This window comes from Pan troglodytes, chromosome 19 (genome assembly GCF_028858775.2).
Source record: "Pan troglodytes isolate AG18354 chromosome 19, NHGRI_mPanTro3-v2.0_pri, whole genome shotgun sequence".
Taxonomy (NCBI): Eukaryota; Metazoa; Chordata; class Mammalia; order Primates; family Hominidae; genus Pan; species Pan troglodytes.
Genome location: NC_072417.2, coordinates 70,058,169 through 70,194,472, shown reverse-complemented (window position 1 = coordinate 70,194,472; position 136,304 = coordinate 70,058,169). Strand labels below are relative to the sequence as shown.

The 136,304-nt window shown below is 43.8% G+C and overlaps 4 protein-coding genes and 1 long non-coding RNA gene across 6 annotated transcripts; 1 reads left to right on the top strand and 4 right to left on the bottom strand.

The window, feature by feature from the left end:
- Nucleotides 1–27,986: 27,986 nt before the first annotated feature.
- Nucleotides 27,987–30,174, bottom strand: LOC748554 (E3 ubiquitin-protein ligase RNF126-like). The gene is made up of 2 exons (XM_063800072.1): nt 30,025–30,174; nt 27,987–28,762 (listed from the first exon to the last, which is right to left on the bottom strand). Exons 1-2 carry the CDS (start codon nt 30,172–30,174, stop codon nt 28,337–28,339), a joined length of 576 nt encoding a protein of 191 aa, XP_063656142.1. The 3' UTR covers nt 27,987–28,336.
- A 36,160-nt stretch (nt 30,175–66,334) lies between these two features.
- On the bottom strand, nt 66,335–95,114 carry SCPEP1 (serine carboxypeptidase 1). 2 transcript variants are annotated; one of them, XM_001172174.7, is made up of 13 exons: nt 94,873–95,114; nt 91,885–92,033; nt 87,658–87,747; nt 85,270–85,425; nt 84,831–84,905; nt 81,954–82,026; nt 78,102–78,139; nt 77,495–77,623; nt 76,077–76,170; nt 74,620–74,733; nt 72,131–72,268; nt 70,938–71,101; nt 66,335–66,930 (listed from the first exon to the last, which is right to left on the bottom strand). In XM_001172174.7, the coding sequence occupies exons 1-13, from the start codon at nt 94,946–94,948 to the stop codon at nt 66,868–66,870; spliced, it is 1,359 nt and encodes a 452-aa protein (XP_001172174.2). In that variant the 5' UTR covers nt 94,949–95,114; the 3' UTR covers nt 66,335–66,867. The 2 variants fall into 2 exon arrangements, with proteins under 2 accessions (XP_001172174.2, XP_016788102.2); XM_016932613.4 differs by lacking the exon at nt 74,620–74,733 and having other exon boundaries at nt 94,873–95,031.
- Nucleotides 95,115–99,727: 4,613 nt separating this feature from the next.
- LOC112206021 (uncharacterized) lies at nt 99,728–112,415 on the bottom strand. Its single transcript, XR_002940142.2, has 4 exons — nt 111,755–112,415; nt 106,518–106,787; nt 101,738–101,884; nt 99,728–101,036 (listed from the first exon to the last, which is right to left on the bottom strand). It is a non-coding gene; the product is annotated as an uncharacterized LOC112206021 (long non-coding RNA).
- Nucleotides 112,053–134,972, top strand: COIL (coilin). Its single transcript, XM_511900.9, has 7 exons — nt 112,053–112,392; nt 122,177–123,284; nt 123,406–123,492; nt 123,740–123,787; nt 126,666–126,735; nt 131,067–131,155; nt 134,018–134,972. Exons 1-7 carry the CDS (start codon nt 112,148–112,150, stop codon nt 134,099–134,101), a joined length of 1,731 nt encoding a protein of 576 aa, XP_511900.3. The 5' UTR covers nt 112,053–112,147; the 3' UTR covers nt 134,102–134,972.
- On the bottom strand, nt 120,663–121,531 carry LOC129137737 (small ribosomal subunit protein uS8-like). The gene is made up of 2 exons (XM_054671270.2): nt 121,402–121,531; nt 120,663–121,071 (listed from the first exon to the last, which is right to left on the bottom strand). Exons 1-2 carry the CDS (start codon nt 121,496–121,498, stop codon nt 120,761–120,763), a joined length of 408 nt encoding a protein of 135 aa, XP_054527245.1. The 5' UTR covers nt 121,499–121,531; the 3' UTR covers nt 120,663–120,760.
- Nucleotides 134,973–136,304: the final 1,332 nt, after the last annotated feature.

Here is a 136,304-nt window from a genome sequence, read left to right as displayed (position 1 = left end):
AGCTGGTGAGATTTTGGGACTGCTTTAGGAATCAATGGTGTGAAATTAATTAGGTTGGTACAAAAGTAATTGCGGGTTTTGTCATTAAAAGTAAACTGTAAGGCAGGGCATGGTAGCTCACATCCCAGCACTTTGGGATGCCAAGGTGGGTGGATCACTTGAGGTCAGGAGTCCGAGACCAGCCTGGCCAACATGGTGAAACCCCATCTCTACTAAAAATACAAAAATTAGCCGGGCGTGGTGGCATGTGCCTGTAATCCCAGCTACTAGGGAGGCTGAAGCAGGAGAATTGCTTGAGCCTGGGAGGCGGAGGTTGCAGTGAGTCGAGATCGTGCCACTGCACTCCAGCCTGGGTGACAGAGCGAGACTCCGTCTCAAAAAAAAAAAAAAAAAAGACTTTGTCTCAAAAAAAAAAAAAAAGTAAACTGTAATGGCAAAACTCACAATCACTTTTGCACCAACCTGATAGCATAGCAGCAGTTGTAAAACACAGGGTTCATTCTGATTCAAGCAGCAAAGAAAGAAAAAAGAAAACAAAAAAAAAATTTAAGTTTTTGAAAAAGACAAAATAATAAAATTTAAAAGCCCAACAACACAGGGTTCAAATCCACATTACAATACTAACTCACTGTATAACCCTTGAGCAAGGCATTAAACCTCTCTTCCCACCTTTGTCTCATCTGCGAACTGAGGAGCAGCAAGATCTAACTTCCTAGGGTATTCAGAATTATAGAATATATATTAGAATTATATAATAGAAAGAATGCAAGGAAAGTGCTGGCCCATAGAGGGTGAGATGGTCGAGCAGTGCCATAATAATACTGTTGTTATTACTAGGCTTCTTGCCTTTCTTCTTAGGTAAAGTAATAGGACTTGTATTTTTAGAGTCATTTATTGATTTGTCATGGGAAAACCCAACAGACTTCTAGTATTGTCTGCCCCTCTCTGAAAACCTCAGCAATTATGCCATGGAGTTGGGGCATGGCTTTGTGAATTTGTTCAACCTTTTGGGAAGCAATTTAGTAATCATTAACAAGAGACATAAAAAATGTTCATATCCTTTGACCCAATAACCAGACTTCCAGAAAATTATCCCGAGGGAATTGGTTCAAAACAAAAGCAAAATCCATACATATCAAGCTCCTTAGGGCAACTAAAAATAGAGAAATAGCTTAAAGGTCTGATAGTAAAGGAATGGTTAGCTAAGTTATGATACAAATAAATACATGTTGGAATATTATGCAATTGCTAAAAATGACAATTACCGTATGGTAGCACGGAAATTTAAAAAAATGAAATGCTAAGTGACAAATTCAGAATTCCAGAATTTCTCTATATGAACAAGGATGAGAGCCAGACATGGAAAAAATATCATTTGTTTGTGTTTGGAAAGTTGTTCTGTTTTGTTTTGTTTTGAGACAGGGTCTCACTCTGTCACCCAGGCTGGAGTGCAGTGGTGCATTCACGGCTCACTGCAGCCTCAACCTCCTGGGCTCAAGTGATTCTCCCACCTCAGCCTCCTGAGTAGCTGGGACTACAGGCATGAGCTATCACACCGCTGGGATTACAGGCATGAGCTGTCACTTCTGGCCGGAATTGATTTTTTTTATTTAAAAATATTCTTTATTGTTATTTTAAATCGAAGTCAGGAAAAAAAATGTAGGCAAGACCATTTTGAAAGATGATTTATTTAAAAAGAAAGGCCATGTAATAAATGCCAGAGAGTGAAGTCCAGAACATTTAAAAATACAAGTGCTTAAGCTTGTCACTGGAGATTCTAATTCAGAGGGTCCCAGTTGGGGAAAAACCTGTATTTTTTCAGAGCTCCTCAAGTAAGTTTGATGTGAGACCCACGAAGGTGGACACTCATTATTATCCTTTCAGATAGTATAATAAGCACCCTGATCAGAAATAGCAGTCCAAGGAAAACTTACATAATCACAGCTTTTTTCTCCCAATAAAATATGTTCCTATTTGTGGAGCTTTTATATTTCCATTTATTTAGTTGTACTCTGTCAAATTTTTAGCCTTTGTACATAATGCAGAACACAGAAAGGACAGCTTTTGATAAACACTTGTGGTTCTGTATAATGTAAGGAAAAACACATGGCATGAGAGCTGATGGCCTGGGATTTAGCAGGAAGGGAAACAAACAAAAAAAATGTGATCTCAACATCGGTTAAAAGATACTGATGGGAATTCCAAGGACAATCTCCCACTGTGACCAGCTGTGACCCTTTCCTGAGGAACAGACATACTGGGTAGCCTCATGAGATTTAATGTGCATATTTTTCTTTCTTTCAGATGCCGGCATTAACCCACAGGGAGTTATTGTTACAGACTGAAGAATAGAAAAAGAAAAAGCCAAATAGAGCCTTATTCCACCCAGCTTAGCTTCCATAGAACATTGTGAATGAGAGAGTAGATTCTTGAGAAAATCCTGGGGTTACCCAGTTTTCATGACTCGTTTCGTTAGACCATCATTTCCCAAAGTGTGTTCTTTATAAAAAGTAGTTCTTCAGAAGGCTGGAAAGCATTGTTTGGAAGGGGGTTCCGTGATGAAGTCAGTTTGGAATGCAGGCTTTACCCAGTTTTGAGAAGATTCTTTGCAGGACTTCTCAGGGCCTTTGTGAATCTCCAAGAAAAGAATGTAGTGTGAAGTATGAAAACTTTCTCCTGGCTGATGGAACACACTTTGCAAAGCACTTCCACAGACCAATATGATTTCCAGTAAGAGCTAAATAAATTTTGTTAGTTGTTAAGGCATAAAACATTAATATAGGATATTATAGTCCTAGGCTTACATTACTTAATTTGGATTTTTCACAAAAATTAACTTTAATGTGAAAAATTAGGAGACAATATAGAGAAAATTCAAGAGCCTCTCCAGATAAATTCTTAGAACTAATGAGAAAGTTCACTAAAGTTTCTGGATATAAAATGCCCGGGGCACCGGAGGGGGAAATACTTTCTTGTATATTAATAGCAAACAATTAGAATAATTTTTTAAATACCATTTATAATAGTACCAAAATCTATAAAGTATCTAAGAATAAGTCTATTAAAATATGGCCAAAACATTCGTGGAGAAAACTTATAGCCTTTATTTAAAGACATAAAATAATTCTTAAATGGAGACATTATTAAATATGTTTATGGATAGAGAGACTCAATGTAGTAAAGATGTAATCTTCTCCATCTTTCACTTCCTTTGCTTCCTAATTAAGACTTATATCGCTCTTGGCTGCGCACAGTGGCTCACACCTGTAATCCCAGCACTTTGGGAGGCCAAGGCTGGCAGATCATATGAGGCCAGGAGTTCAAGACCAGCCTGGCCAATAAGGTGAAACCTTATCTCTACTAAAAAATAAAAAAATAAATAAATAAAAATAAAAAAATAGCTGGATGTAGTGGTTCATGCCTATAATCCCAGCTACTTGGGAGGCTGAGGCAGGAGAATCACTTGAACCTGGGCGGCTGAGGTTTCTGTGAACAAAGATTGTGCCTCTACACTCCAGCCTAAGCAAGACTCCATCTAAAAAAAAAAAAAAAAAGTATATTGTTCTTCTCACCCTTCTTTCACTGTCAGAATGTCTTCTGCCCATCTTAGCAAGCCTCTAGTGAGACACATTTTGGAGCTCCATCTAAAGATCCTCAATAACCTGATGTTTGTAAGGTTTCCAGTAAACTACAAAAAGCTCTCAAGCTGGGCACGGTGGCTCATGCCTGTAATCCCAGCACTTTGGGAGGCCAAGGTGGGCGGATCACGAGGTCAGGAGATCGAGACCATCCTGGCTAACACGGTGAAACCCTGTTTCTACTAAAAATTCAAAAAATTAGCTGGGCGTGGTGGCGGGCGCCTGTAGTCCCAGCTACTCAGGAGGCTGAAGCAGGAGAATGGCGTGAACCTGGGAGGCGGAGCTTGCAGTGAGCTGAGATTGCACCACTGCACTCCAGTCTGGGGGACAGAGCATGACTCCATCTCAAAAAAAAAAAAAACTCTCAACGCATTTTAGTGTAATGTCAGATTCTTTTTTTTTTTGAGACAGAGTTTCGCCCTTGTTGCCCAGACAAGTGCAGTGGTACAATCTTGGCTCACTGCAACCTCCGCCTCCCTGGTTCAAGTGATTCTCCTGCCTCAGCCTCCCAAGTAGCTGCAATTACAGGCATGCGCCACCACACCTGGCTAATTTTTGTATTATTAGTAGAGATGGGGCTTCACCATGTTGGTCAGGCTGGTCTCAAACTCCTGACCTCAGATGATCCACCCGCCTCAGCCTCCCAAAGTGCTGGGATTGCAGGTGTGAGCCACAATGCCCAGCCTGTAATATCAGATTCTATGAAGGGCCTATGCAACTTATTTGTGTCCTCCAACTGCTAGATATGTCTTTAAATTCATTAGCTAGAAAGGGCTTTGGTTATGCTCAAAATTGCCCAGTTTAATTTTACTAAATGTAGTGTAGTAGATGTGACTGGAGGTAGTTTCCTGGCTTACAGTTCTCTCAGCAGCCACATTGATGCTACACTTTTTTCTAATAATAGGCTCAATTCCAAATCATGGAGGTGGGCAAGTGACCCAGGTAGATCAATTATAATGCCTCATTCCTCTAGCCTGTGATTAGTCCACATAGTGGACACATGACCCAAGCTGGGCTGATCAGCCTTTCTCCATGGAGGGAAGAATAAAGCTAACAGGAAAAGAGCAGCAGAGATAAGAGACTGACAATTTTTAAATTCCTGGCTCTAGTCACTCCAGCACTTTCATGGTTTGAGAACATCAGCCAATAAAGGCCTCCTTTTTTGCTTAAATTAGTTCAGCGTGGCTTTCTGTTTCTTGGAACCAAATAATCCTTAAGAGTAAGTAAGCACCTGCCCGGATTTTTCAGTCTACCTAGTATATAGTCAGAGGTTATCCAGGGAAGCAGAACTACTACTTACAGGATAGGAAATGTATTCTAGGATGAGATCTTACACATTTGTAAGGGGAGCCAAGAAAGTGAAGGTCCAGGAGAAAAGTAGGGGATCAGAGAAGAGATTACTATTTGATCAATCTGAGAAGCTAAGCACATCTAGCCCCAAAATAGGATGGCAAAACAAGCTCATGGGAGGTCAGTGGGAAGCCGTCCCTTTGCATAGCTACTGCCTTTGTGCATCGCTGTCAAGTATATGGTGGTGAGTCAAGAGTCACCATTGGGCTGGGTGCAATGGCTCACACCTGTAATCCCAGCACTTTGGGAGGCCAAGGCAGTTGGATCACTTGAGGCCAGGAGTTTGAGACCAGGCTGGCCAACATGATGAAATCAAGTCTCCACTAAAAATACAAAAATTACCTGGACGTGGTGGCATGCGCCTGTAGTCCCAGCTACTTGGGAGGCTGAGGCACAATAATTGCTTGAACCCGGGAGGCGGAGGTTTCAGTGAGCCAAGGTCACGCCATTGCATTCCAGTCTGGAGGACAGAGCCAGACTCTGTGTCAAACAAAACAAAACAAAACAAACAAAAACACCATTGTTCCATAACATCAGCAGTTGGTAAGGAGAGGTAGATTGGGAGCAGAAGACAGCAAGAAAAAAAAAACGGGCCCTACACCTGGAACCAGAGGTGCCAGTGGTCATAGGCACCTCTGCATTTGTTTGTAACCACTTCTAATCACGACAGCCTACAGAGGGTAATGGCTGCTGCTTCACCTCTGTCTAATATCCTGCAAATTCCTCTTTTGGCGAACTCACTCTTGAAACCATATGGGGAATGGGATTCTGGGAAATGTAGATCCCAACTTATTCAAGTTGACACAGTACAAATTGCCCTAGCCTTAAGCCAGGCAGCCACAAATTGAGGACTTTATGTAAAGGTTCCCCAGCAAAGAAGGAGAACCAGTTGTTACATCATTTGACTTATCCAGGAGCCCTGCAGCAGTCTGCCCCCGCTCTTCTCATTGGGAAAATTTTCTCACACCCTTTCTGGTTCCTAGCCTTTCCAGCCCTCTTCTCTATATCTCAGAGCTCTTGAACCTCCTTTGAACCTGGAGGCTCAGCCCTGCCACAATTTTTAGGAGCGATCCTGATTTTAGAAAGAAAGAGTAGGATGTTTGGCTTGGTACTGGGGAATACAACACAAAGTAAGTTTGCTCTGGGGTCTGCTTGGACTTCTGGCCCCTGTCTTAGGTTCTGTTGGCTAGCTTCTGCCTCACTCCCGGGGCCAAAAGTCCTCCCCCAACCCCAACTTTTTTTTTTTTTTTTTTTAAGACACAGGATCTGCACCCAGGCTGCAGTGCATAGTGCAGTGGTGTGATGATGATCTGCTGAGCACTCCCTCTAGGCCTTCCGGGACTAAGTCCCTCCCCATGCTCCACCCATCCAGCGGGGTCGGTGGGGGGGCAATGTTGCTGCTTACCTGCTGACATGCTTTCCCAACAACAGCTCCCCCAATCTTGATTTCTGATTACAGCCAACCCATAACATGCTTGAGTAACACTTTTCCAAGCCTTTTTGAATCTCTGTGTTGTTTATGCAGATGCCCCTTTTTCTCCAGAATCAAAGGCTCACTGCTGCTTGTGGATAGCCTCACGTCTCATGTTAACCTCCTTTTCAACTTTCACTAAAGTTTAACTCTCCTTTGATGACCCTTTTTGGGGTCATATTCAAATAGCTTCTTCAATGTCTTTTTTTTTTTTAATTAGAGTATAAGTGGGGGCCAGGGGCAGTGGCTCATTCAAGTAATCCAGCACTTTGGGATGGGCAGGAGTTAGAGGCTGTAGTGATCACACCATTGCATTCCAGCCTCGGTGACAGAGGGAGACACAGAGAGAGAGAGAGACAGACAGACAGACAAGAGCAAGGGGGCCTGGTCAACCCCTTTTAGCCAAGCACAGCTGAGTTTCACATTCAGTTATATTTCATTTTCTGACTGAATTTCTCTTCAGTTTAATACCAGTAAGAAGCAGCTGACTTTTTTCCAAAGAAAAACCACTGTGGTCATTTTTATTTTTTTAATTACCGAAGGAAAATTTCTGCATACCCAACCATGAACAAAGAAACACAAAGTTACGGTGAGATGGAATGCCAGCCATTCACTTAAGTCGTTCTTAGGTCCTCAGGTGTTTAAGATCCTTGTCCTGGCAAAATGGCAAATGACTACATATCATGGATCTCTGGGATCACCCCACAGTATTTTGAATGGTGACTGTGGTATCCAAGAATGCCAAGGGTGTTAATTAAATATCTGATCTGTTGCTACCCTCTGTCCACCTCTTGTTATACGAGATGACTCTGAGGCCTCCCATTTTACTATAAAACTGTTTATTATCAGCTTCCTTGCACTCCAAGTTCCAAGTTCTGCCTGCCATACTGGATGGCCTCCCGGCACCCACACTCATGGGCTTCCCTCCCAGGACATGCCCCACCCCAGTGGGCGTGTCATGTGCCAGGTGTCCACACCTCCCAGTGCATCTTGTTTCCTCAATACTAGACCCAGTTGGCTAGAAGGCCTGTCATTACCAATAGCACATTAAGCACTGAAGGTACTGACTCATGGAAATTGTTTCAAATACCTCTGCTTGCTCTCCAGGGAAACAGATCATGAGAAAATAAAGGCATCTTTGAGGTATGTTTGGATCATTAAATCATCTCATATGAACCATGCTAAGGTCTAACTAGTCCAGCAAGATTATAATTGACCACATGATAGCCACCAAATTAGGCTTGAGTTCAAGTGTATGATCCAATGGTACTTCTATGTGCTCTACAGTTCATTGGACTCCCTGTGTAATCACTGTGTAGAGTACCTCAAACCCATTTTATAGAAGCTGGAGTGGCACGTGTTTATTGTTTTAGGTGATTACAGATTTTTATAATCTTTTAGGATGTATTTTTGACTTATTCAGTTCTGAGTCCTTGGTCAGGAGTACGTGGTCCCATTTTACTAGTTTTCCTATGGTAAAATGCAATGTACCTATTTTTTTCATTCCATGAATATTTTAATGTTTAAACAATCCACCCTACACTAAGCACATAATGAGCATTCAGCCTCTGACTTGGCACTGAGGTTATGGGCATGTGTGGCACAGAATAGTGGGGAGGGCTTGAGCCTGAAACTTCGTGAAATAAGTGTGATCTTTGGGCAAGGCAGGTGGCTCACACCTGTAATCCCAGCACTTTGGGAGGCCAAAGCCATCACTTGAGACCAGGAATTTGAGACCAGCCTGGCCAACATGGTGAAACTCTGTCTCTACTAAAAATACAAAAGTTAGCTGGGTGTGGTGGCGCACATCTGTAATCCCAGCTACTCTAGAGGCTGAGACAGGAGAACAGCTTGAACCTGGGAGGTGGAGGTTGCAGTGAGCCAAGATCACGCCATTGCACTCCAGCCTGGGTGAAAGAGCTAGACTCTGTCTCAAAAAATATGTGTGTGTGTGTGTCTGTGTGTGTGTGTGTGTGTGTGTGTGTGTATAAAATCTTTGGAGGAAAAGCTCTGTTCTAGGACTTGTAACTGTGACAAGTTTCCTAAAAGGTAATAAATAAATAAATAGAATAGGGAGTAGAATAGGGAGACTGCTGGTTAGTTGGGATGGGCCTTGGCCAGGTTTTCTCTCGTCTTAGTTCATTTTCAGTTCTTTATAACAGAACACCTGAAACTGGGTAATTTATAAATAAAAGAAATTGCCAGGCATGGTGGTTCACACCTGTAATCCCAGCACTTTGGGAGGCCAAGGCAGGTGAATCACAAGGTCAGCAGTTCGAGACCAAGCCTGGCTAACATGGTGAAACCCCGTCTCTACTAAAAATACAAAAATTAGCTGGACCTGATGGCGGATGCCTGTAATCCCAGCTACCCGGGAGGCTGAGGCAGGAGAATCACTTGAACCCAGGAGGTGGAGGTTGCAGTGAGCCCAAACCGTGCCATTGCACTCCAGCCTGGGCAACAGAGCAAGACTCTGTTGCCAAAAAAAGAAGAAGAAGAAGAAGAAGAAGAAGAAGAAGAAGAAGAAGAAGAAGAAGAAGAAGAAGAAGAAGAAGAAGAAGAAGAAGAAGAAACGTATTTCTTATAATTATGGAAGCTGAGAAATCCCAGGTGGAGAGTTTGCATCTGCTGAGGGTCTTCTTGCTGGTGGGGTCTCTCTGGAGGCAACTCAGGGCATCACAGGGCAAGGGGCTAAGTGTGCTAGCAAAAGTCTCTTTCTCTTCTTATAAAGCCATCAGTCTCACTCCCATGATATCTCATTAATCCATGAACCCATTAACCCTTTAATCCACGAATGAGCTAATCCATTCATGAGGGTTCTGCCCTCATGACCCAATCACCTCTTAAATGTGCCACCTCTCAGCACTGCCACATTAGGAATTAGATTTCAACATGAGTTTTGGAGGAGACAAATATTCAAACCATAGGTCCTCCTAAGTAAGACTCAACACCTTCAGCTTCCCCTAGTTTTCCTCCTATGGAATTTCAGCTCGTTCTTTGCTCTTACTCTGGACAAAATGGAGTCATTCCTTTGTCCCTAGCCCTATTTTGGCTACAGGCCTGAGCACTCTTCCTCTGTAACCGTAGCCCCTCCTATTAAGCACCTATTGTAGGCCAAATCATGGCTCCCCAAATATCTTAATCCTCAGAACCTGTGAATATGCTACCTTACACCATAAAGGTGTCATTGAGGTGGAGATCTTGAGATGTGGGGCGATTATCCTGGATTATCTGTATGGGCCCACTGTTAACACAAAGGTCCTTATAGGAGGGTCAGAGTCAGAGAAGGAGATGTGAATATGGAAGCAGAAGTCCAAGCAGTGCAGAGCCATGAGCCAAGGAATATGGGCAGCCTCTGAAAGCTGAAAAAGGCCAGGAACAGAGTCTCCAGGAGAAAGATAGCCTGACCACCATCTTGATTTTAGCCCTGTGAGACACATTTTCGATTTCTATCTCCAAAGCTGTAAGAGAATAAATGTGTGCCATTTTATGGCACTAAGTTCAGGGTGATTCATTCCAGCAACAATAGGAAACTACTACAGCGTCCCAGCTAGCGCTGATGGGAAGATAGAGGCAGAGCCATGCTGCCCAATATGGTAGCCGCTTGCCACATGTAGCTATTGAGCGGTTGAAATGGGGTTAATATGAATTGAAATGTGCTGTAAGTATAAAATACACACCAGGCCTGGCGTGGTGGCTCATGCCTGTAATCCCAGCACTTTGGGAGGCCGAGGCAGGTGGATCGTTTGAGGTCAGGAGTTTGAGACCAGCCTGGGCAACATGCTGAAACCCCATCTCTACTAAAATACAAAAATTAGCTGGGCACGGTGGCGGGTGCCTGTAATTCCAGCTACTCAGGAGGTCAAAGCAGGAGAATCACTTGAACCCGGGAGGCAGAGGTTGCAGGGAACCAGGATCGCACCACTACACTCCAGCCTGGGCGACAGAGCAAGACTCCATCTCAAACAAAACAACACAACAAAACAGATTTTAAGGACTCAGTTAACATGTTAGATACAAGGGGTTTAATAAAATATTAAAATTACTTTCATCTGTTTGTTTTTACTTATTTAAATGTGACCACTAGAAAATTCAGAAGCATACATGTAACTTTCATTGTATTTCTATTGATCAGGGCTGCTCTAGATGAATCTCACTACTGCAGTTTCTTTTTTCTTTCTTTCTTTCTTTTTTTTTTTTTTTTTCTTTTTTGAGACAGTCTTACTCTGTCGCCCAGGCTGGAGTGCATTAGCATGATCCCGGCTCCCTGCAACCTCTCCCTCCCGGGTTCAAGTGATCCTCCCACCTCAGCCTCCTGAGTAGTTGGGACTACAGGCATGCGCCACCACACCCGGCTAATTTTTGTAATTTTTGTAGAGATAGGACTTTTCATGTTGCCCATGACAAAACTGGACTCAAGGCATCCACCTACCTTGGCTTCCAAAAGTGCTGGGAGCCACCATGCCCCACCTCACTGCTGCAGTTGCAGAAGTCACTCTAAAACCCTACTGGATTGGCCCAGACCTTCTGCTCCCAGCTCATATGCCTTTGGTTCCTGTCAAGTATTCCAGGACACTGCCAGAAGAGAACCCTGCCCTGAACTACCCTGAACCTGTCTGGTTTGGGCTCTGATATCCTGCCTTAAGTTTTTCAAACTTCACTTTTGTGAGCTGGGAGCATCTTCAAGAAAAAGAACACAAAATCAGCAAGCACTAAAACCTTGGCGCAATCCGTACAAATGAGGGACCTCAAAACTTAAGCTTCATTTGCCTCATGGTAAATCTGCCTCCGCCCTGTCTCTCAAATCTCACCTAGCGTGGCTCCTTTCCCTATTCTAGTCTGCCGAAGATCCCACTCTCCAGAGATCTTTGACTAGTTCCTAAGACGACATCCAAAGTGACCACTGCCCTTAACCCAGGCAAGCGGGGAACTTGAGCTTTGGAGGACCACACATATAACAAACACAACACATTTGTATACTAAGGAATGTATGGGTGTCTGCAACTTGATATTTGCCCCTTAGTGCTGGCATGATACAACCAATATACCCCACCCATCTGTTCTCATGACTTACGCTGTTTCAGGGCCCAAGAAATTCCTTCTTTACACCCTAGTCCTATGTCCTTGAAACAAAAAAAGGAAATTAATCAGAATGCCATGGGGATTTGTAAGTTGTGCCGCTGCTAACATAGAGCTAGACACTGCTTTAGATCTCAGGGAGGAGGAGACATTAATAAAAAAAGACTAATGAACTTGTCAAATCTTCTCAGCACAAGTGCAATAGATTCTTGCATAACAAGGTACCATTTGTCAGTGATGCATGATTCTGGTATTTGCAACAGTTGCAAGTGACAGCTGAATATTTTGTAACATCAAATAATTCTTATTATTCTTATATTTGTATATACTCAGGTATAGAGATAACATTCATCAAACAATATGAATTGACAACTACATGGACAAATACAATGATAACCAGATTGACACTGAATGCTAGAGTTATGAATTTTTATAAAAACATTAGTATTTCCAGAAATTTAAATACAAATTCAGCCTTATTTAAATATTTGTACATAAAATAATTTAAAAATTGTTTAAATAATTTGAATAAGTATAATTTAATAAGTATAAATAAATAATTTAAATAAGTATAAGTCAAGATCACATTGAGATAGAAAACACAGAAATGGGCTGGGCACGGTGGCTCACACCTGTAATCCCAGCACTTTGGGAGGCTGAGGGCAGGCAGATAACTTGAGGTCAGGAGTTCGAGACCAGCCTGGACAACATGGTGAAACCCCGTCTCTACTAATAATACAAAAAAAATTAGCCGGGCATGGTGGCACACGCCTGTAGTCCCAGCTACTCAGGAGGCTGAGGCAGGAAATGTGCTTGAACCCAGGAGGTGGAGGTTGCAGTGAGCCGAGATTTCACCACTGCACTGCACTCCAGCCTTGGCAACAGAGTGAAACGGTGTCACAAAAGAAAGAGAGAGAGAGAGAGAGAAAGAGAGAGAGAGAGAGAGAAAGAAAGAGAGGCAGAAAGAGAGAGAAAGAAAAGAAAGAAAGAGAAAGAAAGAAAGAAAGAAAGAAAGAAAGAAAGAAAGAAAGAAAGAAAGAAAGAAAATATAGAAGTGGAACTTAGAGAACAAAAAGCCTGAAAGAAGAGAAAATTGAAAGCAGTCTGCTTAAATTTCTTTCTTTTTTTTTTTTTTTGAGAAGGAGTCTCACTCTGTCACGCAGGCCGGAGTGCAGTCGTGCGATCTCGGCTCACTGCAAGCTCCGCCTCCCAGGTTCACGGGACTACAGGCGCCTGCAACCACTCCCGGCTAATTTTTTGCATTTTTTTAGTAGAGACGGGGTTTCACCGTGTTAGCCAGGATGGTCTCGATCTCCTGACCTCGTGATCTGCCCGCCTCGGCCTCCCAAAGTGCAGGGATTACAGGCGTGAGCCACCGTGCCCGGCCCAGTCTGCTTAAATTTCTAAAAACTGGAAACAATGAAAGTGAATCGACGTCTGCTGAGCATGACTCACATAAAATTTGCAGACAAGACTTTCACAAATTCCTTATTTAATAAAGATTTAATTACTAATCGTATGAAAATGAACAAAAAATATCTTCAAACCCATAATTTGAAAAGATCCGTTGAAATCCGTACAACTTGACATTCTTCCCTAAATGAAGACTGAATTATTGATCAAAACAAGAACAAGAAAAGAATTATTTGTAACAAAGTTATAACTCAAAAACCCAAATGCAACAACTCCAGCATGTCCATTAGTATGTGAAGAAAATTGCATTTATAAAAGCTGCAATTGAATGTGAAAATCAAAAACCTCTGGGGCTTTATTATGCTTTTTGGATGGTGATCCTAAAAAAATGGTGATCACATCCTTCTAATAGCATAAAGATGTTTCTAGCAAAATGCAATTCAATTCAAATTAATGAGCCAGGTGCGGTGGCTCACACCTGTAGTCCCAGCACTTTGGGAGGCCGAGGTGGGTGGATCTCCTGAGGTCAGGAGTTGGGGACCAGCCTGGCCAACGTGGTGAAACCCCATCTCTACTAAAAATACAAAAACATAGCTGGATGTGGTGGCAGGTGCCTGTTGTCCCAGCTACTCGGGAGGCTGAGGTAGGAGAATCACTTGAATCCAAGAGGCAGAGGTTGCAGTGAGCCAAGATCATACCACTGCACTCCAGCCCGGGTGGCAGAGAGAGAGAAAAAAAAAAGAAAAACCCACAAATTAATCATTACAACTTCCCACTGCATGAGCATGGCAGATAATTATTTAATTTTATGTCAAAATTATTTTAGATGGAGAAAGAAATTGCAGAAATCGGTGTTACTTTTTTTATATATATTTTTTATAGCCTAAGTACAAAGTGTTTTGTTACTACTGTGACAGAGTTTTACAACAAATTCTGGGCTACAGAGAAATACCCTCTCTCAATAAATAAATAAAGGCAATTTTACAAAAAAGCATTGAAAAAATCAAGCATAGGCCGGGCGCAGTGGCTCACACCTGTAATCCCAGCACTTTGGGAGGCCGAGGCAGGCAGATCACTTGAGGTCAGGAGTTCGAGACCAGCCTGTACAACATGGTGAAACCCCATCTCTACTAAAAATACCAGAATTAGCCAGCTGTGGTGGCGGACGCCTGTATTCCCAGCTACTTGGGAGGCTGAGGCAGGAGAATCGCTTGAACCCAGGAGGCAGAGGTTGCAGCGAGCCAAGATCACACCACTGCACTCTAGCCTGGGCGACAGAGTGAGACTCCGTCTCAAAAAAAAAAAAAAAAAATCAAGCATAATGATATTTGTGTCAATGACAGCTCAATGTTTATAGAAAACAGTGGACATTTTCTAGGTTTTATAGAAATTATGTGATGCAAAAACATTTATCATGTAATACAGGTTTTAAAAAATGCATTAAATGACCAGGCACAATGACTCATGCCTGTGATCTTAGCACTTGGGTAGGCTAAGGTGGGAGGATAATTTGAGCCCAGGAGTTTGAGACTAACCTGGGCAATATAGTGAGACTCCATCTCTGTAAAAATAAAAATAAAAATAATTATATATTTTAAAATGCACTAAATGATCGCCATGTAGAATGGAGAACTCAAAATGAGGTTACTACTTTAATTGGTTTTAAAGTGAGAGAAGAAATCATAGACAACATATTTAGAAGTAACTCTTACTCAGTTTAAATAGATTATATTATGGACAAAAGCATGGAATATTTAAACATTTTTAAATATTTGTGATGAGCCCAGTGAATACTATAGGTCTCTTTCAGTTGCAAATGGCAAAAATTAAATTAGAACTGGCCTAAGCAGAAAAGGGAATTTATTTACTGGCTCACCTAAGTCTAGGGGTTGTTGGCTTCAGACACAGTTGGATCCAGGTACTCAAATATGTCATCACTCATCGATCTGTCCTTTGTCTGGGCTTTGTTCTCAGTGGATGTCTCCCCAGGTCGTAACAAAAATGGCCTTCAGCAGCTTCACATTTATTTCCCATCAACTATGAAAGGGTGGATCACCTGAGGTCAGGAGTTTGAGATCAGCCTGGCCAACATGGTGAAACTCCATCTTTACTAAAAATACAAAAATTAGCCAGTCACGGTGGCATGTGCCTGCAATCCCAGCTATTCAGGAGGCTGAGGTGGGAGAATCACTTGAACCTGGGAGGCAGAGGTTGCAGTGAGCCAAGATCACACCGCTGCACTGCAGCCTGGGTGACAGAGTGAGACTTCATCTCAAAATAATAATAATAATAATAATTAATTAAAAATAAATAAATAAATAAATAAAATATGGTCTAACTCCCTACTTTAACAAATATAGCTTTATAACAACAAAACAGATACTTTAATGACAATGAAATTTTAAAAATTCATAGAACTATGGTTTTTACATGACTGAAATTAGGGGAAATAGCAAAGATAACTGAATGTAATGATTACTGCAGATGTACAACCAATGAAATATTAATTGATTTCAATATCTTTGTTTTTTCTCCCTTCTGGTTGTTCATCAATATGTATACTACATGATACATGTTTTCCATGATTTTTGTCCATAATATAATCTATTTAAACTGAGTAAGAGTTACTTCTAAATATGTTGTCTATGATTTCTTCTCTCACTTTAAAACCAATTAAAGTAGTAACCTCATTTTGAGTTCTCCATTCTACGTGGTGATCATTTAGTGCATTTTAAAATATATAATTATTTTTATTTTTATTTTTACAGAGATGAAGTCTCACTATATTGCCCAGGTTAGTCTCAAACTCCTGGGCTCAAATGATCCTCCCACCTTAGCCTACCCAAGTGCTAAGATTACAGGCATGAGTCATTGTGCCTGGTCATTTAACGCATTTTTTAAAATCTGTATTACATGATAAACATTTTTGCATCACATAATTTCTATAAAACCTAGAAAATGTCCACTGTTTTCTATAAACATTGAGCTGTCATTGACACAAATATCATCATGCTTGATTTTTTTTTCATCACAAATATTCTCTTTCCTTTTCCAAACATGCAGTAGGCATGTACTTCCATGCTCTCTTTGAAGTGAGGTATGGTCATGAGACTTGCTTTGACCAAGGACATGAGAGCCAATATGTGAGGAGTCAGTGCATGCATGACCTGCCACTTACCCTTCTTCATCCCTTTTTCCATTTTTTTTTTTTCTTTGAGACGGAGTTTTGCTCTTGTTGCCCAGGCTGAAGTGCAATGGCACAATCTCGGCTCACTGTAACCTCCACCTCCTGGGTTCAAGCGATTCTCCTGCCTCAGCCTCCCGGGTAGCTGGGATTATAGGCATGCGCCACCACACCCAGCTACTTTTTTTTTTTTTTGAGATGGAGTCTCACTCTATTGCCCAGGCTGGAGTACAATGGCACAATCTCCGCTCACTGCAGCCTCCACCTCCCGGATTCAAGCGATTCTCCTGCCTCAGCCTCTCAAGTAGCTGGGATTACAGGCGCTCACCACCATGCTCAGCTAATTTTTGTATTTTATTAGAGACGGGGTTTCACCATGTTGGCCAGGCTGGTCTTAAACTCCTGAGCTTGTGATCCGCCCGCCTCGGCCTCCCAAAATGCTGGGATTACAGGCATGAGCCACCACACTCGGCCTAATTTTGTATTTTTAATAGAGACAGGGTTTCTCCATGTTGGTCAGGCTGGTCTCGAACATTACCTATCTGGTATGAAAAGAAAAAAAACAGCAGGCCCCAAACAAGGCTGAAGTTCCATGTCATCAAACCAAACCAAAGTTGCTTACTTGTAAGATCAGATCTTCAAGAAATCAGGAGAGAGATGATAACCAAATCCTATTAAGCCAGTAAGATTTCACTTACATTCTTACAAGGAAAGTAATCTTGAAATGATTAATCCACCATTTGTTCATTGTTCCTGCTTTCCTCTGTCTCTTTCTGCCTATAAAACTTACCCATTCTGTCTAGCTCATTGGCGCTCCTTTCTGTTTTGTAGGTTGGATGCTGCGTGGTTCATGAATTGCTAATAAAAGCTAATCAGATTTTTGAAACTCAATTTGTTGACCTTTTGTTCTTTGATGACCACTTCACCTCCAATTTTAGGTTCTTTTTCTTTCTTCATCAATAGACCTGTCTATACTTCTCATTAAGCAGTAATGGCTAAAAGCCATTATAGCCATTTGAGAAGCACTTTCTTTTTATAATCTTTTTGCCTTGCTCCTCACTAGCATAGTGTTTAAGAGGACAGACTCTAGAGTCCAGCAAGCCAGACTCAAATCCCAGCTCTATCACATACTAGTTTTGTGACCTGAGCCAGTTAGTTAATTTGTCTGTGCCTCCATTTTCTTGTCTCTAGAATGGGGACAAAAATAATACCTGCTTTTTACGATTGTTGTGAAGATTGAATGAGATATTTCACATAAACACTTAGCCCAATGCCTGGTACAGAGTGAGTGCTGAATAAATATTAGCTATCATTTATTAGTGCCTTATTAGTGCTTTATTGCTCTAAGTTTCAGCTTACCCTGTAATTCTGGCATTTCTGGCCCACCAGTGCAAGTTACAGTCAAGGAGTCTGTATCACAAAATAGAACTCCTATATAATCCAGCAATCTTACTTCTCGGTATACAGTCATCCCTTGGTATCAGTGGGGATTAGCTCTGGGACCTCACATTGATACCAAAATCCACAGATGCTCAAGTCCCTGATATAAAATGTTGTAGTATTTTAGCTGGGATTGGTAGCATGCACCTGTAGTCCCAGCTACTTAGGAGGCTCTGGTGTGAGGATCGCTTCAGCCCAGGAGATCAAGCCTGCAGTGAGCCATGATGGTGTCAGTGTACTCCAGCTTGGGTAATGGAGTGAGACGCTGTCTCAAAAAAAAAAGTGGTAGTATTTGCATATGACCTGTGCACATTCTCCTATATACTTTAAATCATCTCTAGATTACTTATAATACTCGGCACAATGTAAATGCTATGTAAATCATTTTTGTCACTCAGGCTAGAGTGCAGCGGCACAACACAGCTCACTGCAGCTTCCATCTCCTAGGCTCAATGCGTCCTCCTGCCTCATCCTCCTGAGTAACTTAGACTACAGGTGTGCACCACTGTGCCAGGCTACATTTTCTACTTTTTTTTTTCTTTGAAAGGAAGTCTCACTCTGTCACCCAGGCTATGGTCCACCCAGGCTGGAATGCAGTGGCATGATCTTGGCTCACTGCAACCTCCACCTCCCAGGTTCAAGCGATACTTCTGCCTCAGCCTCCCAAGTAGCTGGGACTACAGGCACGTGCCACCATGCCTGGCTAATTTTTTTTTTTTTTTTTTTTTGTATTTTTTAGTAGAGATGGGGTTTCGCCATGTTGGCCAGGCTGGTCTCAAACTCCTGACGTCAAGTGATCCTCCTGCCTCAGTTTCCCAAAGTGCTGAGATTACAGGCATGAGCCACCGTGTCCGGGTAAATTTTCTACTTTTTGTAGAAACAGGGTGTCCCTATGTTGCCCAGGTTGGTTTTGAACTCCTGGGCTCAAGTGATCCTCCCATCTTGGCCTCCCAAAGTGCTGGGATTACAGGCATATGCCACTGCCCATGGCCTAAATAGTTGTAATACACTGTTTGTTTGTTGTTTGTTCGTTTGTTTGTTTTGAGATGGAGTTTCACTCTTGTTGCCCAGGCCGGAGTGCAATGATGCGATCTCGGCTCACCGCAACCTCCACCTCACGGGTTCAAGTGATTCTCCTGCCTCATCCTCCCGAGTAGCTGGGATTACAGGCATGCACCACCACGCCTGCTAATTTTGCATTTTTAGTAGAGACAGGGTTTCTCCATGTTGGTCAAGCTGTTCTCGAACTACTAACTTCAGGTGTTCCACCTGCCTCAGCCTCCCAAAGTGCTGGGATTATAGGCGTGAGCCCCTGTGCCTGGCCCCAAAGTCCTGGGATTACAGGCATAAGCCACTGCTCATGGCCTAAATAGTTGTTATACTCTATTGTTTAAAAAACAACAATCAAAAAAAGTCTGTTCATGTTCAGTAGAGATGCAATATTTTAAAATATGTTTGATCCTTGGTTGGTTGAATCCATGGATTTGGAAACTACAGATATGGAGGGTCAACTGTATATCCAAAGTAAATGAAATCAGTATCTAAAAGAGATATCTGCACCCCCATGTTCATTGCAGCCTTATTCACAATAGCTAAGATGTGGAAACAACCCATGTTCATCAACAGATCAATGGATAAAGAAAATGCGGTATATATACATACATAACGGAACATTATTCAGCCTTTAAAAAGGACATTCTGCCATTTGGGACATGGATGAGCCAGGAAGATATTACGCTAAGTGAAATAAACCAGGCACAGAAAGACAATTACTCTATGATTCCACTTGTATGTGGAATCTAAAAAAGTTGAACTTAGCTTGGCGTGGTGGCTCCCACCTGCAATGCCAGCACTTTGGGAGGTTGAGGTGGATTGCTTCAGCTCAGAAGTTCGAGACCAGCCTGGGCAACATGGCAAAACCCCGTTTCTATAAAAAATACAAAAATTAGCCAAGTGTGGTGGCATGTGCCTATAGTCCCAGCTACTTGGGGGATTGAGGTCAGAGGACCGCTTGAGCTTGGGAGTTCAAGGCTGCAGTGAGCTGTGGTACCACCAGTGCATTGCAGCCTGGGTGACAGAGCAAGCCCCTGTCTCAATAAATAGATAAATAGAATAAATAAAAATTTAAAAATTAAAAAGCTGAACTCATAGAAGCAGAGTAGAATGGTGGTTACCAGAGGCTGGGGTGTGAAGGAAGTGAAGAGATGTTGATGAAAGGGTACAAACTTTCATTTATAATATGAACAAGTTCTGGGGATCTAATTTACAACATAGTGTACATTACTGTATCAATTAGTTGAAATTTGATGAGGGAACAGAATTTAAATGACCTTAGCCCACCACACACAGACAGTGGTAACTATGGATGATGACAGGTATGTTAATTTGATTGTGATGATCATTATATAATGTATATGTATATCAAATCATGTACATATTAAATATATACAATTTTTATTTGTAAATTAAAATTTTTAATTAAAAATATTGACTGCTGCAAGCCCAAAAGACTAAAAGGAAAAATAAAATGGATGCTATGTCTCAGACGTCTCCCGTTTCTTCATTTACCTGTAGCTTTGCTCACACTTCTTGCCTCTCCCTGCAAGGGACTCATAGCTGATCCACAGCCACTTGGGAGCACCCTCGAGTTAGGGCCAATCTGTTCTTCCTCCTGACAGGTGCTTCAGATCCCAGCCAGCAAGGATCATTTTCAGAAACTTTCACTTTCATATCTAGCCAGAGCTGGAAACTGGGCATGTCCTTCCAAACAGTTGGCAGGAAGCTGGTTCCCAACCGCTAAGAAGCAATAAAACCAAGGCCACTCCTGCAGAAGAAGGCTTCTAACAGCACAGGATTCAAGCTCTATAGAAGTAACTCCCAGCCATAGCAGCAGTGTTTGTAAGTGTGGCTGGATCAGTATTTCAGAGTTCCCCTTCACTGTCATCAAATTCCCTTAGGACCTCCCTGCAAACCTCACCTTTTGTAACTGAGTCACCCGCCTGCAGAACCAGATAACAAAGAAGGTGAATTCAGGACAGTTATATGCAAAAATGCTGCTGGGCTGAGCCAAGACAAAAGTTGGAGGACACATTTGCAGAGGAATATGATTGTGTTTTTTTGCGTGTTTGTTTGTTTTTGTGTGAGACAGAGTCCCCTCTGTTACCCAGGCTAGAGTGCAGTGGCGCAATCTCGGCTCACTGCAGCCTCCACCTCCTGGGTTCAAGCAACTCTCCTGCCTCAGCCTCCCAAGTAGCTGGGATTACAGGCATGCGCCACCATGCCTGGGTAATTTTTGTATTTTTAATAGAGACGGGGTTTCTCCAATGTTGGTCAGGCTGATATTGAACTTCTGACCTCAGGTGATCCACCCGCCTCAGCCTCCCAAAGTGCTGGGATTACAGGCATGAGCCACGCACGCTGACAATGATCTGGAAAATATAAAACTATAGAGACAGTAAAAAGATCACTGGTTGCCAGGGATTAGCTACTCGGGAGGCCGAGGCATGAGAATCACTCAAACCCAGGAGACAGAGGTTGCATTGAGCCAAGATCACGCCACTGCACTCCAGCCTGGGCCACAGAGCCAGACTCTGTCTCAAAAAAAAAAAATATATATATATATATTATATATGTATATATAAAATATATATATATTATATATTTTATATAAAAAATACATATTTTATATATAAAATATATATTTTATATATAAAAAATATATATTTTATATATAAAATATATATTATATATTTTATATATTAAAAATATATATATTATATATAGTTATAGAGTCACACAATATGTATTACTTTCAGATTGGCTTCTTATATTTAGCAATATGAATTTAAGTTTCCTCCATGTCTTTATGTCTTTTTTGTTTTGTCTTGTTTTTCTTTTTTTTCCTTTTTTTTTGAGATGGAGTCTCACTCTGTCACCCAGGCTGGAGTGCAGTGGCATGATCTCAGCTCACTGCAAGTTCCACCTCCCGGGTTCAACAATTTTCCTGCCTCAGCCTCCTGAGTAGCTGGGACTACAGGCGCCCGCCACCACACCTGGCTAATTTTTTAAAAAATTTTTAATAGAGACGGGGTTTCACCATCTTGGCCAAGCTGGTCTCAAATTCCTGACCTCGTGATCTGCCTGCCTCGGCCTCCCAAAGTGCTGGGATTACAGGCGTGAGCCACCGCGCCTGGCCTTGTTTTGTCTTGTTTTTTGATTTTTGAGATGGGGGTCTCACTGTTTTTCCCAGGCTGGTTACAAACCTCCATGTTTTTTCCTGGCTTGATGCCACATATCCCCCCTCCCCCATTTTTTAATTGCGGTAAAATACACACAACATAAAATTTACGACTGTAACCTTTTTTTTTTTTTTTTGGTGGAGTCTTGTTCTGTCACCCAGGCTGGAGTTCAATGGCGTGATCTCGACTCACTGCAACCTCCACCTCCCAGGTTCAAGCGATTCTCATGCCTTAGCCTCCAGAGTAGCTAGGATTACAGGCACGCACCACCACACCCGGCTAATTTTTGTATTTTTAGTAGAGACATTGGCCATCTTGGCCAGGCTGGTCTCAGACTCCTAATCTCAGGTGATCTACCCACCTCGGCCTCCCAAAATGCTGGTATTACAGGCATGAGCCACTATGCCCAGCCCACTGTAACCATTTTTAAGTGTACACTTTAGTGATATTAAATACATTCATAATGTTCTGGTACCATCACCAGTATTCAGCTCTAGAACCCTTTTCATCTTGTAAAACAGAAACTCTATATCCATTAAGTAATAAAATTCTCCTTCCTCCTTGTTTTTTAGAGATGTGGTCTCATTTTGTCCCCCAGGCTAGAGCACAGTGGCACAATCATAGCTCACTGCAGCCTCGAACTCCTGGGCTCAAGGGATCCTTCTGCCTTAACCTTCAAAGCAGCTGGGATTACAGGTGTGAGCCACTGCACCTGGCTTTTCTGACAGGTTCTTGAATGGAATCCATTAAAGCCTAATTAATCAGAGGTATCCTAGGAGTGAGCTTTCCTTCACCCTTTTGTATAAAGCTTCTCTTTGCTTTGTGAAGATCTGAGTGGCTATTGTTACAATATGAATCAGGTTTCACTCTTAGGCAGTGGGCTCAGGAATAGAAAAAACACCAACTTGCTCAGACACGTGTATCAAATGGCAAGACGATCTCACCAAGCACTGTCCTCCTCAGAATTTATTTTGGGTGCAACACACATTAAGGACATAGTGGTAAACCAGGCTTCGAGCCATCTGTGTGAGAGATTTGCCAGAGGCACGAAGACATCGTATCCCCGGTGTCTCTGAAAAGGAGAGCTCTTTGCCTTCCATCACAGGCATAGGCAAGTACCCTGCAAATCGCTTCCCACTCAACACAATAGTTCTTGTTGCTATTTTATTTGTGAGCTATGTCATACATGCAGAGGAGTAAAGAAAACATATATGTGTCATTCAATTGTCATTATAAATTGAACACCCATATAACCACCACCAGGTCTAGAATAGTATTCAGCCCCCTCCCAGCAGCCCCTGTGTGTCCCCCTATTCCATCCCCTTCCCTCCCCCAGAAGTGGCCACTATCCTAACTTGTGGAAACCGTTTTCTTTCTTTCCTCTTTAGTGTTACAACTAAATGTGCCCCATAAACAAGCATCAGTTTGTGAATATCGTATAAATGGAATTAGACCGGGTGTGGAGGTTCACGTCTGTAATAGCATTTTGGGAGGCCAAGGCAGGTGGATCACCTGAGGTCAGGAGTTCGAGACCAGCCTGGCCAATGTGGTAAAACCCTGTCACTACTGAAAATACAAAAAAATTAGCTGGGCATGGTGGCAGGCACCTGTAATCTCAGCTACTCGGGAGGTTGAGGCAGGAGAATTGCTTGAACACTGTGGAGGTTGCAGTGAGCCGAAATCATGCCACTGCGTGCCAGCCTGGGCAACCCTGTCTCAAAAAAAAAAAAAAAAAAGAAAAAGAAAAAGGAATGATATTGTATATATTCTCTGTGACTTGTTTCTTCCTCACAATTGTTCTTAGACAAGGTGTGAAGAGGCCTTTTTGGTGCCTCCTGATGTTTTCCGGGATGGTGGATTCAGGAGTATGCTGTCTTCACAAACATTTCTGGCCTCAAAGTCACACTGAGCAGCTTGGGCCTCCTAGCTCAGCCACTTACTGTGTGATCTTTCTTGTCCTCCTTTGTAAAATCAGAACAAATTATTCCTGTAGACATGAGCACCTTAAGAGCAGGAGTGTTCCTCATTTGCCATTCTGTTCTCTAGAACTTGCAGTACCTGGTGCCTAATGAATCCTGAGTGAACACAGGAGACATGGTGAGATCATGTATGTAAGGGCCTAATACCACCCCTGATTTATAGCAACTGCTTAATACATGGGAGCCAATCTTATTATTGCCACAGTGTTATTTATTTGAATATGGGAGGCAGCCTCTCAGATGGCCGCCAGGGAGTCCCACCTCCTGGTATTCTTGTATTTGTACATTCCTCGACTGTACACTGGATATATTCACTCATTCCTAAGAAATAGAATGCAGCAGAAGGGATGGAATGTCACTTCCAAAATTATAAAAGACCATGGCTTTTATTTTGGGTCCTCTTTCTCACTGAGGTCTCTTGGATACCTCACCCTAGAGGAAGCCAGCTGCCATGTCATGAGGCAGCCCTGTGGGGAGGCTCATGTGATGAGGCGACTGAGTCCTGTAGACAACAACAAATGTGAGCTTGGGAGTGGATTCTCCATCCAGTTGAGTCTTTGGATGGGGCTGCGGTCCAGGCTGACAGCTTGACTGCCACCTTATGAAAGACCGTCAGCCAGAGGCACCCAGCTAAGCCATGCCTGGATTCCTGACCCACAGAAACTGTGAGATAACAAATGTTTGTTGTTTTCCACGACTACATTTTGTGGCAATTAGTTACACAGCGATAGATAACTAATGCAGTGCTTTTTCTTGGGTGAAAGAGTGCTGACAATTTTTAGAGCCTGTGGCAGACAAGGAGATGCACTGTTCAGATCCCCATTTAAGGGTGGGCTCACTGCCCAGCTGCAAAGATTTCAGTTCACTGACAGCCTTCAAGTCCAGCTCAGCTTTCCAGCTGAGATCATGCTCTTCTTGGGACATTCTCCCTAGTCAATGACTGGGCAAGGGGGTGGAAGAACGGCCTAGCCATCTCTGCTCAATGCTGGACCCCTCCAGCAGGTAGTTTTTGCTTCAGAGCTTCCTGTTTGGCTGGTAGAGACTTTGACAGGTCTCCTTCCATGGGTGTTGCTCCCCAATAAACCTTTCTATTTTCCATCCCCATCATAGCTTCTGCTTCCAGAGAATCCATTCTGTAATGAAATATCTACTACACAGAAACTCAAGCTTTCAGCCAGGTGCAGAGGTGCTCACCTGTAATCCCAGCACTTTGGGAGGCCAAGGCAGGAGGATCGCTTGAGCTCAGGAGTTCAAGACCGGCCTGGGAAACATAGCGAGACCCTGTCTCTGTGACACACACACACACACACACACACACAAATTAGCCGGGCATGGTGGTGCATGTCTATAGTCCTAACTATTGGGAGACTGAGGCAGGAGAGTCACCTGAGCCTGTGAGTTCTAGGCTGCAGTGAGCCATTATCGTACCTCTACTCCAACCTGGGCAACAGAGTGAGAGCCTGTCTCTAACAAACGAACAATCAAATAAAGGCTCAAACTTTGTAGCCAACCCAGACCTGAGTCCAAATGCAGACTCTGCCCCTTGCTAGCTCTGTGACCCTGGGCAAATTACTTAACTTTTCTGAGCCTTGATTTTCCTACATGTAAAATGGATGACAAATAATGTGGGAGCTGAAATGGGATACTTACAGTGTAAAACAGAGTTCCTAGCTTCTAGTAATAGTTAAAGGATAATTTTTTTTTTTTGAGATGGAGTCTCACTCTGTCACCCAGCCTGGAGTGCAGTGGTGTGATCTCAGCTCACTGCAACTTCCGCCTCCTGGGGTCAAGTGATTCTCGTGCCTCAGCCTCCCAAGTAGCTGAGATTACAGGTATGTGCCACCATGCCTGGCTAATTTTTGTATTTTTAGTAGAGATGGGGGGGGGGTCTCACCAGGTTGGCCAGGCTGGTCTCGAACTCCTGACCTCAAGTGATCCACCCACCTCAGCCTCCCAAAGTGCTGCGATTACAGGTGTGAGCCACCGCGCCCAGCCAGGAGAACTACTGTCTATCCACAGACTACACATCAACTAGTATCTTTACATTTTCCATAAAATGTTACTGGCAATTGATTCAATACATTGCCTATTATATCTATAGTAGATCTTTGACATTTGTGAGGATTATATCCTTTACCTTTATGAAAACTCAAGCTACCAAAGACCACTGTAGCACATATTGTCACATATAAAACAAAATAAAGTACAACTGAAAATTACACATTACTCTGGTGTGTGTGTGTGTGTGTGTGTGTGTGTTTCAAGACAGGGTCTCACTCTGTCACTCAGCACCCAGGCTAGAGTACAGTGGCATGATCACAGCTCACTGTGGCCTCAAACTCCTGGGCTCAGACAAGTCTTCCATCTCAGCCACCCAAGTAGCTGGAACCACAGGTGCACATCACCACACCCGGCTAATTTTCATTTTATTTTTATTTTCATAGAGACAGGGCCTCGTTAAGTTGCCCAGGCTGGTCTCGAACTCTTGGGCTCAAGTGATCCTCTTGCCTCAGTGCTAAGTGCTGGGATTTAACAGGCGTGAGCCCCTGTGCCCGGCCTTCACTACTCTTTTAAGTCCTTAACAGTTCTATAAGTAAGGAACTAAAGCTGTATAAAGCTATTAAAAATAAGTATGGCTTCAGTAATGCCAAAGCAATTTGGAGGATTGTTTCTCTTGTTGGCACTGAACCTTACCACATCAGAGGGCTGAGCCACTGCTGAATGCCACCCTTTTAATAAACCCAGACATCTGAAATTTAACAGGTCAAAACCTGTTTCTCCTATAGTCTGTGTCACCTTGGTAGATAATTCCAAGCCAGAAAACAGGAAGCCATCAGTGATAGCTCCCTCTTATCCCTTACCTCCAATCCAACATCATGTCTTATTTATCTATTTGTTTTCCTTCAAAATGGCCTAAATCCCCTCACCCCTTTCCATCCTCACTGGTACCACCCCAGCTTCTTCTCTTTCAAGAGCCTGTTCACTTGCTCTCCTCTAGTTTATTCTCCATGATACAGCCAGATAGCTCTTTTTAAAATGCAAACAATGATGAATTTCCATAATTCCCCATGCATTTGGAATAACGGCTATACTCTATCTGCGCAAGCTACCCCCAGCCCCTCTCCACAATCTGACCTGCACTCCCCAAACATTCCCTTCCAGGAGTCAATTTCTGTCTTGTCTTGTCTTATTCAGCGCTGGCCATAGGCAGTCCCTGTGTCTGGAACTCTCTTCTACAAGCTGTGGCTGCAGGCTCCTTTTTCTCCTTCAGATCTGAACCTAAACATCACCTCCACATGGAAGCCTTTATTAAGCATCCTCTGAAATAGGTTCCACCACATAAAGCTTCCTTCTATTATTCGCAACCACAGTACCCACGTCATTTCCTTCTTTGCGTGCACCCCTGTTGGTCAGGACACACTTATTGGTTTATTTGGAGGTTTCCCTCCATTTGTTGCAGTTTCTTTGAGTGCAGAGGGCTTATTCCTTGTGTTCATCCAGAGCCAATCCCAGTGCTGACCACAATACAGATTTCATAAATACAGTAAATCCAGTAGTTCCCCCTTACCCATGGGGGACATGTTCCTAAACCCCCAGTGGATGCCTAAAATCACAGATAGTACCAAACCTTTTTTTTTTATCTTTGTAGGTAGTGTATTTTAAATAGCTTTCAAGACACACATATTTTTTCCTTTAAAAAAGTCTGTTGGTGGCCGGGCGCGGTGGCTCACACCTGTAATCCCAGCATTTTGGGAGGCCAAGGCAGGCGGATCACGAGGTCAGGAGTTTGAGACCAGCCTGGGCAACATGGTGAAACCCCATCTCTACTAAAAATACAAAAAATTAGCCGGGCTTGGTGGCACACGCCTGTAATCCCAGCTACTCAGGAGGCTGAGGCAGAAGAATCGCTTGAACCCGGGAAGCGGAAGTTGCAGTGAGCCGCCGAGATTGTGCCACTGTACTCCAGCCTGGGCGACAGAGCTAGACTTCCTCAAAAAAAAAAAAAGAAGTCCGTTGGAGCAGTTTTGTTCCTGAATTTTGCTGGTCATTCTCATGGTCCGAGCCCCCGAACTCCAGGTCCTGGAGGCAGCCGAGCGGAAGGCTGGGAGCCCACGCGGCCTATTCTGACGGCGCTCGCAGCACTGGTGGAGCAGCCGTGCCCCGTCTTGCCACAGATCATGCATGGCCGCCATGTGAGCTAAAACTTCCATTTATTTCAAAGCAGTAATAATTTAAAATTCTAAAAATCTTTCCACCGCTGAACGTTTAGAGGGTGAGGTTAGACAAAAGACAGGGAGGCTGAAGGCGCCCCAGAGGGGACCATGTGGCCCACGCCTTCCCGAGCCAGGGAGCCGGTGGGCCGGGCCAGGGTCCTGCCCTGGAACAGGCGGGGCCTGTAGCGCTGACCAGCCAAGACTGGCGCCTCTGGGGCACCCAGTCTGTGGGTGCCGTGCGGCCCTGGCTGAGGGTGGTTGGGAAAGTCCCCGCGGTTTCCCCGCAGCCTCAGGCGCAGCGGGCAGTGGTGGGTGCCGGCCCACGCGGGCTCAGGAGTTACTTGTGGCGTTCTCTTTGCTGGGCGAGCTGGAGGCGGGGGAGGACGACGAGGAGGAGCAGTTCATCCCAGTCGGGCCCGGGGCGGGGGTGTTCGTGGCCGTGTTGTGTCCCGGGAGGCTTTTTCGGCAGACGGGGCAGCTGTCGTGCTGCTCCAGCCGGTGCACTATGCAGCCATCGTAGAACAGGTGGTTGCGGGGCAGCTGCTCGCCCAGCGCGTAGTCGTCCTTGCACACGGGGCACTCGAGCCCGGAGCCTACGTGCTCCTCGGTGACGGGGACGGTGGGGAGGGACTGGATTTTCTCTTCATCTGCCGGTGGGGGGCCCGTGTTTTCAAACTGATTGAGGAGCTGTGCGAAGGCGTCCAGGCCGTCTCTACTTATCCGTTTCACTATGTTAGCCAGGCTGTTCTCCAACTCCTGACCTCAGGTGATCCGTCCGCCTTGGCCTCCCAAAGTGCGGGGATTATAGGCATAAACCACCTCCCCCGGCCAGAATATCACTTTTTTACAACTTTTTTTTTTTTTTTTTTTAATTTTGACACAGAGGTTCTCTTCGTCGCTCAGGTTGGAGTGCAGTGACCCCATCACAGGTCACTGCAACCTCTGCCTCCTAGGCTCAAGCAATCATCCTGCCTCAGCATCCCTAATAGCTGGGACGACAGGTGCCCGCAACCATGCCTCACTAATTTTGTGTTTTTTGCAGAGAAGTGTTTCACCATGCTGCCTAGGCTTGTCTTGAACTCCTGGGCTCAAGTGATTCACTTGCCTGAGCCTTTCAAAGTGCCAGGATTACAGGCATGAGCCACATGGCCAAGAATATCACTTTTACCTTTAACAGATATTTTTCTTTTTCTTTGTCTTTTTTTTTTCTTTTTTTCTTTCTTTCTTTCTTTTCTTTTTTTTTTTTTTTTGGAGACAGGGTCTCACTCTGTTGCCCAGGCTGGAGTGCAGTGGCGTGAACAAGGCTCACTGCAGCCTCAATCTCTTCAGCTCAAGTGATTCTCCCACCTTAGCCTCCCAAGTAGCTGGGACCACAGGCATGCACCACCCTACGTGGCTACCTTTTAAAATTTTGTGTAGAGACCAGGTCTCACTATGCTGCCCAGGCTAGTCTCGAACTCCTGACTCAAATGATCCTCCCGCCTCGGCCTCCCAAAATGCTGAGATTACAGGCATGAGCCATCACGCCTGGCCAACAGTTATTTTTCTTTACTGCAAGAGCCTTACGTTGTCATAGTAGAAAACATTAGACTCCGTAGATTAAATAAAAACATAAAATCATGTTACCCCACATTTAGAGATAGCCACTAATAGCCTTCAGATATATTCCTCCAGGGCCTTTTTAATGAATCTCGATGCAGGGATATATATGCTCCCAAGTCCTTCAACTTTCTGTGGTCGCCTGTTCTTTGACAGCCAAACAAAATGTCTTGGTCCCATGCCACATGCTAAGGGACATCAAGCCTTCTTCTGGTAATTTTCCAATCCCTGGTTCAGCTGAATCCCCACATCCATTTCCTAAAGTTGCTGTCTGCTCTCTTCTGTGCTTTGTCCCTGCACCCTCTACTTTGTCTCCATCTATCTCCTCCTTTGTCCCCAAAGGTCACCAAGTACTAAGTGGATAACAGATTCTTCTTTACTGGAGCTCGGGATCAAGAAGGTGACCCCCAACCAAGCACAATGTGGGAGATGACATAAGGCTCAGCGCTGGCCATTGCTGCCAGCATGGAGATTTCTTGTGTACTTCTGTGTCCAAGGTCTTGGCCTGCTGCCATCTTGGTCTTCTCCCTTTCACCTCTAACCAGGTCCTTCTCTGCTTTGCTACACATGTCAGGAACTTGAAAATAGAGTCTTTCTGACCTATCAGAAAGAAAGATCAGATTCCTGGCACTTCTGTTGTGCAGAACAGCTTAGCTCATCTATACATCTATACTTTTCTCTCCTGATAGAGCTTGTCCAGGTAACTGCTCTTTCATAGAAGGGGGAGGGGTGACAGTGGGATGGGGATGGAGACAAAAAAAGGCAGAGATATCAAGAGAGTTTCCAAAACTAAGAAACAAGGTGTCACAGGGCCCTAAGACCACCCTCTGGCTCAATGACTCATTTGAAGTGCTCAGAGAACTCAAAAAAATGGCTAGACTCATAGTTTAGTTCATTGCATTGAAAGAACACAGATTTACATCCTGATCTAGTTTGAATGAAAACAGAAAGAAAGAAAGAAAGAGAAAGGAAGGAAGGAAGGAAGGAAAAGGAAAGGAAAGGAAAGGAAGAAAAGAATACAGATTACCAGCCTGGGCAACATGGTGAAATCCCATCTCTACCAAAAATAAAAATGAAATAAAATAAAATAAAAATTAGCTGGGTGTGGTGGTGGGCACCTGTATTCCCAGCTACTGGGGAGGCTGAGGTGGGAGGATCACCTGAGCCTGAGAGGCAGAGGTTGCAGTGAGCCAAGATCACAGCACTGCACTCCAGCCTGGCAGATGGAGAGAGACCCTGTCTCAAAAAAAAAGAAAAAAAAAGAAGAAAGGAAAGAAAGAAAGAAAGAAGAAAGGAGGAAGGAAGGAAGGAAGGGAGGGAGGGAAAGAAAGAGAAAGAAAGGGAGAAAGAAAGGGAGGAAGGGAGGAAGGACCATTATTTACTTAACTGATCCCATATTATTAGACATTAACTTGTTTTCATTTTTTACTGTAATAGATAACATTTTAACAACATCCCTGTAATTATGATGGTGGTGCCATGTCCAGTGCTGTTATGACTCCAAGAGAAATTCCCACATAATTACGTCCTGGTTCACCTTATGAGGAGGGAGAGCTCCGCTCAGGCTAAGTCCTAACACATCCAGTCTAGGGGGCTTTACAAGTGTTGTGGCCCCAGGATAGTTATGGGGGGCTGTTTACAGACAGTGGGACAATGAGAAGCTGGCTGCCTTGACTCCCTGCCCCATCCTCCAAATGGAAGGTGCCGCTCTCTAGAATCCACCTTGAGGGCTCCGGATTCCTCCTCCTCATTTTCCTCTTCCTCTGTTGTCCCTCCCCTCCCGCACCTGACCCCAAGCCCCGGTGCATCTCATCTTGGAGTTGTGAGGCAGAAGGCTCCAGACCCTTCCTGTGTCTCAGTCCAGCAACTGCTTTTACAGAGCTGTAAGCAGGGAGGAAGGCAAACCAAACCTTAGGGTACAGTGAATGAACAAGAGAAGGAGAGGAATACATCAAAAACACTCGGGAGTTGGTCACGGTGGCTCATGTCTGTAATCCCAATATTTTGGGAGGCCAAAGCAGATGGATCGCTTGAGCCCAGGAGGTGGAGACCAGCCTAGGCAACAAAAATTAGCCAGGCATGGTGGTGTGCACCTGTAGTCCCAGCTGCTTGGGAGGCTGAGGTGGGAGAATCACCTGAGCCCAGGAGGTTGATGCTGCACTAAGCCATGATCTAGCTACCACACTCCAGCCTGGGTGACAGAAAAAATATGCATTGTGACATTTGGAGCTACGACTCTGCCATAAAACAAAAGCAGCATCTGCATCCTTCATTCAATATTTCCTTAAGATAGTTTACTACATATTAGGCATTGATATGGTTTGCCTCTGTCCCCACCCAAATCTCATCTTGAATTGTAGCTCCCATAATTCCTAAGGGTTGTGGGAGAAAGCTGGTGGGAGATAATTGAATCGTGGGGGCGGTTCCCCCCATACTGTTCTCGCGGTAGTAAGTCTCACAACATCTGATGTTTTTATAAGGGGTTTCCACTTTCGCTTGGGTCTCAATTATCTCTTGCCTGCGGCCATGTGGGACGTGCCTTTCTCGTCCACCATGATTGTGGGGCCTCCCCAACCACGTGGCGCTGTGAGTTCATTGAACCTCTTTTTCTTTGTAAAATCCCCCGTCTCGAGTATGTCTTTGTCGGCAGCATGAAAACAGACTAATACAGGCATTGATTGTTACAAGTGCTTTCCAACTATTAACTTAAATTTCCTAGTATCCTATGAGCTTAGGAACTTTTATTATCCCCACATTACAGATGAGGAAATTGAGGCATGAGGACATTGAATAATTTGCTCAAGGTCATGCAGGTGTAATTGGCAAAGATGAGGTTCCAACCTAGGCTGTCTGCCTCTCTGTTTGCTATGTGGCCTCTCCTTAGGAGGGAAATTGAAAAGAATGCATGCATTTCAACGGTTTCAAAACAGGTGCCCTCCTGAAGGTTGTTTTCTATTTTAAACTTCTGTGTAGACAGAACAGTATTCATTCAATAGTTATTTGTTGAGTGCTTACTACGTGCCAGATGCCGGGGCCACATCGATGAACCAGACTTAAGCCTGCTATCAAGGAGTTTCTAGAAAACAGGACAAACACCATACTTGGCTGGCTGTGCTGTGGTATAGACAACAGCAGGGTGCCCTGGAGCAGTCAGAAACATACTTAGTTTAGTTTTAGGGTTAGAAAAGACCTAGAAAAAAAGTTTTAGGGCCCAAGTGCAGTGGCTCATGCCTGTAATTTCAGCATTCTGGAAGGCCAAAGCGGGACGACTGCTGTGTCCAGAAGTTCAAGACTAGCCTGGGCAATACAGTGAGATCCTGTCTCTATAAAATTTAAAAATTAGCCAAGTATGGTGGTGCATGCCTGTGGTTCCAGCTGCTTGGGAGGCTGAGGTGAGAGGATTGCTTGAGCCTCGGAGGTCAAGGCTGCAATGAGCCATGACTGAGTCACTGCACTCCAGCCTGGGCAACAGAGACCCTATCTCAAAAAAAGAAAAAAGACTTCCTGCAGGGCAAGATTTATGAACTAAGAGCTGGACTGATGAGGAAGAGTTAGCCCGGAGAGGGGGAACTTTGGAAATGTAAACAATGGGGCTACCTTATAGCTTTTGAGGGCCCTAGGCATTTTACTTTCATGGGCCCCTCCCTCCGTTAAACAAATATATTAAAATACATATTTTATGGCTGTGTTGGTATAAACATATAAATTACTATTATATATTAAAACACCTTTTGCGATTTAAAAGTCCATTGTTTTTCTTTCTGATTTTAAAGAAATTAAAACATGTTCGTGGATCCCTAAAAATATTGTGGTCCCCAAGTGCTGTGCCTTCAGAAGTCAGCAGAAATGGAGCCTGGAGGTGGCAGGTGCAGGTGAGAAAGACCTTTGTTAGCCAAGGAAAGGGTTTAGATGTGATCCTAAAAGTTCTAGGAGCTACATATGGGTTTTAAGGAGGGCAATGTGAACGGGTTCATTTCAGAAAGCTCCTGTAGCTTCAGTGTAGAGCATGGCTGGGAGGGGAGGCTGGAGGTGGAGTCATGAGCTCTGAGTGTGTCAGAGGGATCCAGGGGAGATCTGAGGGCACACTTCAATCAAGGAAGGAGCCCAGGGAAGGGGACAGACAAACTTAGAGACTAACAGGGTAAAATCAACAGGACTTGGCCATTGGTCTAATGCAGGGGTGAGGAGAGGGGGCATCCAAGGAGATTCCCAGGTGTGTGACTTAGGCGCCTGAATAGAGTCATTTGTTACACTGCAGATAAAAAGAAAAGGAACAGATTGGAGCACATGGTAGGAAAAAATAGTTAAGCTTTTATTTTTTAGCAGTATTGAGTTTGTGATGCCTTTGAAATATCCATAAGGAGAGATTTTTCAGAGGCAATGGGTCAAATGGTTCTAAAAAAAATTGCAGTGATTTAAAAAGTATCATGCCACTATCCACTGTCAATAGAACATATACTGTATATTTTCAAGGCACGTTAAAGTCCTTAAGGTAATGTCACATGTGTTTTCATTTTGTGCTTATACTATCATGGTTAAGGGCATGAACTCTAGGCCAGGCATGGCTCACACCTGTAATCCCAGCACTTTGGGAAGACAGGGTGGGCAGATGGCTTGAACCTAGAGTTTGAGACAAGCCTAGGCAACATAGTGAAACTTTATCTCTACAAAAAAAAAAGTAGCCGGGTGGCATGCACTTATAGTCCCATCTACTCAGGAGGTTAAGGTGGGAGGATCCCTTGAGCCCAGGAGGTTGAGGCTGCAGTGAGCATGATTGTGCCATTGCACACTCCACCCTAAGTGACAGAGTGAGACCCTATCAAAAAAAGAAAGGGAAAGGAAGGAAGGAAGGAGAAAAAGCAGAAGAAGAAAAGAAAAAAAGAAAGAAGGAAGGAAGAGAAAGAGAGAGAGCATGGGCTCTAGCCACAGACTACATGGTTCAAATCTTATGAGTGCCACCTTGTAACTGTGTCATATTGGGAAAGTTATTTAAACCTTCTTTGCTTCATGTTCTCCATCTGTAAAATGGGTAGAATAACAGTCCCAGCTCAGAGGTATATGATTAAGTGAACAAACAGCTATAAAACACTTAGAGCAAGTGCCTGGCATTTAGCAAGCACTCAATAAGGACAGCTGTTACTATTCCTACCGCAGCAGCATGCCTATTGTCTTCCCCACTGCTTAGACCTTTCTGTGGTAGTGGAATTTGCAGGAATCCTCATCTGCACTATCTTTCATTGCATCTCCTCCTGGCCACTGTTGCTCATATCTGCCATATGGATGAGAAAGGAGTGTGATGGTGACCAGGGTTTTCTGGAGGGTCGTCCATGATGGGGCTTGGCATCCTGGGAGGAGTCAACATTACAAATGGTGGCATTCAATGGCAAACGCCTTTATGAAGGTCTGGAAGGAGGGAGGAGTTGCTAAAATGGAGACCTGTTCAAAGCTGGAGGAAAGGGGGAAACATTTGGTTCATAGTAAATGAGCTTGACTTCGTTTAGTCCATGTTGGCCAATAAAAGTTTCCCAGAAGTTCTCAAAGCAACTCCTTTCACTGACCTGACACTGTAGCTGCAGTCAGGGTTCAGCCAACCTGCGTAGCAAGATGCTAAGGTGAGGCCAACTGGCTTCCCAGATAACACAGAAGGAACAAATCCCAGAGTTTGTTTAATTCTGGCCAAACTTAACTGAATGTAGGAAAAAAATGGATTTCCTAGGAGGTCTGAGAGCTGTTGAGAATATGTGTATAGTAAAGCAGACTAGGGCAGGGGAGTCCCAGATCATCTTGTGATCAAATCAGATGGACAGGACTTTGCCAGGTGCTTTTCATATTAGTTCACCCCCTCAACAATCCCACTAGCAAAGTGTTATTCACCTCTTTAACAGAAAAGTTAAATAATTTTCCTGCAGTGATCCAGCCAGGAAGGGGTAGAGCTGGGACTGGAGCTGGGTCTGTTTGACTCCAGGACCTAAACTCTTTCTGTGGATCAAAAAGACAGATAGGCCAGGTGCAGTGGCTCACGCCTGTAATCCCAACACTGGGAGGCAGAGGTGGGAAAATTGCTTGAGCCCAGGAGTTTGAGACCAGCCTGGGCAACATGGTGAGACTCCATCTCAAAAAAAATAAACAAAATAAAAAAAAAATTAGCCAGGTGTGGTGGCACGTGCCTGTGTTCTCAGCTACTTTGGAAGTTGAGAGGGGAGAATCACTTGAGCCCAGGAAGTTGAGACTGCAGTAAGCTGTGTTTGCAACTCTACGCTCCAGCCTGGGCAACAAAGCAAAACCCTGTCTTGAAAGAAAAATTAAAAAGATGGATAGCAGTGCTGAGCTTTGGGGCTGTTCATGGCACTGTTCTGTGTTGTTGTTAGCAAATAAAAACAATTAATATTTATTGCCCTGTGCTAAGACTCTTATGTATATAATTTCATTTGCTTCCCCTAGTAACCCTATAGAGAAGGTACTATTATTCCCTTGCTTTTGCAGATAAGATTAACGTATGGAGACTCAGAATAATGTGTCCAAGGTCACACACCTAGTAAATGGCAGAGCTAGGACTCAAGCCCAAGGAGTCTCCAAAACCCATGCATTCATGCCGCATACTGTTCTCCTACTGGAAACAGGAACCAACAGCTCTCAGCACTAACCCTAACCCCAACAGTTCTAAAGTCCTGTTCAGGGGCAGGAGGAGGAAACTGCAGGACCACGTAATTCCTCCATGAGCTTTGGAACCAGGCAGCGCTAAATTCACACTGAGCCTGGCAACTCACAGTGAAGACTGCTTCTCAGCTTGGCCTCCAGCCTCCTTTTCTCCACCCAGATCCAGCTGTGGCTGCCTGCTCCTTTCTGCCATTTTCCAGGATTGTGATGTGAACACACAGGGAAACAAAAGTGCTACAACCCCGTCTGTGTCCAGCCCCGTTCTCTCTTGCTTTCCGCCCAACATCAACAGACCACAGTGCCCTCTCAGTTTCCCCAGAAAGAGGTTGCTTACCTACACTCACAACAATAGTGAATGATGTGAAATTTACTGAAAGTTTCAAGGCAGAGCTGGGGAAGAGGATCTACTGAAAACAATTTCATTTTTATTCTTCCAGACTTCTTTTCAGCCTACCACCCATTTCTTGTCACCCCACCACCTGGCTTTTCTCCCCACACATCCCCTGCCAGGGTAGGGGTGGTGACCCAGAGGGGACTTCTCTATTCTCCATGTCTTGCTCTTCTCTGTGGTTTTTCTTGGACCCCTGCTCTTGTTAACCACCATCTTTTCTTATCCAGCACACCGTTGGGCGCCTCCCTCCAGCCCAGGTGGTTTGTTAAAGTGTTTCTTCTGAGTAAGCGCCATTCTCTCCCTGCAAGGGGCTTCCTTGGCCACTACTCCTTTGCTAAAGCTCTTTAGTAAAAGGACTACAGTGAAAATGGTCATTACAGCCGGAGCTATAGTGCCTATCTTGGGAAGGGAAGTGCGACTGCCTTTGCTTGCACTGGCCTTTCCCTCATTTCCTGCATTTCCAACGGTCACTGGTTTCAAAGGTCTCGGCAAGTCTGCCCTGAGCTCCTCTTTTCCCATCTGTGGGTTTCTACCTCCTCCTAACAGCAAGAGGGATTTTTCTCTGAAGGTTGCCAAAGGGAGTGGCAAGAACCTCTCAGAGAGCAATTACCTTGAAGAGCCCTCCCTGGAGAACAGGCTCTTTCTCTTCCAAATTGGAAAATCCTCACATTGTGCCAATTAGTCCAGAGGGCATTTGGAACTTTACCAGCTGAAACACTCACAACTCTTAAAGGGAAAGTGAGCAACTAACAAAGGCAACCTTCAAGGGGCTGTGGCAGGAGCCAGGTGGCTTTTAAAGAAAAAGCACAAGGTAAGAACGAGCTGTGACCCTGGTGGAACACAGCGTTAAATCCATCTCAGAAACAACCATCATTGATGAAGTGCGGGACTTTTTTCTCCTGAGAAAGTGTAGATTTCATTGCCAAGTACTACAGCCAACTCCAGTACCCTGGAAGTGAAATGTCTATTTTGAAAAAGACGTAACATCAGAAACATCCTGATGCCCATAAGTAAAGGGATTATATGACCCACTGAAGGTTAATTGTTTATTATAGTAACAGAATAGCCCCAGCCTGGACAACATAGAGAGACTGTGTCTCTACCAAAAATTTCAAAATTGGCTGGGTGTGGTAGTGTTCACCTGTGATCCCAGCTACTTGGGAGGTTGGAGGATCACTTGAGTCCAGGAGGTCGAGGCTGCAATGAGCTATGACTGCGCCACTGCACTCTAGCCTGAGTGACAGAGCAAGATCCTGTCTCAAGAAAAAAAAAAAAGAATGGCTGTCCAAGCACAGCACGATGGCTCACATCTGTAATCCTAGCACTTTGGGAGGCTGAGGCTGGTAGATTGCTTGAGCTCAGGAGTTTGAGACCAGCCTGGACAACATGGTGAAACCCCATTTCTACAAAAAATACAAAAAAATGGTGGTTCATGCCTGTACTCCCAGCTACTTGGGGGCTGAGGTGGGAGGATCCCGTAAGCTTAGGAGGCAGAGGTTGAAGCGAGCCGAGATTGTGCCACTGTACTCCACCCTGGGCGACAGAGTGAGACCCTGTCTCAAAAAAAAAAAAAAAACAAGAATGGCAAACATGGTTACATGTTTCTTTTTAATCATATTGGCTTTGGGGTGCAGTGTAAGATTTATTTTGAAATATATTTGCTGCCTTTTTTATACTTTGCCAAAGACAACATCCAACTTTGTTTGCTGTCCCCAGGTGAACAGCCCCTGATTGTTTGGAGGAGTCTGAAGGTATGCAGGCTGGCAGGAGGAAGCTGGCTTGGATGAACATCTTGCCATATGGAGTCACAAATTGAATGGCCCCTTTTCAGCTTGGTTGAGAGCAAGCTCCTGAAGCTTTAATCTGGGGTCAGTTTGGGGAAAAGAAGAAATCTTGCAGAAACTTGTCAGGACATATCACATGTAGGTTGGAAGAGGGACATTGACAGGGGCAATCTAGTCCAGGGTGAGTTCTGTATGCCAGAGGACACCAGACTAAGGTATGTCACTGATGATGCTATTTAATTCCAGAGGGAGTCAGTTGGATGCAGCTCTTGGTTTTGAGTCTGGCCCTAATGCTCTCAGCTGACAAATTCCTTTTTCTTCTTTTGAGGCAGGGTCTCACTGTCACCCAGGCTAGATGCAGCGGTGCCATCACAGCTCACGTGGTCCTCCCACCTCAGCCTCCCAAGTAATTAGGACTACAGGCATGCACCACCATACTTGGCTAATTTTTGTATTTTTTTTTGTAGAGGCAGGGTTTCACCGTGTTGCCCAGGCTTGTCTATAACTCCTTGGCTCAAGCGAGCCTCCCACCTTGGCCTCCCCAAGTGCTGGGATTCCAGGCATGAGCCACTGTGCCCAGCTTGGCTGACAAATTCTAATGGCAGAAAAGATCAAATACCAAGATTGCTTGTAAACATCACAGCAAAATATTGCACTTACTTCACTGCCCCCTGAAGTGACCACATTTTTCTTTTGTTTTGAGACAGGGTCTCACTCTGTCACCCAGGTTGCAGTGCAGTGGCATGATCATAGCTCACTGCAGCCTCAACTTCCTGGGCTCAAGTGATTCTCCCACCCCACACTCTTAAGTAACTGGAACTACAAGCATGCACCACCATGCCCGGCATTTTTTTTATTTTTATTTTTATTTTTATTTGTAGAGATAGGATCTCACTATATTGCCCAGGCTGGTCTAGAACTCCTGGGCTCAAATGATCCTCCCACCTTGGCCTCCCAAAGTGCTGAGGTTACATGTCTGAGCCATTGTACCCAGTCAGTGACCACTTTTGAGAAACAAAAATACAAATTCCCAATCCTAACATATAGATCTGAGCCCCAAAGCATCTGTGTCTTCACCAGATTTGATTTACTTTAAGTACATTGTTTAAAAAAAATTAAAATAAATAGAGAGAGGGTCTCCCTATGTTGCCCAGGCTGGTCTTGAACTCCTGAGCTCAAGCGATCCTCCATGTTGGCCTCCCAAAGAGCTGGGATTACAGGTGCGAGCCACTGCATCTAGCTTTAACCAAGTACATTCGAACACATGTTCTTTTAATTTAGGGTTTTGGGGTTTTGTTTGTTTGTTTTTTTTCTTTGCTTTTTTACATTGGTATAGTTATTTTTAAATATTTTCTCAGCAGTTGCTTTTTCCTAATTCAGATGAAAACAGGGCCTGGCTTGGGCTTTAGCAAATTAAAACAGGCTATGCTTCTACGAGCAGAGTTAAATGTGTTCCCAGAGAGTTGCCAGTGCCACTTTATTTTTGGTTACAGTTCTCTCAAGAGGACCTTTTAATAGCTCTTGAAGTAGGGGCAGTAATCCTTGGAAACAAGACAAACCAGTTTTCTCCCCTCTACCCCACAACTCCTTTTTGCCTTTAGACTTGAAGCAAGTAAATTAGAAGTTGGATGTCACGAATCCTATAGTTTTACTTGAAATTTCCTGCTGCTGACACTAATGTTTTCTTTTTTGTTAGAATCAGGAACACTTAAAAAGTCAAACCTCCTCATGACCTGATCTCAAAGTACATTTGAAATTTTTTTTTTTTTTTTTGAGACGGAGTTTTGCTCTTGTTGCCCAGGCTGGAGTGCAATGGCGCGGTCTCGGCTCACTGCAACCTCCGCCTCCCAGGTTCAAGTGATTCTCCTGCCTCACCCTCCTCCTGAGTAGCTGGGATTACAGGCACCTGCCAGCACACCCAGCTAATTTTTGTATTCTTAATAGAGACGGGGTTTGACCATGTTGGCCAGGCTGGTCTCGAACTCCTGACCTCAGGTGATCTGCCAGCTCGGCCTCCCAAAGTGTTGGGATTACAGGCATGAGCCCCCGTGCCCGGCCTGTAATGTTTTTTTCCCATGGCAACATTTCTCAGCTACTCTGGGCTTATGAAGAAGAGTATAACAATGCCTGTCCCAGTTTTAAAACCACATTGTATTTAGTCAGAATTAGGCATGGCTGTAAGTGGTAGAAAACCCAAACCAACAGTAGCTTAAGACAGAAATTTATTTCCATGTAAAGAGAGAAAAGGAGTACAAAGTTGGAATGGTGGCTCCAGTCCTCAAAATCCTCGGGGACCTCGGCTCATTCTAGCATATCTTCCTACCATGATCCCAAATGGTTGCATTCACATTCCAGCCAGCAAAATAAAAGAGGGTGAAAGGGAACAAAAGGTACACCAAAGGGGACGGTTTCCAGCTGCTGCCAGAACACTTCTGTGTATATCCCGGTGGCCAGAACGTAGTCACGTGGCCACACTTAACTGCTGGGAAATGTAGTATTTTTTTTTTTTTCTGGATCGCTGTGTGCGCAGTTAAAAATTCTGCCTCTATGCTATACACCCTAGGGCCTATGGCCTTAAAATTTACCAATTTCTATCAATTTTGCCTTGAGAATTTGAAACACCTCTTGAGATTACTAAATAACAATATAAGGTGGTATAAAATCAGTATCAGAAATACCCCCACTCTTTATAATATTTATACAACATTTTACCAGAATTTTGCTTTTGGGAGTCCATAGTAATTAAATAACTCTAAAACCAGAAAAAGCTTTAAGCAAAATAATGTTCATCACAGTTATTTATAATCAGAAAAACTGAAATGACACTTTGAGAGGCCCAGGTGGGCGATTGCTAGAGCCCAGGAGTTTGAGATCAGTCTGGGCAACATGGTGAAACCCTGTCTCTACAAAAAAAATTTAAAAAATAAGCCAGGCATGGTGGTGCACACTTGTAATCCCAGCTACTCGGGAAGCTGAGGTGAGAAGATCACATAAGCCAGGGATGTCGAGGTTGCAGTGAGCCAAGATGGCACCACTGCACTCCAGCTAGGTGACAGAATGAGACCCTGTCTGAAAAAAAAAAAAAAGAAAAGAAAAACTGAAATTTGAATAAATGTCAAAATATGGAGGACTGGTCAGATGAAGTGTAGAACATTTTCTTAATGGAATATTATGTATCTGTTAAAAATGATATTTACAAGGCCAGACACAGTGGCTCAGGCCTGTAATCCCAGCCCTTCAGGAGGCCAAGGCAGGAGGGTCACTTGAGGCCAGGAGTTCAACACCAGTCTGGGAAACAAAATGAGACTTTGTCTCTACAAAAAATTGAAAAATTAGCGGGGTGTGGTGGTGGCACCTGTAGTCCCAGCTATGCAGGAGGCTGAGGCAGAAGGATCACTTGAGCACAGAGGTTCAAGGCTGCTGTGAGCTATGACCATACCACTGCACTCTGTTCTCCAGCTTGGACGACAGAGCAAGACCTTCTCTCTTTAAAAAAAAATTATGCTGACAAAGAACCCACAGTAACATAGATAAATTCTTATAATGCCCCGTTAAATAAAAAATATAGGGATATGAATTAAGCCAAATGACTTTTTTGGGTAATGAGACTTTTAATAACTATTTTCCTACATTTCTTTATTTTCTAAATTTTGTTACTATTACACTTATTATTTTATTAGAAATAAAAAATATTGCTGGGCGTGGTGGCTCATGCCTGTAATCCCAGCACTTTGGGAGGCCGAGACGGGTGGATCACCTGAGGTTAGGAGTTTGAGACCAGCCTGGCCAACATGGTGAAAACTGTCTCTACTAAAAATATAACATTAGCTGGTTGTGGTGGCACATGCTTGTAATCCCAGCTACTCTGGAGGCTGGGGCAGAAGAATTGCTTGAACCCGGGAGGCGGAGGTTGCAGTGAACCGAGATGGCGCCATGGCACTCCAGCCTCGGCAACAAGAGTGAAACTCCATCACAAAAAAGGAAAAATAAAATAAAAAATATCCTATCCTCTAGTCTCTCTAGTTACCTACACTTTACCCATCTTTAGGTACCTACACTCTACCCATCTCTAGATACCTATACTCTACCCATCTCATAGAGCTCAGTTTAATCTGACCTCCTGTCCAAAAGCTTTTCTGGCCATTCCCTCTCTTCTGCATTATTGCTGACACCACTTGTAATGGGAAGTCATTTCTTTTTTTTTTTCTTTTTTTTTTGGAGCGGGGGAAGAGCCTCACTTGGTTGTCCAGGCTGGAGTATAGTGGCATGATCGTGGCTCACTACCTTGACCTCCCAGGCTCAAGCGATTCTCCCACGTCAGCCTCCTTGAGTAGCTGGGACTATAGGTGCTCACCACCATGCCTGGCTAATTTTTAAAATTTTTTGTAGAAATGGGGTCTCCCTATGTTGCCCAGGCTGGTCTTGAACTCCTAGACTTAAGCAATCCACCTGCCTCAGCCTTCCAAAGTGTTGAGATTACAGATGTGAGCCACCGCGCCTGGCAAAACTCTTTTTTTTTTTTTTTTTTTGTCTTGCCAGCATCAGGCAGAATCCTCTGATGAGAAGCTATTGGGGCCTCAATGAGGTTATACCTTTCCTCTCTCTCCTCCTTGGTAGATACAGAGTAGTCCTGTAGACCCACTAATCAGATGCTCCAGCCCAGGAATTTGAATTGGTGGAAATAAATTTGTAGTCTACGTGGGCTTTGGATATTTGATGATACTAAGATATTTTTAACTTGGGGGGTAGTAGGGGAGTGATGATGGTATTATGGTTGTTTTTAAATTTTATTTTAAAAATGTAGGTGTTCAAGCCCAGCAGAAATGTCCTATCTCCCCATATATTGGAACCTAATTGCCTATGGGATAGTACTAAAGAAGTGGGGCTAGGGGCCAGGGGCAGTGGCTCACGCCTGTAATCCCAGCACTTTGGGAGGCTGAGGCAGGTGGATCACCTGACGTCGGGAGTTTGAGACCAGCCTGACCAACATGGAGAAAGCCCATCTCAACAAAAAATTAGCCAGGCATGGTGGAGCATGCCTGTAATCCCAGCTATTCTGGAGGCTGAGGCAGAAGAATCACTTGAACCCCAAAAGCAGAGGTTGTGGTGAGCTGAGATCGTGCCATTGCACTCCAGCCTGGGCAACAAGAGTGAAACTCCATCTCAAAAAAGAAAAAGAAAAAGAAATGGGACTGGCACAAGTGCCTCTTGCCTGTAATCTCAGCACTTTGGGCGGCCGAGGTGGGAGAATTGCTTGAAGCCAGAAACTTGAGACCAGCCTAGTCAAAATAGTGAGAGCCTCTACAAAAAAATAATTTAAAAAAAAAAGAAATAGGGCCTTTAGGAGTGGTTAATGGGAGTGGAACCCTCATGAAAGGGCCCTCACCAGACACCAAACCTGCTGGCATCTTGATTTTGCACTTTCCAGACTCCAGAACTATGAGGAATAAATTTCTGTCATTTATAAATGCCCTAGTCTAAGGTAATTTTGTTATAGCAGCCGGAAAGAACTAAGACACTATGTAGCTTCAATGACACCAGACACAAGGCATTTAGAAAAAAAAAGGGTTTTCTTCTTCACAACGAAAGGAAAAACTCAGTACTTCACTTGTGACACCAGATGTGTGTGTGTAGCAGGGGTTCCTATACCAAGCAATTCTCCAATTCTCTGGAGACACCAGCTGGGTATCCTACAATTCAATTCAGTTCTGACATGATCTATCTGAAGTTAATACCTACCCCACAGTCGGTTGCCAATCAAAAGTCCAGCTTGTCACCTGGTGCTTCTGACAGGCTATGAGTCAGAGGGTCCCATGATCCCTTTCTTGAGTTTAATCATTTGCTAAAACAGCTCACAGAACTCAGGTAATGTTTGTTAGTCCATTCTCACATTGCTATAAAGAAATACCTGATTGGGAGGCCGAGGTGGGCAGATCATGAGGTCAGGAGATCGAGACCATCCTGGCTAACATGGTGAAACCCCATCTCTACTAAAAATACAAAAAATTAGCCAGGCGTGGTGGTGGGCGCCTGTAGTCCCAGCACTTTGGGAGGCTGAGGCAGGAGAATGGCATAAACCCTGGAGGCAGAGCTTGCAATGAGCCGAGATCGTGCCACTGCACTCCACCCTGGGCAACAGAGTGAGACTCCATCTCAAAAAAAAAAAAAAAAAAAAGAAATACCTGAGACTGGGTAATGTGTAAAGAAAAGAGGTTTAATTGGCTCATGGTTCTGCGTGTTGTACAGGTAGCATGGTGCTGGCATCTGCTCAGCTTCTTGGGAGGCCTCAGGAAACTTACAGTCATGGTGAAGGTGAAGGGGGAGCAGGCACCTCACATGGCCAGAGCAGGAGCAAGAGAGAGACTGAGGTGCTGTGAGAGGCGTTTGAACCAGAACGACTCCATCTTGAATAGGGACTGGATGAAATAAGGCTGAGACCTTCTGGGCTGCATTCCCAGGAGGTTAAGGCATTCTTAGTCAGAGGATGAGACAGGAGGTCAGCACGAGACACAGGTCATAAAGACCTTGCTGATAAAACAGGTTGCAGTAATAGGAGGCACCACAGATCCCATTTGGGGAAAAATGTCTGTTGTCTTCATGGAAACCCAGGAAATAAAAGTGGGTAGATTCCTCTCAAAATCTAAGGCTTTGTCCTGTTTTGCATTGCATTATCTGATATTTTTAACTTTTTGGGGTATCAGAAATTACTTTACATTATTAGAGAGCTTTGGTATAAGCTCTACCTAGTATAACAACTGGGTAGGAATATACTTTTGGGGATAGCTAATGGCAGTTATGGGGGAATACATGGCTCTTTGCATGTTTGGATTAGAGAAGCATGCTCTTGACTACCTAGAAGGTATGGAAATGACCCCACCCCCACTGAGAGATAAGACTCCCATGGGAGATGGGCTGAATCTCTCTTTTGGGGATCCAGGATCTGGATCTGGGACCCTTAATTTTTGGGAATCTGTTTTGCTTCCAGCTGTGCCTACTTATTAGGCTGTAGAAACGGCATGCTTTCCTGGCTGTGTTCCTCCAAGGGCTCCACCCTGAAGCCAGTAATCCAATTAGGAAACTGGCAAATGAAAAATCTTTCAACTACTGGATCTTCTTCTGTCTTTGTATTTATATGTGTTATGTGTGTAATGTTTCTATATGAAAGAGCTTTGATTAATTGGCTTAAAAATAATAAGTGCTTAAATCAAATATTTTGTCAGAAAAATAAAAACTTTAATGCCTTTTGGTTCACATGACTTTAGTAAGCTTTGGGAAACACAGTTTTAAAGATTATTGGTAAAACAAAAATGTTTTCAAAATTTAGGCATTTGGTCTAAATTATGCAGGTCAGGTATTAGGTTTGCTTAATGCTTTAAGGTCATAAACTGCTTCTTTGACTTTTGAAAATTGTTCAATTTACCTACTTTGGAGCATTAAATTCTAGATAAAACCTGGGGACATGTGGAGCTATGCATACACCCTGGCTATGCTGAGAAAAGTCAGACCTTATCTGTACTTCTCTCTGGGTCCTAGGCTCCACACACACCTGGTACCTAATTAAAATCACTTATTGGCCAGGCACAGTGGCTCACACCTATAATCCCAGCACTTTGGGAGGCTGAGGTGGGCAGATCACTTGAGGTCAGGAGTTTGAGACCAGCCTGGCCAACATAGTGAAACCCTGTCTCTACTAAAAAAAAAAAAAAAAATACAAAAATTAGCTGGGCATGGTGGTGGGTGCCTGTAATCTCAGCTACTAGAGAGGCTGAGGCAGGAGATTCACTTTAACCTGGGAGGTGGAGGTTGCAGTGAGCCAAGATCATGCCACTGCACTCCAGCCTGGGCAACAGAGCAAGACTCCATCTTAAAAAAATAAATAAAAATAAATAAATCACTCATTAACCAGGTTTTTCACCAAAAGTAAAAGTTAAGAGTTAACACTGTAACATGTAATTGAGGCTACTGAAGAAACAATTTTACTTGCAAGGTGTATAAGTAAAGTAAAATGTACTTTTGGCAAAAGATTTTAAGAAGGCATGGGAATGTGGATTTTTCTGCCTAGATTAAAGTGTTAAAGGATTGTATTAAGTTAGGATAAATCTAAAGCTTTGGACAAGTTATGGAAGGTTTGTGAAAAATTATTCTTGTAAAAGAAATTCTATGTGTGAAAATATTGGCTAAAGTTAAAGGAATATTATTCAGTTTTTCCATAAATTGAATATTCAAATAAAAGCACAATGAGGTTTTCTCTCGGAGAATTGATCTGCTCTTTAACAAAAATTGTAAAGGCTAGAAAAAAGATCTATGAGAATCTTACCTTTTGGTCAGACATTAAAATTGGATAGATTTGTCTATAAGGTTTTATTAAGGATTGGGTTTGACATCAATAATGCATTAATGCAATGGTAAAGTGTGGCTCATTTGGTATAAAAGCATGCAGGAAACATTGTCAACTATGAGATGCTGTTTGGCTTTCTTTGGGCTGTATATGTATAAATATGTTATTGGTATGTGCTCAAAAAGTATACAATTCTAACATAACAGTGCATGTTATTAATAGTTATAATTGTTATGTAAAATTGTTTATGCCACAGAAGGAACCAAAATTTCCTAGTCAACTGTGGCTTTAATAGTGGCTGTCCTAAGACATTTTGTCATCCACAAACAATGATGGTCTTGTTTTGATCCTCTTTAAAAGGTGGTTTGTAATCAGCTATAGGACTCTAACAGGTGTTCTTGAATGCAAGTTTCTGATAACTTTGGAGACTGTGACATTAGAACAGAGGAAAAAAACTTTCAGTGTTCATGGAGAGATGAAATGTTGATGAATATCAAGTAGAACAGAAGTTAACTGCGTGGACTGAACTAATAGAAGAATGAAGTAACCTTTTTTGACTTTTTGCTTAAAATGTTGCTGATCCTTTGTTTTGTTTTTCAGAGTTAAGGAGACTTTTCTTTAGAACTGTTTACAGCTTTTAACAATTGAGTAAAGAATACCTGTGAACACAATTTGGAGCATATTTGTTTCTCTCTACCTGATTTATCCAGAATTTAAAAACTATTTGTTGAGTATTCTTAATTTATGGCAATATAGTTATCTGCATAAGTGCAATAAGAATTCGTTTTCTTTTGTAACAAGACACAATTGGAGATACTGGTTATTTTACCAAGGCTTTGACTGGAATGGTGTACTTTCCTTTAAGGAATCAAACTTGACTTATAAAGCCAATAAAAGCCCCTTGGGAAAACTGGCCTCATACCTTGTCTACACAGTCCCTGTACAGGGTTTCTGACCTGTGGTAAGTAAAGAATATCACTTTCTTACAGTCCCAGGGTCCCCAAGTTATCTTGGGACTTCAAGAGGAGAGGAATTCACCCAACTCACAGGTATTTGAGGGTATAAATGCATGGCTGTGCTTAACTTTAAAAAGACTCTTATCTGAGATTCCTGATGGAACAGAGTCCATTAAAGCCAATTTTAGGTCAGGCACCATGGCTTACACCTGTAATTCCACATTTTGGGAGGCCAAGGCAGGTGGATCACCTAAGGTCAGGAGTTTGAGACCAGCCTGGCCAACATGGTGAAACCCTGCTTCTACTAAAAATACAAAAATTAGCCAGGTGTGGTGGCAGGTGCCTATAATCCCAGCTACTCAGGAGGCTGAGGCAGGAGAATCATTTGAACCTTAGAAGTGGAGGCTGCAGTGAGCCAAGATCATGCCACTGCACTCCAGCCTGGGCAATGGTGAGAGACCCTGTCTCAAAAAAAAGAAAAAAAAAAGCCAATTTTAAAAGCCTATGTGAACAATAATTATTCTTGCTGCTCTTTATAGAAATAATCAGGCCAAGTATAATAAAGCAAATTGGTCTTGCCATGATTTGTTTTTAATAAAAATCGGAGACTAGAGAGAGAAAAATTATGTTTCAAAAACTTGTTCTTAGATTCTAGTCTCATCAGTTATTTTTTAGTTTTTTCCTGCAATTTAGACTAACCCTACTTATTTCTGTGAACCAACCAGTGAGCTCTGGCTGCAGTTCAGAAGAAACAAGAGGGATGGGTAATGTAAAAATCTGGATCAATATTCTAATTCTGGTCACATTTTGGAATCAGCTAATGTCCCCATATCAGCTTGGTTTCAACAGTTGCCCAGTTCATGGAAAGCCTTCTTATTTCGTTTACTTGGGATAATTTTACTTATTTTGCTTTGCTGTTGTGGAACATATTGTGGTTGTACTCTTTGCTTAGAGATGCAGGATAAGTTTACTTAATGGTTTCTTAAATTGAACACTTATTAATTTTCCAGATATCACCTTTTCTCAGAGTTATGAATGGCCCTCACCATGCCTATGCTTTCTGACTGAGCTCCTCTCTACCCTGAATGCAAAAGACCCTAATAGTCAGGAATATCATTGCCTCTATTCAGCCTTAAGAAGTTACAGAAGATACATCTTTATCCCTGTACAACCCTTAGGATTAAGGGTTCTCTTATAAAAGGAAGAGGGGAAATATGTCAGAGGCATTTGAACCAGGGCAACTCCATCTTGAATAGGGGCTGGGTAAAATAAGGCTGAGACCTATTGGGCTGCATTCCCAGGAGGTTAAGGCATTCTAAGTTACAGGATGAGATAGGAGATCAGCATGATATACAGGTCACAAAGATCTTACTGATAAAACAGGTTACAGTAAAGAAGCCAGCCCAAACCTACCAAAACTAAGATGTTGACGACAGTGACCTCTGGTTGTCCTCACTGCTACACTCCGACCAGAGCCATGACAGTTTACAAATGCCATGACAATGTCAGGTAGTTACCCTGTATGGTCTGAAAAGGGGAGAAACCCTAAGTTCTGGGAGTTGCCCACACCTTTCCCAGAAATCTCAGGAATAATCCACCCCCTTGTTAGCATATAATCAAGAAATAACCATTAAAAAGAGCAACTAGTAGCCCTTGGGGCTGCTCTGTGCCCCCAATTTTTTTTCTTTTCTTTTTTTTTGGAGACAGAGTGAGTGCCATGTCGCCTCATTGCAACCTCCACCTCCTAGGGCTTAAGCAATCCTCCCACCTCAGCATCACAAGTAGCTGGGATTATAGGCATGTGCCACCATGCCTGGCTAAATTTTTTTTTTTTTTAATTTTAGTAGAGATGGGGTTTTGCCATGTTGGCCAGGCTGGTCTCAAACTCCTAGGCTCAAGCAGTCTGCCCACCACAGCCTCCCAAAGTGCTGGGATTACAGGCATGAGCCACTGCACCTGGCCTCACCCTAAATTATTTCTTGCAGGAGATTCAAGAGCCCTCTCTTGGGATATAGATGGGGATCCCTTTCCAGTAACAGTGCCACCCAGTTTTAAACAGCCAAATCTTATGAAAAGTCACTCACTATGGTGAGGACAGCAACAAGGGGTTGGTTCTAAACCATTTATGAGAAATCAGCCCCCATGATCCCATCATCTCCCACCAGACCCCATCTCTAATACCAGAGATTACAATTCAACATGAGATTTGGGCAGGGACACGTATCCAAACTATATCACACTTCATTTACTAGATTACCAGATTGTTATAAAAGGATACAACTCAGAAACACCCAAATGAAAGAGATGTATGGGGCAAGGTATATGGGAAGGGGTGTGGAGCTTCCATGCCCTCTCCAGGCATGCTACTCTCTCGGCACCTCCACATCCTCACCGATCTGGATCTGGTCCTTTTGGGTTTTTGTGGAGGCTTCATTATGTAGACATGCCTGATTAAATCACTGGCCATTGAAATTAACCTAATCTCCAGCTTCATCTCCCCTCCCCTAGAGATGGGGGTGGGGTGTGGGGCTGAAAGTTGTAATCCTCTAATCACTTGGTTGGCTTCTTGGCAACCAGTCCCCCACCCAGAGGGGGTTTCCAAAAGTCACCTAATTAACATATACTTTAGTGTGGTTGAAAGGGGCTTGTTAGGAAAATCAAGATGCTTTTTTCACTTTTACCACTTAGAAAATTCTCAGGGTTGTAGGAGCTCTGTATCAGAAATGGGGTTGAAGTTCAAGTATATATTTCTCATTATAAATCACAGTATCACACAAGGTGATCCAGAATACATTCTAATAAGGGCATTGCTGACTTTCCCCGCTTGCTTTGTCAATAGCTTCAGGATTTGCATGTGCTATGGTTTGAATGTAGCCCCAAAAAGCATGTGTTAGAAATGTAATCTCCCAATGCAACAGTGTTGGGAGGTGGGGCCTAATCAGAGGCGATTAGGCCATAAGGAATCTGCCCTCACAAATGGATTAATGCAGGAGGGGGCTCCACATAACAGGATGAGTTCAGTCACTTTATTGCATTCTTTCTCTCTCTCAATGTCTCTTCTTCTGTCACAGGCTGACACAGCAAGAAAGCCCTCACTGGATGCTGATCACTTAGTCTTGGACTTCTCAGCCTCTAGAACCATGAGCCAATAAATTTCTGTTGATTATAAATAAATATTGTAAATATAAAGTCTCAGGTATTCTGTTACAGCAGGACAGACTAGGTACTATTAAAACAACATGACTAAGAGAAGTTATTTTTCCTGCTTTAGTAAAACTATTTATCAAGACTCTAAAGAGGCCAGACACAGTGCCTCATGCCTGTAATCACAGCACTGTGGGGGGTGAGGTGGTTGGATCACTTGAGGTCAGGAGTTCGAGACCAGCCTGGCCAAACATGGTGAAATCCTGTCTCTACTAAAAATACAAAAATTAGCCAACCATGTTGGCATAAACCTGTAATCCCCACTACTTGAGAGGCTGAGGCAGGAGAATCCTTGAACCCGGGAGGCAGAGGTTGCAGTGAGCCAAGATTGCACCACTGCACTCCAGCCTGGGTGACAGAGAAAGATTCCGTTTAAAAAAAAAAAAGATAATGCAAAAAAAACTGTAACCCAAGATTTTCAAGTTGGCCAACGCTAATGTCTAATAGCCATAACTCTTTAGATGATACAAGGAATATGCTGCATCTGGCAAGAGTTCATCTAATGTCTCAGAGTGATGCAAGAGACAGGTGAACCATTATTTATTAAGACAAGCTCATCAATGTCTGGGGTGGATTGCATGGTGAAAGGGATATCTCATATCACTTAAGTCCCAAAGGAAACTTGATGGAAACCATTAACCGGAAATGCATTTCTCAATTCTTAGTCAAGCTCCAGGTTCTCTGTGTGATACTCCCAATTTAGTTCAGTTCGACAAATATTTACCCAGTGCTATGTGGCAGGCACTGGACCAGGTGCTAGAGATGTAAAGCTGAGTAAGACACATTCTGTTCTTGGAACCAAACTGCCTAAGGCCAGTTCCTAGCATTCTTAAAGTGAAAGGCATGGCTCAAACATTATGGCATCAGGGAAGTAGTGTCATAGGTTTTGTGATCAGTGAGGATGCATGAAATAATGCTCTAGTGGGGGTGAGCTGAAGCTCAGCCCCATTACTACTCCGTCTCATTCGCCACTGAGAGATTTCACTCTCCTTATTCTTAAGGAGAAAGGTCCAAAGATCTCATCTTCTGAAGCTACTTCCTGCTGAAGCTACTTCCTGCCTAACCTTGCAGGGCATGGAGATCTCTTCCTGACTGCTCTAAAGACCTATAGAGACTAGGCACTGTTGAAACCTGGAAGACATAAATTTTAACCATCCATACTCCTATTGAATATAACAAATAATTATTTTAAAAAATTAAATAATACCCAGTGATAATAACATACTTAAGCTCAGTTTGATCTTTTTTTTTTTTTTTTTTTTTTGAGACAGAGTCTCGCTCTGTCGCTCAGGCTGGAGTGCAGCAGCGCGATCTCGGCTTACTGCAAGCTCTGCCTCCCGGTTTCACGCCATTCTCCTGCCTCAGCCTCCCGAGTAGCTGGGACTACAGGCGCCCACCACCACACCCGGCTAATTTTTTGTATTTTTAGTAGAGACGGGGTTTCACCATGTTAGCCAGGATTGTCTCGATCTCCTGACCTCGTGATCCGCCCGCCTCGGCCTCCCAAAGAGTTCGATAATTCTTATAAGAGATCAGATGCCGTTAATTTAGGTGAATAGTCCAGAGAACCAGTCTCCTGTTGCCTGAAATATAAAGCAAACAGACTTTTAATAAAAGGCACTTCCCAAAAATGGAATAAACAGGAGAAAAACAAATGTTAATAGTGGGCATAATCCATCCAGATGTTAGACTCAAAGTATCTTAGTTACAGAGGAGGAAGGCAGTGACAATCTGACATGTTCTTATCACGTGTATCACAAGGAATAAGCTTCAGCTTGCAGGGCCTTCGGAAAAAGGTAGTAGCAATTCTATTGAGTTTGTAAACCAAAAAGTATCTGAGACAGGTCTCAATCAATTTAGAAGTTTATTTTGCCAAGGTTAAGGATATACCCAGAAGAGAGGTCTGTGTCTTTCTCCAAAGATGATTTTGAGGGCTTCGATATGTAAAGGAGAAAAGTGGACTGGAAGGGAAGAGGGAGGGTATGGTCACGTTACTGAATCACATGTTGCAAGAGAAAAGGAGCAGGTAGGGGAATAGTAAATTATGTATTTGTCTTGCCCTCAGTAAGACAGAACTTTGCATAAGATAAGGTGAACATAGAGTAGTGACCTGTGGAGATACTTAACCTTTTATCTGTAGCTGTCTGCTTAGAAACAAAAGGAAAGGCAGTTTCTTGCATGACTCAGTTTCAGCTTAACTTTGTCCCTTTGGTATAGTAAATTGGGGTCCCAAGTTTTTATTTTCTTTTCACAAGTTTAAGTTAGAAAAATGGAAGAAAAATTTCCAAACATTAGTTGGGAGACTTGCAGCCCAGAAAAGGTTTAAGATTCAGTCCATGTTGTAAAAATCATATTTAAAAAACTCAAAAATAACAGACAAGACTAGAACCTAATAGCAGGTGTATTATAATATTTTTTCTCCAGTCTTTCATTTTTAATCAAAGACAAGTCATGGTAGGACCAATGTGTTTGCAAAATAAGTTTTAGTCATATTATACTTGGCCTGATTATTTGCATAAAGTGCAGCAAGAATAATTATTCTCTTTTTAAATTGGCTTTGCTAGAACTTCGTTCCATAAGAATCTCAGATTAGATTGTTTAAAGCCTGGAGCCCAGCCATGGATTTATCTCTGCCTGCAAATGCCTATATGAAATGGGTGAATTCTCCTTTGGAGGTCCCAAGATAACTTGGAGTCCCCACACTCAGTCCTCAATGGAGCACTGCCTAGTGGAGCTGTGAGAAGAGAACCACCATCCTCCAGACCCTAGAATGGTAGATCCACCAAGAGCTTGCACCATGTGCCTGGAAAAGCCCGGGGCACTCAACGCCTACCGTGAAAGCAGCTGTGGGGGCTGGACCCTGCAGAGCCACAGGGATGGAGCTACCCAAGGCCTTAGGAGCCCACCCCTTGCATCAGCATCACCTGGATATGAGCCATGGAGTCAAAAGAGACTATTTCCTACCTAGATATTAAACATCAATGCTAAAATTTTTTTTATAATGCAAGGTAATTTTTGATGCCTCCAAGAGTCAAGATGATCAGGTAATGCAATGCAAAATGAGCAAAACCTTAGATTTTGAGAGGGATCTGTCCAGTTATAATTTTGGGGGTTATGTTAGGGAAATAGGAGCATAGCAGAGCCAGGGTGATGCCATTTTGAGTTCAGCTCATCTTGAGACTAACAAGGCGCATTCCATTCTTGTCACAACTCACAGTCATGAGATGTTTACAGTTCAGGAAACAGCTTGAAGATACCTGCAAAAGACACATTCTTACAATGATGGAAAGTCCAGATGTCCCAATATTCATAACGATACATGCTTTTAAGATTGCTATGCTTTGGGCCAGGCACGGTGGCTCACACCTGTAATCCCTGCACTTTGGGAGGCTGAGGTGGGCGGATCACTAGATCAGGATATTGAGACCATCTTGGCTAACATGGTGAAACCCTGTATCTACTAAAAAAACCTCAAAATATTAGCCGGGCATGGTGGCGGGCGCCTGTAGTCCCAGGTACTTGGGAGGCTGAGGCAGGAGAATGGCATGAACCCGGGAGGCGGAGCTTGCAGTGAGCGGAGATCGCACCACTGCACTCCAGCCTGGGGGACAGAGCGAGACTCCGTCTCAAAAAAAAAAAAAAAAAAAAAAGATTGTTATGCTTTGGCTGGGCACAGTGGCTCACGCCTGTAATCCCAGCACTTTGGGAGGCCAAGGCAGGTGGATCATTTGAGATCAGGAGTTTGAAACCAGCCTAGCCCACATGGTGAAACCCCATCTCTACCAAAAAATGCAAAAATTAGCCGGGCATTGTAAGGTCAGCTGAGAGAAAGGACGAGAGAGAGAGACCCAAGTTCAGGCAAGTAAATTTATTGAACCTGCTGGCTGCTCGGTTACAGACAGAGGAGGCAGCCCTGAGTTTACAAAATGAGGGGTTTATATGGGGGAGAGAGACCCCAGGGTCGTTTGTTGGTTAACTCTGCCACATATCACCTGTGACATTTATGGTACCGGAGGATGTAGGTAAAGTTTGTTGATGCTTCCCATGACCTCCCCCTGTGGGGTCTGGATGGTTTGTAATTGGGGTTTGCTTTATAGCAGCAAGTCCTGATAGGTAAAGTCTGCCGGGTTCACTGCAGTGCCTAGATAAGGGCTTAGAAATGTAAAGAGGCTTGGGGCAGCATGGAGAGGAGTTGCAGAGTGGGGAGGGGCGGGCAGCACCAAGAAGCTTTTTGGAGCAGTTTGTCTCTAACAGGCATCATGGCAGAATTGGAGCGGGAGCCAACAGCAGGGAGAAGACCGGCAGAAGAGCAGGCACTTCTGAGCCTAAAAGGCAGGGGGGCCTTCCTGAGCCCCCAGGAGTGGGGACTTGTGGTGCCTCTTCTGAGTTGGCCCATGGACCAATTGGCATACACTTCCTCCCCCTCTGAGATCCGTAAAAGCCCGGGGCTCAGCCAGAGCAGGGCAGAGGATGGAGAGATGATGGGATGACCAGCTGCAGAGAGCAGCTACCCACTCTTCTGAGAGCTGGAGATGACAGGATGATCAGCTGCAGAGAGGAGCTACCCTCTCTGCTGAGAGCCACAGACTTCAGGATGACCAGTTGCAGAGTGGAGCTTCCCTCTTGAGGGCCTCCTCTGTGCTGAGAGCTGAACACCCGACGAGAAGACCTGCCTACAGAGGAGCTACCCACTGCAGGTCTCCTCTGAGCTGTTGTAACACTCAATAAAGCTCCTCTTTATCTTGTTCACCTTCCACTTGTCTCTGTACCTCATTCTTCCTGGACTCAGGACAAGAACCTGGTCAAAGGGGCCACCAGCACAGAGGTTTCCAGCCAGAAAAGTGACACCCCAAAGATCCCATAACACTATCTTAGAACCACAAGCCAAAGCCTCTTAAATGTCTTAATTTTGTAGTAAGTTAACTTTCACTCGCGTCCGTGTGAAGAGACCACCAAACAGGCTTTGTGTGAGCAACATGGCTGTTTATTTCACCTGGGTGCAGGCGGGCTGAGTCCGAAAAGAGAGTCAGCGAAGGGAGATAGGGGTGGGGCCTTTTTATAGGATTTGGGTAGGTAAAGGAAAAAGGGGGGTTGTTCTCTGGCAGGCAGGAGTGGGGGTCACAAGGTGCTCGGTAGGGGAGCTTTTGAGCCAGGATGAGCCAGGAGAAGGAATTTCACAAGATAATGCCATCAGTTAAGGCAGGAACAGGCCATTTTCATTTCTTTTGTGGTGGAATGTCATCAGTTAAGGCAGGAACCGGCCATCTGGATGTGTACGTGCAGGTCACAGGGGATATGATGGCTTAGCTTGGGCTCAGAGGCTTGACATTAACGGTTTGTGTTCTGAACTTTCCTCAGTGTTTAGAAAACCAATACTGACCATCACACCCAGGCCTCCCTGGTGCCTTCCTGAAAGCTAGCTGGGCGTTTCTGGCACCCTGTCTCAGGCAGTCTCCCCAAACCAGCAGGACTACACATTCGGACAGACTCCCAAAGAGAGAGAGAGAGAGATTCTTGGGACTTGAACTCAAATCAACTTAGGCCAGGGGATGGGTGTGACTCATCCCACTGCCTGCTGGGTTAACCAGAACCGGATGGTCAACCCTTTTAATTCATCCTGTGTGGATGTTTATTCAAGTGACCCAGACCAGTAAATCAGGAAAATCACATCAACCCATCCCTCACGGATGTCTAATAAGGCGACCCAAACCAGAAGGGATTAGAAGAGGAGGGGCGAAGCACCCCAAGTGACAGAAAAAAATAGAAAAGGGATAGGAAAGACAGAGAAAAAGAAGGGAGAAAACTGTTGCCTTGAGGGTTGGGCAAGGAGTTCCAAGGGGCTGGAGACTGATCCATTGTGGTGACACTGAGTCAAAAGTTCAGGCAGCTGCTGTCAGCCACTAAGGGATACTGTCCAGCAGTCCCATCGGCCCTCAAATCTCCCCACTAGCAGAAGAAAAATCTCCCCATGTCGACTGATCCCAGATGAGCCCTCAAAGAACATGTTACCAACCATGGGTTCTTGGGCTCTCAAAGCAATAGAAATCGACCTGAGCCTGAAAAAGGTTTCCCAGACAAGGCCTCCTTGGAGCTTATGTCCTGAGGTAAGGGAGGCATAGAGAGCCAGTAGGGCTTTTTTTTATTATGCAAAGCATGAGCATTGACAGCCGGGTAGGATATGTAGGCTGGGCTGAGCAAAGCCGGTGAGGGGTGGGGTATGCAAGGCAGCATATCTAGTTGCGATGGCTATCTTGAGTAATGGGCCACTTGGTGGTCTGGCCTGCAGCAACAAGGCTGCAAATCAATTGTGCAGCATCCCTTCCCTAGGTGGGACACTCCACAACCTTCATTATCTCCTAAGAACCATGCTGGAATTCTTTAAGTAAAAGAGGAGTGAGGTAGTGGCGTGGGTTTTGGGATCAGTGGGGATGCATGAAAGAATGCTCTAGAGCAGGTGAGCTGAAACCGAACCCCGTTTCTACTCTGTCTTAAGAAGACTGAGGATTACAAAGTACAGGTAGAGTGCTTAGAGAGTGAGCAAAACAGGGTTCTACCTTAGCTTGGGGGATCAGAGAGGGCTTCTTGAGAGATTCATATTTATTCTGAGAGCTGAAGAGAAATCAGAAAGCAGCTAGGTAGAAGGGGCAGGAGGTTTCCAGAAAGCCAGGCACATGGAACATTCAGCGTTGAGGATTGAGGAGCTGGGAGAGAAAAGATTCCTTCCCCTTTTCTTGTTTCTAAGTCCTCCCTAAAGACTTGATTCTAAAGAAGAGGCAAAAGTAATAAGATGTCACTTCTGAGATTTCATTATAAAAGATCATGACCTAGGCCAGGCACGGTGGCTCATGCCTGTAACCCTAACACTTTGGGAAGCCGAGGCGGGCAGATCACTAGGTCAGGAGATCGAGACCATCCTGGCTAACATGGTGAAACCCCGTCTCTACTAAAAATACAAAAAATTAGCCGGGTGTGGTGGCGGGTGCCTGTAGTCCCAGCTACTGGGGAGGCTGAGGCAGGAGAATGGCGTGAACCCAGGAGGTGGAGCTTGCAGTGAGCCAAGATCGCACCACCACACTCCAGCCTAGGGGACAGAGCAAGACTCCGTCTCAAAAAAAAAAAAAAAGATCGTGACCTTTGTCTTGCACATTTGCCCATGCTCTCTCTCTCTGGCTCTCTCACTCTTTCTTTCTCTGTGTCTATCTGATGAAGCCAGCTGCCATATTGTGAGCTGCCCATGGAAGGGTCCACATGACAAGTAATTAAGGGAGTCCTTCAGCCCAACAGCCTATGAGGAACTGAATCGTGCCAATAACCTCATGGCTGAACTTGGAACAACATTCTACCCTAGTTGGGCCTTGAGATGACTGCAGCCCTGGCCAACCCTTGATTGCAGTCTTGTAGAGGTCCTAAAGTAGAGGACCCAGCTAAGCCACAGCTGGACTCCTCACATACAGAAACTGTCAGATAATAAATGTTGTTTTAAGCCACCAAGTTTCTGGGTAATTATTTTATTTATTTTAATTTTTTAAAAATTAATAGGGACAGGGCCTCGCTATATTAACCAGGCTTGTTTTGAACTCCTGGCTTCAAGCAACCCTTCCACCTTGGCTTCCCAAAGTGCTAGAATTACAGGCATGAGCCAGCATGCCTGGCCTTCTGCATAATTTTTTATACAGTAATAGATAACTAATATATTCATCAAATAAGGAGTCCCTGGATTTATCATGGACTTTGCATCTTACCAAAGTTTTGGGTTCATCCTGAAGCTGGGAACACAACAAATTCTGAGCACTCATTTCATTAGGAAGGAAACACTCCCTAAGTCCTAAGGGACACAGGAAATAAGTTCCCAATAATTATTATCCAACAGCTGTGCATTCACCGCCCTTAGGCAACTGAAGAACTGTGAGGACCATATAGCTCCGCCACATCTAGGCTTCCTGAATAAGAATTAAGTGGACAATCTGAAAAATAACCAGATAATCAATTAGATGATTATATAACTGCCCTCATTCAAAGATACAGACACATAAAAAAGCAAACACATAAACACAGGGAAAAAAAACACCTGCAACTAAAATGGAGGAAATTAACACAAAGTACAAAAGATAAATGAGGAACATTCCTTGGAAGCTTTGCACTGGGAAACTACAAATACTTTTCTTGCTCTCAAGGAAATTAAAGCAAACCGGGAGCCTATGAAATAAGAAATGTAAAATGAGATGAAAAGATAAGGTGAAACAGCAGCTGGCATAACTAGGGAAAATAAATTAGGGAGAAAGATAATTAAAGAAGTTAAGAATCCTTTAGAAACTCAAAGTCTTGCCGGGCGCAGTGACTCACACCTGTAATCCCAGCACTCTGGGAGGCCAAGGCAGGCAGATCATGAGGTCAAGAGATCAAGACCATCCTGGACAACATGGTGAAAATGGTGAAACCTCATCTTTACTAAAAATACAAAAATTAGCCAGGCATGGTGGTGGGCGCCTGTAGTCCCAGCTACTCAGGAGGCTGAGGCAGGAGAATTGCTTGAACCTGGAAGGCAGAGGTGCAGTGAGCTGGAATCATGCCACTGCACTCCAGCCTTGGTTTCAGATGGAGACTCTTGTCTCAAAAAAAAAAAAAAAGAAAAGAAAAAGGAAAAAAAGAAACTCAAAGTCTAGAGTGACATTACTGAAAATGAAGTAATGATGTTGATGGGAGTCTGGAGAAAAAGTATCTAGAATGAAAGCTAAAGGACAACAAAGTGGGAAAAAGATCTTAAAACAATGTTCAAATAAATACTGGAAAGCATTGCTGAACTGAAGATCAGAGCCTGGGGATCTAAAAGCTCATGACACATCAGGCAAAGTTAATTAAAAGCTAAACATCAATGTAACCATCAGAAGTTCCCGATTTACATAATTTAACAAAAAGATTTACAGTATCCATTTATTAAACTGGTTGGCCAGGTGTGGTGGCTCACATCCGTAATCCCCGCAATTTGGGAGCCCAAGGAGTGTGGATAGCTTGAGTCCAGGAGCTCGAGGTCAGCCTAGGCAACATGGTAAAACCCAGCCTCCACTAAAAATACAAAAAAAATTGCCGGGCTTGGCGGCAGGCCCCTGCAGTCTCAGCTACTTGAGAGGCTGAGGTGGGAGAATCACCTGAGCCCGGGAGATTGGGGAGGCAGTGAGCCAATATCATGCCACTGCACTCCAGCCTGGGCAACCAGAGTGAGACCCTGTCTCAAAATAAATAAATAAATAAATAATAATTTAAAAAAAATAAACTCATTATTTACAAAGATGAAAAAGAGGCAAATTGGTTTCAAATTTCTCAGCAACATTAGATGGCAACACTAAGAATGATGTGACTGAGAGTTCTGTATCTGATCAATTGTTGCTCACAAGTATAGGCAACAGAAAGACATCAAATATGCAGATTCCAATTGTGGAGAATTTTGAAGCCATTAAAATAATAAAGTTTTATATCAATCAGGATTCAATCAGCAGCTGAGCACAGTGGTCCCTGCCTGTAATCCCAGTAATTTGGGAGGCTGAGGTGGAAGGATAGCTTGAGGGCAGGAGTTTGAGACTAACCAGGCCAACATAGCCAGACCCTGTCTCTGCAAAAATAAAACTTAAAAAAGAATTAGCTGGTGGCCGGGTGCAGTGGCTCATGCCTATAATCCCAGCACTTTGGGAGGCTAAGACGGGCGGGTCACACAAGGCCAGGAGTTGCAGACCAGCGTGGCCAACATGGCGAAAACTTGTCTGTACTAAAAATACAAAAATTAGCTGGGCATCATAGCACGTGTCTGTAATCCCAGCTACTCGGGAGGCTGAGGCAGGAGAATCACTTGAATCCAGGAGGCAGAGGTAGCAGTGAACCGAGATCATGCCACTGCACTCCACCCTGGTGACAGAGTGAGACTCTGTCTCAAAATAAGTAAATAAATAAATATATAAATATATAAATAAATAAAAGAATTAGCTGGGAGTGGTAGCACGCACCTATAGTCCCAGCTACTTGGGAGGCCGAGGCAGGAGGATGGCTTGAGCCCAGAAGTTCGAGGTGGCTGTGATCGCACCACTGCCCTAAAGCCTGAGTGACTCTATCTCAAAAATAAAAAAGGATTCAATTTCAGAAGCAGAACAGTGTGTGCGTGTTTGCATGTGCACAGCTGTGCGTATGGGGGAAGGTGTAACAGGGATTTGACTTATGCAGTGTGGAGCTGGTTAAGAAGTCTTCATAAGGCTTTTGTCTCCAAATCTGATGCTGGAGATTGAAGTACACAGGGCAAGCAGTCAGGAAGGAACAAGGAATGTAAAGTGGAGAAGGACAAGAACAATGTGAATCCCACAAACAAGAGATGGAGTCCATGGGACTGAAACGCATGTCAGTTCTTGGGTCCCTCTTAGTGCTAAGCACACTCACCTGGCCCAGGAAGCAGACATGCTCTAGGAGGATCCGAGGGAAGGGGGAGCAGCTGAGCTCAGCTGAGCTGAGCCAGCAGAAAAACGATAACATGCCTGAATGAAAAACTGTTGCTGCTTCACTTCACCCTTCACATTTTCCGAAGAATTTCTCTTGTGGGCCACCCTAATCAGAAACATACAAGAAAGGTAATTCTGAAAAAGTTAGCCTAGGCAAGTTGAAACATTACAAAAACACTACAGTCCACCCCTTGTCAACTTGGCACCCATAACATTGCCTTAAACCACACTTAATCTCCAAATAAAGTCAATAACAAAGTCATACTCTGCTTACCATGACACAACTGTCCTTCCTATACCCAGAAATACACATCTTTTTCCCCAGAAGAGAATCAGAGTCTACTTTTTGTCTTTGGATGATGTTCATTCTTTTACTAGCTGTTTCACATTCCTTCCTTGACATCTCGTAATATAAATATTTATATGTAAAGTTAGGTACAAGCATTTTGGGAGGCCAAGCTGCGAGGATTGCTTTAAGCCAGGAGTTGAAGACCAGCCTGGGTAACATAGCAACACCCTGTCTCAAAAAAAAAAAAAAAAAAAAAAGCCAGGCACAATGGTATGCACCTGCAGTCACAGCTACCTGGGAGGATCGTTTGAGCCCAGGAGATTGAGGCTGCAGTGAGCCATGATTGCACCACTGCACTGCAGCCTCGGTGACAGAGCAAGACCCTGTCTTAAAAAAGAAAAATAAAAAAGGTTAAATACTATTAGCACATCAGAGACGATAAAGGAATGAGAGATAAAAACAAAAATATTTGGTTCACCAGATGCAGCTGTGGCTTATGCCTGTAATCCCAGCATTTTGGGAGGCAGAGGCAGGCAGATCACTTGAGCCCAGGAGTTTCAGACTAGCCTGGGCAACATGGTAAAACTTCATCTCTACAAAAAATACAGAAATTAGCTGGGTATGGTGGTACATGCCTGCAATCCCAGCTACTGGGGGCGCTGAGGTGGGAGGATCACTTGAGCCCAGGGAGGTAGGGGGTGAAGGCTGCAGTGAGCTGTGATTGTGCCACTGCACTTCAGCCTGGTTGACAGAGCATAACCCTGTCTCAAAAAAAAAGTTTTTTTGTTAATATTTATTAAAATAGATTCACATCAAAAGAAGAAAGAAATATTCATAATTATTACAGTCCTCATTTCTACAGTGGGTCACAAGGTCATAGTACTTATGACTGCCCTTATCTTGATTTATTCTGCGTATCTTTTGCCCTCGGCAAGCACTTCAGTTGGTCATGGCTTTTTGCCTGATGGAATGACTTAAATCTTTTGTGAAGGTTCTGGGCCATTAGCGGTCTTAATTGGGTTGTTGTAGCTCTCCATTGACCTTAATCAGAGGATATGGCAGTACTAGGGGGTGCCCCAAAGGATCTCCTGCATTCTTCCTTCTTACGTCCATTGTGTAGGAGCAACCCCATTTCCTCTTGATAGTCAGGATCAATCACTGCAGACAGCACTTTGCCTGTTGATGCAGTGCCCAAAGAGGCCAGATGGTGGCTTCAAGCTCCAGTTCCACGGATTATCTGCTGTGTCTCCTAGAGAAAACATTTCTCCCGTTGTAACTAAGACCTCTAGACCAGCAAAACCTAAAGTTGCAGGGATGGGAAGCAAAAATTCTACCACTGGATCACTAGGGTTAACAGTGAGAGGAGTCACTTTCATTTTTATCCCTTGATAACTGGACTCATGAATCCTGGGTATGGGAGAAACAAGGCGATTGATTTAGAGCATGTACCACATACTGGAGGGCAGCGCCCCAGCCCTGCAATCTATCCCCTCCTAGCTGGCCCTGTAACTGAATTTTCAGTCATTCAACCATCTGTCAGGGCAGTTGCTTCAAGAGGATGGGGAACATGGTGAGAGCAGTCAATTCCACATGTGTAAATTCACTGCTGCCTTTCATTTGCTGTGAATACCATAGTCATGGATGAGGCACTCCGTAGGTCCACAGATGCTAGTTTTGGCAGAAGCATTGTGGGAAAGGAAGGCACATCTATGTCCAGAGCAAGGGTTAATTCCATTGAAAACACAGTGCTGCCTGCCTCATAATAAAAGTGGTCCAATGTAATCAGCCTAACACCAGGTAGCTGGCTGATCTCTTCAGCAGTGATGCCACATTAGGGGCTCAGTGTTGTTTCTTCTGCTGGCAGATGGGGCACTCAGCAGTGGCTGTGACCAGGTCACCCTTAGTAAGTGGAAGTCCATGTTGCCAAGCCCATGCATAGCCTCCATCCCCGCCGCCATGGCCACTTTGTTCATGAGTCTACAGGAGTGGCTGAAGGAGGCTAATAGCCACAGAATGGGTCATCTACCCACCTGATTATTAAAATCTTCCCTTGCCCTAGTTGAGTATTCAGATGGAAAACCATGATCTTCATACTTGGCCATTCAGAGATCTAATCTCATACCTCTTCCTCAGAGCTTCTTGTCATCAATTTTCTAATCAAGTTTTTTTTTTTTGAGACAAGGTCTCACCCTGTCACTCAGGCTGGAGTACAAATATGGCTCGCTGTAGCCTCAACCAACCTCCCGGACTCAAGTGATTCTCCTACCTCAGCCTCCTACACAGCTGAAACCACAGAGGTGCACCAACATGCTGAGTTAATGTTTTTATTTTCTGTAGATACAGGGTGTTATCATCTTGCTCAAGCTGGTCTTGAACTCCTGGACTCAATGGATTCTCCCACCTCAGCCTCTCAAAGTGCTGGTATTATAGGCATGAATCACTGTGCCCAGCCTTCTAATCAAGTTTCTTCCAAGTCCCTAAATACCCAGCTAAATCATGAATTGGTGCACTTATTCTTCTGTTCATTTCCCCTTCCAGGGAAAGTGAAGAGCTGAGTGCACTGTTCCAAGTTCTGTCCACTGGGAGGATTTCCCTTCACACCATCTTTCAGGGCTGTCCTGGAGTGTGGCCGTGGTGCCATAGCCGTGCACATTCAGGTGATGCATGCATACTGTGGAGCCCCGTCTGTAAATCAAGCCTGAGAGTTGTCTTCCTTTGTCAACTGATCACAGGGATTCCCTAGGAAGGTAGGGGTGTGGGTTGAGAGAGAATGTTATACAGCAGGAATAAGAGCCCTGGGCAAGTCTAGGAATTTACTACAAGATCTTAGGACAAGACACGATTAACCTGCCCGGACAGCAATGGAAGGGCGGCTTCTAATGGCCAAAAAGGTTTGAGGTCCCCTAGCTTCATCTGCGCAGGTGACTCATCTCAATGTTCAGAATTACATTTCTTCTCAATCAATGCACTAACTTTTAACAGAAGAGACTCTGTGAGGTTGGGAATTCAACTTGCTTTATGATTCACTGCTTTGTTGGATGGTTCACCAAGACTCACAAGGCTCAGTAGCAGGTTATACTAATAGCTAACATTTTTGTAACAAAAGATGCATATCAAAAGCGGCAGGTAAAAACGATACACATGGGTGATGTCCAGGGGTATCCAGCACAGGCTTCTAAGGTTCTTGCTTTCCATGGGCACACTGGAGTTCTTGCCAACAGTGAACCATAGGGACATGTGTAGTCTCTGTCCCAGGAGCCTGTTTTTAGTCTCAGGGTCTGAAGGAGTTAGTCACGTAGACATAACCTGCTGTTAACTGTTTCCTCACAGTCTGCAGGAATAAGCTTTGGGTTTGTTATTTTTTTTAATTAATTAATTTATTTATTTATTTTTGGGACAGAGTCTTGCTCTGTTGCCCAGGCTGGAGTGCAGTGGCACGATCTCGGCTCACTGCAAGCACTGCCTCCCGGGTTCACGCCATTCTCCTGCCTCAGCCTCCCAACTAGCTGGGACTACAGGCCCCGCCACCACGCCTGGCTAATTTTGTGTGTGTGTGTGTGTGTGTGTGTGTAGAGATGGGGTTTCACCGTGTTAGCCAGGATGGTCTCGATCTCCTGACCTCGTGATCTGCCCGCCTTGGCCTCCCAAAGTGCTGGGATTACAGGCTGGAGCCACCGTGCCTGGCTGTTTTTTAAAATCTCGGCCTTTGGCCAGGCTTGGTGACTCATGCCTGTAATCCCAGCACTTTGGGAGCCCAAGGCAGGTGGATTGCTAGAGCCTGGGAGTTCGAGACCAGCCTGGGCAACATAGTGAGACTCCAACTCTACGAAAAAATTTTAAAAATTCCTAGCTGGGTGTGATGGTGCATGCCTGTGGTACTAGCTACTTGGGAGGCTGGGGCAGGAGGATCATTTGAGGCATGATTGTGCCACTGCACTCTAGCCTGGGTCACAGAGTGAGACCCTGTCTCAAATAAATAAATAAATAAAATCTCAGCCCTGCAACTACAAGAGGTGATATTTCTTTCAGACAGTCCTAGAAGCTGTTAGATCCCCTATGCAGATTTTTTTTTTTTGAGATGGGGTCTCTGTCACCCAGGCTGGAGTGAGTGGCTTGATCATGGCTCACTGCAACATCAACCTCCCTGGCTCAAGTGATCCTCCTGCCTCAGCCTCCTGAGTAGCTGGGACTACAGGTGTGTGCCACCATGCTCGGCTAATGTTTTTATTTTTTTTGTAGAAATGGGGTCTCCCTATGTTGTCCAGGCTGTTGTTGAACTCCTGGGCTCAAGCATTCCTCCTGCCTCGACCTCCCAAAGTGCTGGGTTTATAGGTGTGAGCCACGGCATCGAACCTCCTTATGTAGATCTTGAGCTATGAATAAAAAGTTAAAAGTCCTGAGCTAATTATTTTGATTTTAAGGAAATGTGGCAATCTTCTGACTGAATAATTACACTTTTATGAATTTATTCTAAGAAAATAAGGAGGTACAAAAAAATCTAACTATCAGGGTGAATCAACAGAGCACTATGTATAATAGCAACAAACTAGAAATTATTATACTTGTCGGAAACAATTGGGAATTTTGTAAATAAACTAGAGTACAACCATCAAGTAGAATGCTCCACAGCCATTAAAAATGTTAGAGAAGAACATTTATTGACATGAAAAGGTGTTTCGGATATACTGATATGTCAAACAAATAGTAAAACAACATAGAGTAATGATTCATTTTGGTAAAAAATATATATGTATATATAGAAAAAAAAATTCTGCAAGGACATATGCTAAATTGGTAACAGTGCTTACCCCTGGGAAGGGGGTATACAGATGTTGATTTACTCTTTGGGTACCTGTATTTCCCAGTTTTTCTATAAATCACATCATTTGCTTCTGTCATAAGAAAAAATAATATCTATTATCATCCTTTATTTTGATCAAAACAAATCAATTTTTAAAAAAATCTTAGGTTTTTTTAAGAAGCAGAAATAATTTCCAAATTGCCTCCAGAGACAATGATTTTATCCTCTGCAGAAGCTGGTCAGAACCTTCTTGATCATAGCCCCAGTTAGATACAGGGAAGAATGGCGCTTCCTACAGCTTCAGCGGCCTCAGCTCAGCTCTGTGTCCCAAGGCCAAACCAGCTCATCTCCAGCCCCATCCATCCTATTCTTGCTGAGTCACCAGTCTCATCATCTTCAGAGCCATGTTCCCTTGGTCAGAAGGAACCTAGAAAAAAACAACATCTGAGTTAGTGCTCCTGGTGCTATTCCTGGGGCTGGGGTCAGAGGCAACATCCTGAAACCTTGCTCCCAAAAGGGAGCCAGCTCTGTGACAGCAACCTGTGCAGACACCTGGGCACATCTCTGAGAGAGGGTCCTTCCTGAAAATGACTCCTGCACTGGATGAAAGCTCTTCTGGGCCCTGACTGGGCTGGGTGGCAGGGACCTGGAGAAGTCAGCATTTAAGACAAGAACCTTCTACTCCATTTGGGGCTGATCTGTTGATTTCTTGGTAAGGGTCATGCTAATGATACTAGACCTAGCCTGTTCAAGGAAGAAGGAAGATTCTAAACATTTTAAAGGCATCTGTCTAGAAGGGATCCCGGATTGAGAATAGAGAAGTGGCTGAGAAGGAAGCTCACAGGAGAGAGCCGCAAATAATAAAAACAAACAGGGCCCTTTGGGTGGCATCCGATTTTCGCATTGTTATTCAACTTTCTTTTGTTTTCCCTCAGATTTTTAGAATAAGTCCTTTAAAATTTCCTTCCCACACAGCATCAAAAGGGGGAAGGGCAGAGGCCTCAGTTTCTCCCCTACACAGAAGGGGTTGGAGTATATGGTCTCCCCGTTATGTAATTCCCTGGCTCCATGATTCTCTATGGCACACCCATCCTTGACTCTTCTGCCAAGAGTCCCCAGGAGGCACAGGCACGGTGGGTTATCCTAAAATGTCATTTAATCAATGAAAGGGCAAGTGGTTTGGGGACGACTTAACAACAGTCTCCAAGGGCTATTTTAAGCCTGTCCCCAACTGATCTGTTGTTCCATATGTGACAAACCAAGAGGAAATGGGCCTGAACTCTAGTATACAGAGCGCGTGGTTGGCTTGTTCCATGCCTTCCTACCAGCCTCGTCAGGGACTTCTCTCTAGGGCAGGCTGAGCATCCCTCATTGGAAAATCCAAAATGCTCCACAATTCCAGCCTTTTTGAGTGCCACCATGAGGCCACAAGTGGAACATTTCACACCTGCCCCATGGGCGGCTGCATTCAAAATGCAGGCGCACAACACACAGTTTATTTCTGCATCCCCAAGGGGGTTACAGTACAGTAACCTTTTAATCAAAACACAGCATTGTAGGTAGAGACCGAAAGCTGCTGTTGCTTGCTGTTGCTGTTGTCTAGCAGCTGACACAGGTATTCTGGTCATGCTACTGTGCTGCTCAGTTACTCTGAACACACAATTTTTCCACTGTATTAATGGTATGTTGTATTTCTTACTGTGAAGTACTTATGTGTGACTACGTGCAAGAAAAAGATTGCTTATCGGCAGCATATAAATTTGGAGTCAGAAATGATATGATGCCTAACAACCATAGATTGGTTGAAGCACCATGGGTGGCTGAAATAGCCACCCTTTGCTCTCTAATAACTCAATGCACACAAACTTTGCTTCATGCACAAAATTATTTAAAATATTGTACGAAAGTACCTTCGGTCTATGTGTATAAGGTGTATATGAAACATAAATGAATTCCATTGCCTAGACTTGGGTCCCATCCCCAAGATATCTCATTATGGATATGCAAATATTCCAAAATAAAAAAAAAAATTAAAAATCTGAAACATTTCTGGTTCCAAACATCTCAGATAAGGGGTACTCAACCTGTAACAGTGCTTGCTCTAAGACTTTCTAATTTTTTTTCTTTTAGTCAATATTGAAGGTACTCAGATCCTGAGAGCCATAAATAATGCCCTCTCCCTCTGTGCCCTGCTGCCTTGTTTGTTCTCCCTTTAGATTAAGTCTATTTGTTTATTTATTTATTTATTTATTTATTTACTTTTTGAGACAGAGTCTCACTCTGTCACCCAAGCTTTCAGGCTCAATCAATCCTGCCACCTCACTCAGCCTCCAGAGCAGCTGAGACCACAGGCAGGCGCCACCGTGCCCAGTTGATTTTTGTTCTTTTTTGAGACAGAGTCTCACTCTGTTGCCCAGGCTGGAGTGCAGTGGCGCTATCTCGCCAGCTGGATGCAATGGCACTATCTTGGCTCACTGCAACCTCTGCCTCCCAGATTCAAGCGATTCTCCTGCCTCAGCCTCCTGAGTAGCTGGGATTACAGGTGCCCACCAACATGCCCAGCTAATTTTTGTATTTTTAGTAAAGATAGGGTTTCTCCATGTTAGCCAAGCTGGTCTCATACTCCTGACCTCAGGTGATCCACCTGCCTTCGCCTCCCAAAATGCTGGGATTACAGGTGTCAGCCACCATACCCGGCCTACATTAAGTGTCTTTTGAGAGTGGGCTGCTTTCTCTGGCTTCTTAAAGGAAGCTACTGTCTCTTCTCCTCACTACTCATTCATTTTCTCCAGTCTTTCCAATCTGGCTTCTGAGCTTGCCACCTCACCAAAATATCTCACCAACGCAGGTGCCAAGGACATCGGTGTAAGCACATCATCACTCACGTTCCAGCCCTTCCCCTGAGTTCTCACTTGGCACTGCGGGCCCCTCCCTGCTTTGAGGATGCCACGCATCCCTGGTCTCCCTTATCACTTATCTGGCTGCTCCTTTCTCAGTCTCATTTGTAGGCTCTTCTTCTGCCTTCTGTTCTATAGGCAATTCAAACTCAGCTTGTGCAAATTCCCTCCATCCCAAACCACAATGCTGGAGCAGAAACCTGCAAGCCACCCTTCAGTTCTTTTCTACCCCAAATGATTACCAAGTCCTGCCAATTTTCCCTTCTTTACACTTCACCAAATCCATCTACTTTCCTCCTTTCTGGATTTACCTGACAGCCTCATTGACTGGTCTTTGGCCCCAGGCTTGCCCCATGCCCTCTACTGCTAGAATGGTATTTCTTGGACAAATCTGTTAATTTCACTCCTTTGCTTAAAACCCCTGCTTGGTGCCCTACTGTCTGAACTCCTTAGAGTGGTATGAAAATTCCCCCTCTGCAGCCACCTCCCTCCAGTGTCCATTCCAAGTCCTCGCTGTCTGAGGCTCCTGTGGACCTTGTATTCACTGCTCTCCATGCTCCCCACCTCCTCCTCTTTCCTTAAATCACTCCTACGCATCACATGGGGCACAATCTTCCAGATCTGCATGCCTGGGCAGGGCACCCTTCCCTGGGCCAAGCCAGCTGTTGACAGTCTCCTTGCCTGTCTGTCTCTAGACCACAAGCTCCTTGAGGACAGGGACTGGGCACCACTCACCCTTGTGCTCGCAGTGTCTAGTGCTAATAGCGGAATTTTGTTAGGAAACTCAAAACACTCCCAAGCCCTAAGTATTTCTTTTTTAATTTTTCTTTCTTTTTTTTTTTTTGAGACAGGGTCTCGCTCTGTCACCCAGGCTGGAGTGCAGTGGCATGATCTTGGCTCACTATAGCTTCTAACTTTCAGGCTCAATCAATCTGCCCACCTCACTCAGCCTCCTGAGCAGCTGAGAACACAGGCATGCGCCACCGCGCCCGGTTGATTTTTGTTCTTTTTTGAGACAGAGTCTCACTCTGTTGCCCAGGCTGGAGTGCAGTGGTGCTATCTCGGCTCACTGCAGCCTCCACCTCCCGGGTTCAAGTGATTCTCGTGCTTCAGCCTCCCAAGTAGCTGGGATTACAGACATGTGCTACCACACCTGGTAAATTTTTGTAGAGACAGGGTTTCGCCACGTTGCCAAGGCTGGTCTTGAACTCTTGAGCTCAAGTGATCCACCCGTCTCAGCCTCCCAAAGTGCTGGGATTGCAGGCATGAGCCTCTGTGCCTGGCCTAATTTTCATATTTTTTGTAGAGACAAGGTTTCTCCATGTGGCCCAGGCTGGTCTCAAACTCCTGGGCTCCAGCAGTCCACCTGCCTTGGTCTCCCAAAGTGCTGAGATTACAGGCATGAGCCACTGCACCTGGCCCTCGGGCCCTTGTACTTCCTACAAGACCCACCTGGGCAGTGGACAGAGGCATAATAACCGCCTGTGGCTTCCCTCTCAGGATGATTTTTAAGTCTGGAACAAAAGCTCTTTCTTACCATGTGACCAGCTTTCAGAATCCAATAGAAAGCAAGGTTCTTGTAGGACTTGACAAAAGCAGATGTTTCCAAAGATTTAGGGTCACTGTACAGGGCCTTCCACTTCAGCTGACTGAATTTAGGCAGTTCTGGCCACTTCAGTTTCCGCACCCAGGCCTCCTGACCTGGTGAGAAGGACAAAGAGAAAGGCCTGGCATTAACAGCTGGGTAGAGTAGGAAAAAAGTCTAGGTCCTAAAAGTTGGTGCTTCCCAAACTGCAATATGCATGAAACTCACTCAGGATCTTGTTAAAATGCAAATTCTGATTCAGAAGATCAGGGTAGGGCCTGAGCATCTGCATTTCTGACTCCCAGTGAAACCTAGGCTGCTGGGAGAAACCTAACAGCTGCAAAGCCTGACTGATTTTGCCTCTGCATCTCTCACTGCCATCTGCTCTTTAGGAAGGGAACTGGGGACCTCTGGAGGCAGACAGGCCTGTGAGGAGGACTGAGAGATGTCGTGAATGAGATAGTGATAAGGATCACCTGGGATGTTCATCGAGAAATGCAGCAGCTTTCCAAATTGTCCTTGGTGTCTCTTGTTTACCCATCACAAAAATATTCAATCCTTCTGGTTCACGAGGCGTGTCACATCCATCAGACCTTGTGCCTCAATTAGCCTGCCAGTTCAGAGAACCTGTCTCTGAGCCTCCACCAGGCCCTATTTAATTTGGAAGTGAGCAAATTAAACAGGTGGTAGGTGATAGGGCAGGAGTCAGGATTCCACAAAGACCATTTCCCCTGGGTCTTCAGGGTTACAGTCGTTAGGGTTTAGTTTTAATTCACTCTGCAGTGGTCAACATCGACTGTGATGTTGCACAAAAATGAGGCTCTCCCTTAATTAAATAGCGCATTTGCCCAATAACCAGGAAAATGTCTTTCTAAGTTTTGTGGTAGAGAAAGGTGGTGTTCTTTTCTTTAATCATACCTAAGGGCCCCCAAACCCAGGTAGGCCCAGGCTTCTGAGGGGTCAAAGCCACGTGCAGCTCCCCACTCTTTGAATAATCAAGGTCGGGGTAGACGGATGTAATGGGAAATGGCCTTCCACCTGGCATTTCAACATCACCCACCGCAAGACTGACATGTCCAAGGCCAGTTCCCTTCCAGTTGAACCCATAAAACTGCCTCTAGGTGCCTCTCAGAGTCAATTCCTACCCATGGTATCTACGATGAGATCCAGCTGTCCATTATACACGGTCACGTTGATCCCTGCCTCCAGCAACTCGTCCACAATGCTAATGACTGGCTTCATGAAGTCCTCCGCCATGTTCACAAAGACGTTGGCAGCCTGGCCTGCACATGGGGAAGGAGAAAGAGGGAGTAGCTTGGAATCTGCCAAAACAGGAGGTACCTTTCAGCCCAGAGCATCTTGGGCTCCAGCACCGAACAACGACTGAATGCACAGATGCTTCACAAACAGGGATGAACCAGCCCAGAAATTTGTGCCGACTGGTCAGGTGTAAGGCACACATAAATAGCACATGTGGTCCATTCTCTTGAGAGCTTGTGATGACGGCAGGCACCATTTTTAATGAGGAATTGACACCTGGAATAGGCTACTGTCCAAGGAAACAGGGAGGGAGAGGCCCAGGAAATACTCATTAGGCTGGTACACTCAGGGAATAAATTGTGCTTTGGGCCAATGTCAGTTTTCCTGTTTTTTTGAGTAACACCAGGGCCAAGTTTCAAGTCCTGAACAGGTAGGCCTACCTTATAATAAACCAGATCAAACCTAAACCAATTCAGAGCTGGCCCTCAGGAAAGCCAAATGAATAACAAGCCCCAGGCAAGAGAGGAGCTAGTACTCTTGCTAGCTCCTGCCCATCAGCATTATCCTAACACTGAACGACAGCAATAAGAGTGGCAGCCACCATTATTTGCTAGTCACTGCCAAGGAGGCATCTGACAAGCAACATCCCATTTTCTTCTTCATTACCTTGGGAGATAAGAAGTCTTTTTTTAAAAAAATTTAATTTTTATTTATTTATTTACTTATTTGAGACAGAGTCTCACCCTGTCACCCAGGCTGGAGTGCGGGGGCACAATCTCAGCTCACTGCAGCCTCTACCTCCCAGGTTTAAGCGATCCTCCCACCTCAGCCTCCCAAGTAGCTGAGACTACAGATGCATACTACCATGCCCAGCTCTTTTTTTTTTTTTTTAGACAGAGTTTCACTCTTATTGCCCAGGCTGGAGTGCAATGGCACAATCTTGGCTCACCGCAATCTCTGCCTCTCGGGTTCAAGCGATTCCCCCACCTCAGCCTCCCAAGTAGCTGGGATTACAGGCATGCGCCACCCCACCCGGCTAATTTTGTATTTTTAGTAGAGACAGGGTTTCTCCATGTTGGCCAGGCTGGTCTCGAACTCCCGACCTCAGGTGATCCACCCACCTTGGCCTCCCAAAATGCTGGGATTACAGGCGTGAGCCACCACACCCGGCCACACCCAGCTCTTTTCATTTGAGCTAATTTTTCTTCATGTCTAAAATTCTCCCAGCACTCAGGGGTAATGAAAAAACCAGGGATGGAATGAGCCCTCTGGTGACTGCAGGTTGGGAGAGGAGGGCCCATGTCCCCTGAGAAAGCTCCCAGCAGCAGCAAATCGTAGGCTCCCAGCAGCAGCCGCAGGACCACTGACCCCATATCCTTGGGGTATCTTGAACACACATGAAACAAAACCCTCTTAGGCTTAGAGTGTTTTCCCTTCAGAAACCTGAGATCTCTGCTTGCTCAAGGCCTCCCTATAGGACTAAAGTAGGAACTTAACCAAGATTTCTACCTGGCCCTGGTCTCTAAGGATTTCATTATTTCCTCACCATGGCCTTGAGACCAGAACGCAGTAATGCCCGGCCATATCCAGCATCAGGATGCCTGGGGAGGTCAGCAAGAGAGAGCTGGTCAAAATCTGCCCAAGCACCTGGGCGTGTCTGACATCCTGCAAGGACCTTTGGCGCGAAATCTCATCTGCAACCAACTGTGGCCTTGGATGTAGCTTTTTTATCTTAATTTTTTATTATGGAAAATTTCAAATGGATAGAAAGGAGAAGCATACAATGCTCCGATGTACCCATACCAGGCTTCAACAATTATTAACTCACAACCAATTACACATTATTTCCCTCCCCACTCAGCTCCCTACCAACTCCTTATTTTGAACCAATTTTGATGTCTTTTTTTTCCCCTTTTTAAGAAACAGGGTTTCTCTCTGTTGCCCAGGCTGGAGAGCAGTGGCACAATCATAGCTCACTGTAGCCTCAAACTCCTGGGTTCAAGCAATCCTCCCACCTCAGCCTCCCAAGTAGTTAGAACTATATGCCACATGCCACCATGCCCAGCTAATTTTTCTATTTTTTTAAAGAGATGGGGTTTTACTATGTTGCTTAATTGTGGCCTCAAGCAATCCTCTCAACTCAGTCTCCCACAGTGGTGGGATTATAGGTGTGAGCCACTGCATCCAGCCCTGACAAGTCATTTACTGTCTCTGTATCCATTTGCTCACCTACAAAACATGGATAGTAATATTGTTTACCTATAACCTATCATCACCAACAACAAAACCCACCCTACAAATTCAGGTCTCTGAATTTGCACCTCTTTTCTCCCCATAACTGTACAAACGGCACTTAATTAGGTCGTATAAGTACCTCCCCAGGATTGATCCTCAGGAATAATTTTGAGCTTCTTTCTGATGGGGCCATTCATGAGCTGGCTTAAGGCATCTCGTTGTAGGTGTCTCACGTGGCGCTGACAAAGACAAACTAAAACCAAACTGGTAGATAGTGAGTCAAAGGGCTGGAAGTAAGGCCAAGAGGACATCTTTTTTTTTTTTTTTTTTTTTTTTTTTTGAGACAGAATCTCTCTCTGTCGCCAGGCTGGAGTGCAGTGGCACGATCTCGGCTCACTGAAACCTCCACCTCCTGGGTTCAAGCGATTCTCCTGCCTCAGCCTCCCAAGTAGCTGGAACTACAGGCACCTGCCACCATGCCCAGCTCATTTTTGTATTTTTAGTAGAGACAGGGTTTCACCATGTTGGCCAGGATGGTCTCGATCTCTTGTCCTCATGATCCACCCGCCTCAGCCTCCCAAAATGCTGGGATTACAGGTGTGAGCCACCACGCCCGGCCATGAGGACATCTTTACCAAGCTGCTGGGGATGCTGCACAGCAAGAGGGAGGGTTTCAGATTCAGCTGGAAAAGGAAAAGCGTCACCTTGATTCACCCCCCAGCGGGAGGAAGGAAGTCAGAAACACATTGAAAGTGGAGAGGCTTTATTATTAGGTTGGTGCAAAAGTAACTGCGGTTTTTGCCATTAAAAGTAATGGCAAAATTTCTCAAATTCAGTGGCACTTTGGCCTGGGCAACAGAGTGAAACCTTATCTCTTAAAAAAAAAAAAAGGAAAAATAGATTTGTCAAAATTGGTTCAAAATAAGGGGTTGGTAGGGAACTGGGTGGGAAGGGAAATAATGCTTCATTAGTTGTGAGTTAATAATTCTTGAAACCTGTCAAAAACCGCAGTTACTTTTGCACCAACCTAATAGTATTGATTATACATTCTATAGACTTGGAGGCCATTGGGATTCTCCAGAACGGCCAAAGAGAATCATCTAGAAAGTGGAACCTAGGGTATCCTGCAGCCTTTACATGCTTCTTGGTTGGCTGAAAGATGACTAAATTCAGCCTTGAACTGATGTTGTAATTTGGGGTACGGAAGCTGGTTTCTAAACTTCAAAAACATCATGCTATGTGACAGAAGCCAGTGCAAAAGACTAACTATTGTGCGATTGTATTTATATAAAATGTTCAGAAAAGGAAAATCTAGAGAGACAGAAGGCAAATGAGTGGTTGCCTGTGGCTGGGAGTGGGAATGAGAACTGTCTGCAAGTAGACACGTGGGATCTCCTTGGGGTGATGGAAATGCTCCATAACTGGATTGTAGTGATGACTGCACAACTCTGGGAATATACTGAAAACCACTTACAGTGAGTTAATTTTATGGTATGCAAATTATATGTTAATAAAGTTTTTTTTTTTTTTTATAAACAGGTTTCTTTTTGCATGGAGGCTGAGGCAGGGACTTTAATAACTTCAAGGTTCACTCACCTAGGTGGCTCTGTGTGAATTCTAGACTCGACTCCATTGTAGACGTGGGAGTGCTTTTAGTTAAGATGTTATAGAAGTTCACCCCATCTGTGTTCTGAAATATAAAGGTTTATTTGGCTGTTTGTTTCATTTTCCTATCATCAAAGCTGCCAAACAGAAAGATACATGGCTCTTTATCTTATCCAAGGACAGGTTTAATTTTGTATATCTGCTTGGATCAGAAAGAAATACAGCTTTGGCTGGGCCTGGTGGCTCATGCCTGTAATCCCAGCACTTCGGGAGGCTGAGGTGGGTGGATCACTTGAGCCCAGGAGTTCGAGACCAGCCTGGTCAACATGGTGAAACCCCTCTCTACTGAAAACACAAAAATCAGCCGGGTGTGGTGGTGCTCACCTGTAGTCCCAACTACTCTGGAGGCTGAGGCATGAGAATCACTTGAACCCAGGAGGCAGAGGTTGCAGTGAGCCGAGATCGGGCCACTGCACTACAGTGTGGGTGACAGAGCCAGACTTGGTCTCAAAAAAAAATAAAAAAGAAAGGAAAGAGGCTGGGTGCGGTGGCTCACGCCTATAATCCCAGCACTTTGGGAGGCTGAGGTGGGTGGATCACCTAAGGTCAGGAGTTCAAGACCAGCCTGGGCAACACGGTGAAACCCCTTCTCTACTAAAAATACAAAAATTAGTTGGGTGCGGTGGTGCGTGCCAATTATCTCAGCTACTCAGGAGGCTGAGGCAGGGGAATCACTTGAGCCCAGGAGGCAGAGGTTGCAGTGAGCCAAGACTGTGCCATTGCACTCCAGCCTGGGCGAGTGTCTCAAAAATAAATAAATAAATAAATAAATAAATAAATAAAGGAAAAAAGAAAAAAATAAAAAATAAAATAAAGAAAGAAATGCAGCTCTGAAGTCTCAGAAACCAGCTGTGTCAGCCCACTCTCCCTGGAGTGGTGAGCATCTCATATGAGCAGTGATCAGGCCCTGCAGGGAAAAAACCAAGGGCCTAGGTGTTAATTTACAGGGAGAACAGAGCTGCAGAGGGGCCTACACTCCCAAGTCCTTAGCCTACGCATTCTTTCCTTCTGGCTCTCTGGAGTCAGAATGTTGCTTGGCAAGGGTCCCAATAAGGGAATGTGTTTTCACACTCACCTCTGCAAGACAGTCTTTTTTTTTTTTTTTTTTAATAGAATCCATACATTTAGTGAAGGACAAGCAAGTCTTGCAGGCCTGGGTGGCTTTCTGACTCTGTAAGGAGCCACTACATCACTGCTCAGACCCAAGAGATTTACTATCCAGCATGCAATCATTTGCAGATATGTGGGGAGCCTCAGTGTAGACTCCAAGTTTGACAACACCAACCATGGGCCCTGTACCCACCAGAAAAAGCCAAGCAGGCTCGCCTCTGAGTGTTTCCCCTTTTTACCTGTTCAATGATCATTTCTGCTTTCCCCCACAGCTCTGTGGCCTCTCTGTAGAGCCCCTTATTTACGGCATTCAGTACTTGCTCTGCAACCTTAGACACCTCTGCCAGACCTTTGTCTTCGAGAAGAGACTGGAATGCAAACCAAGAGCAAAAAGACCCACTTTACTTGGGAACATCAATCTGGTATTGCTGCAGTTAGGGAGGGGTAGGAGAAAGAGGGGAAGGAAGGAGAACGGGAGCTTACATATCAAAGTGTATTGTTACAAGCCACATGTTTATTGGATGAAACACAGCAAATTGTTAAGTAGGTATTCACCGTGATCTTTCAACATTTCTGCATATTTGAAAATTTTTGTAATAAAAATTTAGGGCATTGGAAAAATGTGTTTCTTATATCTGGAAAAAAGTGATGTGTGCTGATTTTCTTTCAATTTGTCCCCGAGGCGAGCTCTTGCTTTGGGTCTCCAACTCTATATGGATGACTAGTCCCTAAAAAGCAGTGTCAACCACATAGGCAAACTCATCCAGCATCTCTTTTCCTGGGGTCACAGCCAGAAGAGATCTGCTGGGCTGTTTGCCCAGAGGGTGCAGATGTGTATCTACTTACCATGCTGTATAGGTAAGGTCCCCAGGAGAGCACCGAATCTAAAGGAAACCACATATGTACAAATCAAGTATGTTATACCTCTGTCTTTCCAAAGACAAACCTACTGTCTTCTCTCTAAAGAAGAAAGAGACAGAAGCAAGAAACCCGGTGGCTTTGGATTGGAAGGCTCCTCAATTCACCTGTACCCATGCAGGAGGCGGGCTGATGTCTCAGTGTCTGGAAGGTGGGATAAGGGTGTGGGGGCCTTTCTGTTGACTCTTAAGACTCATGGCACATTAATTTGGCCTGATACTGGTCCAGCAAGTGAGTCATTGCTGATGACAGCATCCCCACAGGCAGGCTGTAGGTATGCAGGTGGAGGCTCTTATCTGTGGACCTCTAGGCCTTTTGACAGCTTAAAATATTTCCCCACCCTCACATTTCTGCTCTACATCTTATTTGCTCCCCCAGTTTGGAGATATTAGCTTCTGCCAAGGAGCTAAATAAGGAAGATGACTAATGAGTTTGCAACAATGCAAATGGCTATATTGCCAATTAGCTTATTCCCATCCCATAAACATATTGAGAATTTACTAAGGGTCTAGAGGCAGCAAAAGCTTAAGATATAAATGTGAGTAACATAATGCCTGTCCTCAAAGAGAATAGTAGTTGACCTTGGTTTAGACAAGCTCACAACTATTAAATACTGTATCACTAGGTAAGACAAGTGCTATTGAAAGACACGCCAACAAAGAATCAAGGACCTCAACTTATAAAGCACATTTGAGTATGTCTCTCCTTAGCTTAAAAGTATTCAATGGCTCCTTAAGGCAAAGTGTCTCAAAGTAGGTTTCAAGTAGTCTTAGTTCTGCAGGAACTAAGTCCATGTTGCCCAGTCTGGTCTCGAACTTTTGGGCTCAAGCAATCTGCTCGCTTTGGTCTCCCAAAGTGCTGGGATTACAGATGTGAGCCACCACGCCTGGCCTGGACTGGTATTCTTTTAGAGTCCACTCTGAGAAATGCAAGCACACCAGGACTTCTGTGGCCTAGCTGTTAATCACCTCCCGGGCTTAACCTTCAAACTTGTTTCTTAGTTTCTTGAAACACAGGATTGGCTGCAGTTCTCCAATGCATCCCACTTCCTGTTTGATCTGGGCCAGAGACTGGTAAACTTTCTGTAAAGGGACAGATAGTAAATAATTTTGGCCCTGTAGGCCAGCCTATCTCGGTTGCAACTACTCAACTCTGTTCTTACAGCCTCCAAACAGCCATAGACAGTAAATTAACTTTTACCGGCTAGGTGCAGTGGCTCACGCCTGTAGTCCCAGCACTTTGGGAGGCCGAGGCGGGCAGATCACCTGAGGTCAGGAGTTGGAGACCAGCCTGGCCAACATGGTGAAACCCCATCTCTACTAAAAATACCAAAAACATTAGCCAGGCGTAGTGGTGGGCACCTGTAATCCCAGCTATTCAGGAGGCTGAGACAGGAGAATTGCTTAAACCTGGGAGGCGGAGGTTGCAGTGAGCCGAGATCACGCCATTGCACTCCAGTCTGGGCAACAAGAGCAAAACTCCATCTCAAAACAAACAAACAAAAACAAACAAACAACAAAAACTTATTTACCAGAGCAGGCGGCAGGGCAGACTTGACTCATGGGCCCTTGTTTACCAATCTTTGAAGTAGGCCTGCATTGTTCAATAGAACTTTCTACAGTAATGGAAGTGTTCTGTATCTGTACAGTCCAAAATGCTAGCTAATAGCCACATGTGTCTATGGAGCACTTGGGTGTGGAGAGTGCCCCTGAAAAAATGAAATTGTACTTAAAAATTATAATTAAATTTATATAGTCACATGTGGCAAGTGGTTACCATACTGACATGGTCACATGGGCTTAGTGACAGTGCAGATCAAGACCTTCTTGAAGATCAGGAGCATATCTGTGTATCTTTTCCTAGCACCTAGAACAGTATCTACTACCTAGCAAGCAATTAACAATTGTTCATGGAAATTTACAATACTTCTCCCTCAAAAACCAATGTTTCTGGGATAGAGGGGCAATACTTAAAGTGGATCTGGAAGGATGGATTACGATCCAGACAAACAGATTCATAAGGTAAAGTGGGTCACGGCAAGGAGAAAAAGGTAGATTCCAAACACAATGAATAGCACTTGCAAAAGCCAGGAAGCGAAAGGTACCGATCTTGGAGAGACAGTGTAGCAAGGTGGTTAGGTTGCTTGGATTCCAGTACCTGCCGCCTGGATTTGAATCCCAGTTCTACCATTTAGCTAGGTGACTCTAAGAAAGTTGCTTAACCTCTCTAAGTCTCAGTTTCATCATTTACAAAATTAGGATAACGATAGCATCCATCCCATGGAGTTGTTGTAAGGATTACATGAAGTTAGCACATGTAAAGTACTTAGTGCTACTGTGAAACTGAGGAGACCCCATGAGGAAGTGAGACGGCCAGCATCATAATTTTGAGTCACAAACAACTCTTATCTGTGTTCCCAGTGAGGATGCTCAGTTATGAAACAGCACACCTCTGGGTTGCAAGACCTGATGGAGACTTTGTCTTGCCATCAACATGAACAAAAGAGCAGTATCTGACAAGAAACTCTCATGCTTCTGACCTAAGCTTCTGCAGTTTTATGATGTCCTACGAGATCCATCCAGGAAGGAAAAACAGATAAACGAATAGCAGCCCTCCTCTTCATGCTGACTCAGTTTTATGCTACTTCAGTCCTACCCTGCAGATGGCAAACATGAGGGCAAGAAATACCATTCCAAGTCGTAATGGTTATTGGGAATATGGCTCTGTAACAAGCAAATCCCTATCTTTTAGGGGTAAATATTACCTTTTATAAATGATTATTTTTAAAAAACTGAGCCATAATCACAAATCACAAGTGTACCTTCAGAAGAGTTTTGATGAATGCATATGCCCGTGTAACCACCCCCTGCAATCAGGATATATTTCCCTCATGTCCCTTTCCTGCTTATTTCCCTCCTTTGCCCCTAGGCAGCCTCTCTTCTGATTTCTAACTCAATAGTTTGGTTTTGCCTGGGGAAATCACGTTTTGTTAGGTTAGAACAATGGTTCTCAATCAGGGATGGTTTTGTTCCCCAGGGAGACATTTCTGGTTGTCACACTGGAGTGGTGCTACTAGCATCTCCTGAGTAGAGGCCAAGGATGCTGCTGATAATATCCTACAATGCACTGGACAGCCTCCCACAAAAAGAACTATATGACCCACAATGTCAATAGTGCTGAGAAACCCTGTGTTAGAGTGAACGCCACCAGGATGATTGTTTCAGATGTCTGGGGCCACACCCTGGGTGTCTGCAACATAAACAACTCTTATTTATGCTCGCAACACGGATGTTCAATTACAAAACTGCACACCTCTGAGTTGCAAGACCAGACGATAATCCTGTCTTGCCATCAATATGCGTAGCAGACGGGAATTTTACCCCAAACGCTTATGTCAGCATCAGGGAAGTAGAGGGGGAAGGATGACAAAACAGATTTGCCTTTGTACTGAGCCGCACAGACCTGGATTTGAATCCTGGCTAGGCCACTCATCCTATGTGGCAGATAGCATATTTCATGACCTCTCTGAGTCTTCAGAATGCCTCCAATTGTAAAATTTGATCCTTTTGTTGTGATAATTAAATTAAGAAAACTCAGTTCAGCCCTTAGTGGTCCATGGTAGGCACTCTGTCTCTATATTTCTTGGATGTAGCAAACACTTTCTCTAAGGGCCCAGAACATTCTGCTGCTTAGCTCTTTGATCTGGACAACACAGCCCAAAGTCCCAGGAAAGGATGGGCAAAAGGGGAGTGAAAAAATGCCTGAAAATGCCATACTTACCAACAGGGGAGATCCAGGAATCACCCAAGGCAACCCCCGCAAAGTTGCACTTGATGGTCCCTCGCTGAATGGCCTGAAAGAGGAAACAAGAAACGTCCTCAGGCCAGGTGCAGTGGCTCACGCAGTAATCCCAACACTTTGGGAAGCTTAGGCAGGAGGATCGCTTGAGCCTAGGAATACAAGACCAGCCTAGGCAATGTAGTGAGACCCCCATCTCTACAAAAAGTTAAAAAATCAGTGGGACATGGTGGTATGTGCCTTATAGTCCCAGATACCCAGGATGCTGAGGTCAGAGGATCACTTGACCCCAGGAGGTCGAGGCTAGCCTGGGCAGCATGGCAAAACCCCATCTCTACAAAAAAATACAAAAATTAGCCAGGCACGGTAGTGCTTGTCTGTAGTCCCAGTTACTCGGGAGGCTGAGGCAGGAGGATCACTTGAGCCCAGGAGGCAGAGGCTGGAGTGAGCCATGATCATGCTACTGTACTCCAGCCTCTAGCCTGGGCAACACAGCAAGATCCTGTCTCAAAAAAAAAAAGTCTGAATATTTGAGATGAAAATTTACAGAAATAGAAAGTTGAGAACTACTGATTGAAGAAAGCAGGCTGAAACCAGTATGTGTAATATGATCTCATTCAGCTAAACAATTCTATATAAATGTGCACAAAAATATTTAGAAAGCTGTATACCCAGATGCTAACTATAGTGATCTCCATCAGGTGGGAAGGTGAAGTTTTCATTTTTAATTTATGCTTGTTATAGTTTCCAATATTCTATAATGTACATATGCTGCTTCTGTAAGTTTTTTTAATAAATTAAAAAAAAAAACCCTTATTTAAGCTCACTGATATTCAAACATAGGAGATAGAAGGAAATGTGAAAGTCTTTTACTTTGTCTCATTTGTGCCCTCACACTCACCAACTGACTGCAGTTAAGTGTGTCATGTATCCTTCTAACCCTTTTGTTTGCCGTCACAGCATACAAATCTATCTCCACATATGGAAGTGTTTTTGACTTACAAACAAGGTTATCTCATATCGTTCCACAACTAAATACCCAAAGGACAACTTTCCACACTCAGTATATATAGCTCTCTGTATTCTTTCTTTTTTCTTTCTTGTAGAGACAGGGGTCTCACTATGTTGTCCAGGCTGGTCTCTAACTCCTGATCTCAAGCAATCCTCCTACCTCAGCCTCCCAAAGTGCTAAGATCCATTCTTTTTTTTCTTGAGAAAGAGTCTCGCTCTGTCACCCAGACTAGAGGCGCAATCTCAGCTCACTGCAACCTCTGCTCCCTGGGTTCAAGCAGTTCTCCTGCCTCAGCCTCCCTAGTAGCTGGGATTACAGGCATGCACTATCATGCCCAGCTAATTTTTGTATTTTTAGTAGAGATGGGGTTTCACCATGTTGGCTAGGCTGCTCTCCAACTCCTAACCTCAAGCGATCCGCCGGCCTCGGCCTCCCAAAGTGCTGGGATTACAGGCGTGAGCCACCATGCCTGCCTGGATCCATTCTTTATGCTGGCTGCAAAGGGTCTCATCTTGGAAAGATATACCTACTTTATTTAAGCAATCCTCTACTGACGGCCAACCAGCTGTTTTCAGTTTATAAACATTATAAACAATGGCATAATAAACATTCTCTGACATATACATATGTATAAGTATTCCCATAGGACAAAATTATTGGGTGAAATGACACATATCTTTAAAAAATTGACATTGTCAAATTGTCCTTTTAAATTTAATTTGTATTCCCATCAAAAGTGCACGACAGCACTTATTTCCCTGACTTCTTACCAAAACTGGGTGTTATCAGTCTTTTAAATATTTACAAATCTCATGGACTTGGCTTACTAATAAAAGCTGAAGATTTTTCTTATGTCTAAAGGCTGTTTATATTTCTTCTATAAATTGCTTGTCCACATTTTTCTACTAGGACATTGGTTTTGGTTTTTGTTTTCGTTTTTTTCCTGAGACACAGTCTTGTTCTGTCACCCAGGCTGGAGTGCAGTGCCATGATCACAGCTCACTGCAGCTTCAACTCCTTGAGCTCAAGCGATCCTCCCACCTCTTCCTCCCAGGTAGCTGGGATTACAGCCAGGAGCCACTGTGCCCAGCTTATCATTTTTTTTTTTTTTGTAGAAACAGGGTGTCGCTATGTTGCCCAGGCTGGTCTGGAACTCCTGGTCACAAGCAGTCCTCCTGCCTGGGCTTCCCAAAGTGCTGGGATTATAGGCGTGGGCCACTGCATTCTGTCCTAATTTTTATTTTTATGTTTAGATTTTAATCCATCCAGAATTAATATTTTATACAAGGCAAGAATATAAGTTTTCTATTTTCCAAAGTGATAGGTATTTGTCTCCATTATTTTTATTTTTTTGTTTAGATTTTAATCCATCGAGAATTAATATTTTATACAAGGCAAGAATACAAGTTTTCTATTTTCCAAAGTGATAGGTATTTGTCTCCATAACATTTATTGACATTATATCCATGCCCCAATGATTTGAAATGTTATCTTATATTTATATATGATCATATATATTTACATAAAATAAAATACAAATATATGATACACATACATATATATGTGTGTGTTTCTGGATTCTGTATCCTGTTGCAATTAGCCTATTTGTCTATTGCTATGTTAGTACCACATTCTTTTACTCACTCATGCTTTATATCTTGTTCCAGATCTAGCAGGGCAATCTTCACTCTTCTTTTAAAAACTTTTTATGGTTATTACTACAGATTTAATCGTACTCTGCATGTACATGGCCCTATTCAAAGTATATTTAATATCACGTGAGTATATAAAAGTAACATAATTGATTTTCTGTCCAAAACCATAACAACAAAGTTATTTTCCATTACCTTATAAAGCTCTAGACCAATGCCAGCTGCCATTTTTCCTCCATAGGACTCTGAGAAAATGTAGAATGGAACTGTCTAGCAAGAAAAGGAATTTACACAGAATTAACTACCTTGATTGCTTTTTGAGTCACATAAATTAATTTCAAATTTCTATTGCACGTAATGGCCAGAAAAAACAAATCTGCTTTGTCTTCCTCCCCCACCACTCCATATCTGATTATTGTGTCTGATTAGAATGCTCACTCCAAGGTCATTCTTTCAAGTTAAATATCAACTTTAGAGATGACAGAAACAAAAGTCCACAACCCAATCTTGGGAATTAAAGTTTTCTCTGAAATCAGCTAGGCATTAAACTCTGGAGGCAGTTCAGGTTTATGCTGATGGATGTAGAGTTGCTATTGCCAGCCCTTTACTTAGCTGTTCCTGAGTCTTTGCTTACCTGGAATTCTTTGTGGCAATTGAAGAAGGTCTTCAGGAGAACCATCATGTCTGAAGCCACCATAGCCAGGTCCTTGGCATAGGCACCACTACCATTCACATAACTGAACCCAGTGCCCACGGGATTATCCACAAATAGGAGACTGGCAGCCTGGAGCTATGTACCACAGAGGAAAACGAAATGTTGCAATCAGACATTTGGTCACCAATCATCTTTGGATCATTTTCTACTAGCTCAGCAAAACCCACACATGTGAGGATACCAGCGTGGTGATGATATCCCTGTTGCTAAAAGAGATTTTTAAAAATAAGGGACAGGAACATAGAAAAAAAAACAAAAACAAAGAAAGGCCAACCGCCCCCCCCCCCCACCGCAAAAAAAAAAGGGAGAGGCAGGAAGGAAAGATTAACACACACGGGGATCAAATAATCTGGGCTGTTGCTTTTCATACAATACAAATGTACTAAATGTAATAAACTAGCGCAGAAAGAAGCATGCATAGACAGTCTATGCACTAACTCGAAGAAGCCAGAGGACACTCAAAGTCTGGACACACATCAGTTTTCTTGGAAATGCATCAAATTTCCACATTGTCCTGGCTTCTCTGTACACTGCAAGAGCAGAATTTATTCTAACACCTTTTCCAAAGAGGTTGAAAGTTATAAAATTTACATATAAAAGATCCTGAATAATGACACAGTCCAGCCATGTCCCTTGCTGATGAGGAAATTAAAGCCCAGAAAGAGCCCAGAATGTGCCTAAGGTCACAAGATCGGACAGGCAGTGGCAGCATCAGGACTGGGACCATGGTCCTCACTCATATGGCCCTTTTAGTTCTAGGAGGCTTGGGGACAATGCGGGTGGGGAGTGGAGGTAGGGGATGACTCTACAACCACTCCTGGAAGTGAGACTTCTGTTGGAACCAAGCACAGGAAAGGCCCAGGCCAAGAGGACAGCATGTACAAAGACCCTGAGGCAAGAGTAGGAAGCACTTAAGAAAGACCAGAGGCCGGGCACGGTGGCTCGCGCCTGTAATCCCAGCACTTTGGGAGGCTGAGGTGGGAGGATCACGAGGTCAGGAGATCGAGACCATCCTGGCTAACACGGTGACATCCCATCTCTACTAAAAATACAAAAAATTAGCCAGGCGCAGTGGCGGGCGCCTGTAGTCCCAGCTACTCAGGAGGCTGAGGCAAGAGAATGGTGTGAACCCGGGAGGCGGAGCTTGCAGCGAGCCGAGATAGCGCCACTGCACTCTGGCCTGGGCGAAAGAGCGAGACTCTGTCTCAAAAACAAAAAAAAACAGAAAAAAAAAAACAAAGAAAGACCAGAAAGCGGCCGGGCACAGTGGCTCACACCTGTAATCCCAGCACTTTGGGAAGCTGAGGCAGGTGGATCACGAGGTCAAGAGTTTAAGACCAGCCTGACCAGCATGGTAAAACCCCGTCTCTCCCCAAAATACAAAAATTAGCCGGGTGTGGTGGCACATGCCTATAATCCCAGCTACTCAGGAGGCTGAGGCAGGAGAATCGCTTGAACCCAGGAGGCAGAGGTTGCAGTGAGCTGAGATCGTGCCACTGCACTCTAGCCTAGGTGATGGAGGGAGATTCCATTTCAAAAAAAAAAAAAAAAAAGACCAGAAAGCTTAGCTTCTAATGCGAGAGGGAGGCTGGAGGAGGAGCACTGAGGAAAGTGGAGAACATTCATAGCAATAGGTGCAGCCGGGAGAGCCGGAGCACAGAGAGAGGAACAGCCACAAGCCCTGAGTGGGGCCCACGCTGTGCAGCAGCCCAAGGGTGGGTGTGCAGTTCTGCCCATGGGCAGCCTGGGCATCAGGGCTAAGCAGGTGGACAGTGGGAGTGACCCAAGGCTGGGTTTGGCAAGGCTGTAAAGGGAGAAGGATATGGGAGTTGACCACAGAGGGGTGAGGGAAGGAAGAGACGATAAGAATGAGGGGGAGGTGTGAGAAGGGCAGCAAGAGAGACATTGAAAGGGGAAGTCAAGATACAAGTAGGAGGAGAGGAGAGAGAGAAAAGGACTGGGGACTGTGGCTGGAGGGTGCAACCATGGTGTCTGAGACCGCGGAGATGGCCAGCGTGCATAACACAGGGTCCCAGGTGTCTGCTGTAGTAAGTTTTTGAAGGCAGCTGGAGAGAGGGGTTGTTTTGGAGAAGGCGAGGCAGACTGGTGCAAGATAAGCTGTCCTGAGAAATGGGAGAGAAGCTAGGCCAGAGATGAAGCCTGCGGACAAGTGCCTATGGCCTCAGTAGTCACAGGAAAAGGAAAAGGACAGCGAGGGATTGCTACATTTGTGGCCCCTCCCAGAGTTGGGCAGGGCCTCTGAGAGGCCACGGGGCAACGTTTAGCTCAGGACTGTCCTCACTGTACCCAGGTGGTTTTCCGTGGTTTGAGATCACTGTCAAGGGGCCCAATTTCCTCAAAGTTTCCAAATCCAGTGCTGGAACCGCCTGGACCGCCCTGTGGAAGAGAGAAGAAACAAACAAAAATTTTAGTCAGATCTTAGTCTTTACAATGAATGACCACATTTGCTACAGATGGTTTATGAGTTAGTGACGGCTGGGTCAATTTGCACAAAAGACACAATTTCTCCAGTGAACCAGGGACTTCCACATTAGCAAAGCTCCCCTAGTAACTGCTGAGGTTTTTCTCTGAAAGGAGCAGAGCTGAGCTAAGAGGTCCTCAATGGAATGTTCCTGACTCCTGATTTTTTCTTTTCTTTTCTTTTCAGACAGAGTCTAACTTTGTCACCCAGGTTGGAGTGCAGTGGTGCAATCTCGGCTCACCACAGCTTCTACCTCTGGGGTTCAAGTGATCCTCCCGCCTCAGCCCTCTCAAGTAGTTGGAACTATAGGCGCACACCACCATGCCCAGCCCGGCTAATTTTTGTATTTTTTATAGAGGTGAGGTTTCACCATGTTGCCCAGGCTGGTCTCGAACTCCTGGGCTCAAGCAATCCTCCCGCCTCAGCCTCCCAAAGTGCTGGGATTACAGGTGTGAGCCATCACACCCAGCTGCCTCCTGATTTTCTGAGCTGGAGACTTGGCCTGCCGTAGGCCTTGCTGACCTGAAGGAGCTCTAACAGGACTAGACACTGGGCCTTCTGACTCTTCCTCCATCACCCTCTCCCCAGGAGATGGGAGACTCTTCAGAGTCCCTGTGGATTGATAAGGGACCCAGACTTAGAAGCAGTTTGATCAAGCAGATTCTGGGGATATAATGCAGCAGTTTCTAAAGTCCCAGGGCAGGGAGAGTTTGATACTGTGAGCATCCATGGGAGAGGGAAAGGCAGGATTCTGAACCACAGCTCGGTGTTGGGGGCAGTTCTATGGGCTCTGAGGGCTTCAGAGAAAAAAGAAACTAAGAGGCAAATAGGACAGGTTGGGTGGGCTTTCTAATTGAGACAAGAGGAGGCCCTTTGGGAGGTGGTCAGGGGAAAAGATGGTCAGTGCTTTTTCTGGACAAATCCAGGGGCCAATTGAGGTGGGGAGTCTATGAGGAGGGCCCTGTCAGCTGAGGCGAGGGAAAGGGCAGAGGACCTAGAATAAAAGGATATGGCCTCTCTGTGCACTAGCAGGATGGGTAGGAAAGGGAGATATGAAAAGATGAAATGGGGACCGGGCACGGTGGCTCACGCCTGTAATCCCAGCACTTTGGGAAGCCAAGGCAGGCAGATCACTTGAAGTCAGGAGTTCGAGAGGAGTTCAAGTCCTCCCTGGCCAACATGCTGAAACCTTGCGTCTACTAAGAACAGGAAATTAGCCGGGTGTGGTGGCGCGCGCCTGTAGTCCCAGCTACTCACGAGAATCACTTGAACCCAAAAAGTGGAGGTTGCAGTGAGCCGAGACTGCGCCACTGCACTCCAGCCTGGGTGACAGAGCGAGACCTCATCTCAAAAAAGAAAAAGAAAAAAAAGATGAAAGGGAATACCTTGGGCAAAACAAAAGCCAGGGCAATTTGTGTAGGGAAATCTAAAGAAAAAAAAAAGACAAGATAGAGTCAGGGCTAAAGGGTAACTAGCAACAGCAAGAGGGCCCCAAAAGGGAAAGACTTTACAACACTAATGTTTTGAACCTGGACCAACCTAACTCTGATAAAATTGGAAGGCTATACATCCCCCTGATCATATGCCCTTTGTATCTTAAGATTTCCTAAGCAGTAAAAAGTTCACAAACCAGATGAAGATGTTAACCGCAGTCCTATTAAAAATAACAGAAGTAAGGGTGCAACTCAAACGTCCCCCAAATAGGGGAACAGGTTAGGCAACCATACCACATCTACTGCATGGAATGCTACACTGCCACTTAGAATCATGAACTATGAAAAATGATGTGGCAACATTGAAAAATATTTATAATGCAATATGCAATAAATTAAAGCCAGGGATCTACCCTCCAATGAAAGCTGGGTTCCTTTTTCCTAATGGACTTATTAGGATGTGGTAGGATCAAAGCAAAAGGAGAAAAGCTGGAAATCCTAGAGGTTGGGTCTTTGTGGGAGAAATCTCAGTTCTCCTCTGCTTCTGGTAAGCCAGGGAGACAGCAGAAGATGACCTCTCCCTCTCCTCTCTCCTCATTCCCCTCTCCTCAAAAGGCAATGAGATGCTGGCTGGAGGAAGCCTCTGTTCTACATGAATATATCCTATTGTAAAACCTCTTTTTTGTCTAGAACTTTGGGATAGGGTGCTAGCATGGCCCAGGGCTATCCAGAAACTCTGAGACACAGTCAGTGTGTCAGTGGACCAAGTGAAACGCTTCGAAGACTTGAAAGTGTCCCTAACATACTTTGCTAACCCACTCAGAAGACATGACTTCGATTCTCAAAGATTCCCCCGAGAGAAGTCAGCACCATGTCCTCAGTAGGCTGCTAAAATAGATCTCCTTTTCATCTAAATTAGTTATTTCTTCTGTAAGCATAATCTTTCCTCTTCTCTCTTGGGTCTCTGGGTAAGTGAAGAGCAATTTATTCTCTTCAGTTGATAAACTTCAAAGGAGAAGCCTCAGCCTCAGCACTTGTGCTTTTGTCTGCTTTGTCTCCCCTTTGTAAGCTTTCATTTGGGGGTAAAAAAAAAAAAAGAAAAGTTCTGCTGATGAACAAAAAGTTTGAAAACCACCAAAATCTCCCAGATTAGACAGCCAAGGCCCAGAGGAGGAAGTATCTTGCCATGGCTCTAAGTGGCAGGTAGGCACTGAAAACCCGAGGCCCCTGACGGCAGGCCTGAGCTTGTCCACGGCCTGGCTCTCCCTGCCAATTGTGCCGCACCTTTGTCTCCAGCCACCGGAGGTGAACAGGGCTCCCCAGGCTGACATACAAGGGTTCTTTTTCTGCATTATCATCATATCCGCACCTGGGGCTGAGCCTCAGCTCTAGCCCTCAGAGGTGGCACAAGTGATAATTCCAAAAGAGAAAGGCCCCTCCCTGAAAACTGCTCATTTTCACTCTATCTCACCAGAAAGTCTGCATCGACCATCCTGGGAGGCAAAACCCAGGTGGTGGGAGGCTGCTTATAAATACCAGCGTTGTTGGAAGACGTCCCAGTAGCATCCTATGGAGGTGAGCACCAGGGCCCCTATTTACTGATGAGGGGCCCAGGGCTCCACCTGGGCCATGCCTACATTTTCCAGAGGCAAGACCATGTTCCTTAATTCCTCCCTGGTGGGTGGTCTTCCCGGTGGGGGTGGGCCATCTCTGGACAGATATTTCAGAAATGCCAGACAAGAGCCTCTGCCTATCCCTACAAATCTTTCAACCAGCTCCCTGCCTTCCATCCTACAATCAGAGCTCAAGGTTAAAATGCAAACATACTCAGGGAAAGGGGGAAGGCGCAACAGTCACACGAAGGTGCAGAAGGCTTGTAGCAGTCCCTTCAAAAGTTCAGCTTTTCTGGGGGTAAGAAGTTAGGGTTCAGGAAAGGATTGTATGGAGAGGAAGGGAGGGTCAGGCTACCTCAGGTCTTTGCTTTGGAACCTTCCATAACACTTTCTTTTCTTTTTTCTTTTTTCTTTTGAGATAGGGTCTTGCTCTGTCGCCCAGGCTGGAGCGCAGTGGCACGATCTCAGCTCACTGCTACCTCCGCCTCCCGGGTCCAAGCAATTCTCATGCCTCAACCATCTGAGTAGCTTGGATTATAGGTATGTGCTACCATGCCTGGATAATTTTTGTATTAAATATTTTTAGTAGAGACAGCGTTTCACTATGTCGGCCAGCCTGGTCTCGAACTCCTGGCCTCATATGATCCACCCACCTCGGCCTCCCAAAGTTCTGGGATTACAGGCATGAGCCACTGTGCCCGGCCTCAAAACACTTTCTATCACTATGTATTCAAATGTATCATCAGGAGTTTTCAGTGAGCCTTCTTGTGACCATCTGGAAATATAAAGAGACTCTGGCAAAAGGCTAGAACCCCCTCGCCCTCTGATTTAGCCTCCTTGGCTATACCATTGCCTCAGCCTACCTCAGAAGCACGCCAAACCCCCAGGTCACACTGCTGGACCAAATCGGCCCTTCACTGCTGAGACATCAGCCCAAAAAGCAAGCAAAGAGCCACACAGAGGAGACTTGGCTTTGACCTCAGGCCAGGCTGGGAAGCTACTTTACCTGAAGCCACATGACCAGGGGCAGTTCTGAGAAGTTCTTGCAGGAGTTGGTGGCATAATAGAGCCACCAGAACATGTAGGCATCCTTGCGGACCATCACATAATCCCACACTTCCTTGCCCTCCTCTGTGGGCCAGTCAATGACAGCTCCTGAAACAGAAGTTCAATTTCACTCTCCAGAAGAGTGCCTAATGTACAGGTAAATTCCAAGCCTGGTAGAGACAGCCATGCTAGGCTAGAGATGATTTGTTTTATAGTTTGGCAATTTATCCACCCCAATACATTGCAGGAATAAGGAAAAAACCTCGGCTATGAAAAAAGAAACCAAACTTAACAGCGGCATAGGAGGCCAGGGGCTTTCACTTTTTCCTCTACACTTTTCTGTAATGTTTGGATTTTTAACAATAAATATGAAACACTTTTTTTTTTTTTTTTTTTTGATACGAAGTCTCGCTCTTGTTGCCCAGGCTGGAATGCAATGGCGCAATCTCGGCTCACCGCAACCTCCGCCTTCTGGGTTCAAGCGATTCTCCTGACTCAGTCTTCCAAGTAGCTGGGATTACAGGCATGCACCACCACGCCTGGCTAATTTTGTATTTTTAGTAGAGATGGGGTTTCTCCACGTTGGTCAGGCTGGTCTCGCACTCCTGACCTCAGGCGATCTGCCCGCCTAGGCCTACCAAAGTGCTGGGATTACAGGAAATACTTTTATAATTCTGTAAAAACAAGAGAGATTTACATTTTGAGTAAAAAAGTAAAAATCTCAGAATGCAATATACTGGTTTTTATATCGTATTTAATATATGAGTAAGACACCAGGCTTGGTGGCTCACTCCTGTAATCCCAACACTTTGGAAGGCCAAGACAGGCTGATAGCTTGTGCATAGGAGTTCCAAACCAGTCTAAGCAACATAGCAACACCCCATCTCTACAAAAAATGCAAAAATTAGCTGGGCATTGTGGCATACGCCTGTGGTCCCAGCTACTCAGGAGACAGAGGTAGGAGAATCGCTTGAGCCCAGTAGGTTGAGGCTGCAGTGAGCTGTGATCACACCAGTGCACTCCAGCCTAGGTGACAGAGGGAGACCCTATCTCAAAAAAACAAAAAACCAACCAACCAAACAAACAAAAAACATGAGTGAAGAGACATCACAAATTAGCAGGGCTGAGAATATTCAATATACAGTAATGGAGCAACAATTACCTTTTTTGGAGAAAAAAAGAGAAATTTAGGTCCTCTCAACACTATAAACGAAATAAGTTCCATGAGGATCAAGCAATTAAATTTTAAACTTTAAACATTAAAAAAATACAAAAATATAGTTAAATATACTTCTAATGTCTGGATGAGGAAAGAATCTAAGCAAACCCCAGAGACTGTACAAAAGAAACAATGATGGAGGTGAGAACAGAAACTTGTTATATTTCTATACAACAAAATTTCTGTAAATCAAAAATAAAAAGGCAAACAGCAAAGAAAGAGCTACAACAAATATGAAAAAGGGCAATTTTCCTAACTCATGTAGATGATTTTTTTAAACTGAACGATATATATCTGTGTATATGTGTTTAATATACGTATCCTATAATCCCCTAACTCCAATTTTCCTTACTTAACTTTTCTAGCATCCACAAAATATGTTTTAGAAAAGAGTAGGCTAAATACATTTTCTTTGTCACTTTTTGCTAACGTAACAATTTCCAAGTTATAGCATCTTTTTTTTTTTCCTCCAAAACCACTCTGGGAAAAAAAAAAGTAGAGGGGCTGATGTTAAAAGATGATGGGAGGGATCCCCTCGGTGACTGGAGTTTTCTGCCTTCTATTTCCTCCCTTCTCAAATTTCAAGCCCCATTGGTCAGTAAAAGAACACTGGTCCCAACAGCTAAAGAGACAGGAGTAGAAAGGAAGACAATGAGACAAAGTCTTGTAAATAAGAAAGACCCAGGGTGGTGGCCTGTGTCTGCAGTCCCGGCTACTTGGGATGCTGAAGCAGGAAGATCACTTGAGTCAGGCAGTTCCAGACCAGCCTGGGCAACATAGTGAGACCCTGACTCAAAACAAAACAACAATGAAGATTAAGAAAACCAGAAAGTGTCCTGAGGAGCAAAACAGATGACTAAAACATTACAGACTTAGCTATAAGGTTCTATATAAAGTAACACACGATTATATTGTCCTTGACAATAACAGATAAGGCTGCGCTCCCTTGAGAATGACAGATAAGGCGCAGGTCCCTTTTGACCTAATCCCAGGCACTTCTCCCTTGCCTGGCAGTGACTACTGGTAAAATTGGCAGAGCTACTTATTTTACAAAATCTCCCAGACACTCGCCTAAGGGCCAGATGATCCCCATTTTAGAAAAGGAAAACAAAACTGTTCAACAACTTGCCTAAGGCCACAAGGCAAGCTTGTGGCCAGTTCCAATTCTCAGTGCTTGCTTCAGACTAGGAGAGGTTTTGCTGAAAATCAATTTGCAAGTCATCCTATTAAACACAAATCTGTTTTTTGCCAAAAAAGATCGCTGTGGGGGAAGATGTTATCTTGTTTGTTTTGATCAAGAAAAGAAAGGGCCTTATCTCAATGAAATGTCCCATTCGTGGTAGGATGTAAGGGTACTTTTGACCGCAGATTTCAGCTTAAAATAAAACGACCTTATAGCCTCATTTAGCAGCCAATCATGGCCTTTGAATCGGGGAAATCTCATTGACCAGCAGTTTCCCCAAATCATACATTTCTGCACACAGCTTCTATCTAGGCGTAGGAGAGAACGGAAGCACTCAGACCACCCAGAGCCAGAAAAGGACAAAAAAAGCACTTTGAATTTTTTAAGGAAAAAAAAAAAAGAGTGAGATTCAAAAGCAATATAATTACACAAGGTAAGAACCGGGGAAAAGAGACATGTTTTCAAAAGCACAAACCCAGTAACAAACTCTCACGCCTGGAGAAAAAAGAGGCATGGCAGCTGGTGCGCCTCTTGCTTGAACCTACCTGCGTTCAGGCCCAGCAGCAGCGGCAGCAGCAGCAACCACCGCGGGACGGGAGAGCGCCGCAGTGCCAGCTCCATGACAAGTACTGCACGGCAGCATCAGCAACAGGCTGGACCCGGCGCCCCATCACGTGACGGAGGCGGACGGGGCGGGTCGGGGGCGGACGGGGCGGGTCGGGGGCGGACGGGGCGGGTCGGGGGCGGACGGGGCGGGTCGGGGGCGGACGGGGCGGGTCGGGGGCGGGGCCTGAATGGGCATGGGGCGGGGCCTGGGCGGACCCGGCAGCTTGCTGAGACCCGCACGCCCTCTGCCCGGCAAGCCCACCAGGACCCCTGCAAATGCGCAGGGGCCGTTCTGTCCGCCTGGCCAGGTTCTCTGTCATTTTAGGGAGAGTATTTCGGAAAGGAGACATTTGATGCAGATGTTGGATTTAGGTTGTGTGACCGGATCGAAATACTAAAGGGAATAACCACCGCCCTTTCTACCCCTCCCATCTCTTCCTTCCCTCAGCAAAAGAACCGACGTTTTCCAACACTGCTACATCTGCGAAGTCAGATTAAGCCAGCTGGTCGTTGGCAAACAGCGGGGTTTCATTTTCAGATATGTATTTTTTAAATTATTTTTCTTTTAAGGTTATGTATGTTATAAACGTTTTGGAAATATGAACAAAAAAGTTATACATAACTATTGTTGGCATTTTTTCCCATAGTCTTTTACGTCATTTTAAAAAACACTAATAAAGATTTTTATTTATTTTTTCTTTTTTGATAATTTGTCATTAGTATTACTCTGTGTTACGTTATCTTCACAGCAGTCATTTTAAAGAGAGAATCGAGGGTCTGGGGACGGGAAAGGAAGAAAAAGTGGATGACAGAGATGTTTTCCTCTGTGTGTGTGTGTGTGTGTGTGTGTGTCTGTCTGTCTGTCTGTCTGAAGGTCATTTTTACGTTAGAGGGTACTGAATAACTCACCTCACAGCTAGGAGACAAGCTACAGCAGGGGCTGTAGGAGAGGCTACTTCTAAATACTGCTTCAAAAGTACATGTAACAAAAAGCAAAAAACAAATCAAAGTACATGTGGCCACTTCTCCTCTTTCCCTGCTCCTTTCTCCCTCCCCTCGCCCTTGACCCCCATAAATGGAAGTGCTTTTTACTCTGCAGCCATTGTCTGGACAGAGCCTTGACCCCGCCCTGCCTGTGAGGTGCCCCTGCGCTGAAAGCTGTGGCAGAGAAAAATATGCCGCCGGGTTCTGTCATGCTTTAAGCATGGGATGGTCCCGAATGCATAAAATCCATAATGCCTGGGCAACATATTGAGACCCCCTCTCTACAAAAAATAACAAAAATTAACTGATGTGGTGACACGCGCCTGCTGTCCGAGCTACTCAGAAGGCAGAGGTGGGAGGATCACTTGAGCCCAGGAGCTCCAGGCTGCAGTGAGCAGGTAGGTGTTCCATGCCATTTGGGAGATACATAAAAGTACATGCTTAGTTAAAAATAAATAACTATGTAGCCAACTTTTCCTGTCTGAAGCTTCCAAGTTGGTCTGTATCACTAGGGCTTGAAATACACTTACCCTTCCACTGCAGTCAGAATTTTAGGGTTTCAATTTTTTTGCCACAAAAATAACACTACAGCCCAGGGCGCAAGGTGGCTCACACCTGTAATCCCAGCACTTTGGGAGGCCGAGGTGGGCAGATTACTTGAGGTCGGGGGTTTGAGACCAGCCTGGCCAACATAGTGAAACCCCATTTCTACAAAAATACAAAAATTAGCTGGGTGTGGTGGCACTTGCTTGTGGTCTTAACTACTCGGGAGGCTAAGGCATGAGAATCGCTTGAACCCAGGAGGTGGAGGTTGCAGTGAGCCGAGATGGTGCCACTGCACTCCAGCCTGGGTGACAGAGTAAGACCCCATCTCACACACGCACAAAAAAATTGTGCATTTTATAATATGCTAATATGACTTCAAAAGGAAAAAATATAAATAAAATGTCACCTCTAGTTAATGATATTCATATTAAAGTGTTTAGGTGTACCAATGTATACAATTTTCTTTGAAATGTATCCAGATGCTGGCACAGTGACCTATGCCTGTAATCCAGCTCTTTGGGAGACCAAGGTGGGATGATTGATTGAGCCTAGAAGTTTGAGACCAGCCTGGACAATATAGTGAGACCATGTCTCTTAAAAAAAAAAAAAAAGTATCCAGAATATAAGATGGATTGATGGATAGGATAGAAAGAAGGTTGGATACATGGATAAATACATGATAAAGCAAGTATTACAGTAACATTTTCTTTTTTCATTACAGTTTATAATCACAGGAACAAAATAAACAAAAACCACATGTAGAAACCAGATTAAAGCTTGTTATCCTTACAGGCAGTGGCAAAATTCCAATCTTCAGGGTTGGAGTGGTCTTTGTTTAAGAAAAATACCTCCTTGGTTCATTGAAGTTAGGAGTTGGGAGCTGATGGCATAGTAGCTGCAGCCAAGGCAACAAAAGATAATTGCCAAACTGTGTGGCCCAGGAGAAATTTTGTTTTGCTCCTAGGAGAGGAAAGAAGAGAGAAAGATGAAAAGAAGTGAAGGCTATATACAGAGAAAGATTAGCCAAAGAGAGTTGAGGCTGGAAGAAGAGCCAGCAGAAATTTCTCCGATGAGGAGTGGCTTGTAATCCCCCAATGGGTTCTTTTTGCCTGCTGCCCAGATAGAGCCAGCCAATTTATGAAGGCAGGGGAATTGCAATGGGGAAACAGTTTAATTCATGCAGAGCTGGCTGAAAGGAAGACTGGAGTTTTATGATTACTCAAATCAGTCTCTGAGGAGTAGTTTCAAAGACAGTTTAGGGGTAGGAGCAGAGGTGGCTAGGCAATGGGTGCTTGCTGCTGATTGGTTGGGCTGGAGATGAAATCACAGGGAGTTGAAGCTGTCTTCTTGCGCGGATTTGCTTCCAGGTGGGGCCGCAGGAGCAGTTGGTAGGTCCAGGTGGAGCCAGGTGTCAGACATGCAAAAAAACCTGAAAAGATATCTCAAAAGGCCAATCTTAGGTTCTACAATAGTGATGGTGTCTGCAGGAGTAATTGGAGAAGTTGCATATTTTGTGACCTCAGGAATAATGGCTGGCAATCCTTAGCAGAATTCAGCCTCCTCTATTTTCTTAGCCTGGTGGTCATTTAGCGTAAAGTTTGGGGAAGGGCCATTATCATTTAACCTATAACCTAAATGCCTGCCAAAGTTAGCTTGGCCCAGAAGTCCAGGAATAATTAAAGGTAGCTTGAAGGCTAAAGGCAAAGGCAAGATGCCGGTTGGTGAAATCAGATCTCTCCCACTGACATAATGTTCTCACTGACACAGTTTATGCAAAGGCTGTCAGCTACAGAACATTTTTTAAAAGTTATGCTTGTGGTTCAATTTGAAGTGGATTGCATTTCTACAATGTAAACCTGTCCTCTTGGGGCAGCTAAAAACTATAATAGAACTGGGCCAGGCGCGGTGGCTCGCGCCTGTAATCCCAGCACTTTGGGAGGCCAAGGAGGGTGGATTGCCTCAGCTCAGGAGTTCCAGACCAGCCTGGGCAACATGGTGAAACTAAATTAGCCGGGTGTGGCGGCTTGTGCCTGTAGTCCCAGCTACTCGGGAGGCTGAGGCAGGAGAATTGCTTAAACCCAGGAGGCAGAGGTTGCAGTGAGCCGAGATCGTGCCACTGCACTCCAGCCTGGGTGACAGAGTGAGACTCTGTCTCAAAAAAAAAAAAATTATATATATATAAAATATGGCTATAAAGGAGGCAATAGGACTGGAAAAAAGATACTGGGTACTGAACCTCAAAACTGTTTTTAAAATTATATGTTTATTCTGAGCAGGGTTTGGGAGGCTAATGGAAATTGGTTGGGAGTTCCTAAAGGCCCATCCATCGAATTCTTGGTGCAGATGCTTGTGGTAAACCTTGGCGTTACGTGACTGTCTTCTCATGTGTCTTCACATCATCTTCCCTTTGAGCATATCAGTCTCTGTGCACTTGTGTCAGGCAACCTAACCAGAGTGACTCCATCTTGAATAAAGGCCAGAAAAAGCCAAATCTGCTGCGTTATATTCCCAGGGGGTTGGGCACTCTTGGTTACAAGATGTTTATGGTTGAGGGAACTAGTTAATAATGCTAACTAACAGCCCTTTCCCAAAACAAACCCCCTTCTTGCCTGGAGACTAGACTGCCTTTGCAGGACTAACAAATTAGCCACAAGATTAGAAATTATGGTTTAGGAGTAATGCGGCTGGAGGCTGCAGGATTCTGAGCCTTCCCAAATTGCTCCTGGGGATAACATCACTATAGTTAAACCTAAGATCAGTGCTTGAGATATTCAGCAGACCCTGCGCTGGATGGATCAGCTGGCATCACCCAGATCGATAAACTGGCTCATCTGTTCTGGTGGCCCCGACTCAGGAATTGACTCAGCACAAGAGGACAGCTTAGATTCCCTATGAGTTCATCTTCAACCTGACCAATCAGCGCTCCCGACTCACTGGCACTCCACCAACCAAATTATCCTTAAAAACTCTGGTCCTTGAATGCACAGGGAGACTGATTTGAGTAATAATAAAACTCCTGTCTCCTGCGCAGCCAGCTCTGCATGAATTACTCTTTTTGTTTTGCAATTCCCCTGTCTTGATAAACCGGTTCTGTCTAGGCAGTGGGCAAGGTGAACCCGTTGGGCAGTTACAGCAGGGGCCACCATGTTCAGCCCCAAACTTCTTTTCTTTTAATTTCCATCCATAAAACTCTACTTGATGTAGGTGCAGACATTCTTAATAAAATATTAGCAAATAGAATTCAGCATTTCATAAAAAGAATTAATTCACCATAACCAAATAGAATTTATTGTAAGGAAACATAGATGGTTCATTATTTGAAAAACAATCAAAACAATCAACCACATTAAAAGGAAAAAGAAGAAAAATCATATAATCATATAAATCAATGCAGAAAAAATACTTGACAAAATTTAACATCACAAGTTTAACACACAGTTTTTAAATTTATTATTTAAAAAATTCAGAAAATGGGAATTGAGGGGACCTTCCTCAACTCGATAAACAGCATTTACAGGCAAGCTACTGTGGCTCACGCTGGTAATTCTAGTGTTCCCGGACAAAACTGAGGGTTGGGCTGCTATTTCTTGTGCCCCAATAATGAGATGCAGATGAATTGGGGAGAGAGTTTTTATTTCTGTAACCAGTTACAGGGGGAAGGCCTGGAAGTTATTGCCAGACCAACTCCAAATTACAACATTTTCCAGAGCTTATATACCTTTTAAGCTATATGTCTATGTGTAAGTGTGCATTCATCTAAAGACATAAGTGATTAACTACTTTTAATCTATAATTAAGGTCTGAGTCCTGAAGATCTTCCTCCGGAGCATCAGTAAATTTACTTAATCTAAATGGGTCCAGGTGCTGGGGTGGTTACCCTTATCTTGTCTCCTGCTAAATCATGGAGGTTTAGGGAGTTCCTTCAGACCTCCAATAAACTTGTTTGTGGAGGCCTGGAAAGCTTCTTCAGACTCATGATAAAACTTGTTTAATCCTAAATGGGTCCTGTGAAGAATTCCTTCATTATTCTGTCATGCTTTAAGGCCCAGGAAAGGCCTACGCAAAACTCTTGGTGGGCTTTTGTTCCATCCCAGCCTTTGTATAATGGCCACTGCCTTTTAATATTTAACTTAACCACTCAGTCAATACTGAAACAGTTGTTACAGAAGCCTGCTTTAGTGAGATCCGCCTGCCACAATCTCCACTGTCAATTTGCACATGATATCTATCATGCTTGTATATTTATTTATCACGAGGATTGTAGGGAGATGGGACATCATAACCTTTCTGGCTACTTCCTGCTGAGAGAGGGTCGTCGTTATGGGGCACCGAACACAGCACTGGAGTGGAAGAGGTCGATTTGTTCTTGGTAGCACTCTCTGCTTCGGGGCTTAGAGGCAGCACCTGTTGAAACATACTAGTATGCAACAGCAACACATGTAAATAGTTTGCAACAGCATAATAGTATGCAACAGCAACATATAAATAGGTTGCTGCTGTTTTCTTCTGAAATTTAAGTTGTTTAGTTCACAGGGCTTTAAGTAAGCACAGCTTAAGTTCCAGTGATTTCCAACTGAAAGAATGGAGAAAAAGGAAACGAAAGAGGAAAAAATTGAAAACATTATTTTGGAGACCTGTAGCCAGAAAAATTAGAACTTCATCCAAACTGTAGAAAGTAATAAAAACTGAAAAACATCAGGCAAGACTAGAATTTAACAATAGGTGTACTATAGTTTTTGAAACATAACTTTTCTGTCTCCAGTTTCCCATTTTTACTAGAGACAAATCATGATAGGACCAATTTGCTTTATTATACTTGGCCAGATTATTTGTTTGTTTGTTTGTTTGAGACAGAGTCTCAGTCTGTCACTATGCTGTAGTGCAGTGGCACAATCTTGGCTCACTGCAACCTCCACCTGCCAGGTTCAAGCAATTCTCGTGCCTCAGCCTCCCGAGTAGCTGGGATTACGGGCACGTACTACCACACCCAGCTAATTTTTGTATTTTTAGTATAGAAGGGGTTTCACCATGTTGGGCAGGATGGTCTTGATCTCCTGACCTCGTGATCTGCCCACCTCGGCCTCCCAAAGTGCTGAGATTACTGGCATGAGCCACTATGACCAGCTGGCCAGATTATTTGCATAAACTGCAGCAGGAATAATTATTTTTCACATAGACCTTTTAAACTGGCTTTGATGGAACTTTGTTCCACAGCAGGAATCTCAGATAAGACTTTAAAGCCAAGCCCAGTCATGGATTTGTACCATCAAATACCTATGTGTTGGGTGAATTTCTCTCCTCTTGAGGTTCCAAGACAACTTGGGGTTCCGTTGGCTCCATAAGTCAAGTTTGATTTCTTAAAGGAAAGCACACCATTCCAGTCAAAGCCTTGGTAAAATGATCAGTTTTTCCAATTGTGACCTGTTACAAAAGAAACCAGATTTTTATTCCACTTATCCAAATAACTATATTGCCATAGATTAAGAATACTTACAAATAGTTTTCAAATTCTGGAGAAAATCAGCTAGAGAGAAACAAATATGCTCAAATTTTGTTCATGGGAGTATACTAAATTGTTAAAAGCTGTCAATAGTTCAAAAGAAAAGTTTCCTTGACTCTGAAAAACAAAGAATTAGCAATATTTTAAGCAAAAAGTCAAAAGATCACTTCAGTCTCCTATTAGTTCAGTTAATGCAGTTAATTCCTGTCTTGCTTGATATTAATGAGCAGTTTAGCTCTTCAAGAGTCCTGAGGCCTGGCACGGTGGCTCACACCTGTAATCCCAGCACTTTGGGAGGCTGAGGTGGGCGGATTGCCTGAGGTCAGGAGTTTGAGACCAGCCTGGCTACCATGGTGAAATCCCATCTCAACTAAAAATACAAAAAAATCACCAGGCATTTTGGCACATGCCCGTAGTCCCAGCTGCTCGGGAGGCTGATGCAGGAGAATTTCTTGAACCTGGAGGTGGAGGTTGCAGTGAGCTGAGATCACACCACTGTACTCCAGCCTGGGCGACAGAGCAAGACCCTTGTCTCAAGAGAAAAAAAAAAAAAAGTCCTGAACATTTTTCCTCAGTTCTGATGTCACAATCTCCAAAGTTATCAGAAACCTGCATTCAAGAGCACCTGTTAGAGCTTTATAGCTGATTATAAAACCACCTTCTAAAGAGGACCAAAAGAGGAGAACAATTGTTTATGGATGACAAAAAGTTTTAGGGTAGCCATAGTTAAAGATACAATTGACAAGGAAATCTGTTACCTCTGTGGTACACAATAACTTAACATAACAATTATAATTATTATTGATAATGTACACTAAGATATATTAGAATTATAGGAGTCTCCCATAACTTTGGAACACATACCAATAACATATTCGTACAAATATAGCCCAAAGAAAGCCAAACACCATTTCATATTTGACAATTCTTCCTGCATAATTTTTATACCAAATAAGCCAATTACACCTTTACATTAGTGTACTATTAATGTTAAACCCAATTCTTAGTAAAACTTTATAGACATATTTACCCAATTTTAATGTTTGACCATAAGGTAATATTTTTATAGACCTTTTATAACCCTTTACTAAAAATACAAAAGATTAGCCAGGCATGGTGGCAGGCACCTGTAGTCCAAGCTACTTGGGAGGCTGAGGCAGGAGAATGGCGTGAACTCAGGAGGTGGAGCTTGCAGTGAGCCAAGATCGCACCATTGATCTCCAGCCTGGGCAACAGAGTGCGACTACGTCTCAAAAAAAAAAAAAAAAAAAAAGCCTTTACAATTTTTGTTAAAGAGCAGGTCAGTGCTCTAAGAGAAACCCAGTGTGCTTTTATTTTAATGCTCAATTGACAAAAACACTGGATGATACACCTTTAACTTTAGCCAATATGTTTACACAAAGAATTTCCTTTACAATCAACCTTCCACAACTTGCTTAAACCTTCGTCTTTATTTTGTTCAACTTAAAACAATCCTTTAACCTTTAAATTTAGGCAAAAATCCACATTCTCATGCCTCGTTATAATCTTTTTACCAAAAGTATATTTTACTTTCCTTACACTGCTTGCATGTGAACTGTTTCTTTAACAGTCTTAAATACATGTTACACTCTTAACTCTTGGCAAACTTTACTTTTGTGAAAACCTTGCTAAGTTTGGGATTTTAATTATCTACTAAGTGTGGAGCCTAGAACCTAGACAGAAGTGCAGGTAAGTCTGATTTATTCCAGCATCTGACTCCATGTGTCCTAGGCCATACCTAGCTGTAAAGCAGGCAAGTTTTACAGCTAAGAGTCATAGAGGCAATTTTTTAAATAAAGTATTTAGGAGGTCTAATCACCTTTAAATTGTACAACATTTCTTGTGTAAATTCCCTTTCATAAATTCTTTCTTGACTTACACAGGCAATCTCTGACATGCCTCAACTTTCTGACTTGTCCTAAATAGCCCTTTCTTTAAACAACCAGTTATTTTACTTTATGGCAACAATTTACCATACAAGATCTTTTCTTACATAAATTCTCTTTTCTTTAATACCTTGTTTTATATATAACCTTTAAATAAGTTTTGAATTAGACAAAAATTAGTTACCCTTTACAAAGGACACAATTTTTAGAATGTTTTCCCACCATATATATATATATATATATATATATTTTTTTTTTTTTTTTTTTTTGAGACAGAGTCTCACTCTGTTGCCCAGACTGGAGTGCAGTGGCGTGATCTCCACTCACTACAAGCTCTGCCTCCCGGGTTCACATCATTCTCCTGCCTAAGCCTTCCGAGTAGCTCCTACAATATATTTTTACTGGAAAATAACCAAATAATAAAATCTCTGTTGTTTAATATAACTTTAGATTCTAAATTATGACAAGTTTGTTTATGAGTATTTATCCCATTACATTTATCTAATTATTTATTTTAATCATTTACCTAGATTGTTCATGAAAACTGTGATAGTCTTCATTTAACTGCCATTGCAAAATTATAACTGAGCACCAACATGGCACATGTATACATATGTAACTAACCTGCACGTTGTGCACATGTACCCTAAAACTTAAAGTATAATAAAAAAATTATAACTGAGACAGTGAAAATGATCTGACCTAACTGACTCCATCTGGCTTCTAACCTCCAAGCTATTCTTGTTCATTAACTTAGTTTAGAGTTTAGCTTTGAAACAAAGATGATAACAGTCCTTTTGCAGAACAAACTTCCTTCATGTCTGTGGACTAGACTGCCTAACACAAGATTAGAAGTTTGGGTATTTAACTAAATAATTCAAGATGTAGCTTCTTCATTAAACCAATATTAATGTTTCATTTATTAAAAATTACACAAGCAAAGATCATTCTGTATTGGGCTGAGTCATACTTTTGTAGCCTCTATGCCAAATTTTGACACCTTCTAGTATTTAGCAGAGATAAGTATGAAATTGCTTGATCAATAAATGCAAACAAAAATGTACACTGGCAACTCCTAAGACATTTCTAATATTACTTTACCAATAATTTTTAAAGCTAGCTTATTTATTAAAGATGGTACTTAAGTCACATAAACTTGAAAAAGCATTTGACTAGTCTTTCCTTTGTTCTGTTAAAGCATTTAAGCGCTTTTATTTTTCTTTGAGCCAATTAATTAGAACTCCTTTATATATTTTCAGTAGTGAAACATGGTGTACACAAGACACAAATATATAGATGCATTAGGCATGCCAACAGAAGCACATTTTACAGATTCATAAGACCTCGTTTTTCCTCTTTTAACTGGATCTTTGAGTTCTGGGCAGAGCCCATACCTAATCTTGGGTTTTCAAAAGGGAGACTTATTATGAGGCTAGACCATGTGACCAGCTTTTACCGTGCACTTAAAAAATATTTTTTCAAACAAAGTGTCTAAATTATACTTTTTCTTAAAAACCCTAGAGTAGGCCAGGCGCGGTGGCTCACTCTTATAATCCCAGCACTTCGGAAGGCCAAGGCGGGTGGATCACAAGGTCAGGAGATCAAGACCATCCTGGCCAACATGGTGAAACCCTGTCTCTACTAAAAAGTACAAAAAATATGGCTGGCGCCTGTAGTCCCAGCTGCTTGGGAGGCTGAAGCAGGAGAATGGTGTGAACCCAGGAGGAGGAGCTTGCAGTGAGCCGAGATCGCACCACTGCACTCCAGCCTGGGTGACAGAGAGACTCTCCATCAGAAAAAGAAAATAAGAAAAAAACCCTGGAGTAGCTTCTGTTGCAATAGCTATTAATGAAGAAAACAGAATTCAGTCAACCGAGAAGAAAAACCTTTGCTCAAAAAGACAAGGTCCTAGGAGAGAAATAAACAAACATGAGAACAAAAACATGAAGGCCTTTTATTTTTATTTATTTATTTTTTGAGACAAAGTCTCACACTGTTGCCTGGGCTGGAGTGCAGTGGCACAATCTCGGCTCACTGCAACCTCTGCCTCCCGGGTTCAAGCGATTCTCCTGCCTCAGCCTCCTGAGTAGCTGGGATTACAGACGCCTGCCACCACACCCAGCTAATTTTTTTGTATTTTTAGTAGAGATGGGGTTTCACCATGTTGGCCAGGCTGGTCTCAAACTCCTGACCTCGTGATTTGCCTGCCTCGGCCTCCCAAAGTGCTGGGATTACAGGCATGAGCTGCCATGCCCAGCCCATGAAGGCCTTTTAAATACAATATGCGCATATACATATACACACCTTGAATGCTAGCTTTTAATTAAGGTGACTTTTAGCCATTGAGCTCGTAAAAAAAATTTTTCATTCCCAGAGGCCTCTCAGCAGCAATGGACCCAATACCTCCCATTTTCATGTTTATATGATATCAAAGGGTATAAGACAGATACACAAATAAGTGGACACAAATTTTGGGCAACAAAAGGGGGAGTGCACTCAGGCAAAACAGATTCAAAACCAACTCAAAAGCTGGTCAACCAAAATTTAAAGCAGGTGTATGCATGAGCCCTGTTGTTTCCCTTGGCAGTACTGGACAAATGGCTTAACAAGTTGAGACAGGAAAACAATAGGCTCGCGATTAACTCACCCTTTGAGTGCATCCACTCCTGATCTCCATTCTTCCCCAGTAGTGAAAGAGATGTGCAATTTTGTGCATGAAACAGCCTTCAAGAGGGTCCTTGGGAAATCTCATCAGCAGCTGCTGGGATCCTCCTGAAGACTGTCTCGTTGCAAGCTGCTAGCCGCTGAACACAGCACCATCCCAGTCTCTCCTGGCTGGCTGGCCAAATTTTGTTCCCAGACCAGAGTGAGGGTCGGGCTGCTATTTCTCATGGCCCAATAACAAGATCCAGGTGAACTGGGGAGAAAGAAAGGTTTTATTTCTGCAACCGATTACAGGGACAAGGCCTGGAAGTTATCACCAGACCAACTCCAAATTACAAAGTTTTCCGGAGCTTATATACCTTCTAAGCTATATGTCTACAGGTTAAGTGTGCATTCATCTAAAGACACAAGTGATTAACTACTTTTAATCTACAATTAAGGTCTGAGTCCTGAAGACCTTCCTCTGGAGCTTCAGTAAATTTACTTAATCTAAATGGGTCTAGGTGCTGGGTGATTACTCTTCTCTTTGTCTCCTGCTAAATCATGGAGGTTTGGGGAGTTCCTTTAAGGGAGGAGACCACCCCTCATACTGTCTTATGCCCAATTTCTGCCTCCAAAGAAAAAAAAAGTAAAAACTAAAAGGCAGAAATGAAATCCACAGGCAGACAGCCCAGCGCCGAGCCCTGGGTCTGGTTAAAGATTGACCCCCGACCTAACCGGTTATGTTATCTATAGATTCCAGACATTGTATGGAAAAGCACTGTGAAAAATCCCTATCCTGTTCTGTTCCATTATGATTACCAGTGCATGCAGCCCCCAGTCACGTACCCCCTGCTTGCTCAATCAATCACGACCCTCTCATGTGGACCCCCTTAGTGTTGTAAGCCCTTAAAAGGGACAAGAATTGCTCACTCAGGGTACTCGGTTTTTGGAGACGTGAGTCTTGCCGAAGCTCCTGGCCAAATAAAGCCCTTCCTTCTTTAACTCGGTGTCTGAGGGGTTTTGTGTGCGGCTTGTTCTGCTACATTTCTTGGTTCCCTGACCAGGAAGCGAGGTGATTAACGGACAATCGAGGCAGTCCCTTAGGTAGCTTAGGCCTGCCCTGTGGAGCATCCCTGCAGGGGACTCCAGCCAGCTTGAGTGACATGGATCCTGAGAGCAGTCCCTGGTAGGCAATTGCCCTGGTGGAATGCCTCATCAGAGCAGTGCATGGCAGGCCCCTGTGGAGGATCAACGCAGTGGCTGAACACCAGGAAGGAACTGGCACTTGGAGTCCAGACATCTAACAACACCTGTATGGGATTTGTATGCTTAAAACCACACAACGCTGATGAACGAAATCAGAAAGCTGAATAAATGGAAAGACATAATGTGTTCATGGATTTAGACTCAACATCCTAAAGATGTCAATTCATACCAAATTAATATATAGGTGTAGCACAATTTCTACCAATATCGCAGCAAGATTTTTTGGAGATATACACAAACAAGATTATTTTAAAATTTATAAGAAAAGGAAAAAGAAGTAGAATAGCTAAAGCAATTAGGGCAAAGCATAAATAAAGTGAGTGAGACCCGGCGCAGTGGCTCACGCCTGTAATCTCAGCAGTTTGGGAGGCCAAGGCAGGCGGATCACTTGAGGTCAGGAGTTCAAGACCAGCCTGGCCAACATGGTGAAACCCCGTCTCTACTAAAGATACAAAAAATTAGCCAGGCGTGGTAGCACCTGCCAGGAGTTTGAGATCAGTCTGGAAGACATAGTCCGACACTATCTCTACAAAAAAATTAAAAATTAATGGACATGGTAGTCCTAGCTACTTGAAAAGCTGAACTGGGAGGGTCACTTGAGCCCAGGAGTCTGAGGCTACAGTGAGCTATGATCACACCACTGCTCTGCACTGTGGGCGCAATCTGTCTCTAAAAGAAAACAAGGGCCAGGCGCGGTGGCTTAAGCCCATAATCCCAGCACTTTGGGAGGCCGGGTGGATCACTTGGGGTCAAGAGTTCCAGACCAGCCTGGCCAACATGGTGAAACCCTATATCTACTAAAAATGCAAAAATTAACCTGGCATGGTGGTGTGCACCTATGAAACCCTGTATCTACTAAAAATGCAAAAACTAGTCTAGCGTGGTGGTGCACACCTATAGTCCCAGCTACTCGGGAGGCCGAGGCAGGAGAACTGCTTGAACCTGGGAGGCAGAGGTTGCAGTTAGCCAAGATCACGCCACTGCACTCCAGACTGGGCAACAGAGTGAGACTCCCTCTCAATAAAAAAAGAAAAGAAGAAAAGAAAAAAGACTGTGTGGTGTTGGTGGAGGGAAAGACATATAGATCAATGAAACAGAACAGAGAATCCAGAAATAGATGTACACAAATATGCCCAACTGATTTCTGACAAACATTCAAAAGATTCAAAATGGAGGAAATATAGCGTTATTAACAAATAGTACTGGAGCAATTGGACATCAAGAGGCAAGCAAACAAACAAACAAAAATGAACGCTGATATAACTCTTACACAAAAATTAACTCAGGCTATGGCTCACACAAGTAATTCCACTGCTTTGGGAGGCTGAGCTGGGAGGATTGCTTGAGCCCAGAAAGTAGGGGCTGCAGTGAGCTATGATCTTGCCACTGCACTCCAGCCTGGACAACAGAACAAAAAACAAACAGGCTGGGCACAGAGGCTCCCGCCTGTAATCCCAGCTCTTTGGGAGGCCGAGGTGGGCAGATCACCTGAGGTCAGGAGTTCAAGACCAGCCTGACCAACATGGTAAAACCCTATCTCTACTAAAAATACAAAAATTAGCCAGGCGTGGTGGCGGGTGCCTGTAGTCCCCAGCTACTTGGGCAGCTGAGGCAGGAGAATCACTTGAACCTGGGAGGCAGAGGTAGCAGTGAAGAAAAAATTGATCGACCAGACTTCATCACAATTTAGAACTTTTGGTCTGTGATAGGCCCTATTAAGAGAATGATTAAAAAAAAAAAGCTCCAGAGTCAAAGAAAATAATCCGCAACCCACATATCTGACAAAGTACTGTTACTGGTGGAGGGTGTTCTTGGCATCTTGAACAGAGAATTGGACAAAACGCACAAACAAAGCAAGGAAAGAATGAAGCAACAAAAACAGAGATTTACTGAAAATGAAAGTACGCTCCACAGGGTGGGAGCAGGCCCGAGCATAGGGGCTCAAGGGCCCTGTTACAGAATTTTTGGGGGCTTAAATACCCTCCAGAGGTTTCCACTGGTTTCTTGGTGTATGTCCTATGTAAATGGAGAGGATGAGGTAAAGTTAGAAAGTCATTTACTCCTCGTATGCCCTATGTAAATGAAGAGGATATTTCCTGTCACAGCTGAAGTGTGAATTGGCCTTATGTTCCCTGCCTCCAGATCCTATTTTCCTGCCTCAGTACTACTATCTAGAATACATAAAGAACTCTCAAAATTTAACAATCTAATAAGAGTAGATGTAAAAGACTTGAAGAGAATTTCACTGAAGAAGCACATAAACACAGGAAAAATGTTCAACATTATTAGCCATTAGAAAATACAAATTAAAACCACAAGAGGCTGGGCATGGTGGCTCATGCCTGTAATCCCAGTATTTTGGGAGGCTGAGGTGGGAGGATAGCTTGAGCCCAAGAGTTTGAGACCAGTCTGGGCAATGTGGCAAAACTCCGTCTCTACAAAGATTACAAAATTTAGCAGGGCATGGCAGTGCATGCCTGTAGTCCCAGCCACTCAGGAGGCTGAAGTGGGAGGTTCATTTGAGCTTCAGAGGTGAAGGCTGCAGTAAGCCTTGTGATCACGCCACTGCACTTCAGCATTGGAGACAGAATGAGACCCAGCCTCAAAACAAACAAACAAATAAATAAAACCACAACATACCACAACACATCTACCAGAAATGACTAAAAAATAGTGACAATGCCAAATGGTAGTCAGGATGTGGAGAAACTGGGATTACAGGGGTGAGCCACTGCGCCCAGCTGGAAATGCCCGAAAGTTATCCTGTATGGTGTAAAAGGGGAGTAACCCTCAGTTCTGAGGGAAATCCCTGCCCCTTTCCTCGGGATACAGAAAACTCATGAATAATCCATCCTTTGTTTAGCATACAGTCAAGAAGTAACTGTAAGTATACTTGACTGAGTATACTTATAGTATGGGCTCGCTGCTCTGTCTACAGAGTAGTCATTCTTTTATTCCTTTAATTCTCTAATAAACTTGATTTTAGTCGGAGGTGGTGGCTCACGCCTGTAATCCCACCACTTTGGGAGGCCAAGGCAGGCAGATTGCTTGAATTCAGGAATTCGAGACCAGCCTGGCCACCATGGAAAAACCCTATCTCTACAAAAAATACAAAAATTAGCTGGGCTTGGTGGCTCACACCTGTGGTTCCAGCTACTAGGAAGGCTGAGATGGGAAGTCACTTGAACCCGGGAGGCAGAGTGCACCACGGCACTCCAGCCTAGGTGACAGAGCAAGACTCTAAAAAAAGAAAATCCAAAAAACCCTTACTTTCAGTTAAAAAATTTTGTTTTCAATTCATCTACTGACTCCCTGGTATCTACAACTTAACTAGTCTAGTGAACTTGGGGAAGTTACTCCTTTTTTTTTTTTAAGACAGAATCTTGCTCTATTGCCCAGGCTGGAGTGCAGTGGCACGATCCTGACTCACTGCAACCTCCACCTCTTGGGTTCAAGCGATTCTACTGCCTCAGTCTCCCGAGTAGCTGGAATTATAGGCACATGCCACCACACCCAGCTAATCTTTATATTTTTAGTAGAGTTGGGGTTTCACCATTTTGGCCAGGGTGGTCTCAGACTCCTGGTCTCAAGTGATCCGCCCACCTTGGCCTCTCAAAGTGCTGGGATTACAGGCGTCAGCCACTGCTCCTGGCCTCTAGTTACTTCTTAAACTCTCTGAGCCTTGTTTTTTTAAAATCCTCTAAATGAGGAAAACAGTTCATAATTCCTAACTTTTGTCATGAAAATTAAAGGAGTTAATATATATTATGTGGAGAAATGTAAATTCTAGTTCAAAAAATAGAAGAAATAATGTAAATACTGATTTATTTATCTGGTGAGAAATGCAAGGACATTTTTGTTTGGTGGTGGGTATTAAAAGGCTAAGGTATTTATATTCCACTGGATACATTTGGAAGAATGATTAACAGTGTTATTTCAAAATTTCAACATTGAGAACACACTAGGACTTACATCTTTTTCAACTCATCATGATGAAAAATTTTGTCAGCGAAATGTGTTAGGATTGTTTTATAAAAATCTTTCACGTCGATGAGCAAATATCTTAGAAGACTACTGCTGAGGAGAAATGTTATTTATCCAGAGAGTTGCCTTAATTAGGAGACCCTACATAGCGCCCAGTAGAAATGTAATAAAGGCATTTCACTTATTCCCTTCCTCAGCCCTGCCGTGAACAAAATTGAATGAAATCAACCACGCTCCGAGTTCTCGCCTAGACGCAGCCTGTAGTAGCCAGGTTTCACCACTAGGTGGCACACGCCAAAGGCTCCGGCGGGGGCGAGCCGCCCGAGCACGCCTCTCGGTGGCCCCGTGGTATCTCTCGGCTTCCGTTGAGCACCGAGCAAGATGGCAGCTTCCGAGACGGTTAGGCTACGGCTTCAATTTGATTACCCGCCGCCAGCTACCCCGCACTGTACGGCCTTCTGGCTTCTGGTCGACTTGAACAGATGCCGAGTCGTCACAGATCTCATTAGTCTCATCCGCCAGCGCTTCGGCTTCAGTTCTGGGGCCTTCCTAGGCCTCTACCTGGAGGGGGGGCTCTTGCCCCCCGCCGAGAGCGCGCGCGTCGTGAGAGACAACGACTGCCTCAGGTGCGCGGCGCAGGGAGCGGGACGGCCGGGTGGGCGGCGGGCGGGGGACGCGCCTGCGCACGCCCGGGCCTGAGGCCGCTAGACCTGGTAGTGGAGGGGATGGGGGATGGGGAAGGGGACGAGGGTTGGAGCGGGGTAGGGCTGTAAAAATGCACGTTCGCGAACCCCGGAGATCCTGATTGGTGTAGTCAACTTTGGGGCTCAGGAATCTGCATTTTATTATTATTTTTTATTATTTATTTATTTTTTTTTGAGACGGAGTCCTGCTTTGTCGCCCAGGCTGGAGTACAGTGGCGCGATCTCGGTTCACTGCAACCTCCACCTCCCGGGTTCAAGCAATTTTCCTGCCTCAGCCTCTCGAGTAGCTGGGACTACAGGCGTCCGCCACCACGCCCGGCTAATTTTTGTATTTTTGGTAGAGATGGGGTTTCACCATATTGGTCAAGGTGGTCTCGAACTCCTGACCTCAGTTGATCCGCTTGCATCGGCCTCTCAAAGTGCTGGGATTGCAGGCGTGAGCCACCGCACCCTGCCCCTATTATTTTTATTTTTGAGACTGAGTCACCCAGGCTGGAGTGCAGTGGCGCGATCTCAGCTCACTGCAGCCTCCACCTCCCGGGTTCAATCGATCCTCCCACCTCAGCCTCCCGAGTAGCTGGGCTTACAGGCGGGCGCCACCATGCCCGGCTAATTTTTTGTTTGTTTGTTTGTATTTTTAGTAGAGACAGGGTTTCACCGTGTTGGCCAGGCTGGTCTTGAACTCCTGACGTTAAGTGATCCTCCCGGCTTCCCAAAGTGCTGGGATTACAGGCGTGAGCCTCCGCGCCTGGCTGGAATCTGCAGTGTAACGAGCATCCTTCCCGGGATGCTTCTGATGACAGGAGAATCAAACTTGGAAAATCCCTGATGCCTAAGGGCAGGGCCAGGCTTTTTTTCAGCCTCGATTTAGCACATCCGCGCTTAGCTAGGCACTGTGCGACTCTGTTCCGTGCCCATGGTGCAGATGTGCGGGAGACCCGGCCTTACCCATGGCGGCCTTCAGGGTCAGATGCAGGAAGCTGACAAAGGGGAATCGTTGCGTTTTCTTCATAACCTGCTGTTGTCCAGCCTTAGTTCTCACGTGCCCAGTGTCCCCTGAGACTTCTGGTGGCGTATCATTTTGTGTCTCACCCAGACATTTTGGGATTCTCTCAAATAAGTGTCTTGAGTCCTTTTGGGCTGTAAATTGGGAAACACAAAATAATCTTAAATATGCTTTTGGAAGTTAAAAAAATGATAATGAGATGAGTATCCAGGAGCAATTGTAGTGTGAATTGCTGAAATGTGGTTGAGTTGCCACAGTAAGATGATGGTATCTGATCATTCCAGTTTGGATTCATATCTTGGACTGATTTATTCAGACTTTTTTTTTTTCTTTTTTAAATAAAGAGACTGAGTTTCCCATGCCCAGGCTGGAGTGCAGTGGTACGATCATAGCTTGCTGTAACCTTGACTTCCTGGGCACAGGCAATCCTCCCACCTCAGCCTCCCGAGTAGTTGGGACTTCAGGCCAGGCAACCACGCCTGGCTAATTTTTGTATTTGTTGTAGAGACAGGGTTTCGCTATGTTACCCAGGCTGGTCTCGAATCCCTGGGCTCAAGCTGTCCTCTCACCTCAGCCTCCCAAAGCACTGGGATTACAGGCGTAAGCCACTGTGCCAGCCTTCCTTCCCCCCACCCCCTTTAAGCTTCAGCTACAGTGAATTAATTACAGAGTTGTGAACCAGGCTATTTTCTCTTGCTGCCCTTTGTCGTTGAATATTCCTTACCCTCAAGCATGTCAGATTCCGTAAGATTTCTTCAGAACATCAGGGATTTTAATTTGGAACAGTAACTGCATCTTTAAATCAGGATATTATGATTTATTGAATAATGTTCAACTGTTTCAAATGACAATTTGAAATAATCCAAATTTCAAAGAGTTTTTTTCCCCCTTTTTATTGACTGTGAAATAGGTCTCTATTCTCTCTGCAATTCAAGGATTATTTAAATGTTACAATTCTAAGGATTGTGTCCCATCCTATTAAGTTTACTTTCTGAACTGTCTCTTGCCTAATGAGTTAATAACTTGTGCTAGCTAACTATAATTATACTTTAATGAATCATCTGGGCATTACATTCTTCATAATGAAGTTAACAATGACAAAAACAAACCATGAAAACTGTTATAAGTAATAATTACAACACGATGACAGGCAAATCTTTCCTAAATGCTTCAAATGCACAGCTGCATGTGGCAAAAAATACCTCTCTAGTGGCTTCAGTGGCAAATGGGCAGACCGTAGAAAAAGATGAATCTGGAAAGTTCGCCTTTGTTTTTGTTGTTTTATGCCCACAATCATTGTTTTTCCCTGGCAAATTCACTTTTCTTCAGAGCTACGGAAGAACACATAGTCTCTATTCTCAAAGTACCCAATATTGTTGGACTGGGACCCAAATAATGAGTCTCATGCTTTTGTATATTACCTTCTGTGATACAGACAATTAGACTGAATAGTTAGACCAAGTTATATGTAAGTGCAGAAGCTGGTTGAGAAAAGGGAGATCAGCATGGAACAAAATGGTTAGGGAATTGAGCAGTACCTTGAAGAATGGGTGGGAAATGTTGGATGATCAAAGCACAGTTATAGAGACAAAAGCTGGCTGGACTTGGTAAAAAGATGAGTCTGACCAGCCAAAGCATTCTGTTGGGATCATTGGCAGTACTGAGAAGGCTAATGAAGAAAAGTGGAACTAGGTTGTGGGAATCCTGAGAAACAGCCTTTGAGGCTTTTGATGCACCACACACTTGTGTTCCACTGCTGTTTCCTCATAGCCCATTCTCTTAAGCCCCAGGAATCTGGCTTCATCTGCCCCCAGGTTTCTGACAGCGAGTTCCTAAAGGTGGTCTCTAACTGTCCTGGGAGGAGGAGGAGGTGCTTCTTTTGGCTTGGAGCCCCCTGTGTTAGTTTGCTGGGGCTGCTATAACAAAATACCACAGACTGTATGGCTTAAAAAATGGAAATTTATTTCTTACTCTTTTGGAGACTACAAGTCCAAGATCAGGGTGTTGGCAGATTTGGTTTTTTTATTTTATTTTAATTAATTAATTTATTTATTTATTTTTCTTGAGACAGAGTCTCACTCTGCTGCCCAGGCTGGAGTGCAGTGGCACGATCTTGGCTCACTGCAACATCTGCCTCCCAGGTTCAAGCGATTCTTCTGCCTCAGCCTCCCGAGTAGCTAGGATTACAGGCACCCGCCACCATGCCAGGCTAATTTTTTTGTATTTTTAGTAGAGATGGGGTTTCACCATGTTGGCCAGGCTGGTCTCGAACTTGTGACCTCAAGTGATTTGCCCTCCTCAGCTTCCCAAAGTGCTGGGATTACAGGAGTGAGTGACTGTGTCTGGCGGTTTTTAATTTTTTTAAATTAATTAAAAAAATTTTTTTTAATCGTGCAGCCCTCAGAATTACAGTAGATTCAGAGAGACTCCCTTATTTTTTGAGACAGGGTCTCACTCCATTGCCCAGGCTGGAGTGCGGTGGCGCAACCTTGGCTTATACAGCCTCGAACTCCTGAGCTCAAGGGCTCCTCCTGCCTCAGCCTTCTGAGTAGCTGGGACTACAGGTGCAGTTTTTTATTTTTAGTAGAGAGGTCTCACTAAGTTGCCCAGGCTGGTCTCAAACTCCTGGGCTCAAGTAGTCCTCCCGCCTTGGCCTCCCAAAGTGTTGGGACTACAAGCCTGAGCCACTGCCCCCGGCCTGAGAAACTCCCTTTTGAAGAATCAATTCTGTAAGGAAACAGTGCATTCTGTCTTCCCTGACCCTTTTAACTCTGGCAATTAATACTTGATGAAGGCTGGGTGCCATGTCTCATGCCTATAATCCAGCACTTTGGGAGGCTGAGGCAGGCAGATTGCCTGAGCTCAGGAGTTCGTGACCAGCCTCGGCAACATGGTGAAACCCCATGTCTACAGAAAAATACAACAAAATTAGCTGGGCATGGTGGCACATGCCTGTAGTCCCAGCTGCTTGAGGGGCTGAGGTGGGAGGATCATTTAAGCCTGGGAAGTAAAGGCTTCGGTGAGTTGAGATGGTGCCACTGCACTGCAGCCTGGGCGACAGAGTGAGACCTTACCTCAAAAAACAAACAAACAAACAAAAAAACACATTGATTAAATATTAGAGATGGGCCAGGCATGTTGGCTTATGCCTGTGATACCAACACTTTGGGAGGCCGAGGTGGGAGGATCACTTGAGTCCAGGAGTTTGTGACCAGCCTGGGCAACACAGGGAGACCCTTATTCTACCAAAAAAACCCCAAAAAACAAACAAAAAAAATTAGCTAGGCTCAGTGATGGATGCCTGTAGTCCTAGCTAGTTGGGAGGCTTAGGTGAGAGGATCACTTGAGCCTCAGAAGCTGAGGCTGCAGTGAGCCAGGATCGTGTCACTCCACTCCAGACTGGGCAGCAGAGCAAGATCGCATCTCAAACAAAACAAAATATTAGAGACGAGTTCTCATTTCATATTGCTGTAGTTAGTGGCTCCTTGGATAGTCCAAGATAAAAAGTTTCCTACTACTTTTATCATATACTTTTTCCCACACCTCACTCTCCAGAAGTATCCTTGGTTAAGTTTGGGGTATGGGGTATATCTTAGAGCCAGATTTCTATACATGTGCAACCATATGTACTTATACTTTTAAACTACAAATATCATAACATACTGTTCTGCACCTTGCTTTTTTACCTATCATGGGCTATCTCAGTATATAAAGTGTGTGATATATGTCATTCTTTTCTGTTTGCTACATAGTGCTTTAGTGAATATTCTTGTATTTTTTTTGTACTGGGAAAATTATTCAGTTGGATTTATTCTTAGAAGAAATACTCATTGGTCTAAGAGAAGGTACATATAAAAATTGATAAGTACTGTCAAATTAGCTTCCAGAAAAGTTATACAGACTTGTACAACTTTTAAAAATTCACCAACTTACCCATGATAGGACTAACAACATTCATTGTACTAATAAAAATTAGAGCTAACATTTGGATATCTCTTGTTCTGAATCAGGCATGCTCTCTCTGCATAATAAGTCACTGAGTACTGTAATTATTGTCATTATCCCCATTTTTATAGATGAGAAAGGCTGAGGTAATGATTTTTTAAAAAATTACAGTGGCAGAAATAGCATTTGAACCCAGGCATTCACTTTGGCCTTGGCAGGCAATGGGTAGGGGGTATCAGGTTGGACAGATGGGCATGTCAGTGTTTCTGCATAACAGAATCCTAGACAGTAAATTGTAGATTTTAAGGGTGGACTTACATTTTGATAATACCACTCAGTTTGCCTTGCAAAGAGTTAGAATGAAAAGTGGGGATAGCTGGGCATGGTGGCTCACGCCTGTAATGCTAACACTTTTGGGAGGCCGAGGCGGGCGAATCAACTGAGGTCAGGAGTTCGAGACCAGCCTGACCAACGTGGCAAAACCCCATCTCTACTAAAAATACAAAAAGTTAGCCAGGCGTGGTGGCAGGCACCTGGAATCCCAGCTACTTGGGAGGCTGAGGCAGGAGAATCGCTTGAACCCAAGGGGAGGAGGTTGCAGAGAGCCCAGATCATGCCACTGCAGTCCAGCCTGGGCGACAGAGCGAAATTCCATCTCGAAAAAAGAAAAGTGGGGATCTGTTTTTTGGAATCAACTCTTTCGTCACTAGTGACCTAGGTAATTCACTTCTACTTGTGAAAGGACAAATGCATGCACTTTTGTTCGTAAAAGGATAGCTCTATTCTTTGTCTGTGATCCAGGTAAAGAAATAGAGAATATTGCCAGGGAAGGTGCACCTGACAGGAATGGTAACTAAGCAGACCCAGGAGAACCATTTCTTTTTCTCTGGATGGTATTTTGCCTCTCAATCTTAATATTTTCTTTTTTTTTTTTTTCTTCCCAGATGAGGGCTCACTGTGTTGCCCAGGCTAGTTTTGAACTCCTGGGTTCAAGTGATCTTCCCTCTGCCTCCTGAGTAGCTGGGATTACAGGCATGTGCCACCACACCAGTTTATAATCTTAATATTTTAAAAACTGAAATTATTCTCTTGGGGAACAGTAGGTAGTGGGGCTGCAGGAATCACAGGTCATACCTTCAAGCCAAATAGCTGTAGATGCATGGTCTTTTTTTTTTATTTTTTGGAGACAGAGTCTCTATCTGTCGCCAGGCTGGAGTGCGGTGGCGTGATCTCGGCTCACTGCACCCTCTGCCTCCTGGGTTCAAGCGATTCTTCTGCCTCAGCCTCCCGAGTAGCTGGGACTACAGGCGCGTGCCACTATGCCCAGCTAATTTTTGTATTTTTAGTAGAGACTGGGTTTCACCATGTTGGCCAGGCTGGTCTCGATCTCTTGACCTTGTGTTCTGCCCACCTCAGCCTCCCAAAGTGCTGGGATTATTACAGGCGTGAGCCACCGTGCCCGGCCAATGCATGGTCTTAAGAATGGATGAGACGATGCTAAGAGCTGTTTTGGAAGGCGTGAGGGTGTTGCCAGCTTCCAGGAAAGGAAGGAACTGGATGTTCCTCATCAACTGGATGTTACATGTGCTGTTTTCCAGGGCCTTAATAAACCACAGTGACTGAACAGAGTCTTGCAACCATTTTCAACATTTGACAGAAAGTTTGGTCCTATTTGGTCATCTCAGAATTGAAGCTTGGATCATTGCTACAAGTGAAAACAAATTGATCAGAAATGTCAATAAAAAAATCTGATATTGTAGCGCTTCCATGGTAGTTCTTAGATTCACAGGATGCCAAACTGGCTTTTGCCAGATTAAGAATTATTTCCTTGCTATTAGATGCCAAGCTGGGAACAGAGGGGAATGTGTTTTTATAATTTAAAATCCCTGGTCACTCAGCATTTTATTTGTCTCTTTCTCCTACTCCTGATATCAGTAACTCTTATTTTATCTTGATTTGTTTGTCTGTATAGTTATGTTTTCTGACAAATAATTGAGGATTTTTTTCAACTACCGCATTGAGGTAAATCCATAGGATTACTATGCCTTAAAAAATTTAAAGAATGCTTGTCACATATGCTCCTATCATTCACCAGTTGTTCTTTATTTTCAAATATGATTGTCTACATCTTTCCCTGGCCACTAAAAAAACTTGATGAAATATATAGCTGAATGTAAATGCCTTGTAAGTATAATGTGTGTTTTCAGCAGTGGCGCAATTACAGCTCACTGCAGCCTGGACCTCCTGGGCTCTAGTGATCCTCCTACCTCAGGTAGCTGGGCCACAGGCATGCACCAACCATACTTACCTAATGTTTATATATTTTTTTTTTTTTGAGACGGAGTCTTGCTCTGTTGCCCAGGCTGGAGTACAGTGGTGTGACCTCGGCTCACTGCAAGCTCCACCTCCCAGGTTCATGCCATTCTCCTGCCTCAGCCTCCCGAGTAGCTGGGACTACAGGCGCCCGCCACCACGCCTGGCTAATTTTTTGTATTTTTAGTAGAGACGGGGTTTCACTGTGTTAGCCAAGATGGTCTTGATCTCCTGACCTTGTGATCCGCCCACCTTGACCTCCCAAAGTGCTGGGATTACAGGCGTGAGCCACCGTGCCCAGCCTGATGTTTGTATTTTGTAGAGACAGGGTCTCCCTATGTTGCCCAGGCTGGTCTTAAACTCCTGGGCTCAAGCCACCCTACCACCTTAGCCTCCCAAAGTTTTGGGATTATAGGCATGAGCCACTGTGCCTGGCCAACAGGCATTTTTGAGTACTCACAATTTGCTTAACATTGAGGACAGTCTCAAGACTTCCATCATCATCAGACTGCACATACTAGGATTAGCTGTTGCCTGTTGATGGAGGAACAAAATTGCTTTCCTATAGTGAAATTTTGGATGAAGTAGGGTTATTCAGAGAAACATAACCAGTAAGACACACACACACACACACAAATACTCACTCACTCACAGACATGGGATTTATTGTAAGGAATTGGCTCATAGGATTGTGGAGATTGAGAAGTCCTAAGTTCACTTAGTAAGCTATAGACCAAGGAGAGCCAGTGGTATATTTCTAGTTCAAGTTCGAGTTTGAAGGCAGGAGAAGACCGATGTCCCAGCTTGAAGAGTCAGGCAGAGAAATGAATTCTCCCTTACTCAGTCTTTTTGTTCTATTCAGGCCTTCAGCGGGTTGGATGAGGCCCACCCACATTGGAAACAGCAATGTACTTTACTCAGTCTAGCAATTTAAATGTTAATCTCATCCAGAAACAACCTTGCACATACTCCCAGCATAATTTTTTTTCCATGGAGGCAATATATTTGTAAATACGTATTACATCGTTATAAAAAGAATCCCAGGATTTTTCTTCCTATGTGTTTTCGTCTTGCTTCTTCGTGGTCTATGATGCCAGCCGAGGTTGTCAATACAGTGAAACCAAACTGGTGGGATGGGAGCAGGTTATTCTGCCATTTTTCTAGATCTTTGAGTTGCACATCAAATCTGAGGCTGATTATTCCATACTTGTTTAGCCTGCCTGTGAGGTTCACAACAGTTTTCCCAGCTCTATGATCATCAGTGATTTCAGATTTGCCAGTGTAACCATGCTTCATCATTATAGTTAGAAACTGGACGATGGGGCTGGGTGCGATGGCTCATGCCTGTAATCTCAGCACTTTGAGAGGCCAACGCAGGCAGATCACTTGAGCACTTGAGGCCAGGAGTTCAAGATCAGCCTGGCCAACATGCAAAACCCCATCTCTACTAAAAATACAAAAATTAGCGAGGCATAGTGGCAGGCGCCTGTAATCCCAGCTATTTGGGAGGCTGAGGCACGAGAATCTCTTGAACCTGGGAGGGAGAGGTTGTAGTGAACTGAGAAATGCACCAGTGCACTTTGGCCTGGGTGACGGAGTTGGGACTCCGTCTCAAAAAAAAAAAAAAAGAAAAAAGAAAAGAAAAATAAAAATAAAAAAAAGAAAACGGACAGTTACTTTGGAGCTCTGCCTAATAAGAACCTGGCATTTACCTTGCTTTTCAGCTTTGTTGATGCTCTTGAGAGCATCAGCCAGGACATTCATGTGCACCACTGTGGTGGTATGGAAAGAGCCAGCGTAATTTTAACCAGATATCTGGACGCCCAATAGCCCGGACAAATTGATACATAAAATTAAGCTTCACAGAGTGTCATGGAATTGTACAGATGGCTGTCACTACCCTAGAGAACATAAATTGTTTAGTATTCACCTAAATTAAAACAAGAGTAAAATCTTATTAAAGAAAGAAGCCCACATTCTGAAACAAAATGGATAATCAGCATTATCACCTTTTAGGGTAGGTGACATGCATATCGTAGAAAGATTGTGAGTTTGAAGTTAGACAAACTGAAGTTTGAATTGCGTTTCTGCTACTTACCAGCTCTAGATTTGGGGCAAGTAACTTGTCTGAGCTGTAATTTTGCGATCTGTAAAATTAAAAATACCTACTTTGTGTTGGTGTTTAGATTAGAGAAAAACGTATTAAAAATGTTTAGGATGCAGTAGCTATTCAATAAATAAAACTAGCCATTTGAAAGTTGACTGTGAGTAATGCTATATAGGCCATTTTGCCAGAAAGAGTCTTTTGTCTTTAAGTGATGTGACATTTTTTCATTGACTGATGGTAGTTACATTTTGTAGAGTCATCTCAGTATATAACTATGTCCTGGAAATGTGTTTATAAATTGCTCACTCTAGCTTTCTCTCTTGTTCTTTTGACAGAGTTAAATTAGAAGAGAGAAGAGTTGCTGAGAATTCTGTAGTCATCAGTAATGGTGACATTAATTTATCTCTTAGAAAAGCAAAGAAGCGGGCATTTCAGTTAGAGGAGGGTGAAGAAACTGAACCAGATTGCAGATATTCAAAGAAGCATTGGAAGAGTCGAGAGAACAATAACAATAATGAGAAGGTCTTGGATCTGGAACCAAAAGCTGTCACAGATCAGACTGTCAGCAAAAAAAACAAGAGAAAAAATAAAGCAACCTGTGGCACAGTGGGTGATGATAACGAAGAGGCCAAAAGAAAATCACCAAAGAAAAAGGAGAAATGTGAATATAAAAAAAAGGCCAAGAATCCCAAGTCTCCGAAAGTACAGGCAGTGAAAGACTGGGCCAATCAGAGATGTAGTTCTCCAAAAGGTTCTGCTAGAAACAGCCTTGTTAAAGCCAAAAGGAAAGGTAGTGTAAGCGTTTGCTCAAAAGAGAGTCCCAGTTCCTCCTCGGAGTCTGAGTCTTGTGATGAATCTATCAGTGGCGGTCCCAGCAAAGTCACTTTGGAGGCCAGAAATTCCTCAGAGAAATTACCAACTGAGTTATCAAAGGAAGAACCCTCTACCAAAAATACAACTGCAGACAAACTGGCTATAAAACTTGGCTTTAGCCTTACCCCCAGCAAGGGCAAGACCTCTGGAACAACATCTTCCAGTTCAGACTCTAGTGCAGAGTCAGACGACCAATGCTTGATGTCATCGAGCACCCCGGAGCGTGCTGCGGGTATCTTAAAGACAGTAGGCCTTTTTGCAGGAAGAGGTCGTCCAGGCCCAGGGCTGTCATCACAGACTGCAGGTGCTGCTGGATGGAGGCGTTCTGGCTCAAATGGTGGTGGACAGGCTCCTGGTGCTTCTCCCAGTGTGTCTCTCCCTGCTAGTTTAGGAAGAGGATGGGGTAGAGAAGAGAACCTTTTTTCTTGGAAGGGAGCTAAGGGACGGGGCATGCGGGGGAGAGGTCGAGGACGAGGGCATCCTATTTCCTGTGTTGTAAATAGAAGCACTGACAACCAGAGGCAACAGCAATTAAATGACGTGGTAAAAAATTCATCTACTATTATCCAGGTAAGTATTATTTTTTGTAAGTTATCTCCTCCCTTTCCCCTTAGAATGTGTGTGGAGTTCATGTCATGGATTCACATTTTCTCACCAGTAATGATGTCACATGACTAACACTGTTTTTCAGAATCCAGTAGAGACACCCAAGAAGGACTATAGTCTGTTACCACTGTTAGCAGCTGCCCCTCAAGTTGGAGAAAAGATTGCATTTAAGGTATATTTCAAAAGAACAGTCACAGCAAAAAAGGTTCATTCCCCTTCCAAATAAACTTACTTAGAAAATCAGGTTAAATGTGTTTGTAAAAGCCCTTCCCACTGGAACCCCAGTGTTGTTACGGGTTCCTGGTAGGGCTCCCAGACTGGTGGGGGTGGACACGCCAACATGGCATGATGGAGGAGCTGTGGGAATGGGAGAGGATAAGAGGGCTTATGTATTTGTGGGTTTTTTTCTTCTTTTTTAGCTTTTGGAGCTAACATCCAGTTACTCTCCTGATGTCTCTGACTACAAGGTAAGGATGTTTATTTAAAAGTAAGTTGTCAGTGTATTATTAAAACTAAAGTCATATTTAATACTACTTGTATGGATAATACAGATTTGTTTTTTTACTAAATAAAAATGCCAGAAAGTAGAAAATGAAAACATTAATCGAAATGTCAACTCTTTAATAGTATCACTGGGAAGTCTCCCCGTGTTATTTGCCTTATACTTGGGAAGAATAGAGTAGGAGAATGATGAGCTTAATTTTTACTTTTTTAAAAAAATATTAATTTTTTGTTTTTAAATAGCGACAGGATCTTGCTATGTTGCCCAGGTTGGTCTCAAACTCCTTGGCTCACGCAATCCCCCCATCTTGGCTTCCCAAAGTGTTGGGATTACAGGTGTGAGCCACTATGCCCAGCCAGTTTAATTTTTTTAGTTACTTTTTTCTAATTAGTTTAGACCAACTTATTTGGGTATTCATTCCTTCATGATTCTAAACTTTGAAAGAAAATAATAAATAGTTCTCAGCAAGAAGATTTGATTATTTTCATCATGGGAATCTATTTTACATATTTGTGAATTACTTCTGGTTGTTATGATCTAGTATGATTTCTTTTGCATTATCAGTTAACCACAGGTAATTCATAAATATTATCTGTGGAATTTACTTACTTAATATCTCTATGAGTCTTTATATTGGCATGTGAGGTTTTTCATAGTTCGGTAAAAGCTTAACTCAGTCAGTGGGATCACAGAATTACATGTTTCTTTTTCACCCACCAACATTTTGTTGAAAATCTTGTTAAAGTGCATTCTTTCTTGTTTTTGATGTACTATATGGAATGTAAGACCATTTTTTAAGGTAATAATTGGTAATGTTAATATAGTAACATAGATAAAATACAAGGGAATTTGATTTAATCTGGATTGATGCCTTGGAAGACTTAAAATCTTTATAAAAACCTTTCCTCAAGGCTGGGCTTGGTGGCTCCCACCTGTAATCCCAGCACTTTGGGAGGCCAAGGTGGGTGGATCACGAGATCAGGAGATTGAGACCATCCTGGCTAACACAGTGAAACCCCGTCTCTAGTAAAAATACAAAAAAAAAAAATTAGCGGGGCATGGTGGCGGGTGCCTGTAGTCCCAGCTACTCAGGAGGCTGAGGCAGGAGAATGGCGTGAACCCGGGAGGCAGAGCTTGCAGTTAGCTGAGATCACGCCACTGCACTCCAGCCTGGGCAACAGAGCGAGACTCCATCTCAAAAAAAAAAAAAAAAAAAAAAATCTTTCCTCAAAAGCAGGCTGGAAGAATCAGTTAATGAAGGGATCTGGTGGGTTAGTTCTAGGTCGTTGGTGTTTTGTTTTTTATCTTCTTAGGCACTTACTATCTCCTATGGATGAGGTGATCATGTAATTTATCACCTGAATCAGGATACTTGTGAGTCAAAGGGATGCTATTAATAGTTATGCTGGAAAGATGTACAGACCTGTCTTGAACAAACCGGGGTGTTTTGTCACCCTACCATAGAAAACTAATTTAATTGTGTGATATATGAGGAAATGGAAATGAATATTGTATTGATACATCCCACAACCTCTATAAATTGTAATTCTAGATGATACTGATTTTTAAAAATTGCATATTAACGGCCGGGCGCAGTGGCTCGTGCCTGTAATCCCAGCACTTTGGGAGGCCAAGGTAGGTGAATCACTGGAGGTCAGGAGTTCGAGACCAGCCTGGCCAACATGGCAAAACCCCATCTCTACTAAAAATATAAAAATGAGCCTGGCGTGGTGGCATGCACGTGTAGCCCCAGCTACTCAGGAGACTGAGGCACAAGAATCACTTGAACGCTGTAGGTGGGGGTTGCAGTGAGCTGAGATCATGCCACTGCACTCCAGCCTGGGTGACAAAACGAGACTCTTAAAAAAAATTGCCTATTAAATTGGTATTAGTCGTCATAGTTATTAATGTTGGAAGGTGATTTGCCTACTTTAGTTGGCAAAATTTTTTGAAGATTTTTGAAATTGCTTTCAAAATCATTTTAAGAATGAAAATTGGTCCTACTTTTTTGCTTTGACCTCAAACGCAGTTATCCAGCTTGATCATCTGCTTTATTCATTAACCTTGTCTCCAAAAATTAAATTGGTTAAATTCTGTACTAAAAAATGTAGTCTACCAAGCCCCTGATTCCCTGTTGAGTCTGGTTTTAAAAAACACTGTTGACTGTGCTCAGAAATTCCAGGTAGAGGCAGGAGGAACTGGTTGCTTGGCCTCTCAGTATATACCCCCAGAGGCTACCGTGTGTCTCCCCATCGCCCACGTGCATGGGCAGTGCATCCTCTTGATGCATTAGAAAATCAGCTCCCACACCTGGAGACCTGGGAGAAGGAGAATTGGGATCTTATCAGTGATAAAGTGCTTTCTGGTTTCTCCTGGGGGGTTGTGATCACTGTTTTAGAAGGGTTCTAAAAGCATCAGGAACCGAGGCTGCACCATTAGGATATATCTAGTCTGTCCTGATGAATGCTGTGATGGTCAGTGCTCACTTGAATATATCAGCCTGGTGTGATTTTTTTCTCCTTTTCCCTTATTCAGTCACTTTTGGTTCCCTGGTGTAATCTTTACTTTCATCGAGTTATTTAAGATAGTGTCTGCCATTTATGATTTAAATGTTTTATTTTGCCTCTAAAGATATTTCTGTATATTCACATAAAGTGTTTATCAGTCCACCTGTTTTTATTTTCTCTATATGTGGATTTATTTCTAAATTTTTCAACTGAGATAAAATTCACATAACATAAAATTCAACATTTTAACCATTTTAAAGTCTACAATTCAGTGGTTTTTAGTATATTCACAGTGTTTTACATGTTGATTTTGACTTGGACTTTTATTTTTGAAAGGAAGGAAGAATATTAAGCCACAATCCAGAGACCCAGCAAGTAGATATAGAAATTCTTTCATCCTTACCTGGTGAGTCTTTTAGAAAAGAATTTGAAAATGTAGGCTCTTTCTATCTACAGTGGTTTATAAATAGCTTTTATACACAGGAGATGTTCTCTTCCTTGGCCTCCATATAACTGGCGCTCCCCACTTCTTTCAGCACACTTTAGCCCTGGGGGCTCATAAGAGATGTTGGATATATTCCAAAGCTGTTGGGCTAGTTCTTATTACTGTAATTATATAATTTCATAAAAGATTATATGAACTGATGAAAATCGATTATAAAAAGAATTATTCCTAGGAAGCCTAAGCTGAATGCTGACTCAGGAAATGCTATGAAATTATGGCTGAGTGGGTCAGCTATAAAAGATTGGGAGGAATTTTGTAAAAACTGAGGAAGATTCTGCACTTAGATTGCCTTGCAAATTTTTGCAATCTTGCCTTATTTAAGAAAAACCCAGGCTGGGCATGGTGGCTCACGCCTGTAATCCCTGCACTTTGGGAGGCCAAGGTTGGTGGATCACTTGAGGTCAGGAGTTTGAGACCATCCTGGCCAACATGGTGAAACCCTGTCTCTACTAAAAATACAAAAATTAGCCGGGCGTCATGGCACGCGCCTGTAATCCCACCTACTGGAAAGGTTGAGGCAGGAGAATCGCTTGAACCCGGGAGGTGGAGGTTGCAGTGAGCCGAGATAGTGCAACTGCCCTCCAGACTGAGTGACAGAGCGAGACTTAGTCTCAAAAAAATTTTTAAAAACCCCAAAACTGTAAATTGTGGAAATTGCAGACAATACAATGGTATGGTTTATTAAAAAAAGAGCTCTATTCAGTGAACTCATAAGACATACTCAGCTCTATTTCTAAAGATTGTCAAATGAATATACTTTTGTATATTAAGTCAAAACAAAATGTCTAAAGTGTGTGTATACATACACTTTCACATATCATTTTAAATGGTTACTGGATTTATCTCTGATGAACCCCACCTGGTACTGGAACTGAATGCCTGGAATAAGAGGGCTTTTATAATATGTAGCTTAACTTGGGGTGTACTGTAGGGGTCCCTGGCCAGAGGGCAGGGGAGATTCCTTTTCCTTTAGAAGATCCTAAAGCAATTAATTGTTTTCCTTTTTTTTTTTTTTTTTTTTTGACAGAGTCTCACTCTATCGCCCAGGCTGGAGTGTGGTGGCACAATCTTGACTCACTGCAGCCTCCGCCTCCCAGGTTCAAGCGATTCTCATGCCTCAGCTTGCAGAGTAGTTGGGACTACAGGCACACACCACCATGTCCAGCTAATTTTTGTATTTTTAGTAGAGATGGATTTTGACATGTTGGCCAGGTTGGTCTTGAATTCTTGGCCTCAAGCAATCCACCTGCCTTGGCCTCCCAAAGTGCTGGGACTACAGGTGTGAGCCACTGTGCCCAGCCTGTTTTCTGTTTGTTTGTTTGTTTGTTTATTTTTGAGACGGAGTGTTGCTCTTTCACCCAGGCTGGAGTGCAGTGGCACTATCTCGGCTCACTGCAAGCTCTGCCTCCCAGGTTCACACCATCCTCCTGCCTCAGCCTCCCGAGTAGCTGGAACTACAGGCGCCGGCCGCCATGCCCGGCTAATTTTTTGTATTTTTAGTAGAGACGGGGTTTCACCATGTTAGCCAGGATGGTTTCGATCTCCTGACCTCGTGATCCACCCACCTTGGCCTCCCAAAGTGTTGAGGTTACAGGCGTGAACCACCGCACCCGGCCTTCTGTTTATTTTTAAATAAGGGATTGAATAAAAGATTCAGCTAACAGAAATCAGTCAAAAGAGCTTTTGAACAAAGTTCGTTTATGATATTAAGTAAATGTTTATATATAACTTACACTGGTTTCCTACCTTTCTTTTTTTTTTGAGATGGAGTCTCACTCTGTTGTCCAGGCTGGAGTGCAGTGGGCGATCTCGGCTCAGTGCAAGCTCCGCCTCCCGGGTTCACGCCATTCTCCTGCCTCAGCCTCCCGAGCAGCTGGGACTACAGGCACCCGCCACCACACCTGGCTAATTTTTTGTATTTTTAGTAGAGATGGGGTTTCACTGTGTTAGCCAGGATGGTCTCGATCTCCTGACCTCGTGATCCTCCCGCCTCAGCCTCCCAAAGTGCTGGGATTACAGGCGTGAGCCACCGTGCCTGGCCAGGTTTCCAACCTTTCTTCTGATGAGATTTCATTTATAGAAATCCCCTTTCTTAGGAATGGTGGACAGAAAAGTTTGTCCACTGTCAAATTCTGTGCATACAGCCTGATCAGTGCTTGTCAGGTGATTAATAGTGATGACATCCACTTAGAACTTTTCTTCTTTAGGGCATCAAGAAATGGCTTCGGGGGCGAAGGTGGGAGGATCACTTGAGCCCATGAGTTCAAGACCAGCCTGGGCAGCATAGTGAGACTCTGTCGTAAAAAAAAAAAAAAAAAAAAACATAGCTGAGTGTGGTGGTACATGCTTGTAGTCCTCGCTACTTGAGAGGCTGAGGTGGGAGGATCACTTGAGCCCAGGAGGTCGAGGCTGCAGTGAGTCATGATTGCGTCACTGCACTCCAGGCTGAGTGAGCAAGACCCTGTCTCAAAAGCAAAAAAGAAAGAAAGACATGGATTTATCTGTTCTCTAATAGCAATGTCACTTGTCCTTGATGTGGTGGTTCTGATATACATAAATTTCAGTTACCCTGGTTTAGTTAAGTAATACTAGCCCCCCAGCAACACTGCATATGTTAACTGTAAGTGCATAAAGTACTGCTAGCTCTTTAGTGCACATACCACTATATAACATAAATAACAGATACGCGTCATGATCCATTACCAGTCAAGTCAGTACTTTCAGAGTCCGTCAGTGACTGGTCACTGTGCATCTGTTATTCAGTTCACATACAGAGCAGAGCATGCAGTTGTGGTGCCTCCTTGTCTCTCACTTATAAACCTGCATGACATTTTACAACACGTATAATCGAAGTAGGGAATTGGCCCACAAAGATAAAGGCACAGCAAAGAAACAAAAGTGGTGATGCTGAAAGTGCCATCCAAACTGAGTTTAAGGAGAGTCTGTAGAAGAAATAGCTCACTGTAGGAATGTTGACACTGCCAGTGAGGTGAACTTATTGACATAAATGAGGAAAGTGGTTGTGGCAAAAAGGATGAAAATGTCCCCAAAGTGACACCAGCAAAAACAAAGATTTTACAAAGTAAAAAACAAATTCTTTGAGCTATTTCACGACATTAGAAATTCAAAGGATAAAATGTAGAAAGCAGTTTCAAACTTAGAAAAGAGTATAACAGTTGCACAAAGCATAGAGAAGATGCTTGCTCTGTATTGTAAGTTACAGGGCAAGAACACAAGCACTGTTCAAACTCCCCCTGATAAGTTTCTTACAAAGAAATAAAACATGTAGAAAGAGAGAGAAAAAGAAAGTTAGTTCTCAGTGTTCCTAATGTAATTACAGTGTACTCATAAGTACAATGTATTTACTTTACTATTTTTAAATTTCCCTATGTAGTAAAGGTTTTTAATGTTTTGGCAAAATTTTTTAAAACTCATAAGACAATAATAATTTTTCCTATTGATTATTAAGATTGTTTTGCGTGGTTTCAGCTTGCACAGTCATTTTTCCAATCCCATTTTACCATAGAAAGCAAGGACTGAGGCCGGGTGTGGTGGCTCACGCCTGTAATCCCAGCGCTTTGGGAGGCCGAGGCGGGCAGATCACTTGAGGCCAGAGGTTTGAGACCAACCTGGCCAACATGGTGAAACCCTGTCTCAACTAAAAATACAAAAATTAGCTGGGCATAGTGGTGCATGCCTGTAATCCCAGCTACTCAGGAGGCTGAGGCACAAGAATCACTTGAACCCAGGAGGTAGAGGTTGTAGTGAGTCGAGATTGCGCCACTACACTACAGCCTGGGCGAAAAAGCAAGACTCTGTCTTAAAAAAAAAAGGGGAACTGCCTGTGTTACCAAGTAGTAGGAAGCATATGTGATTTCTAAGGACAGAGCAGCATTTCATATTACCTTCCCTTGTTGAAACACATAAATTAATTAATTTTGGGGATTATCTTGTGGTGCCATATTCAATTCTGGTAGTACTAATGACAGTTCATCAAGCTTATGAAGGAAAGATTTTCTCTGATAAATGGCTGAGAAGTCCCCCTGGTCCAGGGTTTTTCTCAGGATCCCCCAGTATTGAGCACCCCGTGCTTTCCTGTACATACCCAGCCTTCACATTAATTGACAGTTTGTTTGTGGTTGTTTTCTTAATGATATAAATTCCCCATAGAGGAACATTTTTAACTATTGAAAAATGACTTACTCTCTTTCCTCCCTATCTTCTTGTTTCAGCCTTGAGAGAACCTGGGAAATTTGATTTAGTTTATCACAATGAAAATGGAGCTGAGGTAGTGGAGTACGCTGTGACACAGGAGAGCAAGGTAGGTGTGCTTCTCTTCTTGCGTTGCTTGGCCATTCGTTCTCTCTTGACCAATTACCTGTGGTTTGGAAGGCGACATTGCACTACAGGACCTGGGGGGAATCTGACCTTCTTATGGTGTGGCAATACCAGTGCCAAGTGCCAAATCAGGGCGCCATCTTGGCCCTCATAGAGCCTATGTGACAAGATGCACAAATAACACACTTTTCTTTAAGAGTGTACAGTTGTTTAAAATTATAGCTATATAAGGATTCCAGTAGGAAAGGGTAGCATATTTAGAAACTTTATTGGCATACACATTCAGAGAAGTGCATATAATTACATGGCTTGAACAATTTTCACATGAACATACCCATGTAACCAGACCCAGATCAGGAAATAGAACATAACACCCACTCCCAGAAGCCTCTATTATGTCCCCTTGCTGTCACCACTATCCCCCAAGTGTTACCACAGTTCCAACTTTTGTTTTTTTGAGAGAGTCTCACTGTGTTGCCCAGGCTGAAATGCAGTGGCATGATCTTGGCTCACTGCAACCTCCACCTCTCAGGTTCGAGCGATTCTCATGCCTCAGCCTCTGGAGTAGCTAGAATTACAGGCGCTTGCCACCTCACTCAGCTAATTTTTGTATTTTTGGTAGAGACGGGGTTTTACCATGTTGGCCAGGCTGGTCTTGAACTGCTGACCTCAAGTGATCTGCCCACTTAGGCCTCCCAAAGTGTTGGATTACAGGCCACCGTGCCTGGGTGAGCCACCGTGCCTGGCCCGAGAGTTCCAACTTATAATAGCACAACAGTTTGAAGAGTGACATAAAATGATGATCTCATCCTCTGACTTTCTTTAAATCCTTAAATTGCCATTTTAGGAAGTATATGGTTTATACCTTTTTTTTTTTTTTTTGAGACAGAGTCTAGCTCTGTCACCCAGGCTGGAGTGCAGTGGCGTGATCTCCGCTCACTGCAAGCTCCGCCTCCCGGGTTCACACCATTCTCTTCCCTCAGCCTCCCGAGTAGCTGGGACTACAGGCGCCTGCCACCACGCCTGGCTAATTTTTTGTATTTTTTTAAGTAGAGACAGGGTTTCCCTGTGTTGGCCACGATGGTCTCAATCTCCTGACCTCGTGATCTGCACGCCTCGGCCTCCCAAAGTGCTAGGATTACAGGTGTGAGCCACCGCGCCCAGCCGATTTATACCTTTTTAAGCAGCCAGACCTACCAGAGTTGCTGGCAGTGGCTAGCTCATTAGGTTATGGTGGCATTAAATGGAAGTTAGATTTAAGAAAATGCTCTCTTTTAAGGTGTTTATACTTGAAATGTTATAGATATTATTCTGTAAGTTTCAATATTGCAAACATATTTTTTCTGAAGTGTGAACTTGTAGAAACCCTAGCCAGACTGTGTTTTACCTTGTCTTTAAGGTAGATGACACTTTTAGGGATTTATTCCAGAAACACATTTTTAGTGTTTGTGGTAGGATCAGCAGATTTGGCCTGGTATTTCTTTATTTGCAATAGTTTTTTTTGGTTGAAATTGGAAACCGCATTGGAAAATTAAACCTTGGAGGCTTTTCTCTCTATGCCCTAAACAGAGGCTTGAAGTAGAATAGAAAGCCTGTAATTAGGCTGGGCACCGTGGCTCATACCTGTAATCACAGCACTTTGGGAGGCTGAGGCGGGCTGATCCCTTGAGTCCAGGAGTTCAAGACCAGCCTGGGCAACATGGTGAGACCCCGTCTCTACAAAAAAATACAAAAATTAACCAGGAGTGGTGACACATGCTTATAGTCCCAGCCACCTTTGGGGGTGGTGGGGGCGAGGCAGGAGGATCGCTTGAGCCCAGGAGGTTAAAGCTGCAGTGAGTCCTGAATGCCACTGCATTCCAGCCTGGACTATAGACGTGAGACCCTATCTCAAAAACAAAAAGCCTGTAATTACCTTTTTTGACACTAGATGGCCCTCATTATTCATTCATAGGACCAAGCCTTAGAGTTTTTCTCTTGGGCTGTGAAATAGTTCCTGTTTTTAGGTAGTGTAGGATAAGAACTACAGAGCGGCGCAAGAGGGCATCAGCAGCCTAATGATACCCATCTGGACCATGTCTAGTTCCCAGAAGGTCTCCAGGCCACCTGTCCACAGGGCAAATCAAATGCAGGGGTTGGGGGAGCTACTCCCTCCCGCAACCCCTGCATCTCCTGCTCTTAATCAAAGAAAGATGAAATATGTTTAATGTAAAATTTAGCTTCATTCTAAGTAAATGAGTTATTTATTTATTTATTTTCCCAGCACAGAGTTTCACTCTGTCACCCAAGCTGGAGTGCAGTGGCGCGATCTCTGCTCACTGCAACCTCCACCTACTGGGTTCAAGCGATTCTCCTGACTCAGCCTTCCGAGTAGCTGGGACTACAGGCATGCGTCACCACGCCCGGCTAATTTTTGTATTTTTGCAGAGACACACGTTGGCCAGGCTGGTCTTGAACTCCTGACTTTAGATGATCCGACTGCCTTGGCCTCCCAGAGTGCTAGGATTATAGGCGTGAGCTACCATGCCTGGCCTCTTTTTTTTGTTTTGTTTTTTAATTAAAAAAAATAATAGAGATGGGGTCTCACTAGGTTTCCCAGGCTGATATTGAACTCCTGGGCTCAAGCATTTCTCCCCCTCGGCCTTCCAAATTGCTGGGATTACAGGTGTGAGCCACAGCGCCTGGCCTAAAGAGTTACTATACCACAATTGAACTCAATTTATTGGAACCCAAATTATTCCTGTTCTTCAATCATTCTACACAGATGGAAAATTTACATGGCTGAATTAACCTGTATGACCTCAAAATGAAGTGCCTAAACTGGGTATTTTGTCTTTTTCCTCAGATCACTGTATTTTGGAAAGAGTTGATTGACCCAAGACTGATTATTGAATCTCCAAGTAACACATCAAGTACAGAACCTGCCTGAGTATGACCTCTCCACCTTATAGTTTATGAATGTCTTGTTTGTGAAAGTGACTATAACCCAAACTTTTTTTTTTTTTAAAGAGGATTTGGAAGTTGTATGGATTTTTTTGTTATCTTCACTTTACTGCATAGGAAACAATCTACCTCATCATTTAAAATGACATGGGTGTCGGTTTTGTAGATCTTTGGTTTTTTTATCAGGTTTAATTTCAGTTAACAAAATGTAAAACATGACATTCCCTGCAGATATTGTTGTATACCAGTATGGTTTCTTCTCTTTCTTTAAATGTTTTTGGTCATCAAGTAGCAGTCGTCAGTAGGAGTTTATAATACCAAGAATGTGCTGCGTATCTTGTCTCAATAAGTTTTAAGTAACATTTAAAAATATTAAAGCATGTTATTTGACCTAATTTTTTAGCATTTGAGTTGTTCCATTAAATGGAGCATCTTGTAAATTTCAAGTATTTTATACTTGCAATTGTTAAGAGTTAACAGGTAGTTGGATTTGTCGCAGACAATGAGTTAAGGAATCCTTTCACGTTTTTCCCAACTTTAAAATTAAGGATTCTCAGGGCCCTGTGTAGAGCAGTGAAAATAAGATGTGCGTATGTGTGTGTATGCCTGGAGAATTGGTGTTTCACTTCAGTGAGAGGATTGGCTGTGAGCTTCAGACCAGGAAATGTGTCATCTTGCCAGGCACCTGGCTGAGTGTGCTGGAGTGAGGATCTTGAACAGAAACTTCCTTTTCTGTTATTATTCACTACAAAGCTAAAATGGCCAAATATATACCGTGAAAATTGGTTTCATTTAACAAAAGATCAGATCCCTCCTTCAGCTGTACACATTTTTAAATAAAATCATATTGAACTAAACATCTCTACCGAGTTATCATGTTGAGTATTGCAAATTGTTGTCTTATTTTACAATAACGTGAGAGATTACAATTTTCTGTAATAAGAAGGTTTGCTTTGACTGATGAGTCTGATGTTGCAAAGTTTGGTTCAGTGGAGTTCATCTGATCTGGGAGCCACTGCGCCAGTGGAGATGCTGGCCAGTTTTACTTTGCATGACATGAATGTGTTTCAAAATGTGCATTTATTGATTTGTAATGAGAAGTATTACTCCCGAAAGGATGAGAGTAATGTGAACGGTGGGATCTTGGCAGTAGGGTTCTGTGTAGCACAGTTGCCTTCCAGGGTTTGGAAAACAAATTAAGATAACTAGTGAACATTGACCAAAGGAAAATTTTGACCTCAGGGTGTGTTTTTCTCAGATTATTATCAGTTTATGAGTCACTCTTTTCCTCTGTTGTGTTTGTCAGACTATGAATAGAGTCCCCTAGAAGGATTATGAAGTCAATTTAGGGGGACCATGACCAGCATTTTGAAAAATAAAATACAATACAATAGAAAAACAAAAAGTGCATTACATCCAGCGATGCTTTTCTTTTTTGAGACCAAGTCTCACTCTTTCGCCCAGGCTGGAGTGCAGTGGCATGATCTCTCTCGGCTCACTGCAACCTCTGCCTCCCAGGTTCAAGTGATTCTCCTGCCTCAGCCTCCCCAGTAGCGGGGATTGCAGGCGCCCGCCACCACGCCCCGGCTAATTTTTGTATTTTTAGTAGAGACGGGGTTTCACCATGTTGGCCTGGCTGATCTCAAACTCCTGACCTTGGGTGATCCATCCACCTTGGCCTCTCAAAGTGCTGGGATTACAGGCATGAGCCACCACGCCCAGCCACCATTTTTCCGTTGTCTTGAAGTGCTTAAGTTCTCCAACTCCAACCATATCACTGATACAGTTGGTCTCTTTGCTGTCCTCCTGTTGGGCACTGCGGTGGTAACTTAATTACCTGCTAACTTTCCTTTTTAGCTACTTCCAAGTCTGGATTTGTTGGGTCATTCACTTTCTGCTCCCTCAACTGTTCCGAAGGGATGACATCACAAAAACTTCTTCACAGGCAAAAGAACTAGCCCACTCAACACGTGGATACCATTTGGTTCTAATTTTCCACTTCTTTATACTTAACAGCAGCTGTTGCAAACTTTTTCCTTAAGCCTTCTTCCCCCAGTGTCAGCTTGACAACCTTTTGCAGTTCACAAACCAAGACAGGCAGGAACATGTACCTCTCCTTTGTGTGCCCTTCGCTTCATTGTAATGAATGCACTGATGTGTTTTTCTCCCCACTTGACTGTTCACAGCTC

Bases quoted from the DNA above. Each gene is read 5' to 3' on its own strand.
- LOC748554 (XM_063800072.1), bottom strand. From the start codon at position 30,174: ATGTGTAGCAAAGCAGAGAAGGACCTGGTTAGAGGTGAAAGGGAGAAG. The intron at 28,763-30,024 runs GTGCTTGGTTGG...ACCTGAGGTCAG, and splicing joins CTTATGTCATCTCCCACATT to GAGTTGGAGAACAGCCTGGC.
- SCPEP1 (XM_001172174.7), bottom strand. From the start codon at position 94,948: ATGGAGCTGGCACTGCGGCGCTCTCCCGTCCCGCGGTGGTTGCTGCTG. The intron at 87,748-91,884 runs GTAAAGTAGCTT...TCTCTTCCACAG, and splicing joins CCCTGGTCATGTGGCTTCAG to GGCGGTCCAGGCGGTTCCAG. The intron at 71,102-72,130 runs GTAGGAATTGAC...CCTTCTCACCAG, and splicing joins TCTCATCGTAGATACCATGG to GTCAGGAGGCCTGGGTGCGG.
- COIL (XM_511900.9), top strand. From the start codon at position 112,148: ATGGCAGCTTCCGAGACGGTTAGGCTACGGCTTCAATTTGATTACCCG. The intron at 123,285-123,405 runs GTAAGTATTATT...ACTGTTTTTCAG, and splicing joins ATTCATCTACTATTATCCAG to AATCCAGTAGAGACACCCAA. The intron at 131,156-134,017 runs GTAGGTGTGCTT...CTTTTTCCTCAG, and splicing joins CTGTGACACAGGAGAGCAAG to ATCACTGTATTTTGGAAAGA.
- LOC129137737 (XM_054671270.2), bottom strand. From the start codon at position 121,498: ATGAATGTCCTGGCTGATGCTCTCAAGAGCATCAACAAAGCTGAAAAG. The intron at 121,072-121,401 runs GTTTTCTTTTTT...TACAGGCATGAG, and splicing joins GAGCTCCAAAGTAACTGTCC to CCATCGCACCCAGCCCCATC.